Genomic DNA, 144,179 nt, shown 5'->3' on the forward strand with positions numbered 1-144,179 from the left:
TGGGGATGTATGTATATGTATAGCAGATTCACTTTGTTATACGGCAGAAACTAACACACCAGTGTAAAGCAATTATACTCTAATAAAGATGTTAAAAAAAATGAACCACTAATTCTTTCTTAAATGACATCGATTTGTGTGTGTCGGTAAGCTGGGGTATGGTAAGGACAATTTTTTGTGACCTTTATTGATGAGAATGGTCACTGTTCTTGGGCTAACCCAATGTTCCCTTGAAAGATTTTGTAAATATGTTTAATTAACCCAGTGACAGCACCCCAGAGGTGGCTTGGGGGGGCTATCTTCTTACCCAGAAGCACCCCAAATTAACATACTAGCTAAGTATGCTTGCTCTGCCAACAGCTTCAAGACAAGGTCCCTAGAGCCACCTCCACCTCCTTTCTTTTTTTTTTAATTGCAGTATAGTTGACTTACAATATTGTGTTAGTTTCAGGTGTACAGCAAAGTGATTCAGTTATATATATATTTTTTCAGATTATTTTCCATTATAGGTTATTACAAGATAGTAATAGTTCCCTGTGTTATATATTTAATAGTTCCCTGTGTTATGTAATAAATCCTTGTTGCGTATGTATTTTATGTATAGTAGTTTGTATCTAATTTATCCCTCCCCTCCTCCCTTTCCCCTTAGGCATCCATAAGTTTGTTTTCTGTGAGTGTTTTCTTTATAGATTCATATGTATTATCTTTTAGACTCCACATATAAGTGATATCATATAATATTTGTCTTTCTCTGTCTTACTTCATCTAGTATAATATTCTCCAGGTCCATACATGTTGCTACAAATGGCAATATTTCACTCTTTTTATGGCTGAGTAATATTCCACTGTGTGTGTGTGTACGTGCTGCTATGAACATTGAGGTACATGTATCTCAAATTTGATTGCTGCCTCTGAGCAACTCCTTGATAGAAATTCTAGACCTGCCACTGACTAGGCCTCTTATGAAAAAATATGTCCCCAAATTCAGTGGTGTTCCTTGATCTGGTTCCCTGCACCTACTTAATGGAGCTAGTGATAGCAGTGCCAGGGTAGCAGATACTGACAGCCTTTTCTCCTGAGCCCAGGTGGGTGATGCAGCGCTGAACAGCAGGATCTGTGATCTCCTGCTTTCCAAGCATGGCATCTATGTGCAAGCCATCAACTACCCAACTGTCCCCCGGGGTGAAGAGCTGCTGCGCTTGGCACCCTCCCCCCACCACAGCCCTCAGATGATGGAAGACTTTGTGGGTAAGTCCTCAACATGGGTGCCTACAGTACTCTCCTTCCCTTCAGCCCCAGTATGTGAAGAAGTTGAGAATGGATGCCATTAAGTTTTGAAATATATTCCTGGAACATCTATTATGTGCCAGACCCTATACTAGGGTCATAAGTTAATGAGAAACAGTTCTTATACTCATAGGGCTTCAGTTTGGTTGAGGAGATCATAGCAGACCCAAACAATCACTTCAAGGGCTGATCAAAGTTCAACAAAGACAATGTATGGGGGAGTTGTGGGAGCAGAGAGGAGGGGTCTGACCCAACCTGTGGGATTCAAGACAGGCTTCCTAGTGGAGGTGACACCTGAGCTGAGTCTTACAAAGCTGTGTGGTATTGGACCAAGAGAAGAAAGAGGGTGTAGAAGGGGTGTTCCTAGCAGAAGGAAGAGCATGAAGAAAGGCAAGGAGGAAGGTGAGAAGTAGCCTGGGACTTATCAAGAACAATAAGCAGGTGTTACTGGAATGTAGGGTAGTAAGAATGGAGTGGTGGAGGGCAGTGTTTATCTATGAACCTACAAAGACAACACAAGGTTTAGAGGCTTGTAGAGCTGAGTAGCTTGGGTTTTATCCTGAAAGATGCCAGTTTAGATGCTCCCTGGTGGTCTAGTGGTTAGGATTCCGCACTCTCTGAAAGATGCCAGTTTAGTCAATTTACCTAAAGTTTACTGGATTCCTGTTGGGTGCAGGGCCCGGCATAGAGCAGGTTCTCATTCTAGGTCTGTTGGGTGAAAGACACATAGGCAGTTGATGGTATAGCAAAGGAGACAGACATAAACATGGATCGTACTGGTCCAGTGTGATGAGTTCCAGTACTCTGGGAACTGGAAGGAGAGTGCTCATTTATGGCTAGAGAGGGTATAGGAAGGGTGAAATTAAAGAGGCCTTATTGGTAAGGAAGTCCTGCTGTACCTTGAAGTACATGTGGTATGGCGTAAGGACATTCCAGAATAAGGGAATTCCATGAGCACGGACCTAGAGATAGGAAAACAGAGGGAAGGCATGGGCAACAGTCATTCTGTTTGTCTGGAGCATAGGCAGAATGAGAGTCCCGGGAAGAAAAGACAGGTAGGCACCATTCATTCATTTAAAAACATCAAATAATGCTAGCCAACATTTATTAAGTACTTACCATGTGCTAAGAACTGTTCTAAACACTTTACACGTATTAACTCATCTAATCCTCATGGGGTACAGATGGTATTATTAGTATTTCCATTTTATACATGTAGAAATTGAGGCATAGAAATATATAATAACTGGTCCAAAGTCACACAGCTATTAGATTTGAACTGGAGAGTCTGTTTCTACATCCATGCTCATACCACTAGATCTGTATACTACCTCTGTGAACTAATGATCTAGACTTCTGGACATTTTGCTCAGTCCTCTCACTTGCTCCAGGCTTCAATTATAGACCTCTCAGTACTCTCAGTTCTCTGAGTGTCCATTTATGCTGGGCTTTTGCAGGAAAGAAATATGAGGCTTCCACCATGACTCCACCAGTCAGTCCTTCAATGTCATAGCCAATCCATCATGAAATCTTGCAAATGTTCTCTACAATCGCTGTCTTTTCTCCACTGCCACTTCTTTAAGCCATGTCAATGTGATTTCTTCCTAACTGATTTTCCTGCTTCTCTCTTGATTCCTTCTAATCCCTTATCCATACTGACCACTAGAGGGATTTTTCTAAAAATCTGACCATATAGCTCTCTTGCCTAAACCTCTTCATTTTTCCCTATTGTCTAGACTAGAGCAGTGGTCTCCAAGGTGAGGTATGCAAGATGATCCATAGGGTAAGGGGATTTATTAGAATTTTGTGTTTACTTTTTATATTAAAAAATAGGAAATTAAGCATGACTGATATTGATCTCTAATATATAGAGTGACAATGATATATGTATATAGTATATAAAAAATACATACATTGGAGGTACATACTACAACTTTTGTACTAATAGGATGTATAAGCCCCCAACTTGGAGACAACTGGCCTGGAGAACAGTCAAAGCTCCTTGGCATGGCATTCAGTGCCTTCAACATGGTGATCTCTATGCCCTCACTTCTTGCCCACATTTATTTTATTTCTCCAGCTACACTGAATGATTTATAGTTCCCTCATTTTGCTCTAGCCTCTTACCTCTGGGATTTTGCTAATGATGCTCCCTTCTGATTGGAATGCCCTCCCTCACCCCTTACTCTGGCTTACTTCTTTTCATCTTCTAGACTTAATCAGGCATCCTTTCATTCTTTCGACACATATTTATTGGATACCTACTGTGTGCTAGACACTGTTCTAGGTGCTGGGGATCCAGTAGTGAACAAAACAGACACAAATTCCCTATCCTTCTGGAACTTACATTCTAGTGGAAGGAGATAGTCAAAAAACACTTTAAAAAGTAAGTGCAAATTAAATAGCATGGTAGTTCTAAGCACTATGGAAAAAAATAGAGCAGAAAAAACGTGCTGGTTGGGGGGATACATGGGCTAGCTTGGAGGAGGGTTGTAGCATTAAATGGAGTGTTATGGGTAGAGACCACCAAAGTGATACTTGAGCCAAGATATGAAGGAGGTGAAGGAGTTAGCTGGGCAGAAATCTAAGAGAAGGGCATCCCAGGCAGAGAGAATAGCCTAAGACAAGGAAGACCCTAACACAGCAGTATTCCTTCTGTATTTGAAGAACAATAAGTAGATGAGTGTGGATGGAGTGGTGTGAGCAAGAGGGAAAGAGACAGAAAACTGAGGAGGGGCAATGTGGGCTAGACTGTGTAGGGTATTATAGGCCACTGGAAGGGTTATGGCTTTAACTCTGAAATGGAGAGCCTTCTGAAGGATTTAAGCAGAGGAGTAACATATCTGATTCAGGTTTTAAAAGAATTTCTCTGACTTCTATGTTGAGAATAGACTGAAAGAAAGACTGGGAGCAGGGAGATCCATTAGGGGGCTACTGTAATATTCTGGGTTAAGACATGATGGTGGCTCAGACCTGAAAATAGCACTGTAGGTGATGAGAAGTGGTCAGATTTTGAAGGTAGAGCCAATGGTATTTGCTGATAGACTGGATGTATGGTAGGAGAGAAAGAGAAAAATAAAGGATGGCTCAAACACTTTTGCACTGAGCAACTGGAATTGCCATCAACTGAGATGGGTAAGGCTGAAAGTAGGGTCGACTTGGTGGAGAGTAGGGAGATCAGTAGCTCAGTTGTGCTCATGTTAAGTTACAGATGTCTACTAGATATCCAGGTGGAGATATAGAAAGGCAATTGGATATACAAGTCTAGAATTCAGGATAGAGCTTTGGGCTAGAGATGAAAATTTCAGAATCATCAGCATACAGATGGTATTTAAAGCCATAAAACTAGATGAGATCACACAGGGAGTAGGCATGAAAAAAAGTCAGGGACAAAGACACAACTGAGGTACTTCTGACAGCAAGGTCAGGTTCTGTCCTCTGGGCTCCCACTCCCTCTAGGAAAAACCCCCGCCCCAGGCTCCCAGGTCACAATACTGACGACACTGTGTGGGTAGTGTCAGTGTCATCTTCCTCACCAGGCTAGGAGCTTCCAACTAGATGGATTCACTTCTTGAGCCACAGCATGTCCTGTACTTAGGGCTTGGTTCAGGCCAGGCCAGTAGAGCTTCAAATTATGTCACATGAGCGCTTCTCAAACTTTTATACATCACAGCACCCATACACAAATGCTAACATTCATAGCACACAGTGGAGCAAACTGAGGAGGATACTTCTGGTTCCGAGACATCTCAAAGGGTTGAGGGGATCAATATCTTGGCACATGTGTAATGTGACACAGGGATTAATACCTACTCTAACCAATTATTTCCCTCCCCTCCCATCACTACCTTCAGAGAAGCTGCTGGCAGCCTGGACTGAGGTGGGGCTGCCCCTGCAGGATGTATCTATAGCTGCCTGCAACTTCTGTCGCCGTCCTGTGCACTTCGAGCTCATGAGTGAGTGGGAACGTTCCTACTTTGGGAACATGGGGCCCCAGTATGTCACCACCTATGCCTGAGAAACAAGCTGCCTTGGATCCCCACTGCACCTGCACCTCTCTTGGGGCTGGGCCACCTCCTGTCCTCTGCTTTGTTGTGTGCCTCTAGCTGACTTGAGCCTGAAAATAAAGAGCAAAGTGTAGCATTTGTAGCCCTTTGTTTGACAGAGAACAGACAACTACATTATACCTGACCCCCTCAGACAAGTGGCAGAGCCATGAGGAAAAAAACTGATCACATGTTGGTCTGACCGTCCCTTTTTATTGATAGGGAAACTGAGATCCAGAAAGAGGAAGAGGCCAAAAACTACACAGTGAGTTAAACAAAGAGCCAGGACATTTGGCAGGTTTATATCAAATGGCTCTTTCCCCATGGTTTCAACAAAAATCCAGGGATTGACTCTTCATGCGTAGGCCCAGAAACTCGGGCCCCAGGTAGCCTCTGAAGCTAGGAGGTGGAATCAGCCCAAACCAATCTGCCTGGAGGAAAAGACTGGTTCCCCAAAACTTTGGAGGTATTTTCCAACAGAGAGAATGGATGTCCTCCTCAAACCATTATCCTCTTTGCTTCTCACAGCACCTTATAGTACAAGACTTATCAGTTCTGTTTCCCAAGGTGAGAAAGAGGCTTGGCTATAGCAAGCAACTTGTTCAAGGCAATGCTCCTAAATTTTCTAGGCCATAACACACTGAAAACATTTGCATGGCACGCTTGGGTGAATTAATGGTATTACTTGTCTAGGAGGCAATCTTTCCTGACACTTTTGCAATTCCTGGTCGTGCCTGGCAACTCTAGGGTTGAGGGACCCATTTCTTTCCACCCTGTAACCCATTTGTGGCAGCTGTGAGACACATCAGTTGAGAAACATTGGTTTAAAGCTACATAGCCCACCTGAGCTTTCTGCCCCACCACACCCACCTCCCTTGCTGATCCAACCTCAGCAGTGCAGGGAACCCCAACAACTCAACAGAGCACCTTAGTGGTAAGCACCACTCCTCCTTCCTCCCCTCTCCCTGGAAGTTATATCATCAGGTTACAGGCAGTTGGCAAACCCGGGACTGAGATAACGACTCAGCTTTATGGAGCACATCCAAAATGTCCACATGGCATGGTGCACTACAACAAAGACACAGACTTTATTTCGGCACAGATACATTTCCCAGCAAGGAAGGAAGGGGTTTAAAATCACAACTTCCTGGGGCAACTGGTTCCTCTGTAATTCTGAGAGGAAGGTGGGAAGTGGGATGGGGGATTGGGTCACAGCATTAAGGCAAAAGCAGCTCACCAGTGAGGAGGAGCTAGGTAGGAAGAAGAGAGAGGAAGGGAGGCCTTGGAGGAAGAAGAAAGAGGAAAGGGAAGGGTCCCTGAGGAAGGTGGAGGAGGAAGAGGAGGTGGGAAGGAGGTCTTGAGGAAGGAGGAAGTAGCTTAGGAGGAAGCTGGCCTCAGACCATGTACAAGGTTAACCATGCCAGACATCCCTAGGCCTGGGTTGGTTCAGCTGGGCCTGCTCCAGAGGAAGAAGCTGCAGCGGGAGGAGGGGTCAGTGGGAGGACCCTGGGGCCTGGCACACATGTAGAAGTGGCGGCCCAGGTTGGGTCCTGGCTTCTTCACAGTTCGCATTACACACGGCTCCCTATGGCCCCCGCACAGGGGCATGGGCAAGGGCCCCCCCAGCAGAGACTTCCAGAATGAGGTCCGTACCTCCTTTTCATCCTTGGCCTCTGAAGCCTTGGCCCGCCCCTCCACCACATTGGCCATCACGTCCTCTTCTGAGGTCTTTGGGGTCACGAGGGTGCCCCGGCTAGGAAGCTCCAAGTTAGGAGAAGCTTGGGGACGACTGGAGGATGGCTGGAAGTAGCTCATCAGGTTTTTTTGGCCTCTACTGGAACCAGCTTGACTTGGCCGAGACCTGGTCGAGCGCACACGGGCTTTGTTTTGGCGCATCTGTACCGGTGTTTGATTGCTGAGCTGCAGCGCTGACTGCCTGAACACAGGATCTTGTTCGAGACGAACTAGGAATCTAAGGATCTTGAGCTGGGTGCCTGCAAACTCAGGGAGGAAGCGGGTGCACAGAGGTGGGCACTGTTTTGCCGGCACAGAAGACACGCTTAAGACTGCACCCACGGGGCAGTGGTCAGAGCCCATCACCTCAGGCAGCAAGAAGGAGGCCTGAAAGGTGTCCATGACCAGGGTCCTGTCCCCCAGCACATAGTCAAGCCGAGAGCCATAGTTCAGAGGGCGGGCGCCACTGACTGTGGACCAGCAGGTGAAGGCCCCCTTCTGCTTTGGATGGAAGCATCGGTAGCTATCAATGAAGGGTCCCGTATGGGAACCAGCCTGGCACCCCAGGTTACTGAGCAAGTGGTCCATCCACTTGCGACCTGGGTCCTCTTCAAAGCATTCCTGGGGAAAGGGGAGGGGGACAAAGAAAGAGGCAGAACTAGATGCCCAGAACTGGAAGGAACTTAGATTAACTGCTTCATTTTACAGACAAGAAAATGTGGTTGTTTCAAAGAAGAATGCTCAAGGTCATACAGTCCAGAACTGGCAGAGCTGGTATTCACTTTCCACCCTTACTGATTTAAAAGGCCATGCTTCTTTTTCCCCTCTGCATCAGGCTACCTCTACCTTGCACTGGGCCATAAATCCCAGATCTGAAAGCTTGCTGTTAGTTAATCAAAGCAATTCTCAGAACTGCTCACCAAGAGAATGGAAAACAGCAAGTTAAAAGTGGTTACCTCCAGGAAGTAGGGCTGAGGTTAGGAGTTAAGAAGCCTGTTGCCTTTTCATGTAAACCCTCTGGTACTATTTGGCTTATCTTGTTGTGTGTGTCAAAGCCTTCACTGACCACCCCCCCCCCCTTCCTGAGCTGAGGGGCTCCAGGGTTTCAGGTCTGAATACTTCCTTTGGCTCTGATCCCTAATTCATCATCCATCCAATCCACTCACCCACTCATCCAGTGCAACAAATGTTCAAAGAACACTGATTATGTGTCGGGCACGATACCAGAGACAAAGTGGGACCATGATCTTGTCTTGGGGACCAACAAGGCTTCCTTTCAGGAAGTGATCTGGAGCTGAGAAGTGAAGGCTGAGCAAGAGTAACCCAGGCAGAGGGTGTTACAGATTCAGAGAACAACTTCTGTGATGGGCCTGTGGAGGGAGGGGACAGTATACCCAAAAGACTTGAGGGGCAACCAGACTGACTATCAAGAGATGATGGTCACTTAGACTAGGGTGGTGCCCGAGGGGACAAAATGAAATTAAGAGATGATTTGGAGCTAGAATCAACAGTACTCACTGACCAATTGAATGGGAAAGGGGGGTAAAGAGGAATAACACTAACACAATTCCCTGGCTCCTGCTTGGAGCAACCAAGAGGACGATGGTACTATTTAGGGAGATGAGACTAGAAGAGCCGGTCTTGTGGGAAGTAGACATATTCTGTTATTTTGGAAAGATTGTGTTTCTCATGTGATCTGGTACTATTAGTTCTCTTTCCTTGGGAAAAAAAGAATGTAGGAAGTGCACTCGAGATATCTAAGATATTTCTAAACTAAGAAGAGAAGGCATAGAAGTATATAACACTATCACAGGAAGCAGCAAAAACAGACTAAGTGAACACCGATAAGGAATAAGGTAGGGAGGATTGAAGGCTTGCAGTTTGTAGTGTACACTCCCTTCCCCACCACCACCACCACCACCACCACCACCACCACCAGTCTCTCATTATCTCATTTCTGCTCATTTTCCCAGCTGGGAGACACATTTATGTTCCTGTGGCTCTTCTGCAAACTAATCAAGGAATCTTCCTACAGCCTCTTCTTTGAGCCAAGCCTACTGCTGAGTTGGACTGTGCCAGCATAAGTTACTTATCCCTCCCCTTATGAGGCAAGCTATGATGAGAACTGACTTGGAGATTCTAGGGCAGTGGTCCTCAAGCCTGAATATACAAAAAAATCAGCCTAGGAGCTTTCAAAACACACTGCTACCCTGACTCCACACCCAACAGATTCTGATTTAATTGGTCTAGGGTTGCACCAATGTATTGACATTTTTGTAAAAGCTCCTTGTGCTAATGTACTTTCAGGGGTTGAGAACCATTGGCATAGAGGGACTCAGAGATGAGAGGTTCACACAAGAGAAGAAGACAGAGGGAGGGGAGGCCTACCAATTCAGAGGACAGTGAGAAAAGCCAAAATGAGAATAACTTTTGCAATGGGCAGAGAGGAGACGACCTGGCTGGAGTGGATGGAGTGTGTAGTGGTGTGGAGGATGGAAACGGAGACTGGGCACAGACAAGAAAGAGTTTTGAATGCCAGGCCTGTGTGTTTTCTCTGCAGCACAAAGGTAAAAGGGAGGTGTTGAAAGTTCATGAGCAGGAAACATCGTATATTAGGGAAATGATCAAGGCAATGTGGAGTTCCAGGCCCTTGAAATCTGACTGAAACTCTCCAGCCCCATCTCCTGCTACTCACCTTCCTTCTCTGTCACCCACTAACAGGAATGGGACTTGTAATTCCCAATGCACACCAGCCAAATTCTCACCTTGCAGCCTTTGCTCATCATGCTAGAATTCTTTGCTTCCCACCCCAAAGCTCTGTTCTACTCATCTTTTAAGATTCAGCCATTTTAAGGTATCTCCCCCGACATCCTGGCTGGCCTGAATCCTATTTCCGGGCTCTCCTAACCTCCTGGGCTGCTGTCTCTGCCTCAGCCCTGAAGACACCATTCTATAACTGACTGGTCATGTGTCCATACGCCACCACCATGCTGAGAGCTCTGAGGGGCCGAGCCAGAACTGACTACTAACTGAGTCCACAGCACAATTTGAACAGAATTTCAAACTAAGCTCTGCTTTTCCATGAAGGAAGCTTGCCCCTGGGCCAAAAAAACAGCACTGATTGGCTGGCTAAACAGAACCATAGTCAGGAGTGAGGTCAAAGGCCTAGAGGCAGCCTTACCAGGTTGACTGCATCCCAGTGGTCAATGCGGCGGTGAGCTGTATTCAGGTCCCCCAGAATGATAACATGGCTGAAAAACATAAAATGAATGTCCAGAAAGGGAAGCAGTAGTCCTGGCCCATCTACTTTCTCCTGGGCCCAAGATCTCAGATAGGCCACCTGCCACATAGAGGTCAAGGTGGGATCCAACGGCAAGTCATAATAGCCTGCCTCTCCAATTTCAGTATAACCTTGACGCCTTTTACAACTGACCAACCCAATTCTGATCTCCAAAGGTAAACCTGTTCCCTGTTTGACATGATTGTCTCACTTATCTCTACCTAATGGCATCTTTCTGGTCCTTCAAAGATGAGATCAGGTGCGACTCCCTCTAGGAAGCATCCCTCGATTACGCCAACCTACCCTCACTTTCCTGTCCCTCCCTGGGATAAGACTTTTCATTTGTTCCCAAGTACGTAACCTTCCTCATCTCATCTCATTTCATCCTTGAAACTATACTCTGAGGTAGGGATTCATACACTTATTTTACAAAAGAGAAAACAGAGGCAACACTAGCCTTCGGCCTCACAGTGAGTAAAAGGAGGAGCTGGGATAGGTGCTCAGAGGTATCTGAGTACAAAACCCATATTTGTGTCACTTTACCTGCTCCCCACAGCTCTTAGACAGCAGGGCCTATTCTGGTGGGCCTGCTGGTGTCTACAACTAGGCTGTCAATGAACTCAAAAGACAAAGATCCCATATCCCTCTCAGTGGACCTCGACACGGGGCTGGGCACCCAGGACAAGCTCAAGGAAGCCTTGCTGCCCAGGTTTGCAGTACCTGCCAGCTGCCAGGAGGGCTTCTGCTCGGATCTGCAGCAAGCGATAGAAGCGCATCTTAAAGGCGAGCCGCTCAGGCTTCCCAGGGTCCGCATGGGGGCAGTACACGTTGATTAGGGTCAAGGTCTTCTCCTTCCCTTCCAATGTGCTGGGGAGAATAGAACCGGCCCCCAAAAAAGGGGTCACTTTCAAGCCACCCTTCCCCTCCCCACACCATGTGGCTTCCACTTAATGACTGTCTGTGGGATGGAAGTGAAGGAAAGGGATAGAGAGACATGAACAAGCTGGCATACACAGGACTTGAGGACTGACTACATCTAGGATGACACTCAGGTAAACCAGGTGATGGTCCTGCCATTCACAAAGACAGGACACAGAAAGAGAGCAACCTGGGGCAGTAAAGTTGGCTAACTTGCTTCTGAGGCACCTGTGGTAAAAAAGAGAGCTAGTCCTCCCGGCCAGGATCCCTCTTCCCCCGCCCCTCCCATAGAAATAGAGAACTCAAGACTCAGGAGAGAATATGATTTGTTCAGGGTCACACAGCAGGTTGCCTTGCCAGGACTGAAGTCCAGGAAAGGCAAGCTTGGGAAGCTTTCCATGGTGAATGCATGTTTATAAGGCAAGCCTTAGAATCACCACATTCACAGAGTTGAACCAGCAATGCTCGGTGACAGGCGGATGTGGGCTATTACCAGATCTTGTGTTGTGTGAGGAGGGCCCGGCCCTCACTATCCAGAGCTCGAAGCTCCTCTTGAGTGAAGTCATCCATGTTTCCATAGCAACCCACGTCCCCATTCTGAGTGGCAAGTAGGCCACTCAGGCCTTCTTCAGCAGCCACTGGGGTAGCACTGTCCTTACAGAAGGTGGCTACACCTGGAGACAGAGAGGGTACTCTGAGCAGGCCTGGCAGCCAACAGCCTGTTGCACAGCCTATTGCCCCTGCACAGGTCACCCGACTCATCTTCATCAAGTGTGGCTCTCTTGATGACTCCCCCAACTCAAGGGCCATGGATGCCTGAGGCAACTCCTCTACTCAAACCCTGGAGTTTCAGTTCCTTCATCTAGAAAAGCTGCAGATTAATAACAGCTAATAGTATAAGTGCTTTACATGGTAGGTGCTCAGAAAATGTTAGCTATTATTATTATCACATGGGTTAATTAGTTTAGTCCTTGTAATAGCCCTAAGAAGTACACATTATCCCCATTTTCCAGCTGAGGAACTTGAGGCATAAAGAGGTTAAGTAGCTTGCCAGAGGGTACGCAGCTAGGAAGTGAGCTAGGATCCAAACTCAGGCAGTCTGGCTCGAGAGCTCATACAACTAACCATCACACTACTGTGTTTCTGAGATCCGATATTATACATAAAAATTATCCTTCATATAACCTGATATGGCTTTAGCTCTGTGGATGAAAAGCCTACATTTCTTATTACCTTCTCATTAAATATTGAAAACCCTTTCCCACCTGTCTCCATCACTTTAAAGTCCCCAGAAAGCCCCATTTACCAGAATAGCCACTACGGTTGCGGCTGAAGCTGAAATAGGAGTTATAGCCCTCAATGATAGCCAGGGGCTCTGTCAGCACATCCCCTGGGGGAAAAAAAAAAGATGTAAGATTACATCAGAGATAAAACTAGGACCCAGGACACAGAAAGGCTTGGAATTACAGCTGTAGGCTAATTTCTTGCACACATCAGAGCCAGGGTAGAAGGGAATGTCAAGTACCTATGATAAGAAGAGAAGCTAAAAAGGTGGGGACTAGAGAGGGCATTGTTATCAGAATTACGAGAAAAGGGAAGACTACTGAATGGGAGGTGAAGAATTAGGTGGGAGGAGGCTAGGTGACCAGGTGACTGGAGGAAGTTGGGGGTGGGAAATGGACATATGGGAGAGAGAACTGGGAATCTGAGCTGGGAGTAGGAGGTAGGAGAGGGAATTCAAGGATTTGAACTGAGGATGGAGGGAAAGTAGGTAATGGGTCTTAGAGGGAGGTGGGTGGGAGAGGGAAGTAATCAGGGCATTGAGCTGTGGGGGAGAGGGAATTAGAGGGTCTAAGTTTGGGGTGGGACATGAGGTAGAAATGATGAGAAGCTCTCAGCTGGGGAGGAGAGATGGCGGTAGAGATAAGAGGAACTGGGGATCTGAGATAGAAGTTTAAAAAGGAGGAAATTAGGGAGTCTAAACTGGGGGCAAAGATGGTGTGAGAATTAAAGGATATGAACTGGGGACAGAAAAGGGGAATTGGGGGTGTCTGACTTGGGAGTGGGAGATGGAAAGTGTGTGGCGGGAGGAAATTTGGGAGACTGAGCTGTGTCAGGAGAATGAGTAGGAATTAGAGGATCTGAAAGAAGATGGAGATTGCAAGGGGGAGGGAATTATGGTTCTGCTGGGGCCAGGAGATGATGTCGGAATTAGGAGATCTAGCTGGAATGCGAAATATAGAGGGGGGGATCGGGATTCCAGACAGGCTCTAAGGGGAGGACTCTAAGGATAGAGAAATGGGAAAGTGAAATGATATGGAGCACAGAGCAAAAGTTAGCGGAAAAGGGAAAGTGTGGCAGGGGTCCTGAATTCTTGAGCACTCACTGGTTACTTTGGTCTCCTGAAGACAGACGATGTCAGCATCCAGCTTGTCCAAAATGCGCCCCATGGCCATGGCGGTACAATTGCTGGGCTCCTCGTATCCCACCCCTTGCACGGGGCTGCGAATCCCATTGATGTTCCAGCTCACCACGCGCAACATGCTGACAGCTAACTGCAATGCCTTTAAGCCCACGCCCCACGTAGGCGCGAGCAAAAAACCGAAAACTCCTATGGCCGCCAGGCCTGGCCTCCCGCGCGCGCATTTGCGCAGGCGTTCTTGTGCGTGCCGCAAAAGGGTCGGACACACATGGGGCGGGGATTCAAGCCCTTCAGTTTTCATTGGCTGGAGAAGCGGAAGCTGACGGGGGCGGTGTGGTAGCCTAGGGGCAATGAATAGTGAGACGAAGGCCAGTGGTTGGGCTCCTTCCCCTACCACCCCACACTGGCTTACGTGCCTGAGTCTGACTGCGTTTCTACTCTGCTGAAAAGTCCGCTTGGTGCTTTCGATTACTTACAAACGAGCTTTTATCACTTTTTAAGCGGCGGAACCGCGCAGCGACCGAAGCCCCGCCCCCAGTGTTCAGACTGCACCCCTGAGTACGAAGAGGGCTGCGGCACCCAGCGACTACGGCGTGGCTGGCGTAACCCCGCTTGTAAATGTGGGCGGGGGAATGCGCGAAGGGAACTTTGCGGCCGGAGGAGGGAGCAATAAGAAACGCACTCCATTTTGGAAATTAAGATCTTGCCGGTCGTCGGTCATCGTTTGCAAATACTTTCTCCCAGTCCTTAGGTCGTCTTTTCGCTTTGTTTATGGTCTCCTTTGTTGTGCAAAAGCTTTTAAGTTTGATTAGGTCCCATTTGTTTATTTGCTTTATTGTTTTTGCCTTGGGAGACTGATCTAAGACGATATTACCAGGAGTTATGTCTGAGAATGTTTTGCCTATGTTCTTTTTCTAAGAGTTTTTTTTTATGGTGTCGCGTCTTATATTTAAGTCTTTAAACCATTTTGAATTTATGTTCATGTACGGTGTGAGTCTTCTAGCTTCATTGATTTACATAAGGCTGTCCAGCTTTCCCAGCACCACTTGCTGTAGAGACTGTCTTTTCTCCGTTGTATGTTCTTGCCTCCTTTGTCCAAGATTAATTGAAAGTAGGTGTGTGGGTTTATATCCAGGCTTTCTGTTCTGTTCCATTGATCTATATGCTTTTGTGCCAAAAGAATCTTAATTAAAAATGTTTAAAATGGTAAATGTTTATGTTATGTATATTTTACCATGATTAAAAAATAATAATAATAAAAGGAATGAGGAACCATCACCTCTACCTAGTTCCAAAACATCACCCCAAAGGGAAATACATACCCATTACGCATTAAGCAGTTAGTACCTATGCCCTCCACCACCAGCACCTTTATGGCATCAACTTGCTTTCTGTTCCTGTGGGTTTACCTCTTTTTGATATTTCATATAAATGAAATCTTTGCAAAATGTACTAAATACCACTTAATCATACACTTTAAAATTGTTAATTTTATGTTCAAATTTACCTCAATTTTTTAATGCATATACACACTACAATATATAAAATAGAGAAACAACAAGGACCTACTATACGGCACAGGGAACTCTACTCAATACTCTGTAATAACCTGTATGGGAAAAGAATCTGAAAAAGAATAAACAGTATATGATGATTTTGCTGTACACCTGAAACTAACACAACATTGTAGATCAACTATACTCCAATATAAAATATTTTTTAAAAGGGGAGGAATAATGAAATGTTCTATGTGTAGTCATATGGAAAGATCCCAAAACATACTGGGGGGTGGCAGGCTGCAAAATAGTGAGTATTGAACCTTTTCAATAAACCACGGGGAAAATGAGGGGAAAAAAGAAGCACTCTAATGGAGTAAGATTTAGAAGAGGGCCTCTGGCTTTATTGGGCTGGGGGAGGGAGATGGGGAAGCTGTATCAAGCCCACCCTGTAGTCATTATTTGTCTTGGGCCTTATAGCATCCCTTAGGATGTGGCCTGACAGGTACTTTCTCTTTGCTCCATTTCTCAGATGATTAAAATCAAGGCCAAGAGAGTTTAAGTGGGCTACCCAAGTTCCAGAGCAGCACTGTCTTCCAATATAACCCATGGCTCTTCCATATGCATTATCTCATTTCATTATCAGGGCAACACTCTAAGGGGCATTGAGGCTAAGAGAGGTTCAGTGAATTCACCCCAGTATCACAGAAGCAGTAGAGCCAGGATTCAACCCCTGTCTTAATCAGCTCAAGGAATACTTTCCTGAGTAAGTTTTTTCTAACCTCCCCAGTTAGATATTTTCCTCTGGGCCCCCACACCACCCTATGGTCCATTCTGTCACAGCACTTACAATGCACAGCTACCACTGATTTCTATTTCTGTCACCAGACTGCCAACAGCTTGAGAGCAATGACCATATCTGATTCATCTTGTTAGCCCCATCCCCTAATATAGCGCACAACACATATTAGGAGTTAATAAATATTTCTTGAATGAATGAACAAATAAAGGGCAATAGCAAGAGCATCAACAGGTTAGTGACTTGTTTTTGGTAACATAGAAATAATAGACATGCCCAATGTCCAGGGAAAAGCATAACTTCGCATCCTTAGGTTCCTCACCCAGAATTGTGGCATAATTACTTTCCCCCAGAATAACCTAGCCTTAAAACCATCATTCTCAGTGTCTGCAAAAAAAGACCCAAAGAGCTGCTTTTCCTCCCGGAGGACTTAAAGGTTACATTCCAGTTGTTGCCATCAGAAAATAGCCCTGCAATTAAAATTAAGATGTTGGTGCTTTAAGCTTTTCCATGTTTTGGTGGTTATTGGCTTAGGATTAAGTCCCAAGAGTGGAATAATTAGGACAAAGGAAATGAACATTTTTATTGCTCTTGCTTCATATTGCCAAATCACTTTCCAGTAGGGGATCGTGCTGATTTACACTGAAGACCAATCTGAACCAGCCCCAAGGAAATCCAGATCTTGCCTGTTTACATTGTTGGTTTTCATTTCCCCATTCTGCAGTAGCTTGTTAATATTAGTTCTGACCTTTGGGGCAAGGCGAACACATGGTTGGCCTGAAGAGAAAAGGCTCTGGGTGACTCAGGAACTTCTTTGGCAGCTGATATTTCAACAGCGGGCACACACCCCCTCTTACCAAGGGTACTTCCCCAGCCTTCCCAGGGAACCAACGAGTGCCTCCAGGCTCCCTGCTTGATGCCACTCTCTGGACCTGCTTTGGGGGTCTAAATGCAAGAGAGCCGTGTGTCGTGTGTTGGATAACTAGCGATGGAAGAAAAAACCTCTAGGAGAACAGGTAGGTGAAACAGAAGGAAAAATAGATAGGAGTTAACACAAACCCAAATCCATTCTTTAGGCTCTTTGGAAAGTTTTCTTGGAATAGGTGGTCACTCAAACTGTTCACTAAAGTGTATGGGAAGTTGGGGATAACATGATTTCTATATCTCATTATCTATCATCCCTTCTGACCTGTCTTTGTGGAACTCTGGCCCAAAGGGCAGTTCCCTAGCACTTTAGAAGTCTCTCTAACATGGTCTAGTCCAGTTTTGAATGAACTGGATGATAGAGATTGTATCTCTTACCTCCCAATTGGTGTATAAAGTAGGGCTGGTTTGCTGTGGCACTTTAAACAAGCCTTTTAGCTTCTCTGGGCTTCAATAGCCTCCTCACCAAAATGGAAATTGAAGTCCCTCCTATTTCCCTCAGAGGACTGTCACAAGGTGAAGAGGAGTGGGATGACAGGAACTAAAGCTCTTCTGAAATATTTCAGGACTTCCGTGCTCTGTCTTAGTGATCCTACTTTTTCTGTAGCCTCCACAGGCAATACCACCCATAACCCTCCAGCTGCTTTTCTCCCTGAGTGACTATGGTCTGTGGAGGGCTACTCCTAGGACTAGGATAGAGCAAACCTTGGGCCCCAGGCATGGGGCTGAAAGTAGTGGGGGGATGGTGGGCCAGGGCAGTGGCCAAGAAGGAAGTGGATCCTAGGCTGCTGCCACAGAAGGCCTGATATTCACATATAGGCACCTGACCTGTAAGCATGCAATCTCCCCTCCTCACCCTAACACAAATGCATTCACACCCACACACTCCAAGAATTACCAATTTGTGATTTTGATACCCATCAGTACTGTCTTGATACTGCTTTTAATGAGATTCTCCCATACACTCCATACTTTGGGAGGATGGTCAGGATCTGTGGGCCACAAGTAGTCACACTTTATGCTTTTCCTCCATAGAGTTAACCCCAAATTAGAATTTGTGACTCAGCTCTTGGTCTTGAGTGAGTCTCTGATACTGAGTGAACAATTTTTTCTATAACCAGTTAATTGGAACTTTTTCTTTTGGTGGGGGGACTTCATTCTTTTGTTCTTTCTGTTCTGCCCCGTTCAGGGTTGAGAAACTTTCTAGATCCTACTACCACCTTCTACCTTCAGACCAAGTTAGTTCCCCCACCCAGTTCCCTGGATAGCTCTCTTTTATAAAATTTACCTTGTTGAATGGGGAGTATTTGTACACATGTTCATCTCATCTAGGGCAGAGAGATGTAGATTGAGCAAGTCTCCTCTGTGCCAGGGCCTGAGCTGGACACCTGGAAACAGATCACAGATAACTGAGATCCAGTCCCCATCCTTAAGGAGCTCACAGTCTAGTAGGAAAGTAGACCAGTAAAAGGTGGATGCTTGCTCAGATAAACAGAAGCATATAGGCAATGTGGGAACCAAAGCCAAGGCTTCTCAGAGGAGGTGAGCATTGAGCCTGGCCTTGAAGAGTGAGTCAGATTTCACTGAGAATGGAAGGGAAGAGAAGGCATTCCAGGCTGAGCAAAGGTCCAGAGGCAAAAAAGTACACAGTAAGTTTGGGGGCCTAGTGAGCCAGCTGGCACAATTTAACCACAGGGCTCTAAAGAGAGACATGACTGGAGAGACAGGTTTGATTGAGAAGAACCAGGGCTGAGGACTTCCCATAAAGCTTGTTTAGTTTTCTTACTTCTGGGGATCAGAATTGATAACAGTGGTTAAAACACACACACACGCACGCACGCGCACACACACATACACACACATAGTTCCAGGTAGTTTTAAGTTGGGTTTTCAAGCCTGGACCCCAAGTTTACCCTTTCAGACCTTGTCAAAAGCCCTTTAAGCTCCTATCTCAGATTTCCTGCTGCTAAATTTATCTTTCTGCCTCTTGGCAGGGTCATGAGGACAAAATTGTAAACATAGAAGAGGGGTTCACGTGACTGGATTGATTACCTCGGACAAGCCACTTTCCCTCCCTAGACTTCAGTTTCCCTGTGAGGTTAGTGAGAATGTTTGGAAGGAGCAACTATGATGAGGAATATGTTTCTTTGTGGGCCATGGAAAACATACATGTTCATACATACAAAACATACATAATTCAGAGTATCAGCCTTAGCAGAGTGATACCAGTTAGGAGACTTATTAGGATTAGGAGAGTCGCATCTCTTCCAAACTCTAGTTCTAAGACTCTAAATGTTCTGAGCTAATCTAGAAGACCACATTCTTAAATCAAGCTTGATTGATCAGTTAACCAAAGAAAAATCCTGGACTGGAGAAATCGGATCCCCAGTGTTCTATTTCTGACTTGGTGACTTAATTTACTATAAGATCTTAGGAAAATACTTCCCTCTCTAGGCCTCCATCTTCTTACCTGAGAGGGTTGGATGCAATGATTTCTAGGGGACTTCTGTATCACAGAACCAAAAAAGTAAAAGTGAATTCATCTTTCTAACTGATTGGCATGAGCTCTTTATTTATTATAAATGTTAACCCTTTGTCATAATTTTGTAAGTTTCCTTTACTCAGCGTTTCCTGAATGCTCAGCATTACACCAGAAGTTGCATATTAGCCAAAGAGGTAACTGATCTTTTACTTCACAAAGGGAATCAGAGTGTTAGGTAGTATATAATGAACATTTTCCAGGTTACTTTATATGTGTTGACACATTGACTCTTCAACAACCCTAAGGGAGTAGGTACTCTTATGAGATGAAAACACCACAGCACTGAAAAATTAAGCCTTCTACCCAGGGTGTCATAGCAAGGGGCAAAGGTGGGATTCCACTCCAGTAATGGGACTCCAGAGCCCATTGCTTTTAACCACTGTGATCCACTGCCTCAGTAGATTCATTTAGAAGGGCAGGCTTTGAAATGTATTGAAAGTTTGGTATGATTTATACACAACAACTGGAGGGAATCTAACCCTTATGTAGACTAGGATCCTGAGAATGTATTTTAGGGAACTTCTTAAAAGGCAAAGTGGAGCTGAGAGCATTGGAGGTCAGGGATTGGAGATTGCTATCCCCATGAGATTGCCCCAGTGTTGCCCAGCTCAGTGGAAGAAATTGAGCTTCCTTGTAGCCAATCACTGGAGGTTCATCAAGGGGTGGGAAGGTTGCAAAACAATGAAGTAAGGGCACACTTGGACATCTTCCAGGTAAGCTATGCTGTTAGATGAGTACTACACATAAAAGCTTCAAAACAACCGGGGGATGGGGGAGGGTAAAGCAGAGACATCTGGGTAGGATGGCTCTGGCCTATGGACTTGTCCTACTTTGAGGTCATTGCTCCCAACTCACCACACTCTGCCTGCTGCAGCCTCCCCCCTTAAGCCTCCATCCCCATGACTTGGCATGAAGAACTTTAGTCTGGTTCTGGGTCAGATCACAATGCCTTTCTCCCTAAGGGACCTGATGGCAGTTGGCAGTCATGTGAACAGTTCTTATCATCTCTCCCCCTAGCAATGGCTGCATTCACTTCTCTTCCCAATGTGTCCGATTTACTCTGATTTATTTAACTTTGGCTGGAGAGAGCATAAAGATGATCAGATAGTGCCCATCTCTCCAAGAGTGTCCTGGGTAGCACATTTTAGGAGAGAGAGGCCCTTCGGTAGGAAAGGTAGCAGAATTCAGGGAAGACAAGGGTTGCAATGCCATTTGCGGGGGAGGGCATAGAGGCAGTAAACCTTCCACTTCCAGTTCAGACCTAAGATTGCTAGCTCAAAACATTGTGTTTTTCAGTAGGGACTTTGTGTTTGTGTGTTTGTACTTGGGAATCTTGCATTTCTGATGTAGATATCTGTTTCTGGGTTGGAACTTGACATTCTACTTGGGCCTGTTTTTTATTTTGAAGTTATGAAAGCTGCTGAGATCTGCCTGCATCACCTTTGCCTCCCCACCCCACACAGGATATAAGCACATGATCTTCGGTCTTTTATTTGCATACTCTACTAGTCCTGTCTTCATTGGAGGGAAGTGACTGGCCAGACATGGGCTGTCTTGCTGGCTGCCTTCCTTGTTGGGCTCCAACTTATCTCCTATGTACACAGCCCTTGGAGTTCAGAGGCCTCTGCTGACCTCTGTCTAACCTCTCCTCTGCACCCAAGCCCCCACTGGTACATACAGGAGCAGAGGCAGACAAGGCAGGCAATGACTAGGAGACAGGAGAGAGGCTGGAGACAGGCTGCTAGAGGGCTCAGAACCCCAGCACCTCCCTGTCCCAACTCTGTCTACCACCTGCTGTGACCACAGCAACAGAAGAGACAGCTAATAAGACAAAGTGAGGCCCGGTACCTTGAGGACAGTGGTGTCATTAGCTGCGACGCCTAAGATGTCTCGAGAGATGGGAGAACTCACCCAAACTAGATTGCAGAAGATCTGGATTCCACACAACGGTGGCAACAGCAGGCCGCAACGCAGGAGGGGCTGTAAGTGGGGTTTGCTTCCGTGGGCTTCAAGGTGGTGGTGGTAGAGTGGATGTAGAAGAGCAAAGGACATGCCCCCAAACCACCCCCACCCCAACCTGAAAGTTGGAATAGATGAGCAGCTGGATGAAATAGCTGTAGGATAGATAACAAGAGGCTAATGTCAAAAAGGTAGAGAAAGAAAGACAGAAAGAGAGAGGTGAAGACAGAGAAAGAATGAGGATTATATAAAAACCATCTTAATCAGAGGGATTTTTGACTAGGAATTTTTTCTTTCTTACCCAGAGCTTGTTTGGAATACTTCTTGTTTGAAATTTGATGTTTCTAGTTCAGTGTTAGCCTAAATGTTTTATTTTGGTGACATCAGTGAAGTGGCTGGAAATTAGTACTGTCTGATAGTGCTTGGGTGAAATAAGGTGATGGTTGCTGGCATTGTTTCTCAGAGGACAGGTGCAGGGTACACAACAGTACCGTATCATTGGTCGGTTTTGCTCCTCCCCTTTCTCAGGCCTCTTCTAATAAGCCTCTGACTGGGTTGGGAAAGGCTGGGTGTCCTGTCTCCTGAATTGCCTTCTTGGCATATATGGACACTTTTGCTGCTCTGGGGAGTTGAGGGAGAACACATTCAGGGAAAGCCTGCTGGTGTAATGTTCACTTTGAAAATTGAAGAAAGAGCAGGTTCAAAGGGGAAGCAAACAAAACCTGTAAAATATATTTTTTAAGTAGAGTATACCATTTCCCATAGATAACAGAGTACAGTTGCAGATCAAGGTGCTGCCAGCCCAAGAATTTTGGCCTGAGGAGCCATAAGGTGTGCAGAGATAAGACAGCTGTGGAGTGTGGGACCCAGACATCTCAAGGACCAGCTGACCAAGCTTCCACTATGCTAATGCTAGAGGAGGTCCAGGCTCAGGGCTAGTGAGGGGAGGATCCAGGAAGATGTAGGATGTCAAATATACTATGTAGAATGGAGGGTGTGGATAGAGAGAGAGGGGTAAAAACCAACCTCCTGTTCTTCCTCCTCCTCTCCACCAGCAGTTTCAATCTCTCATCTGGTGATCTAGGAGCCTGGATGAGACTGAGAATTACACCCCACCCTCACTCACCAAGCCACTCTTTACTCTTTCTAAGGGGCTGTTGGGTTTAGCTGGCAAGCAGGCAAGCCACTCTCTGCATACCTGGGTCCTCCATTGTTAGGACCCTTATATTCCTGGGAACTCTGTCTTTCAGGTTGGATAAATAATAGATATAAATCACCTATTATAGTGTTTGTCATATAGAGGGTGCAAAATAAATATGTGCTCACTTTATTTCTGAGCCCGTCTTTCCTCAGCTGTAAGACAGAATTAATACCTACTTTCCCATGTCGTTGAGGTGATTCAGTGATTCAGACTGCCTAGCTTTGAGTCCCAGCTCTGCCACCTCCTGCCTCTGTGACCTTGGACAATTCTCTTAACTTACCTCTCCTTCCATTTCCTCATCTGTCAAAAGAAGTTAGTAATAGTGTTGTGAATATTAGAGAGCTAAAGCATATAAAATGCTTAGAAGAATGTCCAGTGCATAGTAAATACTCAATAAATATTATTATTATTATTATTATTATTATTTAAACAAGAAGGTGGGTGTGTGGTCTTTTTGCCCATCATATCCCCAGCATCAAGCCTGAAGCCTGGCACATAGCAAATTCTCAGTAAATGGTCGCTCTGTGCTACGTCCACTCTACCACTCACCATAGCCAAGCATGGGGCTCTATGTATACAAGACAGTAACTCATTAGTGATTGACTGAATTATGTCAGACTGCAGATATAATAAACTTAGATAGTGCCCTGGGCAATGTCTGCCTCACCTCCGTTGCTGAGGAGGCCAGGCTATTTACCCCAGAAAGATCTGAATTAATTCCTGCTTGGAGCATCCTCTCTCGAAGACCTGCCCACCCCCACAGTGGGCAGTGGGGGAGGGGAGGCACACAATCACTTAACGACTATTTTGAGAATTAAATGCATTAACGTGTGTAAAGTGCTTGAACAGCTGTGTATATTCATCTGTGACTTGGTTTTTCGCATTCAGTGTTATGTTTTTTTGTGCCATGTATAATATTTTTGCATGCAGTTGTAGTTTGTTTATTCTCCTTGCTGTGTAATATTACATTTTGTGAATATCCCATGATTTACTTACCCATCTTACTATTGATGTACCTTTAGGTAGTTTCGTTTTGGGTTATAAACAATTATGCAATGAGGATTTTTGTACACACACACACACACACAACTTTTGGGATTTTGATTGGAATTACAGTCTATCTGTATATCAATTTAAGGATAATTAACATTTTGTGATATCGAGTCTTCTGTAAACACGGTGTGCCTCTCTATTTAGACTTTTTTGATGTTATTTGAGTGAAGTTTTATAAGTTAAAAGGGCTTATACATCATTATAAGACTTTATTTGCTTATTTTGTTGCTATTGTATACCTTTTTAGAAAATTACATTTTATACCAATTTATTGCTAATGAGTACAAATATAATCGTGGGGTTTTTTGTATATTGTATTTGCAACTAGCAAACCTGATAAACTTTCTTATTAATTTTGATAATTTATATGTAAATGACAGTTTTCTTTTTTCCCTTCCAATCCTTATTTTTTTAAATCTCTTTTCCTATATTACTGCACTGCTAGGACCTCCTACCTTCAATACATGCACACCAACGTCGAATAGAAATGTTAGTATTGTGCATGTTTATGTTGAACCTAATTTTAAAGGTAATGCTTTTAAAGTTTCACCATTGAGTAAGTTTGCTATAATTTTTTTTTGTAGATACCATTAACAGGTTAAGAAAGTTCCAGTTTGTTCTTAGTTTGCCAATAGGATTTTTTTTACTCCTATCTACTTTATTTACTATTATTATTATCCAATAATAATTATTTAACAGAAGATTTACCTTCTTAGCAATTTTTAATGTGTACAATATTATTAACTATAGGCAGTATGCTGTACAGTAGATTTCTAAGATGAATTTTTCTTGCATAACCAAAACTTTGTACCATTTGACTAATACCTTCTCATTTCCCCTGCCCCATCCCAGCCCTTAGCAACCACCATTCTATTTTTTGCTTTTATGAGTTTGACATTTTTAGATCCTTCACATATGTGGTATCAAGCAGTATTTGTCATTCTGTTCTTGGTTTATATCACTTAGTATAATATTCTCCAGTTTCATCCATGGTGTTGCAAATGGCAGGATTTCTTTCTTTTTAAAGCTTGAATAATATTCCATTACATATATGCATGTATATGTACATTTTCTTTATCCATTCATTCACCAGTGGGCACTTAGGTTACTTCCATATCTTGACCATTGTGAATAATGCTGTGGTGAATATGAGAGTGTAGGTATCTCTTTGAGATCCTGATTTCAATTTCTTTGGATATATACCCAGAAAGGAGATTGCTGGATCACATAGTAGTTCTCTTTTTAACATTTGGAGGATTCACCATACTGCTTTCCATAGCAACACCGATTAATATTCCTACCAACAGTGTATGAGGTTTCCCTTTATTTCCACATCCTTGTCAACAGTTGTATTTAATTTTTTTAAGATAGCCATCCTAACTAGTGTAAGATGATATCTCACTGTGGTTTTGATTTGCATTTCCTTGAAAATTGATGATGTTGAGCATCTTTTCATATACCTGTTGTCCATCTGTATGTCTTCCTTATAGAAATATCTATTCAGGCTCTTGCCCATTTTTAAAGTAGGTATTTGGTTTTTGGCTGTTGGGTTGTAGTAGTTCCCTATATATTTTGGATATTAACTCTTTATCAGATATAAGGTTTGCAAACATTTTCTAACATTCCACAGGTTGGCTTTCATTTTGTTGTTTCCTCTGCTATACAGAAGTTTTTAATTTGATGTAATCCTACTTATCAGGGTTTTTTAAAGATGAGTAGATGTTGAATTTTATAAACATGCTTTCTGTATCCACTGAGATGACAGGTTGATTTTCTATTTTAATCTATTAATGTGAATTACATTAGAGATTTTTCTTGTTTGGAACTTATCTTGCAATCCTAAGATAAATAAAAACTGCTGGATTTAGTTCATTAATATTTTGTTCAGGAATTTGGAATTTTGTTTATGAATGAGAGTGACCTGTACATTTTCCATTCTCATAGTTCCAGGTCCCTGTTTGACTTTTGTGTCACAAAATGAAGTGGGAACTATTTCCTTTCATTCTATTTTCTCACAGAGTTTGTCCAAGGAACTATTCGTTCTTTAAATATTTAGCACAACTTCCAGGTAAAAACATCCGGGCTTGGTGTCTTCTTGTAAGAAAAATTTTAATGGATACAGCCTTTTAAATAGCTATAGAATCATTCCAGTTTGCTATTTCTTCTTGTCAGTGTTGTTAAATTATGGTTTTCTAGGAATTTTTCTATTTCATGTCATTTTTCAAATTTATTTGCATAAACTTCTTATCTCCATCTTTTTAAAAATCCCCGTTGCATTTATATCCTCTTATCCTTGTTTGTTTGTACCTTCTCTTTCTTCCTCTTGATCAATCTTGCCAAAAGTTTGTCACTTTTATAAGTTTTTTAAAATAGTCAACTTTTGGCTTTCTGATTCTTTCTGTGATGTCCTTTGTTTTTTATTTAGCTATTTTCCTTATCATTATTCTTTTCTTTTCACTTTACTTGGATTTATCCTGTTGTTCTTTTTTTAATTTCTGGAGTTGGATGCACAGCTTATTAATTTTCAGACTTTCTTCCTTTTGAATATAAGCATCTGATTGTATAATTGGCCTACTAAACAGGGCTGATATTCCAAAGATGCACAATTGTATGGACATATGAATTTTTAAAATATTTCCAGACCATTTGGTAAATAGGCACTGCTCCAGGCTTTCTTAGTTTCTCCATCACTTACCAAGTTGCTCTGGCCACCTCAGTCCCTTTCCCAGGACTGCTAAAACCTACAGATTATCATCTAGCAACTAAAGGGTTAATGCCTGACACAGAAGGAGGCCTCTACCAATTGGTGCCAAGCCCTTGGGCCAGCTTCTGTTTTGACAGATCAGTGCCCTTGCCATTTCCAGTTTAATTCCATTCTCCTTAGAGAACAAACTTTGTATGATTTCAATTGTTTGAAATCTATTGAGATTTGCTTTATGGACCGTGTGATAATTTTTGGTAAAAATTCCATGAGAACTTGAAAAAATGCACATTTTACAACTGGGTTCAGAGTACTATATACTTCAATTAAGTCATGTTTGTTAATCTGGCTCAAATGCTCTATATTCTTCCAGGATGTTGTCTGCTTGTTGACATGGAAAATTTGTTAATGTCGCCTTGTAACTATGTCAATTTTGAAGCTTTGTAAATAGTTCCAAATTTAGAATTGCTGTATATTTCTGGTATATTGAATATTTATCAATGTGTAAGGAAATTATTTCTGGTAATCTAGTATCATTGGCATTTTGTCCTACAATTTTTTCCCTGATATTAATATATATGTATATATATTTGCTTTATTTAGCTTTATATTTGCCTGGTATATATTTCTTACACTTTTTAAAAATGTTTTTAACCATTTTTATTGAAGCAAGTTAATTTACAATGTTGTTAGTTTTAGTTTCAACTGTACAGCAAAGTGATTCAGCATATGTATATATGTATTCTTTTTCAGATTCTTTTCCATTATAGGTTACTACAAGATATTGAATATAGTTCCCTGTGCTATACAGTAGGCCCTTGATGTTTATCTATTTTATATACGCTTGTATATGTTAATCCCAAGCTCCTAATTTATCTCTCCCCCTTAGCCCTGTTATCCCCTTTGGTAACCATGTTTGTTTTCTATGTTTGTGAGTCTATTTCTGTTTTGTAAATAAGTTCATTTGTATCCTTTTTTAGATTCCACTTATAAGTGATCTCATATGATATTTGTCTTTCTCTGTCTGACTTACTTCACTTAACAGTATAATCTCTAAGTTTATCCATGTTGCTGCAAATGGCATTGTTTCATTCTTTTTTATGGCAGAGTAATATTTGATTGTATATATGTACCACATTTTTTTTTTATTTTAATTTTTTATTTTTTTGCTTTATAACAAACTTAATCAGTTATACATATACATATGTTCCCATATCACCTCCCTTTTGCGTCTCCCTCCCACCCTCCCTAACCCACTCCTCCAGGCAGTCACAAAGCACCGAGCTGATCTCCCTGTGCTATGCGGCTGCTTCCCACTAGCTATCTACCTTACGTTTGGTAGTGTATATATGTCCATGCCGCTCTTTCACTTTGTCACAGCTTACCCTTCCCCCTCCCCATATCCTCAAGTCCATTCTCTAGTAGGTCTGTGTCTTTATTCCTGTCTTACCCCTATGATCTTCATGACTTTTTTTTTTAAATTCCATATATATGTGTCAGCATACAGTATTTGTCTTTCTCTTTCTGACTTACTTCACTCTGTATGACAGGCTCTAGGTCCATCCACCTCATTACAAATAGCTCAATTTCGTTTCTTTTTATGGCTGAGTAATATTCCATTGTACATATGTGCCACATCTTCTTTACCCATTCATCAGATGATGGACACTTAGGTTGTTTCCATCTCCGGGCTATTGTAAATAGGGCTGCTATGAACATTTTGGTACATGTCTCTTTTTGAATTATGGTTTTCTCAGGGTATATGCCCAGTAGTGGGATTGCTGGGTCATATGGTAGTTCTATTTGTAGTTTTTTAAGGAACCTCCATACCGTTCTCCATAGTGGCTGTACCAATTCACATTCCCACCAGCAGTGCAAGAGTGTTCTCTTTTTTCCACACCCTCTCCAGCATTTATTGTTTCTAGATTTTTTGATGATGGCCATTCTGACTGGTGTGAGATGATATCTCATTGTAGTTTTGATTTGCATTTCTCTAATGAGTAAAGATGTTGAGCATTCTTTCATGTGTTTGTTGGCAGTCTGTATATCTTCTGTGGAGAAATGTCTATTTAGGTCTTCTGCCCATTTTTGGATTGGGTTGTTTGTTTTTTTGTTATTGAGCTGCATGAGCTGCTTATAAATTTTGGAGATTCATCCTTTGTCAGTTGCGTCATTTGCAAATATGTTCTCCCATTCTGAGGGTTGTCTTTTGGTCTTGTTTATGGTTTCCTTTGCTGTGCAAAAGCTTTGAAGTTGCATTAGGTCCCATGTGTTTATTTTTGTCTTTATTTCCATTTCTCTAGGAGGTGGGTCAAAAAGGATCTTGCTGTGATTTATGTCATAGAGTGTTCTGCCTATGTTTTCCTCTAAGAGTTTGATAGTGTCTGGCCTTACATTTAGGTCTTTAATCCATTTTGAGCTTATTTTTGTATATGGTGTTAGGGAGTGATCTAATCTCATACTTTTACATGTCCCTGTCCAGTTTTCCCAGCACCACATACTGAAAAGGCTGTCCTTTCTCCACTGGACATTCCTGCCTCCTTTATCAAAGATAAGGTGACCATATGTCCGTGGGTTTATCTCTGGGCTTTCTATCCTGTTCCATTGATCTATCTTTCTGTTTTTGTGCCAGTACCACACTGTCTTGATTACTGTAGCTTTGTAGTATAGTCTGAAGTCAGGGAGCCTGATTCCTCCAGCTCCGTTTTTCGTTCTCAAGATTGCTTTGGCTATTCGGGGTCTTTTGTGTTTCCATACAAATTGTGAAATTTTTTGTTCTAGTTCTGTGAAAAATGCCAGTGGTAGTTTGATAGGGATTGCATTGAATCTGTAGATTGCTTTGGATAGTAGAGTCATTTTCACAATGTTGATTCTTCCAATCCAAGAACATGGTATATCTCTCCATCTATTTGTATCATCTTTAATTTCTTTCATCAGTGTCTTATAATTTTCTGCATACAGGTCTTTTGTCTCCTTAGGTAGGTTTATTCCTAGATATTTTATTCTTTTTGTTGCAATGGTAAATGGGAGTGTTTCCTTGATTTCACTTTCAGATTTTTCATCATTAGTATATAGGAATGCCAGAGATTTCTGTGCATTAATTTTGTATCCTGCAACTTTACCAAATTCATTGATTAGCTCTAGTAGTTTTCTGGTAGCATCTTTAGGATTCTCTATGTATAGTATCATGTCATCTGCAAACAGTGACAGCTTTACTTCTTCTTTTCCGATTTGGAGTCCTTTTATTTCCTTTTCTTCTCTGATTGCTGTGGCTAAAACTTCCAAAACTAGGTTGAATAAGAGTGGTGAGAGTGGGCAACCTTGTCTTGTTCCTGATCTTAGTGGAAATGGTTTCAGTTTTTCAGCATTGAGGACGATGTTGGCTGTGGGTTTGTCATATATGGCCTTTATTATGTTGAGGAAAGTTCCCTCTATGCCTACTTTCTGCAGGGTTTTTATCATAAATGGGTGTTGAATTTTGTCGAAAGCTTTCTCTGCATCTATTGAGATGATCATATGGTTTTTCTCCTTCAATTTGTTAATATGGTGTATTATGTTGATTGATTTGCGTATATTGAAGAATCCTTGCATTCCTGGAATAAACCCCACTTGATCATGGTGTATGATCCTTTTAATGTGCTGTTGGATTCTGTTTGCTAGTATTTTGTTCAGGATTTTTGCATCTATGTTCATCAGTGATATTGGCCTGTAGTTTTCTTTCTTTGTGACATCCTTGTCTGGTTTTGGTATCAAGGTGATGGTGGCCTCATAGAATGAGTTTGGGAGTGTTCCTCCCTCTGCTCTATTTTGTAAGAGTTTGAGAAGGATAGGTGTTAGCTCTTCTCTAAATGCTTGATAGAATTCGCCTGTGAAGCCATCTGGTCTTGGGCTTTTGTTTGTTGGAAGATTTTTTATCACAGTTTCAATTTCAGTGCTTGTGATTGGTCTGTTCATATTTTCTATTTCTTCCTGATTCAGTCTTGGCAGGTTGTGCATTTCTAAGAATTTGTCCATTTCTTCCAGGTTGTCCATTTTATTGGCATAGAGTTGCTTGTAGTAATCTCTCATGATCTTTTGTATTTCTGCAGTGTCAGTTGTTACTTCTCCTTTTTCATTTCTAATTCTATTGATTTGAGTCTTCTCCCTTTTTTTCTTGATGAGTCTGGCTAATGGTTTATCTATTTTGTTTATCTTCTTAAAGAACCAGCTTTTAGTTTTATTGATCTTTGCTATCGTTTCCTTCATTTCTTTTTCATTTATTTCTGATCGGATTTTTATGATTTCTTTCCTTCTGCTAACTTTGGGATGTTTTTGTTCTTCTTTCTCTAATTGCTTTAGGTGCAAGGTTAGGTTGTTTATTCGAGATGTTTCCTGTTTCTTAAGGTGGGATTGTATTGTTATAAACTTCCCTCTTAGAACTGCTTTTGCTGCATCCCATAGGTTTTGGGTCGTCGTGTCTCCATTGTCATTTGTTTTTAGGTATTTTTTAATTTCCTCTTTGATTTCTTCAGTGATCACTTCGTTATTAAGTAGTGTATTGTTTAGCCTCCATGTGTTTGTATTTTTTACAGATCTTTTCTTGTAATTGATATCTAGTCTCATAGCATTGTGGTCAGAAAAGATACTTGATACAATTTCAATTTTCTTAAATTTACCAAGACTTGATTTGTGACCCAAGATATGATCTATCCTGGAGAATGTTCCATGAGCACTTGAGAAAAATGTGTATTCTGTTGTTTCTGGATGGAATGTCCTATAAATATCAATTAAGTCCATCTTGTTTAATGTATCATTTAAAGCTTGTGTTTCCTTATTTATTTTCATTTTGGATGATCTGTCCATTGGTGAAAGTGGGGTGTTAAAGACCCCTACTATGATTGTGTTACTGTCGATTTCTCCTTTTATGGCTGTTAGTATTTGCCTTATGTATTGAGGTGCTCCTATGTTTGGTGCATAAATATTTACAATTGTTATATCTTCTTCTTGGATCGAGCCCTTGATCATTATGTAGTGTCCTTCTTTGTCTCTTCTAGTAGTCTTTATTTTAAAGTCTATTTTGTCTGATATGAGAATTGCTACTCCAGCTTTCTTTTGGTTTCCATTTGCATGGAATATCTTTTTCCATCCCCTTACTTTCAGTCTGTATGTGTCTCTAGGTCTGAAGTGGGTCTCTTGTAGACAGCATATATATGGTTCTTGGTTTTGTATCCATTCAGCCAATCTGTGTCTTTTGGTGGGAGCATTTAGTCCATTTACATTTAAGGTAATTATCGATATGTATGTTCCTATTCCCATTTTCTTAATTGTTTTGGGTTCATTATTGTAGGTATTTTCCTTCTGTTGTGTTTCTTGCCTAGAGAAGTTCCTTTAGCATTTGTTGTAAAGCTGGTTTGGTGGTGCTGAACTCTCTCAGCTTTTGCTTGTCTGTAAACGTTTTAATTTCTCCATCAAATCTGAATGAGATCCTTGCTGGGTAGAGTAATCTTGGTTGCAGGTTCTTCTCCTTCATCACTTTAATTATGTCCTACCACTCCCTTCTGGCTTGTAGAGTTTCTGCTGAGAGATCAGCTGTTATCCTGATGGGGATTCCCTTGTGTGTTATTTGTTGTTTTTTCCGTGCTGCTTTTAATATGTTCTTTGTATTTAATTTTTGACAGTTTGATTAATATGTGTCTTGGCATATTTCTCCTTGGATTTATTCTGTATGGTACTCTCTGTGCCTCCTGCACTTGATTAACTATTTCCTTTCCCATATTAGGGAAGTTTTCAACTATAATCTCTTCAAATATTTTCTCTGTCCCTTTCTTTTTCTCTTCTTCTTCTGGAACGCCTATAATTCGAATGTTGGTGTGTTTAATGTTGTCCCAGAGGTCTCTGAGACTGTCCTCTGTTCTTTTCATTCTTTTTTCTTTATTTTTCTCTGCAGCAGTTATTTCCACTATTTTATCTTCCACCTCACTTATCCGTTCTTCTGCCTCAGTTATTCTGCTATTGATCCCATCTAGAGTATTTTTTATTTCATTTATTGTGTTTTTAATTGATGCTTGATTCATCTTTAGTTCTTCTAGGTCCTTGTTAACTGTTTCTTGCATTTTGTCTATTCTATTTCCAAGATTTTGGATCTTGGAAATAGAATCTTGGATCATCTTTACTATCATTATTCTGAATTCTTTTTCAGGTAGACTGCCTATTACCTCTTCATTCGTTAGGTCTGGTGGGTTTTTATCTTGCTCCTTCTACTGCTCTGTGTTTTTCTGTCTTCTCATTTTGCTTATGTTACTGTGTTTGGGGTCTCCTTTTTGTAGGCTGCAGGTTCGTAGCTCCCGTTGTTTTTGGTGTCTGTCCCCAGTGGCTAAGGTTGGTTTAGTGGGTTGTGTAGGCTTCCTGGTGGAGGGGACTAGTGCCTGTGTTCTGGTGGATGAGGCTGGATCTTGTCTTTCTGGTGGGCAGGTCCACGTCTGGTGGTGTGTTTTGGGGTGTCTGCGGACTTTTTATGATTTTAGGCAGCCTCTCTGCTAATGGGTGGCGTTGTGTTCCTGTCTTGCTAGTTGTTTGGCATAGGGTGTTCAGCACTGTAGCTTGCTGGTCGTTGAGTGAAGCTGGTTGCTGGTGTTGAGATGGAGATCTCTGGATGATTTTCGCCGTTTGATATTATGTGGAGCTGGGAGGTCTCTTGTGGACCAGTGTCCTGAAGTTGGCTCTCCCACCTCAGAGGCACAGCACTGACTCCTGGCTCCTCAATTTGGGATGATTTGTTGTCTATTCATGTATTCCACAGATGCAGGGTACATCAAGTTGATTGTGGAGCTTTAATCCGCTGCTTCTGAGGCTGCTGGGAGAGGTTTCCCTTTCTCTTCTTTGTTCTCACAGCTCCTGGGTCTCAGCTTTGGATTTGGCCCCGCCTCTGCGTGTAGGTCGCCGGAGGGCGTCTGTTCTTCGCTCAGACAGGACAGGGTTAAAGGAGCAGCCGCTTCGGGGACTGTGGCTCACTCAGGCCAGGCGGGAGGGAGGGGCGCGGAGTGCGGGGCGAGCCTGCAGCGGCAGAGGTCGGCGTGACGTTTTACCAGCCCGAGGCGCGCCGTGCGTTCTCCCAGGGAAGCCGCCCCTGGATCCCGGGACCCCGGCAGTGGCGGGCTGCACAGGCTCCCAGATGGGCGGTGTGGACAGTGACCTGCGCTCGCACACAGGCCTCTTGGTGGCGGCAGCAGCAGCCCCAGCGTCCCACGCCCGTCTCTGGGCTCCGCGCTTTCCGCCGTGACTCGCGCCCGTCTGTGGAGCCCCTTTAAGCAGCGCTCTTAATCCCCTCTCCTCGCGCACCAGGAAACCAAGAGGGAAGAAAAAGTCTCTTGCCTCTTCGGCAGCTCCAGAGTTTTCCCGGACTCCCTCCTGGCTACCCGTGGCGCATTAGCCCCCTTCAGGCTGAGTTCTCGCTGCCAGCCCCAGTCCTCTCCCTGCGCTCTGACCGAAGCCCGAGCCTCAGCTTCCAGCGCCGCCCTCCCCGGCGGGTGAGCAGACAAGCCTCTCGGGCTGGTGAGTGCCGCTTGGCACCGATCCTCTGTGCGGGAATCTCTCCGGTTTGCCCTACCCAGGTACGTGGGGGAGTTTCTTGCCTTTTGGGAGGTCTGGGGTCTTCTGCCAGCGTTCAGTAGGTGTTCTGTAAGAGTTGTTCCACGTGTAGCTGTATTTCTGGTGTATCCGTGGGGAGGAAGGTGATCTCCACGTCTTACTCTTCCGCCATCTTCCCCGGAAGTCTCTCCCCACATCTTCTTTATTCATCCATCTGCTGATGGACATTTAGGCTGCTTCCATTTCTTAGCTCTTGTAAATAGTGTTGCTATGAACATTGGAATGCATGTATATTTTCAAATTAGATTTTTCTCTGGATATATGCCCAAGAGTGGGATTACAGGATCATATGGTAGCTCTATTTTTAACTTTGTAAAGAACCTCCATACTGTTCTCCACAGTAGTTGCACCAATTTACATTCCCACCAACATTATAGGAGGTTTCCTTTTTCTCCACATCCTCTCCAGCATTTATTATGTGTAGATTTTTTAATGATGGCCATTCTGACTGGTATAAGAAAAATGTTTTTGATAGAGATATAATTCACCTACCATAAAACTCACCATTTTAAAGTGTACAACGTAGTGGCTTTTAGTATATTTGCATGGTTGTATACCATCGTTACTAATTCCAAAACATTTCAACACCCCCCAAAGAAACCCCATACCCTTTAGTGTCGTTCCAGATTCCCCTCTCCCCTCAGCCACTGGCAACCACTAAAATCTACTTATTGTTTCCATAGTTTTGCCTATTCTGGACATTTCACATTAATGGAATCATACAATATGTGGCATTTTGTATATAGCTTCTTCCATTGGGCATAACATTTTCAAAGTTAACCTATGTTGTAGCATGTGTAGGTACTTCATTCCTTTTTATAGCTGAATAATATTCCATTATATAGATACACCACATTTTGTTTACCCATTCATGAGTTGATGGAAATTGGGGTTGTTTCTGCTTTTGGCTATTATGAGTAATGCTGTCATGAACATTCTTGCACAAGTTATTGTGTGCACATATGTTTTCATTTCTCTTGAATATATACCTAGGAGTGGAAATGCTGAGTCCTCTGGTAATTCTATGTATAATGTTTTGAGGAACTGCTAAACTGGTTTTCAAAGTGGCTTCACATTTTACATTCCCAAAAGCAACATATGAGCATTCTAATTTCTCTATATCCTCACTAACATTTTTTAAATTATAGCCATCCTAAGTGTGTATGAAATGATATATCACTGTGAGTCCCATTTGCATTTTATTCATGCCTAATGATGTTGAGCATCTTTTTATGTACTTATTGGCCATTTGTATATCTTCTTTGGAGAAGAGTCTATTTAGATTCTTTGCTCGTTTTTAAACTGGATTATTTGTCTTTTTATTTGGGTTGATTTTTCCTTTTTATATTCTGGGAACTAGACTCTTGTCAAATATATGGTTTGCAAACATTTATTCCCATTCTGTGAGCTATCTTTTCACTTTTTGAAGCACAAAAGTTCTTAATTTTAATGAAGTCCAATTTACTTATTTTTTCTTTTGTTGTTTGTGTTAGGTGTCATGTACCTGAAGCCACTGTCTAATCTGAGGTCACAAAAATTTATGCCTAGGTTTTCTTCTTCTAAGACTTTTATAGTTTTAGCTCTTACATTTAGGTCTTTGACTCATTTTGAGTCAATTTTTGCATATGATGTGAGGTAGGAGTCCAACTGCATTCTCTGCATGTGGATATTCAGTTGTTCCAGCACCATTTGTTGAAAAGGCTTCTTTCTACCACTGGCTTGTTTGGGCAACCTTGATGAAAATCAGTTGACCATAAATTAGAGAGTTTATGTCTGAGTTTTCAGTCCTGTTTCAATGGTTTATATATATATATATATCCTTATGCCAGTACAACACTGTCTTTATTACTATAGTTTTTTAAATTAAGTTTTGAAATTGGAAGTGTGAGTCCTCCAACTTTGTTCTTCTTTTTCAGGATGATTTTGGTTCTTCTAGGCCCCTTGAATTTCCTTATGAACTTTAGATCAACTTGTCAATTTCTGCAAAGAAGTCAGCTGAGATTTTGATAGGGCTGTGTTGAATCTGTAGACCAATTAGAGAATACTGACACTTTAACATTATTAAGTCTTAGGTCCCTGAACATGGGTTGTTGTTCCATTTATTTAGGTCCTCTTTAATTTCAACAGTGTAAGTTTTCAGAGTATAAGTTTTGCATTTCTTTTAAGTATTCCTAAGTATTTTTGACACTATTGTAAATTGAATTGTTTTTATTAATTTCATTTTGCTTGTTCTTGCTTCTTTATGGAAATATAATTTTTTATATATTGATCATGTGTCCTGCAACATCACTGAACTCATTTATTAGTACTAATAGATTTTTAATGGATTTCTTGGAATTTTCTACATGTAAGATCATGTCATCTGCAAATAAAGATAGTTTTATTTCTTTTCTTTTTTTAAAATTTTATTTATTTATTTATTTATTTAACATCTTTACATATACATATATCCTCATATCTCCTCCCTCTTGTGTCTCCCTCCACAATCTGGAGGGCTTTTTTTCTTTTTCTTGCCTAATTACCCTCACTACAACCTCTAGTACAATGTTGAAAAGATGAAGTGGTAATAGACATCCTTCTCTTGCTTCTGATTTTAGTGGATTAACATACAATCTTTCACCATTAAGTGCAATATTAGCCATGAGTTTTTCATAGATGTCCTTTATCTGACTGAGGAAATTCTCTTGTATTCTTAGTTTGTTGTGTGGTTTTATTATGAAGGAGTGTTTAATTTTTCAATTGCCTTTTCTATGTGCACTGAGATGATCATGTGGTTTTGGTCCTTTATTCTAGTGATGTGGTGTATTACACTACTTGATTTTCAGAGGTCTAATTAACACTGCATTCCTATAATAAACCTAACTTGGTGACAGTGTATAATCTTTTATATTTTTCTGGATTCAATTTGCAAATATCTTGCTGAAGATTTTTGCATCTATATTCATAAAATATTGGGCTATAATTTTATTACTCTCTGACATCTTTGTTTGCCTTTGGTATCACAGAAATACTCAAGGAATGAGTTAGGAAATATTCCCTCCTATTTTATGAAACAGCTTTTGAAGAATGGGTGTTAATTCTTTAAATGTTTGGTAGAATTCTCCAGTAAAACCATCAAATCCTGGACTTTTCCTTGTGACAAGTTATTTTGGTTACTTATTCAATCTCTTTACTTGCTATAGATCAACTAGATGTCTTCTTGAGTCAGTTTTGGGAGTTTGTATTGCTTTAATAATTTGTCCATTTCGTCTAAGTCATGTATTGTGTTAGCATACAGTTGCTCATAGCACTCCATTATAATTATTTTTATTTCCATAAAGTCAGTAGTAATACCCCTCTTTCATTCCTGAATTTATTTATTTATTTATTTTAACGTTTTTATTGGAGTATAATTGCTTTACAATGGTGTGTTAGTTTCTGCTTTATAAATAAGTGAATAAGCTATACATATATCCCTCTATCTTTTCCCTCTTGTGTCTCCTGCCCTCCCACCGTCCCTATCCCACCCTTCAGCTAGTCACAAAACACCGAGCTGATCCCCGTGACTATGCGACTGCTTCCCACCAGCTATCTATTTTACATTTGGAAATGTGTATATGTCCATATATATACTACCACTCTCTCACTTTGTCCCAACTTACCCTTCCCCCTCCCCATGTCTTCAAGTCCATTTTCTAGTAGGTCTGAATCTTTATTCCCGTCTTGCCCCTAGGTTCTTCATGACCATTTTTTTTTTTTAGATTCCATATATATGTGTTAGCATACAGTATTTGTTTTTCTCTTTCTGACTTACTTCACTCTGTATGACAGACTCTAGGTCCATCAACCTCAATACAAATAACTCAATATCGTTCCTTTCTATGGCTGAGTAATATTCCATTGTATATATGTGCCACATCTTCTTTATCCATTCATCTGTCGATGGACACTCAGGTTGCTTTCATATGCTGGCTATTGTAAATAGAGCTTCAGTGAACATTGTGGTACATGACACTTTTTGAATTACGTTTTTTTCAGGGTATATGCGCAGTAGTGAGATTGCTGGTTTGTATGGCAGTTCTATTTTTAGTTTTTTAAGGAACCTCCATACTGTTCTCCACAGTGGCTGTATCAATTTACATTCCCAGCAACAGTGTATGAGGGTTCCCTTTTCTCCACAACCTCTCCAGCATTTATTATTTGTAGATTTTTTGATGATGGCCATTCTGACCGGTGTGAGATGATATCTCATTGTAGTTTTGATTTGCATTTCTCTAATGATTAATGATGTTGAGCATTCTTTCATGTGTTTGTTGGCAATCTGTATATCTCCTTTGGAGAAATATCTATTTAGGTCTTCTGCCCATTTTTGGATTGGGTTGTTTGTTTTTTTGATATTGAGCTTCATGAGCTGCTTGTAAATTTTGGAAATTAATCCTTTGTCAGTTGCTTCATTTGCAAATATTTTCTCCCATTCTGAGGGTTTTCTATTCGTCTTGTTTATGGTTTCCTATGCTGTGCAAAAGATTTGAAGTTTCATTTGGTCCCATTTATTTTTTTGTTTTTAATTCCATTTCTCTAGGAGGTGGGTCAAAAAGTATCTTGCTGTGATTTATGTCATAGAGAGTTCTGCCTATGTTTTCCTCTAGAGTTTGAGAGTGTCTGGCCTTACATTTAGGTCTTTAATCCATTTTGAGTTTATTTTGTGTATAGTGTTAGGGAGTGTTCTAATTTCATTCTTTTTTATGTAGCTGTCCAGTTTTCCCAGCACCACATATTGAAGAGGCTGTCTTTTCTCCACTGTATATTTTTGCCTCCTTTATCAAAGATAAGGTGACCACATGTGTGTGGTTTTACTCCTGGGCTTTCTAAATTGTTCCATTGATCAATATTTCTGGTTTTGTGCCAGTACCATACTCTCTTGATTACTGTAGCTTACTAGTATAGTCTGAAGTCCAGGAGCCTGTATCCTCCAGCTCCATTTTTCTTTCTGAAGATTGTTTGGCTATTCGGGGTCTTTTCTGTTTCCATACAAATTGTGAAATTTTTTGTTCTAGTTCTGTAAAAAATGCCAGTGGTAATTTGATAGGGATTGCATTGGATCTGTAGATTGCTTTGGGTAGTATAGTCATTTTCACAATGTTGATTCTTCCAATCAAAGAACATGGTATATCTCACCATCTATGTATCATCTTTAATTTCTTTCATCAGAGTCTTATAGTTTTCTGCATACAGGTCTTTGTTGTCCTTAGGTAGGTTTTATTCCTAGATATGTTATTCTTTTTGTTGCAATGGTAAATGGGAGTTTTTTCTTAATTTCACATTCAGATTTTTCATCATTAGTGTATAGGAATGCAAGAGATTTCTGTGAATTAATTTTGTATCCTGGTACTTTACGAAATTCATTGATTAGCTCTAGTAGTTTTCTGGTAGCATCTTTAGGATTCTCTATGTATATTATCATGTCATCTGCAAACAGTGACAGCTTTACTTCTTCTTTTCCCATTTGGATTCCTTTTATTTCTTTTTCTTCTCTGATTGCTGTGGCTAAAACTCCCAAAACTATGTTGAATAATAATGGTGAGAGTGGAAAACATTGTTTTGTTCCTGATCTTAGTGGAAATTGTTTCTGTTTTTCACCATTGAGGACAATGTTGGCTGTGGGTTTGTCATATATGGCCTTTATTATGTTGAGGTAAGTTCCCTCTATGCCTACTCTCTGGAGGGTTTTTTTTTTTTATCATAAATGGGTGTTGAATTTTGTTGAAAGCTTTCTCTGCATCTATTGATATGATCATATGGTTTTAATTCTTCAGTTTGTTAATATGGTGTATCACATTGATTGGTTTGCAGCTATTGAAGAATCCTTACATTCCTGGGATAAACCCCACTTCATCATGGTGTATGATCCTTTTAATATGCTGTTGGATTCCGTTTGCTAGTATTTCACTGAGGATTTTTGCATCTATTTTCATCAGTGATGTTGGTCTGTAGTTTTATTGTTTGTGTGATCTTTGTCTGGTTTTGGTGTCAGGGTGATGGTGGCCTTGTAGAATCAGTTTGGGAGTGTTCCTCCCTCTGCTATACTTTAGAAGAGTTTGAGAAGGATAGGTGTTAGCTCTTCTCTAAACATTTGATAGAATTCGACTGTGAAGCCATCTGGTCCTGGGCTTTTGTTCGAAGATTTTTAATCACAGTTTCAATTTCAGTGCTTGTGTTTGGTCTGTTCATATTTTCTACTTCTTCCTGGTTCAGTCTCGGAAGGTTGTGCATTTCTAAGAATTTGTCCATTTCTTCCAGGTTGTCCATTTTATCAGCATAGAGTTGCTTGTAGTAATCTCTCATGATCCTTTGTATTTCTGCAGTGTCAGGTGTTACTTCTCCTTTTTCATTTGTTATTCTATTGATTTGAGGCTCCTCCCTTTTCTTCTTGTTGTGTCTAGCTAATGGTTTATCAACTTTGTTTATCTTCTTAAAGAACAAGCTTTTAGTTTAGTGATCTTTGTTATCATTTCCTTCATTTCTTTTTCATTTATTTCTGATCACATCTTTATGATTTCTTTCCTTCTGCTACCTTTGGGGTCTTTTTGTTCTTCTTTCTCTAATTGCTTTAAGTGTAAAGTTAGGTTGTTTATTTGAGATGTTTCTTGTTTCTTAAGGTAGGATTGTATTGCCATAAAATTCCCTCTTAGAACTGCTTTTGCTGGATCCCATAGTTTTTGGGTTGTCGTGTTTTCATTGTCATTTTTTCAAGGTATTTTTTGATTTCCTCTTTGATTCTTCAGTGATCACTTGGTTATTAAGCCATGTATTGTTTAGCCTCCATATGTTTGTATTTTTTACAGATTTTTTCCTGTAATTGATATCTAGTCTCATAGCAGTGTACTCAGAAAAGATACTTTCAATTCTCTTAAATTTACCAAGGCTTGATTTGTGACCAAAGATATGATCTATCCTGGAGAATGTTCCATGAGCACTTGAGAAGAAAGTGTATTCTGTTGTTTTTGGATGGAATGTCCTATCAATATCAATTAAGTCCATCTTGTTTAATGTATCATTTAAAGCTTGTGTTTCCTTATTTATTTTCACTTTGGTTGATCTGTCCATTGGTGAAAGTGGGGTGTTAAATTCCCCTACTATGATTATGTTACTGTCAATTTCCCATTTTATGGCTGTTAGTATTTGCCTTATGTATTGAGGTGCTCTTATTTTGGGTGCATAAATATTTAAAATTTTTATATGTTCTTCTTGGATTGATCCCTTGATCATTATGTAGTGTCCTTTGTCTCTTGTAATAGTCTTTGTTTTAAAGTCTATTTTGTCTGATATGAGAATTGCTACTCCAGCTTTCTTTTGATTTCCATTTACATGGAATATCTTTTTCCATCACCTCACTTTCAGGCTGTATGTGTCCCTAGGTCTGAAGTGGGTCTCTTGTAGACAGCATATATATGGGTCTTGTTTTTGTATCCATTCAGCCACTCTGTGTCTTTTGGTGGGAGCATTTAGTCCACTTACATTTAAGGTAATTATCGATATGTATGTTCCTATTCCCATTTTCTTAATTGTTTTGGTTTTGTTATTGTAGGTCTCTTCCGTCTCTTGTGCTTCCGGCATATAGAAGTTCCTTTAGCATTTCTTGTAAAGCTGTTTTGGTGGTGTTGAATTCTCTTAGCTTTTGCTTGTCTGTGTTTTAATTTCTCTGTCGAATGTGAATGAGATCCTTGCTAGATAGAGTAATCTTGATTGTAGGTTTTTCCCTTTCATTACTTTAAATATGTCCTTCCATTCCCTTCTGGCTTGCAGAGTTTCTGCTGAAAGATCAGCTGTTAACCTTATGGGGATTCCCTTGCATGTTATTTGTTGTTTTTCCCTTGCTGCTTTTAATTTGATTTCTTTGTGTTTAATTTTTGATAGTTTGATTAATATGTGTCTTCACATGTTTCTCCTCGGATTTACCCTGTATGGGACTCTCTGTGCTTCCTTGACTTGATTAACTATTTCCTTACCCATATTAGGGAAATTTTCAACTGTAATCTCTTCAAATATTTTCTCAGTCCCTTTCTTTTTCACTTCTTCTTCTGGGCCCCCTATAATTCGCATGTTGGTGCATTTAATATTGTCCCATAAGTCTCTGAGACTGTCCTCAATTCTTTTCATTATTTTTTCTTTATTCTGCTCTGCAGTAGTTATTTCCACTATTTTATCTTCCAGGTCACTTATCCGTTCTTCTGCCTCAGTTATTCTGCTATTGATCCCTTCTAGAGAATGTTAAATTTCATTTATTGTGTTGTTCATCATTGTTTGTTTGCTCTTTAGTTCTTCTTGGTCCTTGTTAAACATTTCTTGTATTTTCTCTATTCTATTTCCAAATTTTGGATCATCTTTACTATGATTATTCTGAATTCTTTTTCAGGTAGACTGCCTTTTTCCTCTTCATTTTTTAGGTATGGTGGGTGTTTACGTTGGTCCTTCATCTGCTGTGTGTTTCTTTGTCTTCTCATTTTGCTTAACTTACTGTGTTTGCGGCCTCCTTTTCACATGCTGCAGGTTTGTAGTTCCCGTTGTTTTTGGTGTGTGCCCCCAGTGGCTAAGTTTGGTTCAGTGGGTTGTGTAGGCTTCCTGGTGGAGGGGACTAGTGCCTCTCTTCTGGTGGATGAGGCTGGATCTTGTCTTTCTGCTGGGCAGGTCCGTGTCTGGTGTTGTGATTTGGGATGTCTGTGATCTTATTATGATTTCAGACAGCCTCTTGGCTAATGGGTGTGGTTGTGTTCCTGTCTTGCTAGTTTTTTGGCATAGGGTGTCCAGCACTGAAGCTTGCTGGTTGTTGAGTGGAGCTGGGTCTTGGCGTCGAGATGGAGATCTCTGGGAGATTTTCTCCATTTTATATTACATGGAGCTGGGAGGTCTCTGTTGGACCAATGTCCTGAACTTGGCTTTTCCCCCTGAGACGCACAGCCCTGACCCCTGGCTGGAGCACCAAGAGCTTTTCATCCACATGGCTCAGAATAAAAGGGTGAGAAAAAGGAAGAAAGAAAGAAAAAGATAAAATAAGTAAAATAAGATAAAATAAAAAACAAAAAATAATTATTAAATTTTTTTAAGAATTAAAAAAAAGAAAGAAGAGAACAAACAAACCAAAAAACAAATCCACAAATGATAACAAGTGCTGAAAACTATACTAAAAAAAATGAGATAAAAAAACCCCAAAAAGAAACAATAAAAAAACGGACAGACAGAACCCTAGGACAAATGGTCAAGCAAAGCTATACAGACAAAATCACACACAGAAGTATACACATACACACTCACAAAAACAGAAAAAGGAGAAAAAACCTATATATATATATATATGTATATATATACATACATATATATATATATATATATATATGTATATATATGTAGATATATATATCTCGTTGCTCCCAAAGTCCACCTCCTGAATTTGGGATGATTTGTTGTCTATTCAGGTATTCCACAAATGCAGGGTACATCAAGTTGACTTTGGAGATTTAATCCGCTTTTCCTGAGTCTGCTGGGAGAGATTTCTCTGTCTTATTTGTTTGCACAGCTCCTGGGATTCAGCTTTGTATTTGGCCCTGCCTCTGGGTGTAGGTCACCTGAGGGCATCTGTTCTTCCGCTCAGACAGGACGTGGTTAAAGGAGCAGGTGATTAGGGGGCTCTGGCTCACTCAGGCCTGGGGGCTGGAGGGGTATGGAGTGCAGGGTGAGCCTGCAGTGGCAGAGGCTGGCGTGACATTGCATCAGCCTGAGGCACATTGTGTGTTCTCCCAGGAAAGTTGTTCCTGGATCATGGGACCCTGGCAGTGACGGGCTGCACAGGCTCCCGGGAGGGGAGGTGTGGATAGTGACCTGTGCTTGCACACAGGCTTCTTGGTGGCTGCAGCAGCAGTCTTAGCATCTCATGCCTGTCTCTGGGGTCCGCGCTGATAGCTGCAGCTCGCGCCCCTCTCTGGAGCTCCTTTATGCGGTGCTCTTAATCCCCTGTCCTCACGCACCAGGAAACAAAGAGGCAAGAAAAAGTCTTTTGTCTCTTTGGCAGTTCCAGACCTTTTCCCGGACTCCCTTCTGGCTAGCCGTGGCACACTAGCCCCCTTCAGGCTATGTACACGCAGCCAACCCCAGTCCTCTCCCTGGGATCTGACCGAAGCTGGAGCCTCAGCTCCCAGCCCCCACCCATCCCGGTGGGTGAGCAGACAAGCCTCTTGGGCTGGTGAGTGCTGCTCGGCACCAGTCCTCTGTGCAGGAATCTCTCCGCTTTGCCCTCTGCACCCCTGTTGCTGTGCTCTCTTCCGTGGCTCTGAAGCTCCCCCCCTCTGCCACCCGCAGTCTCCACCCGTGAAGTGGCTTCCTAGTGTGTGGAAACCTTTCCTCCTTCACAGCTCCCTCCTACTGGTGCAGGTCCCATCCCTATTCTTTTGTCTCTGTTTTTTCTTTTTTCTTTTGCCCTACTCAGGTACGTGGGGAGTTTCTTGCCTTTTGGGAGGTCTGAGGTCTCCTGCCAGCGTTCAGTAGGTGTTCTGTAGGAGTTGTTCCACGTGTAGATGTATTTCTGATGTATTTGTGGGGAGGAAGGTGATCTCCGCGTCTTACTCTTCCGCCATCTTGCAGCTCCTCCCCATTCCTGAATTTATTCCTTTGAGTTTTCTCTCTCTCTATTTTTCTTGGTCAATCTAGCTAAAAGTTTGTTGAGTTTTTTAATCTTTTCAAAGAACCAGTTTGGGGTTTGTTGATTTTCTTTAATACTTTTCTATTCTGTATGAAATTATAATATCCCTCCTTATGGTTCACATACTTGTGAATTTCCCAAAGTTCTCTCTGATGTTAATTTCTAATTTCACTCCATTATGACTGGAGAACAAACTTTATATTATTTCAATACTTTTAAGTTTACCATAGCTTATTTTATGACTTCGACTATGATGTATCCTAGATAATGTTTGATGCGCACTCGGGAGGAATGTATATTCTGTTGTTTAGAGGTGGAGTGTTTTATAGATGTCTCTTAGGACTGGTTTGTGTACAGTGTTGTTCAAGTCTTCTGTTTCTCTGTTTATCTTCTGTGTAGTTGTCCTATTCATTATTGAAAGTTCCATATTAAAGTCTCCAAATATTGTTATCAAATTGTCTATTGCTTGCTTCAATTCTGTCAGTTTTTGCTCCATGTATTGTGGGGCCCTCTTCTTAGATATAATTACAATATATTCCTTACGGATTGACCCTTTTGTCATTATATAATGTCCTTACATATCTCTAGCAATGTTTTTTTTTTTTTTTACTTTTTTTTTTGTTTTTTTTGCGGTACGCGGGCCTCTCACTGTTGTGGCCTCTCCCGTTGCGGAGCACAGGCTCCGGATACGCAGGCTCAGTGGCCATGGCACACGGGCCCAGCCGCTCCGCGGCATGTGGGATCTTCCCAGACCGGGGCACGAACCCGTGTCCCCTGCATTGGCAGGCGGACTCTCAACCACTGCGCCACCAGGGAAGCCCCTCTAGCAATGTTTTTTATCATCTCTTTCATCTGATCTTAGTATAGCCACTCCAACTTTCTTCTGGTTGGTCTTTGCATGATATATTTTTTACATTCTTTTACTTTTCATCTATCTGTGTCTTTGAATCTAAAATGTATTTTCTGTAGGTATCATAGAGTTGGATCTTGTTTTTAATCCAGTTAGACATTTTCCACCTTTTGATTGGATTGCTTGATCCATTAACATTTAATGTTATTATTGATGTAGTTGGATTTAAATGTGCTACTTTTAAATTTTCTATATAGATTATGTCTTTTTCCTTCTATTCCTCCTTTCTTTTGCATTAAGTTAATGTTATCTAGTTTAATATTTAATTCCTTTAATAATTTTTTCACTGTATATTTTTGAGATATTTCCTTAGTGGTTGCTTTAGGGCTTTCCATATACATCTTAACTATTAGAATCTACTTTAGATTTTTACTAACTTAATTCCAATAAGATATAGAAATGTTACCACTATGTATCTCTATTCCATTTTCTTTTTTTGTGCTATTATTTCATACATATCATATCTTTACATGCTAAAACCCCAACAATACATTGTTATAATTGTTATTTTATATAATTTTATGTTTTAAGGAAGCTGAGAAAATTAAGGAGAGCACATATATACTTATAAAGATTTTTTTATATTTACTGTCTGATTCTGTTCATTTTTTCTATGGGTTTGAATTAACTTCTTATGTCATTTCGTTACTCTAATATAACTCTTTGCTTTGTGACTTGGTTAGGCTATTTTAGTGAATTCTATTTCTCTGCTGTGTGAAGCCTTTGGTGTTACTTCTTGGAGGGCATAGACTTTGGGCTCACTTTGACTATCTCTTTCCCTGATTACTCTACTAAGCTGTCAGTCTCATCTGGTATTACACTCTGGGATCCACTAATTATTAGCTGATTGCTATTATTTTTTATATTGCCCCAAGGCGTACATTGCTCAGCAGTGTTATCTAATTAAACTCTGGCAAAAGTAGTCTTTGAGGTTAGCTCTGACCTGAGGGCTCTTCTTTTTTTTTTTAATTTATTGATTGATTTATTTAGTTTTGGGTGCATTGGGCCTTCATTGTTGGCTCTTACTTGCTGCGTGTGGGCTTTCTCTAGTTGCGGTGAGCAGGGGCTACTGTTCGTTGTGTTGTGCAGGCTTCTCACTATGGTGGCTTCTCTTGTTGCGGAGCACGGGCTCTAGGCGCGTGGGCTTCAGAAGTTGTGGCACGCGGGCTCAGTAGTTGTGGCTCGCGGGCTCTAGAGCGCAGGCTCAGCAGTTGTGGTGCACGGGCTTAGTTGCGTCGTGGCATGTGGGATCTTCTTGGACCAGGGCTCGAACCCGTGTCCCCTGCATTAGCAGGCAGACTCTCAACCACTGCGCCACCAGGGAAGCCCCCAGGAGGGCTCTTCTTAATTGGCTCTTTCTCTGGTTCTCTCTGGTGAACTAGCTGGTCTATGGTTTAGCTTGTTGCTCTTAATTAAGTGGACCTATTGTTTTCAAGAGCACCCTTAGGCTCTTGTCTTATGGATTGCTTCTCTCCATGGGCAAACCTTCTGATCTGCTGCTGTGGGTGCTGGGTGGGGAAGTGTCCTCTGGTCTTCTCTGTTTGCCTATCCTGGTGCAGTACTTCTGGCCTCTGAGCAAGTTGGAGTGAGGGTGATCAGGAACCCAGTATTCTCAGCCTACTGCACCTGGGGTATAACGTACATCCTATGGGTAGGGACTGGATGAGGGAAGGGCATCTCCAACCTCTGAGCTACATTTGCTACTGCAACTTGGAGCTGGAAGGGATGTGAGGTGCTGACTGTCTGACCCTCCCACTGAGGTACCATATCACTTGATTGGGTGAACTCTCTTTGGGGGAAGGGAGCCCCATCTTTTTGGCTACACACACACACCTGGAGTGGAGGTTCCATTAAACTAAACTTGGGGGACACAAGTGAGGATCATGGCAAAAATGCCACAGATTCTCACTGTTCTTACTGAATTTTGGTTGATTTTTTTGAATAAATGTTTCATGTGCTGTATCCCACTAGGATAATTTTCAGAGACTTTAAAAGGTTATTTTTTAAAATAATATTTGCCAGTTTTGCTTTTTTCACTGGGGAGTGGGTTCGCAGAGCTCCTAATGATGGAAGTAAAAGTCTCACAATTGATTTTTTTGTGTTGATCTTGTTCCTTCATCCTTGCTGAACTCACTTGTTAGTTCTAAGAATTTTTATACTTTTGGGGAATTTCTATATAGATAATCATGACATCTACAAATAGGAAATATTTTATTTATTCTTTTCTAAACCGTATGCTTTTTATTTCCTTTTACTGCCTTATTGCAGAGGTTAGAACTTCCAGTACTATGTCAAAAGAGTAGAGAGAGTGAACATCTTTACATTGGTTCTGATCTTAGGGGGCAAGTACTGTCTTTTACTTTTTAAAAATTTATTTATTTTATTTTATTTATTTTTGGCTGCATTGGGTCTTCATTGTTGCATGCAGGCTTTCTCTAGTTGCAGAGGGCAGGGTATACTCTTCGTTGTGGTGCACAGGCTTCTCATTTCAGTGGCTTCTCTTTTTGTGGAGCACAGGCTCTGCACACGGGCTTCAGTAGTTGTGGCACAAGGGCTCAGTAGTTGTGGCTTGTGGGCTGTAGAGCGCAGGCTCAGTAGTTGTGACACACGGGCTTAGTTGCTCCGTGGCATGTGGGATCTTCCCAGACCAGGGATCGAACCCATGTCCCTTGCATTGGCAGGTGGATTCTTAACCACTGTGCCACCTGGGAAATCCAAGTCTTTCACTTTTAAGGGTAATAATGACAATAGGTTTTTGTTGTAAAGATTCCTTATCAAGTTTAAGTAATTCATTTCTATTCATAACTTGCCAATAATTTTTATCACTAATTAGTGTTTAATATATGAAGTGTTTTTTCTACATGAATTGTCATATTTTTCTTCTTTAGCTTATCAATATTGTGGGTTACATTAATTGATTTTTTTGAATGTTCATCTAGCCTTGCGTACTTGGACTGAATCCCACTCAGTTATTGCATATAATTATTTTTATGCAATGTTGGATTCTATTTGCCAACATTTTCTTGATGATTTTTATATTTAAGTTCATGAGAGATATTGACCTATAGGGGTTTTTTGGGTACTCTATTCATCTTGTTTTGGTATCAAGGTAATTCTGGCCTCATAAAATTAGCTGGGAATCCTCCCTTCTCTTTTTGTTTTCTTGAAGTTATTGTGTAAAATTTCTGTTAATTCTTCTTTAAATGTGTGGTAGATTTCTCACATGAATATATCTGAGCATAGAGATTTCTATTTCTGGAGATTTTATTTTTAATTCAATTATTTTAATCATTACAGGACTATTCAGATTGCCTATTCCATCTTGGTTGAGTTGTGGCAGGTTGTGGTTTTCAAGGAATTGGTCTATATATTCTAAGTAGTCAAATTTATAAGAGTAAAATTGTAGTATTCCCTTATTAGCTTTTAAATGACTGCAGGATATGTAGTGATATAACCTATTTTATTTCTGATAATGGCCATTTGTGTCTTCTCTCTTTTTATATTTGTCAGTCTTGCTAAAGGTTAATCCATTTCATTGATCTTTTTTAGGAATCAACTTTTTATTGTATTCATTTTCTCTATAGTTTTTCTGTTTTCATTGATTTCTGTTCTTATCTAATATTTCTTTCCTTCTGCTTGCTTTTGTTTATTTTGCTCTTATTTTTCTAGATTTTTAAAGTGGTAACTTAGATTACTGATTTGAGACTTTTCCTTTTTCCAATGTAAGCATTTTGGTGCTATAAATGCCCCTATCAGTACTGCTTTAGCTGCACCCCTCATATTTTGAGAAGTTGTTCTTTAACTTTATATCAGTGCTATGTGTATTTTCAAAATTTCTTTTGAGACTTCTTTTTACAGTCATGGATTATTTAGAAGTATGTTCTTTAATTTCCAAGTGTTTAGAGACTTTGCTGTCTTCCTTCTCCTGTTGATTTTTACTTTGATTCAATTAGGATCAGAGAATACACTATGTTTAATGTCAATCACTTTTGATTTACTGAGTATTGTTTAATGGCCCAAGACATGGAAATGTACCATGGGCACTAGAAAAAAATATTTATTCTGTTGTTTCTGGGTGTAGTGCTTTATATATGTCAATTAGATACTGCTGATTTATTGTGCTGTTTAATTCTTCTATATTATTGCTGATTTTCTGTCTAATGATTCTATTAATTCCTGAGAGTGTATGTTGGAGTCCTCAGAGATATACTTGTGCCTTTGTCTTATTTCTCCTTTTAGTTTTTGCTTCATTTATTTTGAGGCTCTGTTGTCTGGTATGCGTACACTTTGGATTATTATATATTCCTAAGGGATTGATCTTTTATCATTATATAATTCTTTTTTGTATGTAGTAATTTTCTGTGCACTGAAGTCTAATTAACTGGATAGTAACAGCTACTCTTGCTTTTTTAAAATTAATGATTTCATGGTATATTCTTTTTTCTTTATAATATATATTTATTAACCCACTTAAACATGAAAATAATAAACCTACTACATGATAACATAAATAGCACAGTTTTCATAAAAATAACTTTATTCCCCCTCAAAGGAGGTAAAGAAAAATTGTTTTATGAATTTGCAAATCTCTTTTATGTCTGGCTTAATAGAAGACAGATGTATTTTCATACCTTCTGCATTCAATCTGTTGCAATGTGTTATCTTGGTTGAAATATATGAAGAAAATTTGTCCTCCTATACAGTAGCTTGGGAAAACAGCAATATGCTAATAGCCTTTAGTTTTAGATAATTGTATTTTTCTTTGATATTACACACAAATTAGACAATTGGTAGTTGCTTTTTTATATTGTGGCAGGAACACAACATGAGATCTACCCTCTTAACAATGTTTTAAGTGCATAATAAAGTATTATTAATTATAGGCACAATTACAGTAGATCTCTAGAACTATTCACCTTGTATGACCCAAACTCTATACCCATTGAATAGCAACTCCTCATTTCCTGGCAACAACTATTCTACCCTCTGCTTTTGAGTTTGGCTATTTTAGATATCTCATATAAGTGTAATCATGCAGTATTTGAACTTCTGGAACTGGCTTATTTCACTTAACATAACGTACTCCAGGTTCATCCATGTTGTCACATATGACAGGATTTCCTTATTTTTTAAGGATGAATAATATTCAATTATATGTATATACCATATTTTCTTAATGCATTCATCAGTTGATGGATATTTAGGTTATTTCTATATCTTGGCTATTGTGAATAATGCTTCAATGAACATGGGAGTGCAGATAATTTCTTGATGATCCTGATTTCAAGGATAGTCTCTTAAACAAATTGTAGTGGGGAAACTGGATATCCACATGGAAAAGAATGAAATTGGACCCTTATCTTACAACATACACAAAAATCAAGTCAAAATTTGTTAAATATTTAAATATAAGACCTGAAACTGTACAACTCTTAGAAGAAAACTTAAGGAGAAAGCTTCATGACATTAGTCTAGGCAGTGATTTCTTGGATATGACACAAAAAGCACTATCAACAAAAGCAAAAATAGGCAAGTGGAACTACATCAAACTAAAAAGCTTCTGCATGACAAAAAAACTTAACTGTATTTGAATGGATCTATTTCTGGTTTCTCTATTTAATTCTTTTGATATTTATGTCTATCCTTTGCCCATACTACACTATACCTTTATAATAAATCTTAATATCAAGTAGGAGGTTTCCTCCAAAATTGTTCTTATCTTGCAATTATTTTAGTCAATCTAATTCCTTTTAATTTCCATATTTTCAGAGTACAGGTATTTTGCCTCTTTAGGTAGGTTTATTCCTATGTATTTTATTATTTTTGATGCAATTGTAAATGGGATTCTTTCCTCAATTTCTCTTTCTGATCTTTTGCTGTTAGTGTACAGAAATGCAACAGATTTTTGTATATTTATTTCATATCCTGCAACTTTAATGAATTCATCAATGAGCTCTAGTAGTTTTCAGGTAGCATCTTTAGGATTTTCTGTGTATAGTACTATGTCTGCAAACAGTGACAGTTTTACTTCTTGTCAAATTTGGATTCATTTTATTTCTTTTTCTTCTCTGATAGCCATGGCTAGGACTTCCAAAATTATGTTGAATAAAAGTGGTGAGAGTGGACATCCTTGTCTTGTTCCTGATCTTAAAGGAAATGCTTTCAGCTTTTCACTGTTGAATATGATGTTAGCTGAAAGTTTGTCATATATGGCCTTTATTATGTTGAGATAGGTTCCCTCTATGCCCAATTTCTGGAGAATTTTTATCATAAATTGTTGTTGAATTTTGTCAAAAGCTTTTTTTGCATCTATTGAGGTGATCATATGGTTTTTATTCTTCAATTTGCTGATGTCATGTATCACACTGATTGAGTTGCAGATATTGAAAAATCCTTACATCCCTTGGATAAATCTCACTTGATCATGGTGTATGATCCTTTTAATGTGTTGTTGGATTTGGTTTGCTAGTATTTTGTTGAGAATTTTTGTGTCAGTGTTCATCAGTGACATTGGCCTGTAATTTTCTTTCCTGTGGTATTTTTGTCTGGTTTTATTATCAGAGTGATGGTGGCTTCATAGAATGAGTTTGGGAGTGTTCTTTCTTCTGCAATTTTTTGGAATAGTTTCAGAAGGATAGGCATTAATTCTTCTCTAAATGTTTGATAGAATTCGCCTGTGAGGCCATCTGGTCCTGGGCTTTTGTTTGTTGGGAGTTTTTAAATCACAGTTTCAATTTCATTACTTGTGATTGCTCTGTTCATATTTTCTATTTCTTCCTGGTTCAGTCTTGGGAGATTGTACCTTTCTAAGAATTTGTCCATTTCTTCCAGGTTGTCCATTTTACTGGCATATAGCTGCTAGTAGTAGTCTCTTATGATCCTTTTTATTTCTGTGGTGTCAGTTGTACCTTCTCCTTTTTCATTTCTAATTTTATTGATTTGAACCCTCTCCCTGTTTTTCTTGACTCTGGCTAAATGTTTATCCTTTTGTTTATCTTTTCAAAGAAGCAGCTTTTAGTTTCATTGATCTTTTCTATTGTTTTTTTATCCCTATGTCATTTATTTCTGCTCTGATCTTTATGATTTCTTTCCTCCTACTGACTATGGATTTTGTTTGTTCTTCTCTATCTAGTTGCTTTAAGTATAAGATTACATTGTTTATTTGAGATTTTTCATGCTTCCTGAAGGAAGACTGTATTGCCATAAAATTCCCTCTTAGAACTGCTTTTGCTGTGTCCCATAGGTTTTGGATCTTCTTGATTTGTCTTTAAGCATTTATTGATTCCCTCTTCAATTTCTTCAGTGATCCATCGGTTGTTTAGTAACATATTGTTTAACCTCCATGTGTTTGTTTGTTTTACAGCTTTTTAAAAAAAAATTGTAGTTAATTTCTAATCTCACAGAGTTGTGTCGGAAAAGTTGCTTGATATGATTTCAATTTTCTTAAATTTACCAAGGTTTGCTTTGTGGCCCAGCATGTGATCAATCCTGGAGAATGTCCCATGTGCACTTGAAAAGAATGTGTATTCTGCTGCTTGTGGATGGAATGCTCTATAAATATCAATTAAGCCCATCTGGTCTAATGTGTCATTTAAGACCTCTGTTTCCTTATTGATTTTCTGTCTGGATGATCTGTCCATTGATGAAAGTGGGGTGTTAAATTCCCCCACTATTACTGTGTTACTTTCAATTTCTCCTTTTATGGCTATTAGTATTTGCCTTATAAATTGAGGTACTCCTATTTTGGGTGCATATATATTTACAATTGTTATGTCGTCTTCTTGGATTGATCCCTTGATCATTATGTAGTGTTCTTCTTTGTCTCTTGTAACAGTCTTTATTTTAAAGTCTATTTTGTCTGGTATGAGTATTGCTACTCCAGCTTTCTTTTTTTTCCATGTGCATGGAATAACTTTTTCCGTCCCCTCACTTTCAGTCTGTGTATGTCCCCAGATCTGAAGTGGGTCTCTTGTAGACAGCATATATAGGGGTCTGTTTTTTTGGTATCAATTCAGCCAGTCTATGTCTTTTGATTGGAGCATTTAATCTGTTTAAATTCAAGGTAATTATCAATATGTACATTCTTATTGCTGTTTTGTTAATTGTTTTGGATTTGTTTTTTTAGTGTTTTTCTTCCCTTCATCTTTTGTTCCCTTCTCTTCTGGTTTGATAATTATCTTTAGTGTTGTGTTTGTATTCTTTTTTCTTTTTTGTGTATGTATCTATTGTAGGCTTTTGTTTTGTGGTTATCATGAGATTTTGATATAGCAGTCTCTCTATATACTATATACAAGATAGTTTTAAGTTGCTGGTCTCTTAATTTCAAATGCATTTCCAATATCCTACATTTATACTCTCCTCACGATTTCTGGTTTTGATATCATTTGTATGCAGATGATTTCCTACCTTTACTGTATGTTTGTCTTTACTGTTGAGCTTTTCCATTTGTAATTTTCTTGTTTCTAGCTGTAGCCTTTTCTTTTCCACCTAGAGAAGTTCATTTAGCATTTGTGTTAAAGCTGGTTTGGTGGTGTTGAATTCTCTTAGCTTTTGCTTTACACTTTTGATTTCTCTGATGAATCTGAATGAGAGCATTGCTGGGTAGAATATACTTGGTTGTAGGTTTTCCCCTTTTGTCACTTTAAATATATCCTGCCACTCTTTTCTAGCCTGCATGATTTCTGCTGAAAAATCAGCTGATAAGTTTATGGAGATTTCCTTGCATATTATTTGTTGCTTTTAATATTTTCTCATTGTCTTTAATTTTTGTCAGTTTGATTAATATGTGTCTCGGTATGTTCTTCCTTGGGTTTATCCTGTATGGGACTCTGTGCTTCCTGGACTTGGGTGACTGTTTCCTTTCCCGTGTTAAGGAAGTTTTCAGCTACTATCTCTTCCAATATTTTCCCAGGTCCTTTCTCTCTCTCTTCTCCTTCTGGGACTCTTATAATGTGAATGTTGTGCATTTAATGTTATCCCAGAGGTTTCTGTGACTGTCCTCATTTCTTTTCATGCTTTTTTCTTTATTCTGTTCCACAGCAATGATTTCCACCATTCTGTATTCCAGCTCACTTATCTGTTCTTCTGCCTCATTTATTCTGCTATTGATTCCTTCTAGTGTATTTTTTATTTCAGTTATTGTATTGTTCAACTCTGTTTGTTCTTTATAGCTTCTAGCTCTCTGTTAAACATTTCTTCAACTTCTCAGTCTGTGCCTCTATTCTTTTCCCAACATCTTGCATTATCTTTACTATTATTACTCTGAATTCTTGTTTGGGTATTTTGCCTATCTCCACTTCACTTAGTTGTTCTTCTGGGGTTTTATCTTGTTCTTTCATCAGGAACATATTCCTCTGCTGTCTCATTTTGTCTAACTTTCTGTGTTTGTGGTCTCTGTTCTGTGAGCTGCAGGATTGTCATTTCTTTTGCTTCTGGTGTCTGCCTCCTGCTGGGTGAGGCTTGTCTTGAGGCTTGTGCAGGCTTCCTGGTGGGAGGGACTAGTGCCTGACCACTGTTGGTTGGGGCTGGATCTTGTCCCTCAGGTGGGCAAGGCTGTGGCAAGTGGTGTATTTAGAGGTGGCTGTGGGCTCAGGAAGACTTTAGACAGCCTGTCTGCTGATGGGTGGAGCTGTGTTACTGCCCTGTTGGTTGTTTGGCCTGAGGCCTCCCAGCTCTGTAGCCTATAGGATGTTGGGTAGAGCCAGGTCTTTCTGTGAAAATGGCAGCTCTAGGAGAGCTCATGCCAATGAATACTCCCCAGAGTCTCTCTCTCCACTGTCCTTGTTCCCACAGTGAGCCTCAGCCAGTCCCTGACTCCCCAGGAGACCTTCAACGACGAGAATGTACATCTGAACCAGGCTCCCCTCTGAAGTCACTGCTTTTCCCTGGGTTCTGGGGCACATGAGAACTTGTGTGCACCCTCTAAGAGTATAGTTTCTGTTTCCACCAGTCTTGTGGAGTTCTTGTGATCAAACCCCACTGGCCTTCACAGCCAAATGCTCTGGGGGCTCCTCCTCCCAATGCCAGACCCCCAGACTTGTAAGCTTGATGCAGGGCTCAGAACTCTCACTCCTGTGGGAGAAACTCTGCAATACAATTATTTTCCAATTTGTGGGTCACCCATCTGGTGGGTATGGGATTTGACTGCATTGCGAATGTGCTTCTCCTACCATCTTTTTGTGGCTTCTTCTTTGTCTTTGTATGTAGAATATCTTTTTTGGTAGATTCCTATCATTTTTGTTAATGGTTGTTCAGCAGTTAGTTGTGATTTTGGTGTTTCTGTGAGAGGTGGTGAGCTCAAGTTCTTCTACTCCACCATCTTGTCTCCAACCCCCATAACCAATCTTCTTTTATGGAAGAACCCTGAAGTATGAACAGGTGGTTTCACACAATTCTAAGGTACAGCTTTCTGGAGGGACAGGAACAGACCAGCAGTTCACTGAGTTCTCATTACCAGGTTCAGTGACACCCCTTGCTCTTCACCACTTCTTTTGGTTCTCCACAGCATACATTTTCTGGCCCATTTCATGAAAAGGAAAGGTATCATGGAAAATATCCTAGAGAGTAGTTGAAGGCACCAGTGAATGCAGGTCAATGAATCCCTGCAGTTGAACCATCCAATTCTGCCTGGCTCATACCTCTTTGTGTTCCCACTGGGTAGTGTTCCCTCTGTTGTCTCTGCACCCCGGGATAATGTGACAAGGTAGCTCCGATACCGTCTGTGCAGGTTTCTCTCTGTTCTGTCTGCTGCAAACTAGCTGCTGCACTCTCCTCCAAGGCTCTGAAGCTCTCCCTCTGTCCTGGCTGATCTCCCTGCCGGTGAGGGGACTTCTCAGGGCATGGGACCTTTTCCTCTTTCACAGCTCCCTCCCAGGTGTGCAGGTCCTGCCCCAATTTCTTGCCCTCTTTCTTTTTTTTCTTTTGTCCTACCCTGTTACGTGGAGATTTTCTTGCCCTTTCAGGAGTCTGAGGTCTGAGTCTGCCAGCATTCAGTAGATATTCTGTGAGAATCATTCCACATGAAGGTGTATTTTTGATGTATTTGTGGGAGGAGGTGAGATTCATATTCTACTGCCCTGACATCTTGATCTTGTCTCTCATTCAAAAATTTTTATAACAGATACTTTTAGACAATTCCATCGTCTGTGTTATCTGATCATTCATGTCTGTTGATGGTCTTTTTTCATGTGAGTTGAGATTTCATAGTTATTTGTATCTTGATTGATTTTAGTTTGTATTGTGGACATTGTAAATATAACTTAAGACCAAGAGTATTGTTTTTATCCTATGGAGGTTGATATTTTTGTTTTACCCTTCTGTGTATTGGGGTTCCAACATCAATTAAGTTTTTGAAACTTTCATAGTACTATTTAGACCAGTACGGTGTGTGCACCACCTAGTGGTCAGTGTGGGACTTGGGATGATTCACTTTCCAAATCTTTGGTAGGCTAATTAGGGTCACATCAAAGTACTCACAGATCAAACGTGAGCCCAGCTGTTCAAAACCACTTTCTGCAATTTCTTTTCTAAACTGTTCGCTCTCCCATAGTTTTTCAGTACTTTCCATTTCTCTAGGCTCCCATTTTCTGTCCTTTGTTCAGAAACCACCCACTTTCTTGGTAGTATCACTTCCAGAAACAAGTTGCAGGAGAGAGAGGAAAAATTAGTATGAAGTTTAGTTTTGTCTCCTTGATGCCATGGCTCCACCTAGAGAAAGGACTTTATCCCTGAGATTTTTGATTACTGGAAATTCCCTTTATGGACCACTCTTGCTTCTGAACTACATTTGTTGTCACTACTCCCACTGTGGGACCAAAACAGAAGTAGAGTAAATAAAAACCTGAGGAATTTCTCACATTCTCACATTCTCACATTTAGGAGTTCTCTTTTCCACTCCTTAGGCCATAACATCAAGGCTTCTCCTGTATTGCACTCTGACTGTTAAACAATGCTCACCTCTGGGTTTCATATCATGTCCAATTCAGGCTTAGGATGCTGGGGGGAAAAAAATAATGTTGAACTCATAACCGTTTAGGTGGTATTTCAAACTCTGATTTTTTCCCAATCCATCTGCCTATATTTACTTTTCAGTTTTCAAATAGGTGGCCATGAATTCTATCAAGGTTTTATATTCAAGTTAGTTAGTGAGAGATAAAAGAAGGTCCCAGAACTGGACCCAGCTGCATGTGTTTTGTAGATGGCTTCTAGTTGATTCTTGCTTTTTTTGTCCACTCTGACAATCTCTGTCTTTTAACTGGTGTGTTTAGAAAATTCACATTCAAAGTGATTATTAGTACAGTTGGAGTAAAATCTACCATCTTGCTGTTTTTCTATTCATTGCATTTGTTCTTTATTCTCTCTCTCTCTCTTTCGACTTTTCTTATTTTATTTGAGTATTTTTATGATCCCATTTTATCTCCTCTATTTACTTATCATTTATATATCTTTTTTAAAAAAATTAGTGGTTCCCTAGGGTTTACAATGTACAGTTTAAAATAATTGGGTTTATCTTCAAATAACACTATACTGTTTTGCATGTAGTCCAAGTGCCTTACAATAGAATATTCCCAGTCTTACTCCCTTCCCTTGTGTCACTATTGTAATCATTTCATTTTTACATTTGCTATAAACACCCAATACATTGTTACTATTATTGCTTTAAACAGTTGGTTTGTTTTAATTGGAAATATAGTTGACATACAATATTATGCTTCAGGTTTACTACATAATGACTTAACATTTGCATATATTATGAAATGATCACCACGATAAGTCTAGTAACCATCTGTCCCCATACAAAGTTATTATTATTACAATATTATCGACCATATTCCTTATGCTGCATATTACATCCCTGTGGCTTATTTATTTTATAACTGGAGGTTTGTACCTCTCAATCCTCTTTACCTATTCACCCCCCACCTCCCCTCTGACAACCATCCATTTGTTCTCTGCATCTCTGGGTCTGTTTTCATTTTGTTTTGTTTGTTTTTTTTTATTTTTTGGATTTTGCATATAAGTGAGATCATATGGTATTTGTCTTTCTCTGTCTGACTTATTTCACTTCACATAATACCTTGTAGATCCATCCATGTGGTCGCAAAGGTCAAGATTTCATTTTTTATGGCTGAATAATATTCCACTGTGTGTGTATACATATAATATAAATTATATATATATATATATATATATATATATATATATATATATGACAGATCTTCTTTATCCATTCGTCTATTGATGGACACTTAGATTGCTTCCATATCTTGGCTATTGTAAAAAAATGCTGCAATGAACAGGAGGGTACATATATCTTTTGTTATTAGTGTTTTTTTGTTTTCTTCAGATAAATACCAAAAAGTGGAATTGCTGGATCATATGATAGTTCTAGTTTTAAGTTTTTGAGGAAACCCTCACTGTTTCCATAGTGGCTGAACCAGTTTACAATCCCACCAACAGTGCATGAGGGTTCCCTTTTCTCCACATTAGTCAGTTATTTTTTAGAACAATTAAGAATATGGAAAATAAAAAGATATATTTTGCCTTCACGTATTCCTTTTCCAATGCTCTTACTTTAATTATGTAGATCCAATTTCTGACCTATATCATATCCCTTCTGCCTAAATAATGTCCTTTAATATTTCTTATAAGACACATCTGCTGGTGATGAATTTTCCGTTTTTGTTTGAAGAAAAGTCTCTATTTTGCCTTTATTTTTGAAGGACATTTTTGCTGAATTTAGAATTGGATTGGCAGGGTTTTTACTTTCAGTATTTTAAAGGTTTCATTCCACTATTTTTGGCTTATGTGACTCTGATACAAAGTCTCGTGTAATTCTTCTTGTTCCTCTGTAAGTAAGGTGTTCCCTCTACCCTTTTCCCCTGACTGCCTTCAATATTTTACTTTGCCTGATTTTCTGCAGTTTGAATTTGATATGTCTGGGTGTAGTGTGGCTCTTTTAAAAATTTTGTTTACCCTGCTTTGTGTTCTCTAAGATATTTGGATCTGAGGTTTATATCAATTGCTAATTTTGAAAATTTTCAGCAATTATTTCTTCAAATATTTTTTCTCCATTCTCTCTCTCCTCTCCTTCTAGTATTCTAACTTGATAGTGTCCCAAAGCTCTTGGATATTTTGTTCTGTTTTATTTTTTTACCCTTTATTTTTTCTCTGCATTTCAGTTTGTGTAATTTCTATTGTTCTAGCTTCAATTTCACTTATTCCTCAGCTGTGTCTAGTTCACTAATAAGCACACTGAAGGCATTCTTCAGATCTGTTAATGTGTTTTTTCTCTTATATTTACATATGATTCTTTCTTATAAATTTTATCCCTTGCTGCTATCTTATCTGATCTTGCATGTTGTCTAACTTTTCCAATATAGAAAAGTATTTAACATATTAATCACAGCTATTTTAAATTGCCTGTCGGAAATTCCAACATGTGTCATAACTGAGTCTCTTCCTGATGATTTTTTTGTCTCTTCAGACTATGTTTTTTTCTTTCCTTGATTCTTCCCTTTGTGCTGCTCTCTGGAGGCAACTTACTTCTTGCATTCTTTAAAAATAAAGTCTGCTATTATTTTACTTGATTTATTTTAGGCCTGTAGTGGAGAATAGGGGACTGGGGACATACTATGTTATTTTGATTAAGTCTCAGTCTTAGGCAGGCTTATCCTGAGTCATAGAGGTGTGACTTTCCCAAATGTTCCTGCCCCTCCTCTAAATATAACTGTGAGCCTAGCACATATTCCTATCCCTCCTGGGTTAGAGCAGTTTTTCAAATTTTCTCCTTCACCTGTGGTGAGTTCCACCTGTGCCCTCAATTCCTATTGCCATCCTTCTGCAGAGCAAGGCTTGTTTTCCTTAGGGGAGATAGAGTAGATTGGTCTGGGCAGAGTTTTAGTGGTGTTGCATATTCCTCTCGGCTAGCTGCAGTGAATTTCCACCAGTGCGCTCAGACTACAGTTTTATTGCTGTTCCCTCTGAAGGTTAAGGCCTTTGTTCCGCAGTGTATAAAGACAGAATGCTTTGGGCACAATTTCAGCAATGGATGCTGTTCTGTTTCCCTCCCCAAACCAGAACTACAGGATATCTTTCTCCGGATTCTTCTCATTCTTCCCTGCCAGCACCTGGTGGAGTTCCTAGGGGGAAAGTCTGCAAGAGGATTCAAAACCACCTATGTCTGCAGCCCCCAGGGGTTTCACATTCTCACACTAACACACAACCAACTTTTAGCAATTCATTAACAAATTTTAGCTGTTATCTTCTTATGACTTTACATATTATTCAGTAGTATCTGCAAAAGATAAGCAAGTACCTGGGCCCTGTTGCTCCCTGTAGATGCCTGTGTCTACAGATTATGGGTTACCTTTTTGCACTGCAATCTCAGATTCCTCATGAATTCAAGAGAGGACAATTTGCAATTTTCCAGTTTCTGTTTTCCTTGTGATAATGGTGGGCGAGATGCTCATTCCAATTCTACATCTCTGAGTTGATACCAGAATATCATGTGAACCTGGGGAGAAGATTTGAGGCTCTGTTTGTCTTCCAGCATCCATACCCCAGTTTACAAATTCCCCCACGATGGTGATAATGGTGGGTTTACCAGCTCGAGGAAAGACCTACATCTCCACGAAGCTCACACGATATCTCAACTGGATAGGAACACCAACTAAAGGTATGTCCCTGAAACCCTTTGTTCTACAGCCCTCTATAGGCCAATGATGGAAAATACAGTAAGGTAGCTGACCTCAGAAGGGCAAAACCACGAGTAAAGGAATGTCTCAAACTATTATTACCAGTATTAGGACTAATACTATTACTGCTGCTGCTGCTGCTCTACTACAACAACAACAACAACAACAACAACTACTACTACTACTACTACTACTACTACTACTACTACTACTACTACTATACTACCACCACCACCACCACCACCACCACCACCACTAACCTCATAAATTTTTACAGTTTCTTAAGTACATATTCTGTGCCCAATCCCGTGATAGGTGCTAAGCATAAGAAAATTAGAAAGATTAAATATCTGTTTTCAAGGACCTCTATTTTTGTAAGACCTCAAAAAAAAACCCTATGAGTAACATACTACTTTTATCACCTTTATTATTACTTCTACACCAAAAATACGATTCTTATTAGCATTACCATTTCTTCACAACCTTAAGGTTTTCTTTAAATTTTAGGGGTGTGAGGAGTCAAGCACTTCAAAGCCCCAGCCTGGAGTCCCCCACAAGGTCTTCAGTAAAGCAGGGAACTTTAGCTCACCTCTCCTGTCCAGAAGGCATCTGCTCTCTCCAAGCAACTCCTTAGGTCTGAGCCTGTCTGCTCCCCCTCCCCAGCCAGAAGTGATCCTGCCTCTTTCCGCCTCCACAGGGGTCGCCTTCCCTGCCTGTCAGCCTCCTCCCTCACTCCCTACTTCCAGCTTTCCTTTCTCCCCAATGTAAACTCTTTTCTGCTTACTACCTCTTATTCAAAAATCATTCTTTTCTATGCTCCATTTGATTTCTCTATCCCCCACCCTGTATCCCCATTCCTATTTGATTCCTCCGTTCCCCCTAGGAAGACTGTGTTTCTCTGGGCTCCCAAACCAATGCTTCCTACAGACCCCTCTATGCCAACCTTAGTCACATAGTGTGTTGTTGTAGTGTGTTGTGTGTCTGGGTCTCTCGCCCCAGGAGCTGCTCTGGGACAGGGGACTAGATCATATTAATTTCTATTGCTTAAGTAGGACCAAATTAAGACATTTAGAGTCTCTAAACGCTAAAAGGTAGGGTGCCCCCTACATCATATGTAATTCAGAATAATATCAGTAAATGTAAGAAAGTCTACCAAAAGTTTTTATTTATCCCCCAATGACTAGTGATGCTTTTAACGTATATCAACTTAGCTAAAAATTTTTACTGGGACTGTGTTCCTCCTTTACTGGTACACTGGGACACAAGTGCTTCGCCTTTCCCTCTTGTGGAATGGAGCACTGCTCCCCAGTGTGGAAAACACTTCTTCTTGGGCATTCACTTGCTCACTCAGTCAGTAATTATTTGTTGAGCACACAGTTGTGCCAAGGTCCTTGTTGGATGTTGGATCCCTGCCCTCAAAGAACTCACATCTATTTTTTTAAGTTTATTGGAGTATAATTGCTTTACAATGTTGTGTTAGTTTCTGCTGTATAACAAAGTGAATCAGCTATACGTATACATACATCCCCATATCCCCTCCCTCTTGCATCTCCTTCCCATCCTCCCTATCCCACCCCTCTAGGTGGTTACAAACCACCGAGCTGATCTTGCTATTCAGCTGCTTCCCACTAGCTATCTATTTTATATTTGGTAGTGTATATATGTCCATGCCACTCTCTCACTTCATCCCAGCTTACCCTTACCCCTTCCCGTGTCCTCAAGTCCATTCTCTACGTCTGCCTCTTTATTCCTGTCCTGCCCCTAGGTTCTTCAGAACCTTTTTTTGTTTGTTTTTTAGATTCCATATATATGTGTTTGCAAACGATATTTGTTATTCTCTTTCTGACTTACTTCACTCTGTATGACAGACTCTATTCTTAAGTTCTAAAACACCCATGTAGGAAGAACTAGTATTATCACCATTCCACAGTTGATGAAATTAATGCCCAAGAGGTGATGTGTCTTGTCTAAAGGCACATGGTCACTAAGTAATGGAACCAGAATATGAACCCACCTCTGGTTGATTCCAAAGCCTGACACTCACTGTGGCAGGTCTGATACTTGGTGCTACTGATGGGAAGAAGAAAGAACCCACATTGGCCCTGTGCTCTCCTCCACGCTCTTCCTCTTATTTCCCTTGACCATACCAACACCCTATCTCTCTGCCCCCTTCCCCCCCTCTCTCCAAGTATTCTCCTCCCCTTCTCCCATTTCTTCTTTCTCTTCATGTACTTTCTCTTTCTCTAATTCACTGGTGAAGAGTTGCCCAGTGGTTTTCCATGTGCCAAAACCCATACTATGCACTGGAGATGCAACACTGGATGAGATTCACAACCTGTCCTTGAAGATTTCTCCATCTGGCTGGGATGCGTAAGAATACAACATGTTACTGAAGAATCCCAGAGCAGGGTACTGAGGGGCCTCACAGAGGAAATCACCTACTGGAAGGCAGTGAAAGCTTCCAGATAGGGTGTATTTGAGCTGGGTGTGTCCTGTGGCAGGAGTAGAACATTGGCAGAAGAGAAGGGAAGAAGGAGGAGTTCCTGTAGGACTGCAGGCTCTGAGGAGCCTCTGCTGAGCATAGGGGCACATGGGACGGTGGCAGATGGGTCTCTGCTCTAATGCACCTGCTTCCCACCTGCTCCACTTGCACAGAGGCCCTCAGAGTCATGTTTCAAAGGCAAAGCTGACCATATCTATAGCCACCAAGGGTTCCCTTGGCCTGCAGGTTTAAATCCAAGCTTCTTAGCCTGTCATTCAAGGCCCTTCACAGTCAGCCCCTGACAGCCTCACAGGCCTCAGTCACAGTGGATGACTCATGTTCTGCCTCCTGCCAATGCTATACCTTTGCTCAAACTCTTCCTCTACCTGGAATGTCTTTGTTCCCCTCTCCCACACCCTATGCCTGCCAATAAAAGTCCTGCCTTCCTATAAAGACTGGTACAAATGCTGCTTTATTCAAGAAACCATCTGAGATCACCCCAAGCTTAGTTAGTCTTTCCTTCCTCCTTGCTCTTTTGCATGGCTCTGTCAGAGCACTTAACAAACTGGGTGAGAGCTCTCTGTTTACTGGTTTACTGTTTACTCTCTTTCCTACATGCTAGATTGTGAGCTCCTTGGGGCCCCATCATGCAGATCTAGTTCATCTCTGACACCCCAGGACTCATGTCCTGATTCAGAAAGTAGGCATGAGAAACTCTTTATTGGATAAATGAAGAAAATATTACATTACCTCTTTGCCTATTGTCCCCTCTTTCCCCCTTCCCTTCCCTCCTCTCTGATTTTTCACCATTACAAACGAGAAAGTGTGGCCTAAAGAAGGCAATAAATCTAGACTCTCTGTCTTGATACAGAAAATGTAATAACTTTGGACTAGGTTTCAGGAGGCCCAGTCTAGTTATGTCCCAAGCTGACTCAATGTTTGACCCTTGATGACTGATTTTACTCCCTGGGTCCCAATTTCTTTATCTTTCCAGTGCAGTAATGTACAGAGCACAGTAATAATATATAGTAATACTATGGGCATTAAAATGTTTGGAGTTTATAATAAAATGGAATAGTGGAAAGATCACCAGCTTTGGAACCAAACAGTCCTTGGTTTGAATCCCAGCTCTCCACTTATTAACTATGAGAGTTACTCCCTTGATTTCCTCATTTATAAATGGAAATGAAGATTCCTACTTTTCAGGGTTGTTGTAAGGAGTAAATGAGCTGGTAGCCATAATTTGAAGCTTTGTAAACATATTATATAGCTACAAACTATACCTTCCTTTACCTCTGAGCTACCTCCCAGAAAGGACATTATTTTGCCACTGGGATCTTCCCAACCTCTTCACCAGGGCTCCTGCTTTCAGTGTTTAATTTAGGCCAGTATCGACGAGAGGCAGTGAGCTACAAGAACTACGAATTCTTTCTCCCAGACAACATGGAGGCCCTACTTATCAGGAAGTGAGTACCTAATATTTTAAAGACCTGTGCTGCCCCCTGGCTGAGGGAGGCCTTTGTTCAAATGATGGTGGAGTAAGGCAGAGCAACTTGGGTTAGCAAAGAGTCCACCTAGAGTCTCAAAGGGTGGTTAGGACAGCCCTTCTAATATCTTAACTGAAGCTTATTTCTGGTCATATCCATCCCCTGCTTAAGAACTTTTAACAGTTTCCTACTTCTGACAAGAGAGAGTGGAAACTTAGCCTAGAATTTAAAATAAAAGTCTCAGTAGCTTGGCCCACTCCAGTCTCATCCATTCAACCTCAAGTTGTCTCTCCTCTACAAGACTCTGAGCACTTCCAGAACAGAGCCTGGGTCTCATTTATTGATCCATATCCTCTTAATAGAACTCAGTAAAGAGTAATCACTAAATAGATTTTTGTCAAAAGCATAAATACATTTCCACATTATTACCTGTGCTTGCCCTGTTACATATGCCAGGAATGCCTTCTCCTTCACAAACCATATATTCAGGCTCTTCTTGGGTTCAAGAACCAATTCAGCTTGAGCGCTATTAGTTTAAGGTTTGGAGCCCTTAATATTATGGCTCTGTCATTAGTCAACTTTTCCTGGGTATGTTACTTTATACCTGCACTTAAGATGTCTACACAGAGCCATTTTCAATGGTGTGATCTCTCTGTGCTTGTACCTAGAATATAGGAGACCCTTTGTAGGTATTCAACAGATGAATAATTTAATGTAGGACATCTGAGAGATAGTGCAAAATATAATGCAGAAAAATAAAGAGGAGCCCATTTTGGGTATAATGGTTGTTTCTGTTTCTTTCTTCATCTTTTTCAGGCAATGTGCCCTAGCAGCCCTGAAAGATGTCCATAACTATCTCAGCTGTGGGGAAGGTCATGTTGCGGTAAAGAAACTTGCATTTTTTCTTAGGTTTCTGCTGGGATGGAGAAGAGCTAATATATATTGAGCAGTTACTATGTTCTAAACATTATTCTAAGCACTTTGCACATATTTATTTAATTTCCATGCTCCCCCATGAGATAGGTATTGTTATTATACTCCATTTTATAACCCAGAAGAATGTCATGCAGAGAGATTAAATAATTAAATATTTTACCAAGGTGGCAGGCAAGAACTGGAATACAGGTTGTATAGCTCCAGAATCTACACTCCTTTTTTCTTTCTTTAAAAAAAAATATATCTATCTATCTATCTATCTATCTATATATATATATTGGCTGTGTCAGGTCTTAGTTGCAGCACATGGGATCTTCATTGAGGCATGCAGGATCTTTTGTTGCACCACGCAGGATCTTTCATTGTGGTGCATGGGCTATTCACTGTGGTGCACAGGCTTCTCTCTCATTGTGGCATGTGGGTTTTCTCTTCTCTAGTTGTGGCGCACAGGCTCCAGGGTGCATGGGCTCTGTAGTTGTGGCACACGGATTCCAGAGAGTGTGGGCTCTGTAGTTTGTGGCACGCAGTATCTCTAGTTGAGGCACGTGAGCTCAGTAGTTGTTACACATGGGCTTAGTTTCCCCACAGCATGTGGGATCTTAGTTCCCTGACCAGGGATCGAATCTGCATCCCCTGTATTGGAAGGCTGATTCTTTACCACTGGACCACCAGGGAAGTCCCCAGAATCTACCTTCTTAACCAGTACACACTACCACTCCATCCCCAAGAATTCAGCAGGACTACACTAGAATTTGACTGCAATACAAACATTTTTAAGTTCTAGAGATTTAGCTAAACATTTAATCAATTTAATCTCATAGAACTTTGGGATTTGCAAATTCTAAAAGGGCTTCAAAGAGCTCCAAAGTGATAGGGAAGGAAGAAGCTTCACCTAGGAGTTGAGAGAATCAGTTCCAACTCTGCTTTGTCAGAGTTTGTGACAGTTTGTCTCTCTGTGACGTTGGTTAAGGCAAACCCTTCCTCTAAGCCTCAGCTACTTTACCTGTAAAATAACCCTAATAAAACCCCACCATTTTCCTCTTGCTTTATTATGTCTACAGAGTCTGCTACATTTCTGGGCAGGCAGTGAGGGCTCAAAGAGTGCTTGAGAAATTGATATAAGCCATTTCCAAATCCTTCAAAACCCTGTTCAAGTTTTATCCCCTTCTGGAAGCCCTCCACTTAGCACAGGGATTGTCAAAGAGTAGGCATTCTATCAGAGCCAGATTCAGAGCAAACCAATCTCATCGTGTGCCTCTAGGTTTTTGATGCCACCAACACTACCAGAGAACGACGGTCACTGATTCTGCAGTTTGCTAAAGAACATGGTTACAAGGTAGAGTAACTCTCCAACTCTTATCTAGAGCCTACTCATTTAACAAACACCAAAGAAAGGCAACCCAGGGGAGGCAGAGTTGCCAAATCAGCTACCATAGGGTCAGAATTTTAATTTAGTTGTAGGGCTTTTCAGGTCACAGTTAGAAACAGCAGAACAGAACAGAACAGGAAAGAATAGGTGCCACATTCGGCAATGGAAGATAATTGCTGACAAGCTGACACTGTGGGGGTGGGTATGAGGAAGGAGGAGAGAGAACCACCACAATTCAGGGCCAATCTGCCTCATAAAACTCAGAATCCTGAAAGCACCACTGTATGAAATTATGTTGTCAGAGATACCTCTAAAGATGACTCAGAGCCACTGAGAAGGGGTCAAGCTATGTTTGACTCCTACCAAACATAATTCCTTGCTGGAAATCTTCCTTCTGTTTCTTTTATAGGTCTTTTTCATCGAGTCCATTTGTAATGACCCTGACGTCATTGCAGAAAACATCAGGGTAAGGAGCACCAGTCACCTTTTCTTCTTATTTTGTCTCAGATTTAGATCATACCTAGAAATACCTCTGTGCAGTTAAAGGAGGTATCTTCCCTGAGCTTCTCCTCCCACTTCCTATAGGAAGTATTCCCTGACCATCTTGGCATACAATGATTCTGTGAAATTCCTTTAAGTAGTGGAGAGGAAACTAAGGTTCCAAGAGAAGTAAGTTGTCAAGGGTTCATACAGCCAGGAAGAGGTAGAACTGAGACTGGACCTCAAGCCTGGATGTCTGCCTTGAAAGCTTTTTTTTTTCTGCCCCACAATTCGTATCAGAGCTATCACTGCTCTTTTCTACAGTTTCTAGGCATGTGGTCTAGATTTAGATCACTCACTACAATTTATTGTTCCCTATTTCATTAAATTACTGTATCTTGGGGACAGAGGAGACCTTAAAGCTCACCTCCTTCAACACTTCATCAGAAACTTTAAATCTTAGCTAATTGTTTGTGTAGATTTTCTCTTTGTACCTCCAGTGTGGAAGCTCATTGCCTTCATTAAGTGCAGTCCAATCAATCTGAATCCGCCTCCCTGTAATTTCCACTCAGTGGTCCTAATTTTGCCTCTTGAGGCATAGAATATGTCCAAGTCCTCTCTCCTTTTCATCCATCCACCTATCTATCCATTTGTTGATTAAACATAAATTGAATACATACACCTGGGCTGAACCTTTCTGGGTACTAAAGACAGAAATACATAGGGGAGAGCCTGGCCCTTGAGCTCACAGTCTAGTGAGGGAGACTGACAATTTTATAGACATAATTCTGTGAGATCAGTGGTGAGATGAAGAAACAAATGAGGCTGTGGCAGCACAGTGTTGAGGACCTAACCTTGCATGGGAAGGCTTCTCAATGAAGGTAATAGCTGACCTTCATCTTGAAGAACGCATAGGAATTTGGCAAGTAAAGAATGGAAAATAGGGGGATAGCACATACTAAGTATGGCATCTATGGAGAGCTAGGAATAGCTTAGGTTGTCTAAAGCAAAGTATGTGGAGGTCTAGAGGAGCAATGGGAGAGGAGGATGAAGAAATCATTTGGGGCCCAATCATAACACGCCATGAGTCACCTGCTAAAATATTTCATACTTTGCCCTAAAAGATGTGAGGAAATGGTGAAGGGTTTCAAGCAGAGGAATTCCATATTCAGATGTGCATGTTAGAGATATCCTTCTGGCTGTTAGTATGGGAAAGTAACTAGACTATAGACAGAGTAACCAGTCACAAAGCTAGAGTGAGCATCCAGGAAAGAGAGAATGGAGGCCAGCTGGAGAGATATTTAGAAGATACAGTGGGGAAGATTTGGTACCTTCTAAGAGGTGGGGGATGATAGAAAGAGATACATCTAGGATGACTCCCAGATTCATTTTATGCTCAGGTGACTTGAGTAGATGATAGTGACATTCAATGAAATGGGGAATGTGGGTGGAGAAGGTAGATATATTAAGGGATTAGGAGTTGCCAGCCCCTCAGAAATCTAAAGCCAATATATGCCATGTTATCCCAGTAAACACTCAATACATGTAAGCCATTATGACCCCTGGCCAAGATCTCCTGTTCCTTTTCTTCAACCATTTCTCACACCAAAATTTCCAGGCCACTTATAAATGTTTCTCTTAAACAGTGTGTGAACTGAATATAATGTAGCAGACCTTGTTTGAGCACACAGGGATAAGGAATGAGGAGTTAACACAGTTCAGATTCTCTTCAACTGACTGATTTTTTTAAACTTGGGCAAGACCCTTTATCCAAGTCTCAACTTCCTCATCTTTATGATGAGGAATGTTGTACTCAGTAATCTCTAAGGGCTCTTCTCAAGGGCACTGTCAGAGTCTCTGTCTCCCATGGTTCTTCCATCTTTCTCCCTTCGTCCAGCAAGTGAAACTTGGCAGCCCTGATTACAAAGACTGTGACCGTGAAAAGGTTCTGGAAGACTTTCTAAAGAGAATCGAGTGCTATGAGGTCAACTACCAACCCTTGGATGATGAACTAGACAGGTAAGAACCCAGAACCCCAAAGTAAAGGTCAGGATCCTTAGCCCAGTTTTGATGTCCTGTAGGACCTGGAGGAATGCCTTCCTTCTCTGGGCCTCAACTTTATTTGTAACATCAGGAAACTGTACTTGATTTGTCTTCAAGGGCCCTCCCAGCTCTAATTATCCATGAGGTGGTGATTCCTTGATGTGTAAGGTGTTCATAAGGGGCTTGAAGTAGTGTTTTCCTGAACAATATGGACATATTAGGACCCTGATCTCAGGGGGGAAAAATGTCTCTCTCCTGTGGTTGTTGCTATTATGTTTTCAAAAGTATTCTTCACACATGGATGACATTTCAGCTTCCAAACATGTTCACCATTTTTGTTTCATTGAATCCCCTCAGCATCCCTGTTAAGGAGGCTGAAATAGGTCTTATGATCATAAATTTTCAAGAAGAGGAGATTGCATCTTAGAGAGCTGAAACCACTTGCTCAAGCTTCCACCACAAGTCAGGAGGTAGAGCTAGGATTCTAACCACATATCCTGTCTCTTAATCATGTCTGTTTTCACAACACGCATGTACCTTCAATCAATAAGTATTTGGATTCTTTGGGCTATGGTGTACATCGGGGCTGTAAATAAGGGCAAGAGAGGTAGGTTCTATCCTCCGGTAGCTTCCATAGTGCTTTGACATATGGGAAGATACATTAAAAATATGAAACTTTCATTCACAATACCAACTAAAGATTGGAGAGGTGTTAGCTGGCAGTACAGGGAAAATGTGAGTTTTAGATGTAGGGTATACCCAGAACCTCACTTTCTTTCAAAAATGATTGTGATGAGAAGATACTCTGGTCACTCAGACCCTTTGGGCCCCAAGTAAGAAGTATAAGGAGGCTTCTAACAGTCATCACCACCCAAAGAAGTTTAAAGAGCATCCTTCCAACTTTGTCCAACCAAAGTCCCCAGGGGTGAGCATTGTTACTGCCTCACTTCTTAGATGGGGAAACAGACCCAGGGCAGGGCAAGGGCTTACCTGAGGCCACACAATGAGTGAGTAGAAGAATATATACTCAAATTCTTGTCTTCAAACATCCATCATAGTTATCCTCCTCCCACATCCCTATATCATAAAAAGTGTCACATGAGGCTTAGACACTCAGGACAAGGGGAAGGACCTTGTGTACAATTGTGAATATTGTTCACTGTGCCAGGTCACAGGTGCACTTGCTTTTCTCACCAAGACGTGTACTGGAGTAGGGGAAACTTTTTCAAATTTCCACAAAGGCACTGTATGGGTAGTAGCATATGGTGGAAGAAATTTGAAGGAGGGGAGCTAAAATGAAAGAACAGCATTGAGAAAGCCCCTAGCCTTTGGCCTAGACTGCTGCAGGTACTCGGTGTTTGATGAATCAGCTTGGGTCTGAAGGCAACTGATTCTGAAAGTTGGCTTTATCTAATCGTTTTTCCATCAACAGACATTTACAATCCATGCATCAAGGCCTACCCCTAAGCTGTACTCTAGGAACCCAAAGAGGGAAGGGCTATCTATCTCTGTTCTGATAGAATGCCCACTTGGTTGAGGAAGACAATGAGTATGCAGTTGACCAGAATTGTGGGGATGGTAAAGCAAGTGTGGTGGGGGAACACAGAAGAGGGGACCCAGTCCAACTTGGAGGAAAAGTTCTGGAAGAACATGTTTACCCAGTAGGTGGACTAGACATGCGTTTAGGGCACCAGCAAGGTAGAGTCCACCAAAAATAAGAAAATAAAATCTTGAAAGCTTTTAATAGCTTGTATTTCAAAAACAGCATCAAGGTAGTCAAAACAGAAAAAATATAACCAGAACTCAGTAGAACTTTTTCATGTTATAATATAGCTTATAATTTTTATTTTAAATTACACATGATGGGGGTAAGCATTAGCTACTATAATACTTTTGATATGAAGTACCTTTAAATGACTTCACATGATCCTGGGCTCAAAGAAAACTTTCTAAAGAGAGTGAATGTACTGGTTCTTTAAGGATGGATGCATAGGAGCTCGGCTTTGGAAATCAGGCAATTAACATATTTTCAAGGAAAGAGAACAGTACCTTGCAATGGCCTAGTTAAATCTGAATAAAAGTAGAGGAGTACAGAGAATATTTCAGCAAAAGCATTAAGGCTAGAATGAAACAGAGAAGTTATGAGCATGGACATGGAACACTGAGGTGAGGCAAAGCAGGACCAGTGTATGAATGCACCTAGAATGTCAGACTAAGCTACGGAATTTGGAAGTTCTCCTAGAGCTACTCAGGACCTAGTACCAGGAACAAGGCAACAAGGCTACATCAGATATTTTCTACTTAGGTTCTGAGAGTCATAGATGAGATGGTTGGAGAGTTTGACATTAGGCAAATCAATTCCTCTCTCTGTGTTTCAGTTTCCTCACTTATCAGAGATAATAATCTCTGCTTCCTAGGATGGTTATGAGGACTTATGCACTTTGAAGCCCCCACCCCTGCCAGATGCATACACACACACAAAATGGTCAGCAAATGCAAGTGGCCTGTGAGATGTTGGAGACAGTCAGGGACACAGAGGATTACTGTTTCTCTCTGAGTATGTCAGCAGTGTGAACCACAAAAGAGAGAACCCTAGATGCCTGAAGTGTGAGGAGTGAAAGTAAAAAGACAGTCTGGCTCAAACTGAGATTGAGGAAAGGAGAGAAAAGGAGATGGTAGCAGGCAGTGAGCTCCTCAGAGTGGCCAGGAACCAAGTCTCTAGAACAGGTACCCAGAACAGGGCAAGGTAGAGGAAAGGTAGGTGAGAGCTGGGTTATAGAGGAGGCTTGAAGGCAGGGTGTGTGGTTGGGGCTTTCTCTTGGGATCAGCCTCTCCACCATCAGCCCCTGAGCTGCCCTTGCTCCTGCTTGGGTTGGCCCAGCCACCTGTCCTACATCAAGATCTTCGACGTGGGCACACGCTACATGGTGAACCGAGTGCAGGACCATATCCAGAGCCGCACAGTCTACTATCTCATGAACATCCACGTCACACCCCGCTCCATCTACCTATGCCGGCACGGTGAGAGTGAACTCAACCTCAGAGGCCGCATCGGAGGTGACTCTGGCCTCTCAGCTGGGGGCAAGCAGGTAGGGATGGCCCCATGCACTCAGAGGTGTTGGCTGAGCTGGTCCAGGTGGGCTGCGGGTTGGTGGGGTGGCTGCTGCCTGGGTCCTGAGGATGGGGGGACTCAGTGGCAGGATAAAAGCAGGTTCTGGTCACTCTTGCTCTTCCACCCCATCAGCCACTCAGTTTTGACCCATTGAATGGCTCCCAAGTGCCAACAGCATCTGCAAGTCCGATGACTTGGTCCTGGTGCTCCAGCCCTTCCTAGATCTGGCTGCTCCTCCAGCCCCATTACAATAAGCACCCTCTCTCCTGCCTGACTGGTCCCCTCATCTTTCTCACAACTCTGTGCTTTTGCTTGTGCAGTTTCCCCACCGAGGCTGTCCTCCTCTGTCCCCTCTGTCAGCTGGTGACCGTCATTTGCACAGATACCTGCCTTAAAGTGTCCCACCTTTGAATCCGTCTTCTCCTCCATTACTCAGGGCTGATGCTACTCCCCCAAACCCCCACTACAGGTCATCACAGGGTCAGCACTTGTCCCCCACCAGTTACCGCTTCTTTTCTGCCCTCCCTCCTCCACCCCTTCCAGGACCCATCTCCTGCTCCATGAGCTGGTCCAGGAAGCCCTCCCTTGTCCTTTCCTGCCCTCCTAGGCAGGTCACCTGGGCTCCATCCCCCCCACTTCTGGCCCATCTCTGACCCTCACGGTGGGAGTCTCTTTGTAGCTGAGAATAGTGAGCTGCACATTATGGGTGTTGGCCAATTATAGAGACACATTTTCCTATGTTTGGCCCTGTCCCTGGGCTTGTTAACACAGTTATTGTTCTTGCTTGGGAGGATGGTTTGGGGTGGAAAAAGTGAGAAATGAGGTGCAGGAGGGAGGGAGTGTCCTCTTTTATTGGACACCTCTGCACATTCACTGCACCATCTGCTTCCACACGTGTGGCCTCATTTAATCTTCACAACAGCTCTGTGCAGTGGCCATTACCATCACTGATTTATGGATGAGGAGGCTGAGGCCCACACAGGAACAGAGAGTGGCCCTTGGTCACACAGCCAGTAAAGGACAGAGCCAGGACTGAAAACCAGGCCTTCATGCTTGCTCCTCAGCCTCCCCCACTGCAGAGCTGGCAGTGTCACAGGCAAGGCATCGCACCGGAAGGCCTGGTCCTCCTGGATCATTTTCTCTTACTTTCAGACTGGTAGCCTCCCCTCGAGGTAGACTGTGACCTCTGACTCTCGCCTCTCTCGCAGAGTCAGAGACCACTGGAGGAGCCACCTTAGCCCGAGGCACCACCTACAGCCAGGGGTCTCTTGGTTAGGGCTGTCCGTGGCTTTGCCTGCACAATTTAGCACCCAGTTTGGACACGTGGCCATCTCCACCCAACATGCCTCCTTGAACAAAAGTGTGCGCATGTACATGCACATGCTTGGCCCCAACCTTCATGGTAAAGGGCACAGTGCACCATGCATTGTTTACAAAGCAGTTTCCCATCAACTGTCACCCACCACCAATCACAGTAGCTATCACTTACTATGTGCCAGGGAATGCTCTGGGTGCTCCCTGTCCACTATCCAATGTGACACTCACAGAGACCAGGCTGAGTGAGCTAATGCTGTTTGCATTTTATAGGCAGGAGATATGAGGCCAGAGATGGCCAGGGACACGTCCGAGGCCACACGGGCATAACCCCCATCGCCTGTCTCCCAGTCAGGACTCCTTCCACCAGAGCGCACTGACTGCTGACTCATAATCCATAATTAGAATGTGTGTACACAATGCCTATATTTGTACATAAAAATGTGTGCCTGTATCTGTACATTTGTGCAGATGTTCCTCACACACCATCTGTGATGAATAACATGCCTATATGCAGAAGAAAAGTGAACCACTTGCTCATCTGGGCTCCCACAAACCTAAGTGGTTCCTTTTGGTGCTGTCACTGTTTCCCTCACTGGACTGGCCATGTCTTAATAACAGGGCACCCCAGTACCCAGCACATGGCCACACACACTCAGTAAATGTTTGAATGCCCTTAGAACCTGGGTACCAGGTCCCCTGCTCAAACAATGAGAATTCACAGTGTCAAAGAGAAAGGTACCCACATCCCACCCCCATACACTTCCAGACCACACTCAGAGTACCCAGAACACTAGAATTTCCTGCCCAGAGTCTGCTTCCATTACCTACATGGGCATATCCCAGAGTCTGTTCACCTGAGAAAAGGCCACGTCACAGAAGTGTTCACCCCTAGGCAAAGGGGTGGCAAAGGGGTTACTGTTTGTGTGTCATGGAGATTGGTGGAAATATGGTGTGGACAGAACTTGTTCCTGTGACTGGATTATCCATAAACGTGTACTCAAGGCACCTAGGGGTGCAGGATGGAGCAGAAATGGGAAAAGGAGGCAAGTAGACTATGAGTGGAGTGCTTCCATTTGTACTTTTGGCCCAGGCTCCACAAATGTTAGAGGTGGGCTGTTTGAATGAATGAACAATCAAGTAGGAGGTTCTGTGAGCAAACATCAGTGAACGCACACACACACATATGCACATATACACACATAAATACACATATTCTTCTCTATTCCCTTGGTCCTTAGTCACATGGGCAAGAGTATGACTTTTTATAAATTGGGAATATTTAAACTCTACTTTTGCTTGTTCATCGTCACTCCATTATTTGTGGCAGATCTGAAATTCTTCTCATGGTCACCCTGTCTTCTTTCATCTCTCTCTCTCCCCTGCTCTCCTCCTTTGCTCCCCTACTCCCCAGTATGCCTATGCCCTGGCCAACTTCATTCAGTCCCAGGGCCTCAGCTCCCTGAAGGTGTGGACCAGCCACATGAAGAGGACTATCCAGACAGCTGAAGCCCTGGGTGTTCCCTATGAGCAGTGGAAGGCCCTGAATGAGATTGATGCGGTGAGATGGAGGGGGATGGATTTCCCGGTGGATGGTGAGGCTTGACTCTAGGCTTATCCCCTGGATTGCCTCTACTCTGGCTCATATGGAGAACCTAATTAATTCAACAAACATTTCTTGCGCTAAACACTGTCTGTGTCTTGGGGATCCAGTGAAGGCCAGAACAGACAAGGTATTTATTCTCATGGAGCCCAAAGGCAGACTGTGAATAAGACATTGCATTGCATGTGACAAAAGTTTGTGAGAGGGGAAGTGCAAGGGACTATAGAGTCTCAGAAGGTGAAGGTACTCTTGACAAGACAGTGGTGGAAGATTTAGAAGGAAAGCTTCCTAGAGGAAGCTGGAGATGAGACAAGAAGCAGGCAAAATGGACTGGGGTGAGGGGATAATTTTAATTCGAGAAATAGGGAACAGTTCATGTGAAAGCCCAGAGGTGAGAAGAGAGCATGGCATGTTTAGGTAACTGAGGAAAAATAGCAGAGAGTCTGGGACAGTGAGTGTGAGGTCTGGAGAGAAGGGAGATGAGGTTGGAAAAGAAGACAGCTTATAGGGCTTTATAGTCCATGTTGAGGGATTTGGATGCTGCCCTAAAAATGGGAAGCCATTGATGTGGTCTAAGTCAAGGAGGAGTAGCCTGAATGTGATTCACATTTCCTTAAAAATAGACCACTCTGGTCATGTGTGGAGACTAGGTGAGCAGAAGGCCAGAATGAGAATGCATACCAGTATGGAGATGGCTGCATTAGTCTAGGCAAGAGGTGAGGGTGTGATGGCCCATATGTATATTGGAGATGAAATGAAGAAGAAAATTTTGGTAAATATTTCATCTGACCCTCATGACATGGCAGTCTCTCTTTAGAGTCAGGTTTTTCCATGAGCTTTTTGAGAAGGTGTTTCCTCTCCATTGTCTCACCTGCACCATAGGTACACTGACAACAGGTTAGACACTAAAGTAAAAGCTTCACCACAGATGTAGATAACTTGTGTGTAGGTAGGTTAACCTGATTGCCTGCTAGATAAATACAGAGAAGTATGTTTGTGTATACATAATACATATATGCTTAACTGTAGATGTACAGAGACACACATATTTAGAAAAGGGATATACAGAATTGTTATACATATCACATATATTTGTTATAAAATACATGCAAGCAACAGTTCATCATAATTGTTCAGTTATTGTTTGTTTCTGGCCCACATGTGGTGTAAACATTTATTGGATACCTACTCCATTTCAGGCTCTGGAGTAGTGCTGGAGACAGAGATTTGTTCCTGTCTTCACTGGGTTTTCAGAAATAAACCTGGGTAGACAGAGGAATGCAAAATAATGTGTGTGATACAGGCTCTGATGGGTTAGAATGTGGGCACACAGATGTTGGGGCAAGGCATCTGGCCCAGCCATGATCTGCCTAGAGGAAGTGATACCTAGCTAAAGCCTAAGGGGTGAGTAACAGTGAGCCAGAGAGAGAGGATCAGGAATAGTATGTCATGCAGAGAAAGCAGAATAAGCAAAGAGGGAATTGTGTGTGTGTGTGTGTGTTTGTAGAGCTACTAAGGTCATAGCAGTGCAGATGGAAAGGGAAGAAAAAGGAATAGATCTGAGAGAAATTTAAGAGGAAGAATCTCAGGAATTAGCTATGAGGGGATGGGTAAGGAAGAAGGAAGAATTTAGAATGATGTCTAATTTTCTGGTTTCTTTTCCATTCAGTGATATATTAATAATTATATATATTAATCTAATAACATTAGATTAAATTAATCTATTTAAATTACTATATAATCTAAATAATATTAATTAATATAATAATATATTCCATTGATTGAGTTTTTAAAATGTGCCTTGTACATTCTGTACTAGTCTCTTTTACATATATTATCTCTAATATTCAAACTACTGTTATGAGGTAGTTATAATTATCCTTATTTTGCAGATGAGGAAAATAAAATTAAGAGAAGTTAAGCAATTTTCCTTGTCAATAAAGTCAGTGGCCACTTCCACAGGCAACAGGCTCCCAGCATGCCTCAGAATAGAAAGTCAAAGACAATCTGGAAAGACCTTGTGTATATACAGGGTGCACTTTCTCCTATGGACAGTGTCAGTTGCAGGTTTGCCACTGCCTGTCTTCTTGTAGGCTGGGGCAGGGTTGAACCTAAACCCTAAGGGAAGCTTGGTTGACAGCTCAAAAGACAAAAACCAGAGCACATTGCTCCCCTACAGGCAGGTCTACTTGGAATCTACACAACCAGAAGGAAATCTTACAAACCCAGCATCACTTCCCAGCTCTACCAGCAGCCACCTCACTTCTGTGGATTTCTCAGTGGGAACTCATTATCTGAGCCCTTGATTCCTTCTTTGGGTGTGGAGATTGTGTCTCCCCAAGGACCACTCTGAAACTGTTAGGAATTTACTAATTCTTGCCTTCTGAGAAGTCTGTGGATACCTGTTTCTTTATCTGCCAGAGGTCCTGGAGCAGAGGTGTGGGCAGGAGGGATGGGAAATGCTATAACACAAGAAAACACTGCTGTGGATGTGCGTACACACATGCGCCTGCCTACACAGTCACAGACATCCACCATAGGTATGTTTACACTCACAGACATGCACTTCACAGACACATGGACCCAATAGTCAAACACAAGTTCCCTCTTAGATGCATCTACCAATCATATTTGCACCATTCATGCACACACATACATACTTACAGACAGACACACCTAGAGATACATATCACACTCACCATAGACACACATGCAGTCTTTGCATATATCTACATCACATAGACACATAGAGGCATACCGGGGACATATAAACAGTACAGACACATAACCTCAATCATATTACCTCAGATTAACGCAGACATCAGACATAGGTACACAGATACTGACACATATAATCAGGGACATACACACTCACAGATACACATACCACAGACACACTGAGACCCACATGGAGGGACAGACCACAGAGACACCCATGCAGGCGCATTCTTAGATGATCAGACAGTCTGCATACACACACACTCACACCAATACACTATACATCTGCTGAGACAAATACACAACCAACAGCATAGGACCTTAAACATACCACAGATACACACCATAAGCATGCTGCACACACACAGATAAACACAGTCACAAATCCCCACAAATTTATAAAAATACACACTCATATATACAATGCACACCTATAAACCTATTGGGACAACCATAGAGAAACACCAGATACCCACCATACACTCAGCCTGAACACACCTATACACATGCACTCATTCTCACATCCACACAGCTACCCACCTTGTGCATACATACACACATACATTCAGACAACAGACTCAGACCTAGAGCTGTGTTCACAGAAACCCAGGTGCTTGTGTGCTAACGTTCCACAATCATTGGCTTCAGAACTATGGTAGAGGCTGTGGGGATTCCAACTTGTGAATACTTTTGTCCCCAAATAATTTTTCTCAGGGTGTCTGTGAGGAGATGACCTACGAAGAAATTCAAGAACACTACCCTGAAGAATTTGCACTACGAGACCAAGATAAATATCGCTACCGCTATCCCAAGGGAGAGGTAAGGTTTGGAGGGGTGGCCAGACTCTTAGAACTCCTCGCCAGTATCTCTATTCCAACTACCAGGATTCCATATTTTCCTAGATAGCTTTAAAAACAGGGTAAAGCAAATTTTGTAGCATCTTCCATCCCACAAGGCACATGATTATCTGGCCCTTGGCTGTCTCATTCTTAGCTATAGACAACTGATTCCTCTTTTTTTAAAAGCTACACATTTGCCTGATTATTTTCCTGTCTTCTTTCAGGAGGGCTCACTTTGTCCTAGACTTTGTCTTTGATACCCTTACACTAAAGGTATTTGAAATAGTTCAATATACTCTAATTTCCTGACATTTTATTGCCAAGTTGCCTAAAGCTCCAGCCTCTCTGGACTGTGGGTTGGAGTCTCAAGGGACAATGGCTAATGGTTTATCCAACTTCTTTGCCACCACATGAACCAGACTATCAGTTCCCTATTCCCATGTGAGGTAAATCCTCGTTGTTTTCAACCCAGTCTCCATTTAGCCAGTTCCACATGTTAGAATATTTATTAGTCATACTCCATTTCTGATACAGATTCCAGGGAACAATTATCAGAAAGCAAGATATCAGAGAAGAAGAAACAATAGATATCCTGTGTTACAAAGCACTTTCACATTTGTATTTTCATCCTCAAAAATGACATTATGAAGTCAGTCCAACTTTATATATTTTGAGGCTATGTTGTTAGAGGCATACAAATTTAAAGCAATTATATCTCCTTAGTGAATTGTATATTTTATTATTACATAGTGAGCAAGCCTCTTTCCCCCTAATAATGCTTTCTGCCTAAAAGTGTATTTTATATGATATTAATATAGCTATATAAGATTTCTTCTGGTCAGTATTTGCCTAGTTCATCTTTAGTCATTTACTTTCAACTTCTCTGTGTATTTTTGTTTTGTTTCTTATAGACAGCATATAGTTGACATTTATTGGTTTTAATAAAAACTGAAAATGTACGTCTTTTGAATGGTAAATTTGGTACACTTACTTTTATTGTAATTATTGATTTATTTGAATTTCTTTCTATTATCTTATTTTGAGTTCTCTAGGCTTAGTTTATCTTTTCCCTTTTCCTCCCTTCTTTAGAATTGATAGAGTTTTTACATCTTTATTTGACTTATACAATCTCTTTCCATTCTTTTAGAGTTACTCTTAACATTTTAATATGTGTGATTGACAAAATCTAAAAATCAGTGTCTCCACCCACCCCCTAAAACAATATAAAAATGTTACAACTCTGGTCACTCCCTCTCTCAACTTACATGTTAATTGTTGTTTTGTATTTTACTTCAAACTTGTGTCTTATCCCTCAAATGACTTATTATTGTTATTAATAAATTTATTATTGTAAGCACAACTTACTAAGTAGATGTTGATTGAATTAATGCTTACTGAAGCACTTCAATTTACAACAATCTATCAGAATATATCACTATTTTTTCCTATAATACCAACATATTATATTTTTTAAGTTAAATCAATATTACCAGAGTAGAATTATTATAAATGCTAGACAAAATAGAGCTACTTCCAAACAATTAATAAACTTTGTACCCACATAGATGGATTTTTTCTTTTTTAAAAATTTTATTGGATTATATTTGATTTACAATGTTGTGTTACTTTCAGGTGTACAGCAAAGTGATTCAGTTATATATATACATATATTCATTCTTTTTCAGATTCTTTTCTCATAAAGGTTATCACATAATATTCAGTAGAGTTCCCTGTGCTATACAGTTGGCCCTTGTTGGTTATCTATCTTATATATAGTAGTGTGTGTCTGTTAATCCCAAGCTCTTGATTTATCCCCTCCCCCTCAGTTTTCCCCTTTGGTAACCATAAGTTTGTTTTTTGATATCTACAAGTCTGTTTCTGTTTTGTAAATAAGTTAATTTGTATCATTTTTAAAAAAATAAGATTCCACATATGTATGATATCATATGATATTTGTCTTTCTCTAACTACTTCACTTAATATGATAAGTGAAGTGAAGCATCCATGTTGCTGCAAATGACATTATTTCATTCTTTTGTATGGCTGAGTAATAGTTCATCATTCATATATATATATATATATATATATATATATATATATACACCACATCTTCTTTATCCATTCATCTGTTGATGGACATTTAGCTTGCTTCCATGTCTTGGCTATTATAAATCGTGCTGCAGTGAACATTAGGTGCATATATCTTTTTGAATTATGGTTTTCTCTGGATATATGCCTACGAGTGGGATTGCTAAATCATATGATAGTTCTAATTTTAGTTTTTAAGGAACCTCCATACTGTTCTCCTAGATGGATTTTATATAGTTGAAAAGGGGTAAAATCACTTATCCAATTAAAATAAAATTCTTATTCGCTAAAAAATAATATTGTACACAGTCAGTCTTTATTTAGATTTAACCACATATTTACCAATTCCGTTGATCATTCTTTCTCCTTACAGCTCAAGTTTTCCTTCTGGGTTCAATGTCTATCTTCCTTTAGAAGTTTCTTTAGGAGGATCTGTTGGTAGTAGACTCACCTTTCTTTTTGTCTAAAAATGTCTTTGGGGGGGTGGTCCTTAATCCTAGATGGTATTTTAGTAAGGTATAAAACTCTAGGATGACAGTTTTCTCTCAGCACTTTGGAGATATTATCCTCACTGTCTTCTGGCTTCTAACATGGTTAAGAAGTCTCCTGCAAGTCTAATTGTCATTTCTTTTCTCTCTGACTGCTTTTAGGGTCCTGGAGTCTCTATTGCTTTTAAGTTCCACTCTGATATGTCTACATATTAATTTCTTTTCATTTATCTTGCTTGGGGTTAATTGGACTTCCTGAATCTGAGGACTAGGATTCTTCATCGATTCTAGAAAATTCCCAGACATTATATCTTTAACTATTCCTCTCTCATATTTTCTCTATTATCTCCTTGAAATGCAATTAGATGTGTGTTAGTCCTGTCTCTATCCTTTATGTCTCCTAACTTCTTCTTATTTTCAATCTCTTTGCTACATTCTGAGTAATTTCTTCAGCTCTATATTCCAGAACAGTATTTCTTGATTTGTATCTAATCTGCTGTTTACTCTATCCATTGAGTTTTCCATTTTAATGACTATATCTTTCATTTATAGAAATTCTACTTAGTTCTTTTTCAAATCTAGATCATATATTCAATAGCATCTTATTTCTTCCTTACATTTTTGATTCAATCTTTTATTTCTTTCAAAATCTCAAGCATATTCACTTTATATTGTGGATCCTTTATCTTAAGTTGTTAGGGTTCTTGTTGTTTCTGCTTATTTTTACTCATGATAGCTTATTTTCCTTGCATGTTATGTGAGCTTCAGTTTGATGAAAATTTTTCTGTGGGAATCCCATGCAGTCTGAGTTGAGAGAATCCAGAGAGAATTTCCATTTGCTTCTTCCAGACACTCTTGGGGGGCTAACAACTTGAAATCACTTCTTATTAAATTCTCAGCTTAGCATTTTCTAAAACACATAGGTAGTATAATTCTGAACCACAAATCCACCTGAGGATAGGCTTGTGGTTATACATTCTTACAGGAGGCTTTTCCAATTTTTTTCCACCAAGATTCAGGCAGAGACAGATATATTTTCTTACTGGTTCCCTTTGCCTGTGGATATATTTTTTAGTTTATAGTTTTGCTGAGGATGTAGTCCTTTGAAGGTCTCAGATTTTTGTGAGTCTCAGTCCCAAATCTCCACCTTGTACACAGCTAAGGCCTTGTCTCGTGTTTCTATAAGGTTTTAAAAGCTCAAGGCTCTTGGATACTGTGATTAGCAAATGCCCTCATGGGAGTTGTGGCTTCTATATCAATTTATCACTCTTTTTTCCAGCTTTTCTTCATTTTGGAACCGTATATTCATAATGTTTCCTTCATTTTCGTCAAAGATCAGCAGTGCGGACATTTATTTTATCCAGATTTTCTAGGGAATTTTAGTGGAAATTTTATTATTGTTATTTACTCCACTATATTGGTTGCCCCATTTAACAGATGAGAAACTAAGGCCCTAAGAAGAAAGTGAGTTGCCTGAGGTCATACTGCTGGACCAACAACTGAACTGGCACCACAGCCAAGTTTTCCTGATTCCTAGTGTAGAGCTCTTCTCCTCTGGGCAAATGTGCCTCATCTCCTCTTCTTACCCAAGTGTTTCTCTCCCTTTCAGTCCTATGAGGATCTGGTCCAGCGTCTGGAGCCAGTTATAATGGAGCTAGAACGGCAGGAAAATGTATTGGTGATCTGCCACCAGGCTGTCATGCGGTGCCTCCTGGCCTACTTCCTGGACAAGAGCTCAGGTACCACTGTTCTCTCTGATCCTGGCATGGGAGCTGCATGTGAGCTGAGACCCTGACACCAGAAATTAGTGGTTTATATCTTAATAGTTAAGAGCACAGGATCTAGAACGAGGGTGCATATGTTCAAGTTCTTGCTCTGTCACATAATACTTTTGGCAAATTACTTTAATCTCTCTGTTCTCAGTTTCCTTATCTGTAAAATGGGGAGAATAATGATGAAGTTTAAATAAATGAACATATTTAACATAAAGAGCTTAGAACAGTTCATGACACAAAGGATGGGCCATATAAGTGTTAGCTGCTATTATTAATATCAGTGTTAGTCTGAGATAACATTTTCAAAGCCAACCTTAACAGTCTGCCTCAACCTGAAAAAGCTGAGCCAGTATTTGTCTCAGGCATGCTGTTCTCAGGTGGAATGGGACCTCTTGTGACCTCTTGATTTTGATTATAGGTTTCTGTCTTTGCTATAGGGATGATTTCCCCAAGATATTGATGTTTTCATTTAAAATTTTTAAATGATTATTTCTTTTTATAAAAAAACATCTAGACATTTTAATTTACAGAGTATCTACACTGACTACAAATACTGAAATGCAAACTGAGGCAGCTGGCCTGGCAAGGGACTGTTGTGTCACATTCAGGTGGGAGAGTCCATTTCTGACATGGATGCTGAAGCATTGACATCTCCAGGATACTGGAGGGAGGGAGTGTGAGGACAATACAAAGTCATATTTGAAGTGTACAATATCCTGCAGACTTGGATCTTTTCTATGACGCTAGCTTCCAACCAAAGGGCACTTGTAATATGGAGCCATCTAGAATTGGAACCCTTGGGACTTGAAAACTTGACATTGGACAAGTAATTTCCTCTGCTTGGTCCTCAATCTCTTCAATGGAAAAAAGATGACAGGGGTTGGGGTGGTGCTGCTAGATTTCTGATACTGTCCACATCTCTACTGCTCAGTACTATTTTTGAGACTGTGAGGCCTGCCTTGTAACCCCAACTGTGCAGAAGAGGAAATAGAAGCTCTGAGGGATGAAGGAATTGCCCAAGATCACAGGGCTCAGTGAGGCAGGGAGAGGTACCAATCTCAGGTGCATTCCAGAGACACCTCACTTCAGACACATGTGAGGTGCATGAGGTGCATGCATCTCCTGTTTGCACACTGCTTTACCCACTTACTACCCACTTTCATGCACAGGCCATGCCAGCTTCTCACAGCTGTCCTAAGAGCTGGGCCAGGCAGGACTGGGCACATGCTCTTGCCCCTATCACTCAGGTGAGGAAACTGAGACCCAGAGAGATGGTGTGACTGAGAACTCAGACCCATAAGACCTCAGAGCTGGGTCCAATCCTGTGCTATGAGAGATAGGAACTTTGGGGACCAGAAAGAGAAAAGACAGGGCTGAGGTCACTTGTCCAGGCAGTGGCAGAGCTGGGTCAGAGACCTCAGGCAAGTCGCTTCCCTTCTCTGAATCTATTTTGTCATGTGTGAAGTGAGGAACAGTAACTCGCGCAGAGTATCAGTGAGGATGGTTTGAGATAGTGCACCAAAAGCACTGGGCCCAGCACCTGAAGGTGATGGTAACAAAGGCAAGGAGGAGGAGCAGACTGGTTGCCCAGGAAATTGCCAAATCTTATGTTTCAGGAGGCTGAGTGGGCAGTGGCGGGCCTTAAAATCCTAGGGTGAACCTCAGGGGCAGGGAGGCCATGAGGGGTGGGGTTCTGGCTCAATGAAGGGAGATGGGGAGCTGTATAAGTGGCCTGGGTGGTCAGGAGGTTGGGTGTCTGCAGAGAAGAGTGAGGTGGGGGTGTCACCCCACAACACTGTGAGTCCCTCGAAGGCAGTGGCAGCAGACTGCAGTGGGAAGAGCACACATTTGGCCTCAAAGCATCCTGGGCTCGAGTCCCAGCACCGCCACTTCCTGGCTGTGGGATGTAGGGCAAGTGTCTTCCCTCTCAGAGCCTCAGTGTCCTCATCCATGGAATGGGCCTGATCATCACCTCCTATCAGGGCTGTCTGGTGAATGTCATCAAGGCCATATGAGTAATTGCATGTGAATATTCAGAACAACTTTATACATAATCCTCAGTAACTGGAAACAAGTGAATTGGTGAATGCTTGTCCATCAACAAGTGTCCCAGGAGTCAGAGGGCACAGGCCTGGGCTGGGGAGAAAGCTGCAGGAGCTGCCAAGGTGCATGTACACCTCAGCCAAGGCCCCGGCGCATAGTAGGGCCTCAGAAAACAGTTGCTGAGACCTGTTGTGGGCCTTTGTGGTGGGGGAGCCCATGGAAGGGCTGAGGTTGGGGCTGGGAGGGAGGCCTGCCTTGGTCTCATGTTTGCCCTGTGGGTGAGGAGGTCGGCCGCCTCCGAGGTGACCATCCTCAGAGATTCAGACCCCTTCCAGGGGCAGGTTTCTGGGGGACGCAGGGTCTGTCTGCAATCTCCAGGGCCCTCCTTCATCCCTTCCCACCCTGCTCTCAGCACTGCTCCCAGCACAGTGTGGGGGAGCAGGGCCCAGGTGAAGACAACCATGGGGAAGGGGGTGGAAGGGGAGAGTGCTGCAAGCCTGGAGGCCCGGGGAGGTGGTGCCTTCCCCAGCGCCCTGTCTCTGAGGGCTGCTCTCTCCTCCTTTCTAGATGAGCTGCCTTATCTCAGGTGCCCTCTGCACACAGTGCTCAAGCTTACACCTGTGGCTTATGGTGAGTCCCCTACCTTCATCTGGGGAAAAGCACATAGACACCATGAGCATGCCTGCAGTACCTAGCATTTTCCCAGCAGAGTCCTGAGAGAGATTTCCTGCGTGCATAGTTGGATGTCTTGGTAGAGGCAGAACTGGTGGTAGCAAGATAAGAATGAGGAAGGACTGAGGTGGCCTCTAAATCTGGGACCTGGCCCCAGCTTTCTCTGTCTCTACCAGAGCACCAATCATACAGCACAAAGCTGTAGAAGAGGGGGTCCCCAAAAGGGTCCAGATGAATAAGTGTATGTTGGGGCCAGATTTGAAGAAAGGGTTCAAAGACCAGCCCGGGCAGTTGAGACTCTCTTTGGGGGCATTAGTCAGCTCTGGAATGTTCATGAGCAGAGAAGAGACAGACTCAAATCTGTTCTGGGGTATGAACAGGGCAGATGGTGTACTGAAGCCTGGATTAGTGTTCAATCGACAGGGATGGAGCTAAGGGGGCTTCCATAGGCATTGGGCCTCCTCTGCCCACTCCAGGCCCCAATGATACCACTCTCCTCTTTCTTCAAGCTTCCTAGAACTCCCTTGTGACCTTCCATACCTCTGATGTTGCCATAACCATATAGCTCTGGAAATAAACTTTACCTGGGACTGGTCACCCCAAGGCAGAGGACCCAGGACTCTTCCACCACTTTAGCACCTAACACAGCTGGGAGGATCCACAGATCTCCATTGTTATTATTAGGTTTCTGTCTCACAGACAAGAGCTGGGGAGGGGTGCAAAAATCATCTCTTGTCATCTCTCATTCCCATTGACAACTGGGCAAGGGAGGCTCAGAGAAGTCTGAGACTACTAGGGGCAGAGCTGGGGGGATGCCCCGTTCCTGTCTCTTAGGCCTAGTGTCTTCCCCTGACATCACACAAGGGTCTAAATTCCTCTCCCTAAAGGGCAGTCACAATCTGCACACAGCGTGGAGCTGGGGGTGTGGGTGGTGATGGGTGGAGGAGGGAATGACACCTCAGGGAAGACCTGTGCTTACCTGGGTGGCTTATGGATGAATGGGTTGCTCTTTTCTGAGGCTGCAAAGTGGAGTCCATCTACCTGAACGTGGAGGCTGTAAACACACATCGGGAGAAGCCTGAGGTAGGTGAGGGACTCTGTGGCCTAAGCTGGCATGTGGTGAAAGCACCCTCCCCTGCAGAAAGGCAGCCCCAGTCCCACAGAGCTTGGGTGTTTCCACCAACATGTAGAATAACCAGCACCCAGAAATGCAGGAACCGCAGCCCAGACTCGAGGCACCATAGACACCCACAGCTAGAGCAACCCTGCCTAAAAGGCCTCTGGCTGAGGTTCCCCCAGGCTTGCCTGAGAAGAGGGTCAGGATCCAGGCTTGGCTGAAAGAGGGGAGCCTGGCAGTGAGGACAAGAGGCAGGGAGGGGCGGGGGCTCCACACTGCTGGCTGCTTCCTGCTAATACTGGGTTCTCTCCTCTCAGAATGTGGACGTCAGCCGGGAACCTGAGGAAGCCCTGGACACCGTCCCTGCCCACTACTGAGCCCTTTGTAAGACATAAAACTGCCTCTGTCCTCGCTCTCTTTCACATTTAGGAGCTGCTATTGTTGCTCTTCTCTTACACTGAGAACACTCTGGAGTTGGCCTCACTGAAAGAGACCTGCTTCCAGTGAAGAAACTCTCCTCAGCTCCAAAACAGGTCTTGATTTCTAGCTACAACCAAGGAGCTGTCTAGGTCAGGATGAAACTTTTTCCTTCTTAATTCCTATTCCCTGATCAATAAAGACTTCTCTTTCTGCCTACAAAAGGGGAAAGGAGGTCATTGTGCGGCTTTTCCCACAAGATCCTCTTAAGATCCTGACCCTATGAAATGGCTCTGGTGCTATCGGTGTATGGACTGGGTGAGAACTTCCTGGAAAGAAGGGCTTTGGAGTAATACCTCCAAATGTGAGGGTGGAGATAGGTCCATGTGAGTGCTTATGGCCTTGTTACTTCGTGGCAACATGGCTGGGAACATGATACCTTCATCCCTACATTCAAAGAAGAATCTGCACTCAGACCACAGTTTTCCTTCCTTCTCCAACTCTTGTTGCCATCCTGAGTGATTTCACTGTCCATATAAATGATTCCGACAATACCCTGGTCTCCTAGTGCCCTGCCCCCTCAACTTCAGTGAGCATCTTCCCTTCAGCCACTCACTCCTTGGTTGGCATCATCTAGATTTCTCTCCAGTCTGACTTCTTAAATACAAGCATCCCACTATCTGACCACTGGCCCCCCAGTCCTTAAAACTCTCTGTGTCATCCACAGGATCCCTAGCAGCATGCCTCCCACACAGCAGGCATGTATGTAGTATTTCTTGAATGAACAATATTTGTTCTTGTACTGCATCAAGAGTATAGTCCTTTGATTCCTCCATTACCTCCCAATCCACCAGTCCTCTTCCTCTTCACTGTTCTTCCATACCTGGCCAGCTTGGATCCTACATTCTATCTCTTCAGCCAATCTCCATGCAGCTACTGTGGGCAGATAGCAGCAACCCAGTTGTGAAGAGACAGACTCATACACCCCCTGCCTTTGTTTGTCCTTCCATCACAACCACCAGCAAGACCCAAACCTAGTATAATCCACATCGCCTTTTTTATTGGGATCACTGCTTGAAGCAAATCTACATTTATCTCCTTCTAGAGCCACCCTTAAATCCTGTTCAAAGTCAGGGTCACCCTCTATTCTCTGGTATTCTATCCATCCCACCTCCCCAAGGATGGGTTGACTCAGTCAGTTCCTGACTATTCCATATCTATATCCTGCCCTTCTCTATTGGCTTTTGCCCCCACAGTCTATGCAACATGCTCAGGTCTCTCTCCTATCCCAAGAAAATCCTCCCTTGTTCCCATGTCCACCTTTAGTTACGTCCCTCTATATCCCTCCCATTCTTATACAAATATCTCAAAATGAATCTATACTTACTCTCCAGAACTGTCTCCCTTTGCCTTCTGTTCCAGGCTTTCCCCTTCTAGATACTGACTTAAGGTATTATCCCCTTGCCTGCTATGCTTTCCCCACATCTCTACCCCACTGAAGTCATACTTGCCTTTTAGCCTAAAGCTGGAGCCCACCTTCCCCAAAGAGCTATGCTGATTTCTAGCTCTTCTATGAACCCAAAATGTCACTCACAACAACTTAGGCACATTAAAAGACAGAACAAACTGCAATTCATTTTTCAAATTTAATGTAACTCATATCAAATATGACAAGACACAGAAAGCAAACAACAAAGCAGGATTGGCAAACAGATTTTTTCATAGTGTGTCACCCTCAGCTGATTGGTAATATCTGCTTAGATTGCTGTGTGGACAAAGATTCCAAGGATGTACCTTGGCTCCATGGGAAGGACTGCTGCAATTCATTAGCGGTATCTGTAAACATGCGAAATAAATCTGAAAACAAAACACCAAACAGAAACACATTTTAGCACCAAATATACTATTTTCTCATACTTCCTTCATTGTGCTCATCTCCCCATCCTGCCCTCCCACCTTGGGGTTTCTTATAACACCTCCCAGCTCTTATACCCATCCCCATCGGCCTTGGATATGAAAATGTTGTAATTACCTGAAACCTCACTAGCCATAGGAGAAGCTACAGGCACCAAGGCTGGTGGCTCCACCACCAAAGCCAACAGCATTGCTCGGTCCACCGCCATAGCCAGCACTGCTGCTTGGTCCACCGTTGAAGTCAGCATCGGTGCTCAATCCACTGCCAAAGCCAACAGTAGAAGTGGGTCCACCAATAAAGCCGGTGCTGGTGTGGGGTTCACCAGTAAAGCCAGTGCTGGTGTTGGAACCACTGCCAAAGCCAATGATGGTGCTCAGTCTTCCATCGAAGCTGGTATTAGGCCCACCGCCAATGCCGTCACTGATGCTGAGGCCACTACTAAAGTCAGCACTGGTGCCAAGTGTGCTGCCCAAACCAGCATTGCTGCCCAGCCCACCACCAAAGATATCACTGGAGATCAGTCCACTACCAACGCCAGAGTTGGTGTTCAGTCCACCATCAAATCCAGTGCTGGTGCTTAACCCATCACAAAAGCTGAAACCAGCACTGGTGCTGAGTCCATCACCAAAACTGGCACTGATAGGACCACTAAAACAGGTGCTTGTACTAGGAGGGCCACCAAAGCATAGGTTGGTGTTAGACACACTGCCAAAGCAGAAGCTGGTGCTGGGGGCTCCACCAAAGCCAATGCTGGTGCTGGAGCACTGCCAAAGTCAGTAGTGGTGTTAGGTGCCCCACTGAAGTCAGTACTGGTGCTGAACACACTGCTAAAGCCAGAGTTGGTGCTGGGTGCACTGCTGAAGCCAGTGCTAATGCTGACAGCACTGCTAAAACCAGCACTGGTGTTGAGTGAACCACCTAAGCCAAGACTGGTGCTGAGTGTACCACCAAAGCTGGCACTAGTGCTGGGAGAATCACCAAAGCAGAAGCTGGTGCTTAGTGTATTGCTGAAAGAGCTACCAAAGGAGACACTGGTACTGAGTACACCATCAAAACCAGAGCTGGTGCTAGGAAAGCTACCAAAGCAGATACTGGTACTGAGTGTGCCACCAAATCTGGCACTGGAACTGGGAGAGCCACCAAAGTAGACACTAGTGCTGAGTGTGCCACCAAAGCCAGTGCTGGTGCTAAGCACACCACTAAAGACTGCACTGGTGCCAAGTGTACTGCCAAAGCTGGTGCTCATACTGAGTGCATCACTGAAGCCAGCAGGGGTACTGAGTATGCCCCCAAAGCCAGAGCTGGCTCCACCACTGAAACTTGTACTGGTGTTGAGTGGGCCACTGAAACTAGAGCTGACCCCACCACTGAAGTTGGTACTGGTGCAAGGTGTGCCACCAAAGCTAATGCTGGTTTCACTGCTGAAACTAGAGCTGGTGCTGGCTGCACCACCAAAGCTAATGCTGACTCCACCACTGAAAGTGGAGCAAGTGCTGGGTGTGCCACCAAAGCAAATGCTGGCTACGCTGCTGAAGCTGGCACTGGTGCTGCATGTGCCACCAAAGCTAATGCCAGCTCTGCCACCAAAGACATTATTGGGGTTGGGTACACCACTGAAGCTAATACTAGCACCATCGCTATAGCTAGCCCTGGTGCTAGCTCCTCTGCTGAAGTCAATGTTGGTGCTGGCATTTGCATTTTCTTGGGCTCTGGCCTCAATTTCAAGTGAAAATCTGCCCCAGGCCTGAGCATCATCGCCTAACTCTTCCCTTGTTAGGCAGTCAATATCCATGTCATCCCAATTCCAGGGCCCAGCCACAGCTTCCTCTCCAATACCCATTTGGGCTCTTGCCTCAGCCCTGGCCTCAGCCTCAGCTACAGCCACAGCTGCAGATTGGACTTCCATCTCCACTGCCTCCTGGTACTGCACGGCCCAGTCCTTGGGGTCTTTCTTCTGCACCTGAAATGAGAATTCCAGTCATTATAAGAAAAATAACGTTTGTAATTATGTATTAAATACCTACCATGGGCTTTGTATAAAACTAATAGTAGCATTAAAAAAAAAGTCTTAGTTGTTGGGACTCTATCATGGGTCAGTCCTGAGATCCAATTTCAGTTCGATAACTTAGGTGCTGTGTGACCTTGGACAAGCTACTTAATCTCACTGAGCCTAAGTGTCTTCATCTGTAATACGGGAAACGATAAGAGAGTATGTTGTGGATTGAATGTTTGTGTCCCCCCAAAATTCATATTTTGAAGTATCAACCTCGAATGTGACTATATTTGGAGGTAGGCCTTTATGGAAGTAAAGTTTAATGAGGTCATAATGGTGGGTCCTTGATCCAATAGGATTAGTGTCCTTATAAGAAGAGACTCTCTCTCCATCATGAACACAGCAAGAAGGTATTCATCTGCAAGCCAGGAGGAGAGGCTTCACTAGAAACTAACCCTGCTGGACCTTGATCTAGGACTTCCAGCCTTCAGGACTATGATAAAATAAATTTCTGTTGTTTAAGCCACCCAGTCTATAGTATTTTGTTATGGCAGTTGAGGAGACTAATACGAAGTATGAACAATGAATGAAACATTGTAAACTTTACGTCAAGCAGCATTCTGGGACATAAATGAAGTTCCATATGCTTACATATGAACTTCAGACTGCCCTATACCTGCCCATCCCTGTACACTGCCTACCCCAGCCAGGGACGTTCTGTACCCTTAATATGCCAAGTCAGGGCAGCTCTCCTATTACCTTGCATGCAAACTTGAGAACTTTCATCTTGCTAGTCTCATGGTAGGAGCACAAGCCCCAGAAGAACTCATATTCAGGTGGTCTGCTGTTGGGGACCCTCTTGTATTCCAGGTACCTTGAAGAAAGGAAGTGAAACTTGCTTCTAACCAAGCAAACCTGTTGTCTAGCCACTTGGGACCAGGTGGCAACCTCCTTCAAAGACAAACTAAACTCAGCTCCTGGAGAAGGATTTCCAAGGCCCTCCTTCCCTAGACTCACTCCAAAACACAGTTCATGGTCTTGACCTCCAATACTGAGCCATTTCCCATTGGCCCTGTGCAAAGTAGTCACTTGGTGTTGCAGGGGATGCATGTATAGGGCATGGTGTCACAGGGAGGCCAAAGTATCCTGCCACCTGTGAGGAGTAAACCCAAGTTTCTATCGGGTGTGTTGTAAACAGAGGAGCCATTCTTTGGGCATTCTGGTCTGAGCACACCCCATAGCAAGGGCCTTGTGTTTGGTCTGGCCCAGCCCTGGTATGGTCCACCATGGACTTAGTCCTAGGGAATAGGATACCCATACCTCTAAAGGTAGTGTAAGAAAAGGGCAATCAAGCACTTTCTGGACCAGACCAGCACACTCAGAACACTTCATGGCCTGACAAAGCCCCAAAGCACCACTTACTTCTGCTTCACAAACTCGTCTGTGATGAGCTTCCTCACTTCCCCAAAGAGCGAGTGGCTTACCTTAACAATGGGAAAAATAACCCATGAACCAAGATCAGAACTTCCCACATGGGAGCAGAGGCATTTCCCAACATGGAAGAGACCTCTCTAGTACATAAGACCATCTCAATGAACTCAGGAAAGTAATGAACACATGGTCACTAGAAGCAGGCAGTTGAGGCCAGATGGTTCTTTATCAGAATGCCCTGAAGGTCTATCTTATATATCAGCTTAGAACAGAAAAATGACATAGGAGAAAGGGGAAGCAGAGAGTTCAGGACCATTTCCCCATCCATCCAGGTCAGAGCCCTGGACCCTCTACCCAGTCCAGCAACCCCGCCCACTCCACCAGACCACCAGGCTGATGCAATCCTGGGACCATCCTCTCTTGCCAAAGGACCACACGGACAGCAAGTGCTGACAGAGCCCAATCATACCCAGGGTGCAGCCCCAACTTGCGCAGCACCTCCCAGATGACAGCTGCAAGGGGAGGCAAAAGGAAACAGGGATAGAAAATGAACATGTGGAATTCCGACCATGACCCCCATTCAGCTGCCAGCCCAGCCACTCACCCTCATTGGCCTTGTTGCCATTCATAAAAATGACACTCAGAATCACCATAAGAAGACCTAGTTTGGGTGTGTCCTTGGTCCTAGGGGAATAACAGGACAGAGAGAAGGTTTACATCCAGCAGCCATCTGCAGAAAAATACACACCAGCCAGCCTACTAGGTTAGCTTCTCCCAGATTCTTCAGATATGAGAGAATTCTGCCCAGTCTATGCTTCAAGCTCTATGTGACCCTGGGCAAGGCACTTAGACTCTCCTATTTATAAAATGGGAAAATCACATTCTCCTCTCCCCAGGTTGCTGAGAGGATAGAATTGTACTTGTATTTGTCAACCCACTACAACCCGGACACCCAGCCAATATGAGTCCCTTCTTTCTCTTCCAGACCCCTCAGCTCCAAAAGAATTCTAGGCATGGCCCCACTGATGTTCCTGCCCTTCAACCCTCATTGATTCACCCATACCAGGAAGCCCTTCCTTGAGAACCACTCTACCAAGATCAATAGGAAGAGACAAGAAACAACAGAGAAGCTTCAGTAGATACAGAAAACTTGACAGTAGGAATGACCTGCCCCAGGCTTCTACACCCTCCAGTCAATCAATCATAATCAGGCACCACTACTATGTGTAGGGCTCCAACTACGTGCAGGAGCTGGAATAGGGGTTTTTAGGCTCTGTCTTTCTTGACTTCCTAGGGGATGTGGGGAGAGGACAGGGATGGAGTAGTACCATGGACAAAAGCAGAAGCCTCCCTCCCACCCAGCCCTTTCCCAGCTTACGTTCCCAGGATGCCTGCAGAGGATTCCTGAATGCTGATGAGAATATACAAGCTAATTTGTTTATCAATTTCCTTCATATTGACTCGAAACATCTGCCAAATAAAAGAATAGCCTGTGAGGTCGCAAAATTCAGCCTAGGCAGTGAAATAATGCATGTAAAGCACTTAACTAACACAGCAAACAGGTAACAAATGTACTATTGTTATCAAAATAGTCTTTATGCTTAATGGGACTCTAGGGAGACAGAGAATGGAGGATGGAAGGGAGAGGTGAGCATCTGAAATACACTGCAGGACATGTCCAGCAGTAGACAGAAGCCAGGACTAAGCTGGGTGGCTTGGGTCCTAGCTGTACTTGCTGTGTGACCTGAGGCTAGTCTACGTCCCTCCGTAGGCCATCGTCTGCTCATTTGCACAGTGATGGGGCTGGATTAGGGAGTCTCTGTGGTCCCCCCAAAGGGACGTGTACATCTTTGTTCCATTCAAGACTTCCCCATTGTGCCCATCCCACAGAGGATGTCCTTTCACCTTCTCCAGAGCATAGCTTGCTCGTTCAATGATCTCTGGGAAATATTCATCATATTCTTGGATGACATCCTTCAGCATGACTGCAGGAAGGGAGAGGTGGGAGCAGCTTGGCTGAGAAGGAGCCACAGAGCTGCAGCCCTTTTGCCAGCCCTATGGGGTTAGTGTAGTCTGAGTCCTGAAGTGTGTTAATGGGAGATGCCAGCCATGACAGAGTGTGAAAAGGGCAGGGGAGGATAGATGAGAGAATGAAGAGGCCATAAAACTAAATGGCTACCCCCAGGGCAGGGAGGAGAGAGGAGTAGAAAGGAGAGCTCAGGGAGGAGGGTTGGTATGACTCTACCTGAGCGCTTGATGGGGATCTTTGTCTGGTCCTTAACCAACAGGTATTTCACCAACTTATTTGCCTGGGAGAAGAGGAATATATGGGAAGATCTCAGTATGTTTTCAAAAAACTTGGAAGAATGACAGAGAAGAGGGCAGGTGAAGAAGAGAAGAGACTGGGCAGCACTGGATTCTTACCCTTTCTTGCAAAGTGGCCACATCTTGGGATAGCGGAGGCCTCTGGCCCCATGGAATCCACCTATAACTACCACCACCTCTCTCATCCCCGTTCAGATGCTTGGACTGCATCATCAGAAAGAAGGAAGGTCCAAAATAACCAGGTGAAAGAGATGGCTCTGTCTCCTCACCCTGCCTGTTCCTGAAAGTCCCCTAAACCCTCCCTGTAGGGGTCCTGACCTTAACATTATCCACACTGAGTTCTAGATTTATCTTTCATTGTCTTCCGGGCAGGTGTTTCATTTCCCTGCCAAGACAGGAGCAACCCAAGGGCAGGGTCTGGTTCTTCCTCTTCTTTTGGCCACCACTGGCTCTACTAGCTGTACCCCTTCAACAAGTCACTTCACCTCTCTGGGACTTGGTTTTCTTATCTGTAACACTGGGACCTAGCTGGTAAGAGTTACTTTAAAACATAAAAGCATAACCTGTGTGACTATACCCAACACAAAGCCTGGTGCATGCTAACTACTATGTATTGATAAATACAAGTTGAATTATATCCAGTTTGTAGCTAAGTGTATGGATGTCTTATTTCCCCACCAATCTTTGAACTGCCAAGCAGCAGGAACTATATCACATTCCTCTCAGCATCTCTCACAGCCTATGTGAATGCAGGGACTGGCTTAGTAGACTTAAAAGAACAAGTGAACAAACCAGGTGGATAGGAATGGAAAAGAAGTACAGAGTTAAGGATGGTGATGTCAGAGATCTCACCTTTCAGTTCCTCTTGCCCCGGGTCCTGGTTGTGGGCTCCAGACTCAACTGAGCCAGGTAGTCATCTGCCAGGGCCTGGACAGCAGCAACAACCTGAGTCTCAAGGGCACTTATGTTGATCTGAGGGGTAGCCATCTTGACCTGGGCCCCTTTGTCAATTTGAGTCTGGTTTTCACTTGTCTGGGCTTTAGTGTCAACCTTCCGAGCCCTGTACACTCTCTTGACCCGGAGGGTGGCTGCTAGGGCTTGTTTTGTGACCATTTGACTGGCAGGTGGGGCCTCAGAGATCTCACAGGGAGAATTTGGGCCCTTATAGGAAGCCTTCTTGACCTTGGATTTTTTGGGCCAGATAGCTGCTGCTGAGGCCTCAATCTGCCTGGTAGCTGTCTCAGTGGCATCTGGGGCCTCTAGGAGTTCAGTGTCAGTATTTGTGCCCTTTACAGTTGCTTTCTTGGCTTTGGAGGCTTTCTTAGTTCGGATGGAGGTAATTTGGCCTCGGGTGGTAGCTGTGTAGCTGGTGGATGGAGCCAGTGAGATCTCAGTGGCATTAGCTATGGCCTTATTGTTAGCCTTCTTAGCCTTGAGAGCTTTCTTAGGCTTGATGGAGGCTAACAAGGCTTGATAATTGGCTGACTCAGTGGCAATTGGAGCCTGGATAGTCTGTGGGATGACTGGAACGTTTAGGGCCTGCAAGGGTAACTTGATCTGTGTAGTAACACTCTCACTGCCAGTTGGAAATTGGGAGCCTCGGGCTGCCTTAGCAGTAACTCTCTTTGTCTTGTTGGCTTTCTTAGGCTGAGCGGTGAATGAAGAAGCCTGAGTACTGGCTACCTCAGTGGTAGCTGAAGCCTGGTTGATCTGGGGGATGATTGGCAGGTTTAAAGCCGGAAAAGTTATTTTAGGCTTGTTGGTGGTAATCACATTGGCAGGTGGAACTGGAGGGGCAGCGCGTACTGTCTTAGTGATAGCCTTAATAGGGGCCTTCTTGGTCTTGCTTTTCTTAGGCTGGTTGGCAACTGGTGGGTCCATAGCCAGGGGGTCCTTGGTTGATGATAAGAGGGTATGCATCAGCAAGACACTATCTTCTTCTGTTGTCTCAGCCTGTACATCTGGAGGGAAGTGAAGCCCCAGGCTCCCAGGGGGAGGCAGAGGGCCCTACACACTTAAGATTATAACGTGCTGAGCCAACTGGCCTCCCTACAACCCACCCTTTCTACAAAACCTCCCTCTCCTCTGAATGGTGACTGATTGAATGGGAGGGTGAAGGAAGAGGAAGGGAGCAAGAAATAGGCAGGTTTTCTTCACCTCCTCCTCCACCATGCAGGGGAGGACTGAAACAGGTTAGGCAGGAAATTATGCAACTACAGAGTGGTAGGGGCTCAACAGCCTTAAATGAACTCAGAATAGGGCAGATGGCCTGCCAAGAATGCAGAGGGGCCTCACCTGGAGCGGGGGCATCTTATAATGGGAGTCATTACTCCTATCCATTTTGCTGGAAGGCCGAGAAAGGGCCTGAGTCAGGAAAGAATAAGAGGGAGGTGGACATTCATCAGGTCTCCTGCCAATCCTGAAGGAGGGGGTTCTGATCAAACCTTGGGCCCCAAACCCTTCAACTACTGGGTTCTCATACCTAGAAACCCAGACCATCTGGCTTCCAAATCCTAGCTCCTTTTGCCTCCAAGAAACTGCAAGTCAGCTCTCGATCCTGCCCCTTTACCCTACAAACACCCTTACCGCAATTCGGTAGTGCGCATGCATATCAAACAGAGGCGTGAGGGCAACTGCAGGCGCTCAGCGCGCAAGTGCTTTGGTGGACTGGACAGCCTGACCACCTCAATCCCACATAAGCCCTCTGCCCTCAGAACAGCAGAACATCTTGAGGCCACTCCTGACCCACTCTTTCTAACTGCATCTCGTCTCATTCCAACCCTTCCCCCAACACCGGTCCCTCTCCCTCCGCTCTGCAGCACCTCTTCGTTCCGCCCCTTCCCCAACACCATACACCTCTCCTCTGCAGTACAGCCACGCAGCGCACTGCCCCGTCCCCAAACGCCCCCTCCCTCCGCTCTGCTGTACTCCGCACCTTCTCTTCTCTTTATATGCCCCCTCCCTCCGCTCTGCAGTAAGTGCCTGCACCGCCCCTTCCGCAACACCGCACCCCTACGTCCACGTCTGAAAGTGACCATCCTGCCCTTACTGCAACATGGTTACCCCACCCACAAATCCTATGGTATTAGGCTTTTGTGTAATCCTTCCCAAATGCTACCAGGTTCTGTCCCTTTCTTTTCAAACCGGTATCAACCAGGTCCTAGCCCCTCTTTTCTCCCCTCTGAGCCAGGTCATTTCAGATATATAATAAGGATTCTGCCCCTTACTTTTTCTAGCTCCCAATCTCTACTTTCTGTGGCCGAAACCAGGTCCTGCGACCTCTCTCCAGTTTAAACGAAGCCTCCCATTGCCTATCTCCCTGCCTAATTGGATCGTGTTCCATTCTTTCTACGGCCTGAACTATTTCTCCATCTCTCTTTTCTGCAGTCCCAAACGGGTCTGCATCCCTCCTTCCTGCAGCCCGAACTGAGTCCAGATCTCTCTTTCCGTTGCCCAAAGGGGATTCTGCCCCCCTCCTTTCTCCCTTGCAAACCGAGTCCAGACACCTCTAAACCCGACCACTTTTATGCGGTTAGCTCCTGAACCTCTAGCAGGTTTCCTTCAAACCTTAGGGGTGTGTGGAGTCAACCACGTCAAACCCTAGCCTGGAGGCCCCCACAGGGTCTTCAGTAAAGCAGGGCACTTTAGCTCACCTCTCCTGTCCAGAAGGCGTCTGCTCTCTCCAAGCCTCTTCTTAGGTCTGAGCCTATCTGCTCCCCCTCCCCAGCCGGAAGTGATCCTGCCTCTTTCCGCCTCCACAGGGTCGCCTTCCCTGCCTGTCAGCCTCCCCCCTCACTCCCTACTTCCAGCTTTCCTTTCTCCCCAATGTGAACTATTTTCTGCTTACTACCTTTTATTCAACAATCATCATTTTCTATTCTCCTTTTGATTTCTCTATCCCCCACCCTGTATCCTCATTCCTATTTGATTCATCTGTTCCCCCTAGGAGGACTGAGTTTCTCTGGGCTCCCAAACCAATGCTTCCTACAGACCCCTCTATGCCAACCTTAGTCACATAGTGTGTTGTTGTAATGTGTTGTGTGTCTGGATCTCTCTCCCCAGGAGCTGCTCTGGGGTAGGGGACTAGATCATGTTAATTTCTATTGCTTAAGTAGGACCAAATTAAGACATTTAGAGTCTCTAAACGCTAAAAGGTAGGGTGCCCCCTACATCATATGTAATTCAGAATAAAATCAGTAAATGTAAGAAAGCCTACCAAAAGTTTTATTTATCCCCCAATGACTATTGATGCTTTTAACGTATATCAACTTAGCTAAAAATTTTTACTGGGACTGTGTTCCTCCTTTACTGGTACACTGGGACACAAGTGCTTCGCCTCTCTCTCTTGTGGAATGGAGCACTGCTCCCCAGTGTAGAAAACACTTCTTCTTGGGCATTCACTTGCTCACTCAGTCAGTAATTATTTGTTGAGCACACAGTTGTGCCAAGGTCCTTGTTGGATGTTGGATGCCTGCCCTCAAAGAACTCACACCTATTTTTTTTTAGTTTATTGGAGTATAATTGCTTTACAATGTTGTGTTAGTTTCTGCTGTATAACAAAGTGAATCAGCTATACGTATACATACATCCCCATATCCCCTCCCTCTTGCGTCTCCTTCCCACCCTCCCTATCCCACCCCTCTAGGTGGTCACAAAGCACAGAGCTGATCTCCCTGTGCGATGCGTCTGCTTCCCTCTAGCTATCTATTTTATATTTGGTAGTGTATATATGTCCATGCCACTCTCTCACTTCATCCCAGCTTACACTTCCCCCTCCTCGTGTCCTCAAGTCCATTCTCTACGTCTGCCTCTTTATTCCTGTCCTGCCCCTAGGTTCTTCAGAACCTTTTTTTGTTTGTTTTTTAGATTCCATATATATGTGTTAGCATATGGTATTTGTTTTTCTCTTTCTGACTTACTTCACTCTGTATGACAGACTCTATTCTTAAGTTCTAAAAACACCCATGTAGGAAGAACTGGTATTATCACCATTCCACAGTTGATGAAATTAATGCCCAAGAGGTGATGTGTCTTGTCTAAAGGCACATGGTCACTAAGTAATGGAACCAGAATATGAACCCACCTCTGGTTGATTCCAAAGCCTGACACTCACTGTGGCAGGTCTGATACTTGGTGCTACTGATGGGAAGAAGAAAGAACCCACATTGGCCCTGTGCTCTCCTCCACGCTCTTCCTCTTATTTCCCTTGACCATACCAACACCCTATCTCTCTGCCCCCTTCCCCCCATCTCTCCAAGTATTCTCCTCCCCTTCTCCCATTTCTTCTTTCTCTTCATGTACTTTCTCTTTCTCTAATTCACTGGTGAAGAGTTGCCCAGTGGTTTTCCATGTGCCAAAACCCATACTATGCACTGGAGATGCAACACTGGATGAGATTCACAACCTGTCCTTGAAGATTTCTCCATCTGGCTGGGATGCGTAAGAATACAACATGTTACTGAAGAATCCCAGAGCAGGGTACTGAGGGGCCTCACAGAGGAAATCACCTACTGGAAGGCAGTGAAAGCTTCCAGATAGGGTGTATTTGAGCTGGGTGTGTCCCGTGGGAGGAGTAGAACATTGGCAGAAGAGAAGGGAAGAAGGAGGAGTTCCTGTAGGACTGCAGGCTCTGAGGAGCCTCTGCTGAGCATAGGGGCACATGGGACGGTGGCAGATGGGTCTCTGCTCTAATGCACCTGCTTCCCACCTGCTCCACTTGCACAGAGGCCCTCAGAGTCATGTTTCAAAGGCAAAGCTGACCATATTTATAGCCACCAAGGGTTCCCTTGGCCTGCAGGTTTAAATCCAAGCTTCTTAGCCTGTCATTCAAGGCCCTTCACAGTCAGCCCCTGACAGCCTCACAGGCCTCAGTCACAGTGGATGACTCATGTTCTGCCTCCTGCCAATGCTATACCTTTGCTCAAACTCTTCCTCTACCTGGAATGTCTTTGTTCCCCTCTCCCACACCCTATGCCTGCCAATAAAAGTCCTGCCTTCCTATAAAGACTGGTACAAATGCTGCTTTATCCAAGAAACCATCTGAGATCACCCCAAGCTTAGTTAGTCTTTCCTTCCTCCTTGCTCTTTTGCATGGCTCTGTCAGAGCACTTAACAAACTGGGTGAGAGCTCTCTGTTTACTGGTTTACTGTTTACTCTCTTTCCTACATGCTAGATTGTGAGCTCCTTGGGGCCCCATCATGCAGATCTAGTTCATCTCTGACACCCCAGGACTCATGTCCTGATTCACAGAATAGACATCTGAATGAAATATTACATTACCTCTTCTTTTTTTTTTTTACATCTTTGTTGGAGTATAATTGCTTTACAATGGTGTGTTAGTTTCTGCTTTATAACAAAGCGAATCAGTTATACATATACATATGTTCCCATATCTCTTCCCTTTTGCGTCTCCCTCCCTCCCACCCTCCATATCCCACCCCCCTAGGTGGTCACAAAGCACCGAGCTGATCTCCCTGTGCTATGCAGCTGCTTCCCACTAGCTATCTATTTTACGTTTGGTAGTGTATATATGTCCATGCCACTCTCTAGCTTTGTCACAGCTTATGCTTCCCCCTCCCCATATCCTCAAGTCCATTCTCTAGTAGGTCTGTGTCTTTATTCCTCTCTTACCCCTAGGTTCTTCATGACATTTTTTTTCTTAGATTCCATATATATGTGTTAGCATATGGTATTTGTCTTTCACTTTCTGACTTACTTCACAGAATGACAGACTCTAGGTCCATCCACCTCACTACAAACAGCTCAATTTCGTTTCTTTTTATGGCTGAGTAATATTCCATTGTATATATGTGCCACATCTTCTTTATCCATTCATCCTATTTTGGGGTACGTGAGCCTCTCACTCTTGTGGCCTCTCCCATTGTGGAGCACAGGCTCCGGACGCACAGGCTCAGCAGCCATGGCTCATGGGCCTAGCCATTCTGTGGCATGTGGGATCTTCCCTGACCCGGGCACAAACCCGTGTTCCCTGCATTGGCAGGCGGACTCTCAACCACTGGGCCACTAGGGAAGCCCCATTACCTCTTCTTTTAAAAAAAATTTATTGGAGTATACTTTCTTTACAATGTTGTGTTAGTTTCTACTATATAGCGAAGTGAATAAGCTATACATATACATATATCCCCTCTTTTTTGGATTTCCTTCCCATTTAGGTCACCCCTGAGCATCAAGTAGAGTTCCCTGCACTATACAGTAGGTTCTCATTAGTTATCTATTTTATACATAGTATCAAAAGTGTATATATGTCAGTCCCAATCTCCCAATTCATCCCATCCCCCGTTCCCCTTGGTATCCATATGTTTGTTCTCTACGCCTGTGTCTCTATATCTGCTTTACAAACAAGATCATCTGTACCATTTTTCTAGATTCCGCATATATGCATTAGTATACAATATTTGTTTTTCTCTTTCTGACTTACCTCACTCTGTATGACAGTCTCTATTTCCATGCACATCTCTACAAATAACCCAATTTCGTTCCTTTTTATGGCTGAGTAATATTCCATCATATATATATATATATATATGTACCACATCTTCTTTACCCATTTCTCTGTTGATGGACATTTAGGTTGATTCCATACCGTCGCTACTGTAAATAGTGCTGCTGTGAACATTGGGCTGCATGTATCTTTTTGAATTTGAGGTTTCCCCAAATATATGCACAGGAGTGGTATTGCTGGATCATGTGTAACTCTATTTTTAGTTTTTTAAGGAACGTCCATCCAAATCTATTACCACCAACAGTGCAGGAGGGTTCCCTTTTCTCCACAACCTCTCCAGCACTTATTGTTTGTAGAATTTTTTATGATGGTCATTCTGACCGGTTTGAGGTGATACTCCATTGTAGTTTTGATTTGCATTTCTCTAATAATTACTGATGCTGAGCATCTTTTCATATGTTTGTTTCCCATCCGTATGTCCTCTTTGGAGAAATGTCTATTTAGGTCTTCTGCCCATTTTTTTGATTGGGTTGTTTGATTTTTGATATTGAGCTCCATGAGCTGTTTGTATACTTTGTAGATTAATCCTTTGTCAGTTGCTCCATTTGCAAATATTTCCTCCCATTATGAGGTTTGTTTTCTTGTCTTGTTTATGGTATCCTTTGCTGTGCAGAAGCTTTCAAGTTTAATTAGGTCCCACTTGTTTATTTTTGTTTTTAATCTAGGAGGTGGATGAAAAAAAGGTCTTGCTGCAATTTATGTGAAAGTGTGTTCTGCTTATGTTTTCCTCCAAGAGTTTTATAGTATCCCATCCTACATTTAGATATTTCATCCATTTTGAGTTTATTTTTCTGTATGGTGTTAAAGAATGTTCTAATTTCATTTTTTTACATGTAGCTGTCCAGTTTTCCCAGCACCATTTACTGAAGAGATTTCCTTTTCTCCATCGTACAGTCTTGCCTCCTTTGTCATAGATTAATTAACTGTACCTGCATGGGTTTATTTCTGGGCTTTCTATCCTGTTCCATTTATCTATATTTATGATTTTGTGCCAGTCCCATACTGTTTTGATGACTGTAGCTCTGTAGTAATGTCTGAAGTCAGGGAGCCTGATTCCTCCAGCTCCGTTTTTCTTTGTCAAGATTGCTTTGGCTATTCGGGGTCTTTTGTGTCTCCATACAAATTTTAAGATTCTTTTGTTCTAATTCTGTGCAAGATGCCATTGGTAATTTGCTAGTGATTGCATTGAATCTGTAGATTGCCTTGTGTAGTAGAGTCATTTTCACAATATTGATTCTTCCAATCTAAGGGCAAGGTATATCTTTCCATCTGTTTGTGTCATGTTTGATTTCTTTCATGAACGTCTTATAGTTTTAGGAGTACAGGTCTTTTGTCTCCTTAGTTAAGTTTATTCCTAGGTATTTTATTGTTTTTGTTGCAATGGTAAATGTGATTGTTTCTTTAATTTCTCTTTCTGATCTTTTGTTGTTAGTCTACAGAAATGCAAAGGTTTCTGTATATTAATTTTGTAACCTGCAAATTTACTGAATTCATCGATGAGCTCTCGTAGTTTTCTGGTAAGGTCTTTAGGATTTTCGGTGTAGCATCATGTCATCTGCAAACAGTGACAGTTTAATTTCTTCTTTTCCTATTTGGATTCCTCTTATTTCTTTTTCTTCTCTGATTGTCATGGCTAGGACTTCCAAAACTATGTTGAATAAAAGTGGTGAGAGTGGGCATCTTTGTCTTGTTCCTGATCTTAGAGGGAATGCTTTCAGCTTTTCAACCTTGAGTGTGATGTTACTTGTAGGTTTGTCACATATTGCCTTTATTTTGGTGAGGATTGTTCCCTCTATGTCCACTTTCTGGAGAGTTTTGATCATAAGTGGTGGTGAATTTTGTCAAAAGTATTTTCTGTATCTATTGAGATGATCATATGGTTTTTATTCAATTTGTTGATGTGGTGCATCACACAGATTAATTTGTGGATATTGAAAAATCCTTGCATCCTGGGATAAATCCCACTTGATCAAGTTGTCTGATCCTTTTAAAGTATTGTTGGATTCACACTGCTTGTATTTTGTTGAGGATTTTTACATCTATGTTCATCAGTGATATTGGTCTGTAATTTTTGTGTGTGTTGTATCTTTGTCTGGTTTTGGTATCTGGGTGATGGTGGCCTTGTAGAATGAGCTTGGGAGTGTTCCTTCCACTGCAATTTTTTGGGAAGAGTTTCAGAAGAATAGGTGTTAACTCTTCTCTAAATGTCTGATAGACTTCAACTGTGAAGCCATCTGGCCCTGGACTTTTGTTTGTTGGAATATTTTTAATCACAGTTTCAATTTCATTACTTGTGATTGGGCTGTTCATATTTTCTATTTCTTCCTGATTCACTGTTGGAAGGTTGTACCTTTCTAAGAATTTGTCCATTTCTTCCAGGTTTTCCATTTTGGGGCATATAGTTGCTTGTAGTACTTTCTTATGATCCTCTGTATTTCTGTGGTGTCAGTTGTAACTTCTCCTTTTTCATTTCTAATTTTATTGATTTGAGTCCTCTCCCTCTTTTCTTGATGAATCTGGCTAAAGGTTTATGAATTTTGTTTATCTTCTCAAAGAACCAGCTTTTAGTTTTATTAGTCTTTGTTATTGTTTCTTCCTTTCTAATTCATTTATTTCTACTCTGATCTTTATGATTTCTTTCTTTCTGCTAACTTTGGGTTTTGTTTTTTCTCCTTTCTCTAGTTGCTTTAGGTGTAAGTTTAATCTGTTTATCTGAGACTTTTCTTGTTTCTTGAGGTAGGATTGTATTGCTGTAAACTCCTCTCTTAGAACTGCTTTTGCTTAATCCCATAGGTTTTGGATCTTCACATTTTGATTGGCATTTGTTTCTAGGTATTTTTAGACTTACTCCTTCATTTCTTCAGTGATCTCTTGGTTATTTAGTAGCATATTGTTTACCCTCCATGTGTTTGTGTTTTTGTAGTTTTTTTTGCATGTAATTGATTTGTAATCTCATACCATTGTGGTCAGAAAAGATGCTTGATACAATTTCAATTTTTTAAAATTTACTGAGGCTTGATTTGTGACCCAAGATGTGATCTATTCTAGAGAATATTCTGTGTGCACTTGAGAAGAAAGTGTATTCTGCTGCTTTCGGATGGAGTGTCCTATAAATATCAATTGTCTATCTGGACTAATGTGTCATTTAAGGATTGTGTTTCCTTATTAATTTTCTGTCTATATGATCTATCCATTGCTGTAAGTGGAGTGTTAAAATCCCCCACTATTACTGTGTTGCTGTCAATATTCCCTTTTATGGATGTTAGCATTTGCCTTATGTATTGAGGTGCTCCTATATTGGGTGTATAAATATTTATAATTGTTATATCTTCTTGGATTGATCCCTTGATCATTATGTAGTGTCCTTCCTTGCCTCTTGTTACATTGTTTATGTTAAAGTCTATTTTATCTGATATGAGTATTGCTACTCCAGCTTTCTTTTGATTTCCATTGGCATGCAATATCTTTTTCCATCCCCTTACTTTCACTGTGTATGTGTCCATAGGTCTGAAGTAGGTCTCTTGTACATAGCATATATACAAGTCTTTTTTTTTTTATGGTTTCCATTCAACCAGTCTATGTCTTCTGGTTGGAGCATTTAATCCATTACATTTAAGGTAAGTATCAATTGGTATGTTCCTATTACCATTATCAAAATAGTTTTGTGTTTGTTTTATTTAATTAATTAATTAATTAATTAATTAATTTATTTATTTATTAGTTTCTGCTTTATAACAAAGTGAATCAGTCATACATATACATCTGTTCCCACATCCTTTCCCTCATGCATCTCCCTCCCTCCCACCCTCCCCATCCCACCCCTCCAGGCGGTCACAAAGCACCGAGCTGATCTCCCTGTGCTCTGCGGCTGCTTCCCACTATCTATCTACCTTACGTTTGGTAGTGTATATATGTCCATGCCTCTCTTTCGCTTTGTCACAGCTTACCCTTCCCACTCCCCATATCCTCAAGTCCATTCTCAAGTAGGTCTGTGTCTTTATTCCCATTTTACCCCTAGGTTCTTCATGACATTTTTTAAAAAATTCCATATATATGTGTTAGCATACAGTATTTGTCTTTCTCTTTCTGACTTACTTCACTCTGTATGACAGACTCTAAGTCTATCCACCTCATTACAAATAGCTCAGTTTCGTTTCTTTTTATGGCTGAGTAATATTCCATTGTATATATGTGCCACATCTTCTTTATCCATTCATCCGATGATGGACACTTAAGTTATTTCCAGCTCCAGGCTATTGTGAATAGAGCTGCAATGAACATTTTGGTACATGTCTCTTTTTGAATTATGGTTTTCTCAGGGTATATGCCTAGTAGTGGGATTGCTGGGTCATATGGTAGTTCTATTTGTAGTTTTTTAAGGAACCTCCATACTGTTCTCCATAGTGGCTGTACCAATTCACATTCCCACCAGCAGTGCAAGAGTGTTCCCTTTTCTCCACACCCTCTCCAGCATTTATTGTTTCTAGATTTCTTGATGATGGCCATTCTGACTGGTGTGAGATGATATCTCATTGTAGTTTTGATTTGCATTTTTCTAATGATTAATGATGTTGAGCATTCTTTCATGTGTTTGTTGGCAGTCTGTATATCTTCTTTGGAGAAATGCCTATTTAAGTCTTCTGCCCATTTTTGGATTGGGCTGTTTGATTTTTTGCTATTGAGCTGCATGAGCTGCTTATAAATTTTGGAGATTAATCCTTTGTCAGTTGCTTCATTTGCAAATATTTTCTCCCATTCTGAGGGTTGTCTTTTGGTCTTGTTTATGGTTTCCTTTGCTGTGCAAAAGCTTTGAAGTTTCATTAGGTCCCATTTGTTTATCTTTGTTTTTATTTCCATTTCTCTAGGAAGTGGGTCCAAAAGAATCTTGCTGTGATTTATGTCATAGAGTGTTCTGCCTATGTTTTCCTCTAAGAGTTTGATAGTTTCTGGCCTTATATTTAGGTCTTTAATCCATTTTGAGCTTATTTTTGTGTATGGTGTTAGGGAATGATCTAATCTCATACATTTACATGTCCCTGTCCAGTTTTCCCAGCACAATTTATTGAAGAGGCTGTCCTTTCTCCACTGTACATTCCTGCCTCCTTTATCAAAGATAAGTTGACCAAATGAGCGTGGGTTTATCATCTCTTGGCTTTCTATCCTGTTCCGTTGATCGATCTTTCTGTCTTTGTGCCAGTACCACACTGTCGTGATTATTGTAGCTTTGTAGTATAGTCTGAAGTCAGGGAGCCTGATTCCTCCAGCTCCGTTTTTCGTTCTCAAGATTGCTTTGGCTATTCGGGGTCTTTTGTTTTTCCAAACAAATTTTGAAATTTTTTGTTCTAGTTCTGTGAAAAATGCCAGTGGTAATTTGATAGGGATTGCATTGAATGTGTAGACTGCTTTGGGTAGTAGAGTCATTTTCACAATATTGATTCTTCCAATCCAGGAACATGGTATATCTCTCCATCTATTTGTATCATCTATAATTTCCTTCATCACTGTCTTATAATTTTCTGCATACAGGTCTTTTTTCTCCTTAGGCAGGTTTATTCCTAGATATTTTATTCTTTTTGTTGCAATGGTAAATGGGAGTGTTTTCTTGATTTCATTTTCAGATTTTTCATCATTAGTGTACAGGAATGCCAGAGATTTCTGTGCATTAATTTTGTATCCTGCTACTTTACCAAATTCATTGATTAGCTCTAGTAGTTTTCTGGTAGCATCTTTAGGATTCTCTATGTATAGTATCATGTCATCTGCAAACAGTGACAGCTTTACTTCTTCTTTTCCAATTTGGATTCCTTTTATTTCCTTTTCTTCTCTGATTGCTGTGGCTAAAACTTCCAAAACTAGGTTGAATAAGAGTGGTGAGATTGGGCAACCTTGTCTTGTTCCTGATCTTAGTGGAAATGGTTTTAGTTTTTCACCATTGAGGACGATGTTGGCTGTGGGTTTGTCATATATGGCCTTTATTATGTTGAGGAAAGTTCCCTCTATGCCTACTTTCTGCAGGGTTTTTATCATAAATGGGTGTTGAATTTTGTCGAAAGCTTTCTCTGCATCTCTTGAGATGATCATATGTTTTTTCTCCTTCAATTTGTTAATATAGTGTATCACGTTGATTGATTTGCGTATATTGAAGAATCCTTGCATTCCTGGAATAAACCCCACTTGATCATGGTGTAGGATCCTTTTAATGTGCTGTTGGATTCTGTTTGCTAGTATTTTGTTGAGGAATTTTGTATCTATGTTCATCAGTGATATTGGCCTGTAGTTTTCTTTCTTTGTGACATCCTTGCCTGGTTTTGGTATCAAGGTGATGTTGGCCTTGTAGAATGAGTTTGGGAGTGTTCCTTCCTCTGAAATTGTTTGGAAGAGTTTGAGAAGGATGGGTGTTAACTCTTCGCTAAATATTTGATAGAATTCGCCTGTGAAGCCATCTGGTCCTGGGCTTTTGTTTGATGGAAGATTTTTAATCACAGTTTCAATTTCAGTGCTTGTGATTGGTCTATTCATATTTTCTATTTCTTCCTGATTCAGTCTTGGCAGGTTGTGCATTTCTAAGAATTTGTCCATTTCTTCCAGGTTGTCCATTTTATTGGCATAGAGTGTCTTGTAGTAATCTCTCATGATCTTTTGTATTTCTGCAGTGTCAGTTGTTACTTCTCCTTTTTCATTTCTAATTCTACTGATTTGAGTCTTCTCCCTTTTTTTCTTGATGAGTCTGGCTAATGGTTTATCAGTTTTGTTTACCTTCTCAAAGAACCAGCTTTTAGTTTTATTGATCTTTGTTATCATTTCCTTCATTTCTTTTTCATTTATTTCTGATCTGATCTTTATGATTTCTTTCCTTCTGATAACTTTGGGGTTTTTTTGTTCTTCTTTCTCTAATTGCTTTAGGGTCAGGCTGTTTACTCGAGGTATTTCCTGTTTCTTAAGGTGGGATTGTATTGCTATAAACTTCCCCCTTAGAACTGCTTTTGCTGCATTCCATAGGTTTTGGTTCATCTTTTCTCCATTGTCATTTGTGTCTAGGTATTTTTTAATTTCCTCTTTGATTTCTTCAGTGATTACTTCGTTATTAAGTAGTGTATTGTTTTGCCTTCATGTGTTTGTATTTTTTACAGATCTTTTCCTGTAATTGATATCTAGTCTCATAATGTTGTGGTTGGAAAAGGTACGTGTTACAATTTTCAATATTCTTATATTTACCAAGGCTTTTAATAATATATTTTTTATTAAAATAAAAAGAAAATAGTGGAAATAACTACCACAGAGCCCAATAAAGAAAAAGAATGAAAAGAACTGAGGACAGTCTCAGAGACCTCTGGGACAACATTAAACACACCAACATTCGAATTATAGGGGTTCCAGAAGAGGAAGAGGAAAAGAAAGGGAAGGGAAAATATTTGAAGAGATTATAGTTGAAAACTTCCCTAATATGGGAAACGAGATATTTAATCAAGTACAGGAGGCACAGAGAGTCCCATACAGAATGATTCCAAGGAGAAATACACCAAGACACATATTTATCAAACTCTCAAAAATTAAACACAAAGAAAACATATTAAAAGAAGCAAGGGAAAAACAACAAATAACACACAAGGGAATCCCCATCAGGTTAACAGCTTGTCTTTCAGCAGAAACTCTACAAGCCAGAAGGGAGTGGCAGGACATATTAAAAATGAAGAAGGAGAAAAACCTGCAACCAAGATTACTCTACCCAGCAAGGATCTCATTCAGATTTGATGGAGAAATTAAAACGTTTACAGACAAGCAAAAGCTGAGAGAGTTCAGCACCAGCATACCAGCTTTAGAACAAATGCTAAAGGAACTACTCTAGGCAGGAAACACGAAAGAAGGAAAAGACCTACAATAACAAAACCAATACAATTAAGAAAATGGTAATAGGAACATACATATCAGTAAGTACCTTAAATGTAATTGGATTAAATGGTCCAACCAAAAGACACAGACTAGCTGAATGGTTACAAAAACAAGACCCATATATATGCTATCTACTAGAAACCCACTTCTGACTTAAGTACAAGTATAGACTGAAAGTGAGGGAATAGAAAAAGATATTCCATGCTAATGGAAATCAAAAGAAATCTGGAGTAGCAATACATATATCAGACAAGATAGAGTTTAAATTAAAGACTACTACAAGAGAGAAAGAAGGACACTACATAACGACAAAGGGATCAGTGAGAGAAGAAGACACAACAGTTGAAAATATCGATGAACCCAACATAGGAGTACCTCAATACATAAAGTAAATGCTAACAGCCATAAAAGGGGAAATCAACGGTAACAAAATAATAGTGGGCTATTTTTAACACCCCACATAGACCAATGGATAGATAATCCAGACAGAAAATAAATAAGGAAGCAAAAGCTTTAAATAACATAATAGACCAAATAAACTTAATTGATATATTTATGGAACATTCCACCTCAAAGCAAGAGAATACACGTTCTTCTCAAGTGCTCATGGAATATTCTCAAAGATACATCATATATTGGGTCAAAAATAAAGCCTTGGTAAGTTTAAGAAAATTGAAACCATATCAAACATCTTTTCCAAACACACTGTTATGATATTAGAAGTCAATTACAGGAAAACAAACTGTAAAAAAATATAATCACATGGAGGCTAAACAGTAAGCTACTAAATAACCAAGAGATCACTGAAGAAATCAAAGAGGAAATGGAAAAAATACCTAGAAACTATGAAAAAGAAAAAATGATGACCCAACACTTATGGGATGCAGCAAATGGAGTTCTAACAGGGAAGTTTATAGTAATAGAATCCCACCACAAGAAACAAGAAAAATCTCAAAGAAACAACCTACATGTACACCTAAAGCAACTAGAGAAAGAAAAACAAACAAAACACCAAGTTAATAGAAGGAAAGAAATCATAGAGATAAGAGCAGAAATAAATGAAATAGAAATGAAGAAAACAATAGCTAAGATCAATAACACTAAAAGCTGATTCTTTGAGAAGATAAACAAAATTGAAAAACCTTTAGCCAGAAAAAAAATGGAGAAGACTCAAATCAATACAATTAGAAATGAAAAAGGAGAAGTGACAACAGACACCACAGAAATACAAAGGATCATAAGAGACTAGTACAAGCAACTTCATTCCAATAAACAGGAAAACCTGGTAGAAATGGACAATTTCTTAGAAAAGTACAACCTTCCAAGACTGAACCAGGAAGAAAGAGAAAACATGAACTGACCAATCACAAGTACTGAAATTGAAACTGTGATTACAAACACACAAACTGTGATTCCAACAAACGAAAGTCCAGGACCAGATGGCTTCACAGGAGAATTGTACCAAATATTTAGAGAAGAGCTAAATGCTATTCTTCTCAAACTCTTCAAAAAAAAGTGCAGATGGTGGAATACTCCCAAGATCATTCTATGAGCCTACCATGAGCCTGATACCAAAACCAGATAAAGATATCACAAAAAACGAAATGACAGACCAATATCACTGATGAAGATAGACACAAAAATCCCAAACAACATACTAGCAAACTGAATCCAACAACAAATTAAAAGATCATACACCATGATCAAGTGGGATTTCTCCCAGGAATACAAGGATTCTCTAATATAAACAAAGCAATCAATGTGATATACCATATTAATAAACTGAAGTAAAAAACCCATATGACCTTCTCAATAGATCCAGTAAAACCTTTTGACAAAATTCAACATCATTTATGATAAAACTCTCCAGAAAGCAGGTATAGAGGGAACCTACCTCAACATATGAAGGGCCATATATGACAAACCCTGAGCAAACATTATGCTCAATGGTGAAAAACTGAAAGCATTTCCTCTAAGATCATGAAGAAGACAAGGATGTGCACTCTTGCCACTATTATTCAACATAATTTTGGAAGTCCTAGCCACAGCAATCAGAGAAGAGAAAGAAATAAAAAGAATCCAAATTGGAAAAGAAGTAAACCTGTCACTGTTTGCAGATGACATGATACTATACATAGAAATCTTAAAGGTGCCACCAGAAAACTACTAGAGCTTACCAATGAATTTAGTAAAGCAGCATACAAAGCTAATACACAGTAATCTCTTGCATTCCTATACACTAACAATGAAAAAGCAGAAAAAAAATAAGGAAACAATCCTAATTACCATTCCAACCAAAAGAATAAAATACCTAGGAATAAACCTACCTAAAGGGGCAAAGAGCCTGTACTCACAAAACTATGATACTGATGAAAGAAATCAAAGATGACACAAACAGATTGAGAGATACAACATACTCTTGGATTAGAAGAATCAATATTGTGAAAATAATTATACTACCGAAAGCAATCTACAGATTCAATGCAATCCCTATCAAACTACCAATGGCATTTTTCACAGAACTAGAACAAAAAAATTTTCACAATTTGTATGGAAACACAGAAGACCAGAACAGCCAAAGCAATCTTGAGAAAGAAAAACGGAGCTGGAGGAATCAGACTTCCTGACTTCAGACTATACTACAAAGCTACAATAATCAAGACAGTATGGTACTGGCACAAAAACAGAAATATAGATCAGTGAAACAGGATAGAAATCCCAGAGATAAACCCATACACCTATGCTCACCTAATCTATGAGAAAGGAAGCAAAAATATACAGGGGAGAAGAGACAGCCTCTTCAATAAGTGGTGCTGGGAAAACTGGACAGCTACATGTAAAAGAAAGAAATTAGAAAATTCTGTAACACCATGCACAAAAACTAAACTCAAATGGATTCAAGACCTAAATGTAAGGCCAGACACTATGAAACTCTTAGAGAAAAACCCAGGCTGAACACTCTCTGACATAGTTGCAGCAAGATCTTTTTTGACCCAATTAAACTTTTTTGACCTAATTAAGCTTAAAAAATTTGCACACCAAAGTAAACCATAAACAAGACAAAAAGACGACCCACAGAATGGGAGAAACTATTTTCAAATGAAGCAACTGCCAAGGGATGAATATCCAAAACATACAAACAGCTCATGCAGCAGCTCAACATCCAAAAAACAAGGAAGCCAATCAAAAAATGGGCAGAAGACCTAAATAGACATTTCTCCAAAGAAGACTTAAAAATGGCCAAAAAGCACATGAAAAGATGCTCAACATCACTAATTATTAGGGAAATACAAACCAAACCTACAATGAGGTATCACATCACACTGGTCAGAATGGCCATCATCAAATATTCTACAAACAATAAATGTTGGAAAGGGTGTGGAGAAAAGGGAACCCTCCTACACGGTTGGTGGGAATGTAAATCAATACAGCCACTGTTGAGAACATTATGGAAGTTCCCTAGAAAACTAAAAATAGAATTACCATATGACCCAGAAATCCCACTAATGGGCATATACCCAGAGAAAACCATAATTCAAGAGACTCCCAGGAGCAGTACAAGAGGGTTCCCTTTTCTCAACACCCTTTCCAGCATTTATTGTTTGTAGATTTTTTGATGATGTCCATTCTGACCAGTGTGAGGTGATACCTCACCGTAGTATTGATTTGCATTTCTCTAATGATTAGTGATGTTCAGCATCCTTTCATGTGTTTGTTGTCAATCTGTATGTCTTCTTTGGAGAAATATGTATTTATGTCTTCTGCCCATTTTTGGATTGGGTTGTTTGTTTGTTTTTTGATATTGAGATTCATGAGCTGCTTGCATATTTTGGAGGTGGAGAACAGTATGGATTTTCCCTATAAAACTAAAAATAGAACTAACATATGGCCCAGGAATCCCACTACTCGACATATACCTTGAAAAAAACATAATTCAAAAAGGGTCATGTACCACAATGTTCATCACAGTACTGTTTACAATAGCCAGGACATGGAAGCAACCTAAGTGTCCATCGACAGATGAATGGATAAAAAAGATGTGGCACATATATACAATGATATTACTCAGCCATAAAAAGAAATGAAGTTGAATTATTTGTAGTGAGGTGGATGGACCTAGAGTCTGTCATACAGAGTGAAATAAGTCAGAAAGAGAAAAACAAATATTGTATATTAAAGCATGTATGTGGAAACTAGAAAAATGGTACAGATGAACTAGTTTGCAGGGCAGAAGTTGAGACACAGATGTAGAGGACAAACGTATGGACACCAAATGGGGAAAACCACGGGGTGGTGGAGATGGTGGTGTGCTGAATTGGGTGATTGGGGTTGACATGCATACACTGATGTGTATAAAATTTATGACTAATAAGAACGTGATGTATAAAAAGAAATAGCTAACACATAGCTTTTGTATGTGCCAGACCAGTTCTAAATGCTTTTTTTATATTAACTCATTTAATCCTCACAATAAACCTAAGTGGCAGGTAAAAAAAAAAAATCTAAAAATAGAACTACCATCTGACCCAGCAATCCCAGTACTGTCCATATACCCTGAAAAAACCATAATTAAAAAATTCACATGAACCCCAACGTTCATTGCAGCACTATTTACAATAGCCAGGTCATAGAAGCAACCTAAATGCCCATCAACAGACAAATGAATAAAGAAGACATACAATGGAATATTACTCAGCCATAAAAAGGAACAAAATTGAGTCATTTGTTGAGACGTGGATGGATCTAGAGACTGTCATACAGAGTGAAGTAAGGAAGAGAAAAACAAATACCATATGCTAACACATATATATGGAATCTAAAAAAAAATGGTTCTGAAGAACCTAGGGGCAGGATAGGAATAAAGACGCAGACATAGAGAATGGACTTGAGGACACGGGGAGGGGGAAGGGTAAGTAGGGATGAAGTGAGAGAGTGACATTTACATATATACACTACCAAATGTAAAGTAGATAGCAAGTGGGAAGCAGCCACATAGCAGAGGGAGATCAGCTCTATGCTTTGTGACCGCCTAGAGGTGTCTGATAGGTTGGGTGGGAGGGAGACACAAGAGGGAGGAGATATGCAGATATATATATATATATATATATATATATATATATATATATATATATCTGATTCACTTTGTTATACAGCAGCAACTAACACAAAAACGTAAAGCGATTTTACTCTAATAAAAATGTTAAAAAAAAGAAGACATAAGCACCCCAATGTTCATAGTAGCACTATTTACAATAGCCAGGACATGGAAGCATCCTAAGTGTCCATTAACAGAGGAATAGATAAAGAAGATGTGGTACATATATACAATGGAATATTACTCAGCTATGGAGAAGGAATGAAATTCAGTCATTCACTGAGACATGGATGGACCTAGAGAGAGTCATAGAGTGAATTAAGTCAGAAAGAGAAAAACAAACATCATATATTAATGCATATATGTGGAATCTAGAAAAATGATATAGATGTCTTTATTTACAAAGCAGAAATAGAGACACAAACATAAAGAAATGTATGGATACCAAGGGGGCAAGGGGTGGGGTTAGAGAAATTGGGAGATTTTGGTTGGTACCTACATACTACTGATATTTTGTATAAAATAGACAACTGATGGGAACATACTGTATAGCCCAGGGAACTCTACTTAGTGCACTGTGGTGACCTAAATGGGAAGGAAATTCAAAAAATAGGGGATATATGTATATGTATAACTGATTCACTTTGCTGTGTAGTAGAAACAAACACAACATTGTACAGCAACTATACTCCAATAAAAATTAATTCAAAAAATTTAAGTGATTACTGAAGAAATCACTTCTGCCATTTTGCTTCTTGCTTTCTATATATCTGATATCTTTGCCATTTATTAATTCCTGTAGTGCAGTGTTCTTTTTGTTTGATTTTTCTTCTTTTTTACCATTGTATTCTGCTTTTATTTTCTTTCTGGATTTATTTTAGTTATTCGTGGTTCCCATGATGATGACATTTAGCATCCTGAATTGGTAACAATCTTGTACACAAAATTCTTCCCCTGTATATCTCCACCCTCCTTATGTTGTTCTTGTCCTAAATTACATCTTTCTATATTTTGTATCCATTATTATGAATTCATAATTATTGTATTTTGCACTTGTATTCAAATCATATGGGAATCAAAAAGTGATCTTACAAACCAAAAGCAGAATGATTCATGCTTTTGTATTTACCTATGTAATTACCTTTAGAGGAGTTCCTTTTTTCTTCATATGGCTTCAGTTTATTGTCTACTATCCTTTAATTTCACCTGAAGGACACGCTTTAGCATTTCTTTTAGGGCAGTTCTACAAGTAATCAACTCCTTCAGATTAGTTTATTTGGGAATGCCTTAATTTCTTCTCCATTTTTTGAGAAAATTTTGCCAGATATAGAATTCTTGATTAACAGGTTTTTTTTCAGCACTTTAAATATGTCATTTCATGGTACAGAATAGTACTGGCAGAAAAACAGAAACATAGATCAATGGAACAGGATAAAAGCCCAGAATTAAAACCATATACTTATGGTCAATTAATCTACAACAAAGGAGGAAATAATATAAAATGGAGAAAAGACAGTCACTTCAGTAAGTGGTGCTGGGAAAACTGGATAGCTACATGTAAAAGAATGAAATTAGAACATTCACTAACACCGTACACAAAAATAAGCCCAAAATAAATTAGAGACCTAATTGTAAGACCAGGTGTTATAAAACTCCTAGAGGAAATCATAGGCAGAAAACTCCTTGACATAAATTACAGCAATATCATTTTAGATCTGTCTCCTAGAGTAATGGAAATAAAAACATAAAAATGAGACCCAATTAAAATTAAAAGCTTTTGCACAGCAAGGGAGACCATCAACAAAACAAAAAGACAACCTACAGAATGGGAGAAAATATTTGAAAATAATGTGACTGACAAGGGATTAAGCTCCAAAATATACAAACAGCTCATACAGCTCAATATCAACAAAACAAACAACCCAATCAAAAAATGAGCAGAGGAACTAAATAGATATTTCTCCAAGGAGAACATACAGATGGCCAAATATCACATGAAAAGATGCTCAACACCACTAATTTTTAGAGAAATGCAAATCAAAAATACAAGTTATCACCTCACACTGGTCATCATCAAAAAGTCTACAAACAATAAATGCTGGAGACGAAATGCTGGTGACGAAAAAGGAACCCTCCTACACTGTTGGTGGGACTGTAAGGTGGTACAGCCACTATGGATAACAGTATGGAGTTTCCTTTAAAAACTAAAAGTGGAGCCACCATATGATCTTGCAATAGTACTCCTGGCCATATATCTGGAGAAAACTACAATTCGAAAAGATGAACACCCCAGTGTTCATAGCAGCACTATTTAAGGTAGCCAAGGCATGGAAGCAACCTAAGTGTCCATTGACACATGAGTGGATAAAGAAGATGTGGTATTACTCAGCCAAAAAGAAATAAAAAAAGGAATGAAATAATGCCATTTGAAGCAACATGGATGGATGGACCTGGAGATTACCATAACTAAGTGAAGTAAGCCAGAGAGAGAAAGGGAAATTTCATATGATATCACTTATGTGTGCAATCTAAAATATACCAATGAACTTATTTACAAAACAGAAATAGACTCACAAACATGGAAAAGAAACTTATAGTTACCAAAATGGATGGGGGAGAGTGATCAATTAAGAGTTTGATATTAGGACTTTCCGGGTGGAGCAGTGGTTAAGAATCTGCATGCCAGTGCATGGGACATGGGTTCAATCCCTGGTCTGGGAATATCCCACATCCCATGGAGTAACTAAGCCTGTGAGCCACAAGTACTGAGCCTGTGCTCTACAACCTGCATGCTGAGATGACTGAGCTTGCGTGTGGCAACTACTGAAGCCTGCATGCCTAGAGCCCATGCTCCACAACAAGAGAAGCCACCGCAGTGAGAAGACCACACACCACAATGAAGGGTAGCCCTTGCTCACCACAACTAGAGAGAAAGCCCGCGGACAGCAGTGAAGACCCAACACAGCCAAAAACAAACAAACAAACAAATAAATAGTTTGGGATTAAAATATACACACTACTGTATATAAAATAGGTAACCAACAAGGGCCTACTGTATAGCACAAGAGGCAATACTCAATATTTTTTAATAACCTATAATGGAACAGAATGTTAAAAAAAGAATATATATGTATGTATGTGTGTGTGTGTGTGTGTGTATATATATATATATATATATATATATATATATATATATATATATATATGACTGAATCTCTTTGCTGTTCACCTGAAACTAACACAACATTGTAAATCGACTGTTTTTCAATTAAAAAGTAAAATAGACGCTCCAGAAAACTCCATTTCCCTTCTGCCATGTGAGGGTACAGCAAGAAGAGAGCTGTCTATGAATCAGAAAGCCAACCTCACCAGACACAGATCTGCCAGCACCTTGATCTTGGGCATCCCTGCCTCCAGGACTCTGAGAAATAAATATCCATTTTTATTAAAAAAACAAATAAAAATTATACTGTGAATAAGGGTGTACAAATCTCTTCAAGATCCTCTCTTCAATTATTTTACATATATACCCAGATATGGAACTGCTGGATAATACGGTAATTCTAGTTTTACTTTTTCGAGGAACTGCCATAATGTTTTGCACAGCAGCATTATACATTTCTATGGATAGGGCACAAGGGGTCCAATTCATAAACATCATCTCCAAAACTTGTTTTTTTTTTAAAGGTATACTTGTGTAACATATTACATATTGTAATTGTTACAATATATAACAATTCAGGTGAGCAATATTGTAATTAGATATTTGTATATGTTGCAAAATATTTGTCACAATGTTTGATTAGCACCTGTCATCATACGTAGTTGCAATTTTCTTTCCTGTAATGAGAATTTGTAAAATCTACTCTCTTCTGTTTTTTTTTGTAGCAGTTCTAATGAGTGTGAAGTTGTATCTCATTGTGAATTTGATTTGCATTTCATTAATGATTGGTGATGCTGAGCATTTTTTCATATGCTTATTGGCCATTTGTATATCTCCTTTAGAGAAATATCTATTTAAGCCCTTTGAAAGAATTATTTATATATTCTAGATATTAAGTGCTTATCAGATATATGATTTGAAGATCTATTCTCCCAGGCTATCGGTTGCCTGTTCACTCTGTTGACTGTGTCCTTTGATGTATAGAAGTTTAAATTTTTCTTTTTTTCTTTTTTATTGAAGTATAGTTGACTTATAATGTGATATTAGTTTCAGGTGTACAACATAGTGATTCACTATTAGATAGATTATAATCCATTTAAAGTTATTATATTATATTATATTGGCTGTATTCCCTGTGCTATACTTTACATATTTGTATCATTTATATTATACATAGTAGTGTGTACTTCTTTTTTTTTTTTTTTTTCCTGGTACGCGGGCCTCTCACTGTTGTGGCCTCTCCAATTGCAGAGCACAGGCTCCGGACGTGCAGGCTCAGGGGCCATGGCTCACGGGCCCAGCCGCTCCACAGCATGTGGGATCTTCCCAGACCGGGGCACGAACCCGTGTCCCCTGCATCGGCAGGCGGACTCTCAACCACTGCACCACCAGGGAAGCCCTAGTGTGTACTTCTTAATTGCGTTTCCCTATCTTGCTCCTCCCCTCCCCTTCTCCTCACTGGTAACCACTAGTCTGTTCTCTGTATCTGTAAGTCTGTTTCTGTTTTGTTATATTCCTTAGTTGGTTTCATTTTTTAGATTACATGTATAAGCGAAAACATACAGTGTTTGGCTTTCTCTGTCTGACTAAACTTCACTAAACATAGTAAAGGTCCACTCATGTTGTTCAAATGGCAAAAGCTCATTTTATTATGACCAAATAATATTCCGTTGTGTGTATGTATGTATGTGTGTGTGTGTGTATATATATATATATATATATATATATATATATATATGTATATATAGTCACATCTTCTTTATCAATTCATCTGTTGATGTACACTTAGGTTGCTTCCATATATTGGATATTCTAAATAATGCTGCTATGAATATTGGGGTGCATGTCTTTCAAATTATGGTTTTCATGCACTATGGATATATTCCCAAGAATGGAATTGCTGGATCATGTGGTAGTTCTATTTTTAGCTTTTTGAGGAACCTCTATACTGTTTTCCATAGTGGCTGCACCAATTTACATACACATCAACAGTGTACTAGGGTTCCCTTTTGTCCACATCTTTACCAATATGTGTTATTTGTTATCTTATTAAAATAACCATCCTGACAGGTGTGAGGTGATATCTCTTCGTGGTTTTGCATTTCCCTGATGATTAGTAGTGTTGAGCATCTTTACACATGCCTTTTGGCAGTCTGTATGTCTTCCTTGGAAAAATGTCTATTCAGATCTTCTGCCCATTTTAAAAATCAGATTGTTGGCTTCTTTGATACTGAATTGTATGATCTCTTTGTAAAATTTGGATATTAATCCCTTATCAGTCATATCATTTGAAAATATCTTCTCCCATTCACTAGGTTGTCTTTTTGTTTTCTTGATGGTTTCCTTTGCTGTGCAAAAGTTTTTAAATTTAATTTGGTCATTTTGTTTATTTTTGCTTTTCTTTCTGTTGCCTGAGGAGACAGATTAAAAAAAATTAAGACTTATGTCAGAGTGTATAGCCTATGCTTTCCTTTAGAAGACTGATGGTTTCCAATGTTACATTCAGGTCTTTAAACCTTTGGGGCTTATTTTGTACATAGTCTGAGAAAATGTCCTAAATTCATTCTTTGATATGTAGCTGTCTAGTTTTTTTCTACATTTGGTAGACTTCATCTGTGAAGTTGTTGGAGTCTGCATTATTGTTGGGAGTTCTCGATTTATGATTCAATTTTAATACATGTAGTTGGTTTGTACAGATGATCTATTTCTTCTTGATTCAGTCTTGGAAGACTGTATGCTAATAATAGTTTATCCATTTCATATAGGTCTCCAATTTGTTGGCATTTAACTAGTTGTACTATATTTTTATGATTGTATTTCTGTTATATGGATTGTAGTCTCTCTGTTTCATTTCATATTTTGTTTATATAAGTCCACTTTCTTTCTTAATGAGCCTGATTAAAGTCGATTTTTTTTATCTTTTCAAAAACACCACTCATACGTTTGTAGTTTTGTTGATTTTTCTATTGTATATGTTTGATCTCTTGTTTATTTCTGCTCTGATCTTTGTTATTCCATTCCTTCTGCTGACTTTGAGCTTTATTAGTTCTTCTTTTTCTAATTCCATTAGATGGCTGGTTACATTTTTTTTGAGTCTTTTTTTTTCCTGCTTCTTGAGGTAGGCCTGTGTTGCTATGGACTTCCCTCTTAGAACTGCTTTTGCTACATCCCATTGAATTTGGAAAGTTAATTTTCATTTTTCTCAAGTTATTTTCTAATTTTTCTTTTGGGTTCTTTGAAGATTTCTTGGTTTTTCAGTAGCATGTTGTTTTGTCTCTTGTTTGTGTTTTTCTCATTTTTCTTTCTGTAATTGATTTCAAGTTTCATACTGTTATGTTTGAAAAAAATGCTTGATATAATTTCTATCCTCATAAATTTGTTGAGACTTGTTCTGCTGTCTAGTAAGTGATCTATCCTGAAGACTGTTCCATGTGCACTTAAAACAAGTGTATTCTGCTGTGTTTGGATGGAATATTCTATAGATATCTAATAAGTCCAACTGTTCTAATGTGTAATGTAAGGCCACTGTTTCCTCATTATTTTCTGTCTGGATTATCTGTCCACTGATGTAAGTGGGCCTGTTAAAGTTCCCTATTATTATTATTGTTTGTGGGGGGCAGTGTCACGTGGCTTGCAGGAACTTAGTTCACTGACCAGGGATTAAACCCAGGACCCAGCTGTGAAAGTGCTGAATTCTAACCACTGGACCACCAGGGAATTCCCTAAAGTTCCCTATTATTATTGTATTATTGTTAATTTCTTCCTTTATGTCTGTTAATATTGGCTTTACATATTTAGATGCCCCTACTTTAGGTATATATATGTTTACAAGTCTTACAGGCTCTTCTTGAATTTTTCTCTTTATGATTGTGTAATGTCCTTCTTTGTCTTTTCTCTATACACTTTGTTTTAAAATATGCATTGTCTATTATGAGAATTGTTACTTCAGCTTTATCTTCTTTTAAAGATACAATCACTCTCTGTGTGTCTTTAGCTCTGAAGTGAGTCTTTTGTAGGCAGGATATAGATGTGTCTTTTTTTTAATCCAGTAAGCTAACCTATGTCTTTTGATTACAACATTAGTCTGTTGGCATTTAAAGTGATTATTGATGGGTATATACTTATTGCCATTTTGTTACTTGTTTTCTGGTTGTTTTTGTAGTTCATCTCTGTTCTTCTCTTCTTTTCTTAGTTTCTTCCCCTGTAGTTTGATGATTTTAGTTAGTGTTATGTTTGTTTCCTTTTCTCTGACATTTTTGTGTATTTGTTGTAGGTTTTTGATTTATGGTTACCATGGAGCTTATATATTTCAACATCTACTTGTTTTAAACTGATAATCCTTTAGGTTCAAACACATTCTGAATGCTCTACATTTTTATCCAACACATAGTTTTTGTGTTGCTAATGTCATATTTTTTATCTTCATGTCTACCCCTTGACTGTTTATTATAGTTATACTTCATTTTACAATTTATGTTTTTAACCTTCCTACTAGATTAAGTGGTTGATACACAACCATTACTATACATTTGCTTTTATCAGTGAGGAGTTTGCCTTCCTGTAATTTTTTCTTTCTTTTTGTATCCTTCTCTTTTTCATTTAAGTAAACCCTTTAACACTTCTTGTAAGATCGGTTTAGTATTGATGAACTCTTTTAGTTTTGGCTTCTCTGGGAAACTCTGTCTTCTCTCCTTCAATTCTGAATGATAATTTTGCTGGGTAGAGTATCCTAGGTTGTAGGGACTTTTTTTTCTTTTCTTTTAGAACTTTGAAAATATCATGACACTCCCTTCTTGCCTGCAAAGCTTCTGCTGAAAAATCAGCTGAGGGCCTCATGGGGGTTCACCTGAATTTGACTTTGTTTTTTTCTTGCTGCCTTTACAATTATCTCTTATCATAAACTTTTCCCATTTTATTTATCTGTCAGTTTGAGTCTCTTGGGTTTATATTGTTTGAGACTCTCTGTGCATCCTGTCCCTGAATATCTGTTCCCTTTTCAGTGTGGGAGGTTTTCAGCCAAATTTTCATCAAATACATTTTTGACCTATTGTTCTTCTCTTCTCCTTCTAAAACCTATATACTGTGAATGTTAGTATGATTAATATTGTCCCAGTGGCCTCTTAAACTATACTCATGTTTTGAATAATTGCTAGGTTTTTCTGTTGATGATTTTGTTTTGTTTTTGTTTTTGTTTCCTGAAGTTCTGGTTGGTTGATATCCATATTTCTATCTTCCAGCTTGCTTATGTGTAAGAAGAGATACAGAAGACTGTATCAATTAATCTCTTGTTAATTCCCTTTAGTGTACTTTTCATTTCAGTTATTGCCTGCTTCAGCTCTGATTGGATCCTTTTTATATTTTCTATTTCTTTGTTAAAATTCTCAATGTGTACATCTCTTCTTAACACATTTTTCAGTTAGCATTCTTATTACTATTGCTTTGAATTCTATTCAGGTAAGTTATTTATCTCTGTTTCATTAGGGTATTTCCCACAGGTATATTTTTTTTCTCGTTTTTCAATTAGAAACATATTCTTTGGTCTTCTCATTTTGTTTAACTTTCTCTGTCCCTATGAAATTAGGTGAAACAGTTAACTATCCTGGTCTTACAATATGTGTTCTTTTGTTGGAGCATCCCTGTGCAGGTTGTGTGTGTCCAGTGGCTTTGATGGGAGAGCTGTATCTGAAGTAAGCATGGGCTGAAAATTCCTCCATGGTGTGCTGGCAGCCACTGCCGTGGTGGGAGCTCACACTGGAGTTGGATGGGCTGGAGAAAGGGACATGTTCAAGCTGGGGCATCTGCTCTGCTCAATGGCTGTCACTGCCTTATTAGGATAGGGGCAGATCCTGAGGTGCTGTAGCAGAAGTCCTGAGGTACTTGGGTTTCTCCCAGACTTGATATCAGTCTCTGCTTTGGTTGGTGGCATAGCTGAGGCTTGAGAGCATGTGACGACAATTCTGTGGTGGTTTCACTCCCCAACTCACTCCCCACATGGTGTGCATGCCTGGGTTAGAGGCTGGGTTGGGGCTTGAGGGATCGGTGTCAGAATTTTTTAATTTTAAGGAAGTCCAAATAATCATTTTTTTCTTTGGTTGCTCTGATTTCAGTGTCATATCCATGAAGTCTGCCAAATGCAATGTATAAAGCTTCTCCCATATGTTTTCTTATAAACTTTATTTCTTTATAGGTTTTGCTCTTACATTTAGGTCTTTGATCCATTTTGAATACATTTCTGTATATCATGTAAGATAGGGGTCCAAATTCATTGTTTTGTATTTAGATATTCTGTTTTCACAACACTATTTTTTTTCTGAAAAATCTGTCTTCTCCTCTTTTTGAAAATTATTTCACCATATATTTCAGGGTTTATTTCTGACTTCCCTATTCTATTCTATTCCATTGGTATATATGTACACTTTTATGTGCCAGTACTGTACTGATCTGATTACTCTAGTTTGGTAAGGAGTTTTGAAATCAGGAAGCATTGAGACCCCCAAATTTCTTCTTCTTTTTAAATTTGTTTTGGCTATTCAGACTTCCTTGTCATTCTATATGTAGTTTAGGATGGATATCTCTATTTTTGTAAAAAAATGCCATTTGGATTTTGATAGGGGTTACATTAAATCTGTAGATTTCTTTGTGTGGTATTGATATCTTTACAATATTAAGTCTTGATCCAGTCCATGAACATGAGATATCTTTCCATTTATTTATGTCTTCTTTACTTTCCTCGAGCAATGTTTTGTTTTCAGTGTACCACTTTCAGATTTTTTTGTTAAGCTTATACCTAAATATTGTTTTGACATTATTGTAAATGGAATTTTCTGAATTTCTTTTTTGGATTATTGTTAGTGTACAGAATATTACTGAGCTTTTTGCATATTAATTTTGTATTAATTATTTGCAACTCTGCTGAATTATTTTATTTGTTCTAATTGTGTGTGTGCTTGTTTGTATTTGTGTGTGTGTGTGTGTAATATCTAAGGTTTCCTATATATTATATCTTTTTATCAGTGAACAGAGATAATTTTACTTCTTCGTTCCCAATTTGGATGCCTTTTTTCCCCTTTCTTCCTGCCTAATCACTCTGTCTAGGACTTCCATTGCAATCTCAAATAAAGGTGGCAAGAGAAGGCATCTTTGTCTTATTCTTGATCTTAGAGGAAACATTTTTGACCTTTCACAATTGGATACAATGTTATCTGTAGGCTTTCCAACAAGGACTTCAGTATGTTGATATAATATCCCTCTATGCCGAGAATGTTCATTGTGATTATCATGAAAATTTGTAGAATTTTATCAAGTGTTCCTCTGCATCAATTGAAATGATCATGTGGATTTTTTCTTTCATTCTGTTTATGTGCTGTAACATTGATTGATTTTTCTATGTTGAACCATCTTTGCTTTGCAGGAATAAATACCACTTGGTAATGGTGTACAATCTTATTAATGTGCTGTTCAAGTCTGTTTGCTAGTACTTTGTTTAGGAGTTTGCATCAGTATTCACCAAGGATATTTGTCTGTAGTGTCTTTCTCTGGTTTTGGTATCAGGGAAATGCTGGCCTCATGAAGTAAGTTCAGATTCTTTCATTCTTTTTTGGGAGGAGGGTTTTTTTTTCTTGGAAGTGTTTGTGGAGGATTTTTCTATAAATGTTTGGGGGAATTCAGAAGTGAAGTAATTTGATTATGGGCTTTTTTGGGGGGAGCTTTTTAAGCTTATGTTCTTAAATTTTATTGAAATGTAGGTGATTTATAATGTGTTTATTTCTGCTGTATAGCAAACTGATCCAGTTGTACACACACACACTCACATATATATATACATATACATATTCTTTTCACATCCTTTTCCATTATTATTTTATCACAGGATATTAAATTATAGTTTCCCATACTATACACTAGGACCTTGTTGATTATCTATCTTATATATAATAATTGGCAACTGTTAAACACAGACTCCCAATCTGTCCCTCCCACTCCCCACTCCCCTTGGCAACCATGAGTCTCTTCTCTATATATCTGTCTGTTTCTGTGTCACATGGAAAAGAAGAAGTAAAACTGTCACTCTTTGCAGATAACATGACACTATACATAGAAAATCGTATAGATGTCACCAGAGAATTACTAGAGCTAATCAATGAATTTAGTAAAGTCTCAGGATGCAAAATTAATACACAAAAATTTCTTGCATTCCTATACACTAACAATGAAAGTTCAGAATGAGAAATTAAGAAACACTTTCATTTACCATTGTAGCAAAAATATAAAATACCTAGGAATAAACCTACCTAAGGAGACAAAAAGTCTGTATGCAGAAACTATAAGACACTGATGAAAAAAATCAAAGACAACACAAACGTATATAGAGATATAGCATGTTCCTGGATTGGAAGAATCAATACTGTGAAAATGACTATACTACCCAAAGCAATCTACAGATTCAATGCAATCCCTATTAAACTACCAATGGAATTTTTCACAGAACTAGAACAAAAAATTTCACAATTTGTATGGAAACACAAAAGACCACAAATATCCAAAGCAATCTTGAGAAAGAAAAATGGAGTTGGAGGAACAAGACTCCCTGACTTCAGACTATACTACAAAGCTACAGTAATCAAGACAGTATGGTTTGGGGAGGTTTTTGATTGCTGATTCAGACTATTTGTGATCAGTCATAGTGAGTTGTGTGTTTCTATGAATGTTTTTATTTCATCATGGTTATAAAATTTGTTGGCACAAAGTTGTTTATACTACACTTTGATGACTTAAAAAAATACACAATGTGAGAATTGTGAGTTAAGTTTTGTTTGGTGGAAAATTAAGATTATAGCCCAGGAGATGGCTTCTCAGATAGCTCTGAGAAACTGCTCCATAGAGGTGGGGGGAGGTCATTTTCTGTGATTTTGGTGAAGGGGGAGTACATGCAAACAAGCACATATTTTTTGCATAATATTCTGTTACTGTTGGGAAGGCACTGCTAGTCATGAGGAGCAGATGTCAGCATAAAGGATATTAGTGCTTTTCTAGATATGAAGAGATACAAGAATTGAGCTCATTAAGTTGTCTCCTGAAAACATCAAACTATCTGAAGACCTGTTCTACCAGGTTTTTCCAGGGCACAGAGTGCCTCATTTCTGCTCTTCACCCTGAACTTCTTTCAGGGGGTGTTGAAAGTCAGCAACTGTATCAGCTCATGATTTAATCTTTGTAGAAGTAGATGACAAGTTCCATTGGCAAGTGCCAATTGTAGTTGACATTGTTTATAACCCTCTTAATTTCTGTAAAATCAGATGTAATTTGAGTCTTCTCTCCTTTTTCTTAGTAAACCTAGTTAAAATCTTGTCAATTTCGTTTATCTTTTCATAGAACCAAATTTTGGTTAGATGGATTTTCACTTATTTTTAGATTCCCTATTTCATTTATCACTGCTGTAAATTTTATTGGTTTCTTCCTGGAAAACTTAAGTTTGCAATACATGGGCTGTTTTGAAAAGAGAGGACAAAAAGAAGTGGAGCCTGAGAGCCCTAGAGATCCAGTCAGCTCTGTGTGAAGCATCCTTTGAGAAACGTTGCAATTCATCATACTCCCTAGAGTTGCTGAGTATGGTCATGTTAAAAATTAGTATTAGAATTACCAACAGAGGAGATGGTTAAGAGAAAAATAAACTAGAAATAAATCCACTGTAAAAGCTAAAACTATAAAATTCTTAGAAGAAAGCAAAGGGGGAGAAAGCCGCAGGGGGCCTCGAGGCCCTGCGGAGTTTTCACAGACTCGCCTGGCCGCGTGGGAATGCCCTGCTGGGGAGATTGCAGTCTGGGAAGCGATCACTCCCTGTTGGCAGCTGTCGGTGCCTGTGTACGTGGCTCTTGCCGTGGGGTACTGTGGCTGTGAAAGCGTGCACCGGAGGAGAAACGTCTCCACATATACCTTGAGCGCCTAGGACATGCTGTGGACTTCAGTTTTCACAAATGTAAAGTGTGAATAATAACTGGTGAGGATTTGAGGACCGGAGGAAGATGGCGGAAGAGTAAGACGCGGAGATCACCTTCCTCCCCACAGATACATCAGAAATTCACCTACACGTGGAACAACTCCAACAGAACACCTACTGAACGCTGACAGAAGACCTCAGACCCCCCAAAAGGCAAGAAACTCCCCACATACCTGGGTAGGGCAAAAGAAAAAAAGAATAAACAGAGACAATAGGATATGGACGGGACCTGCACCAGTGGGAGGGAGCCGTGAAGGAGGGAAGGTTTCTACACACTACAAGCCCCTTCGCGAGCGGAGACTGCAGGTGGCAGAGGGGGAAAGCTTCGGAGTAGCGGAGGAGAGCACAGCAACAGGGGTGCGGAGGGCAAAGCGGAGAGATTTTGGCACAGAGGATCGGTGCCCTCAGGCACACACCAGCCCGAGAGGCTTGTCTGCTCGCCGCCGGGGCGGGTGGGGCTGGGAGCTGAGGCTCGGGTATCGGCTTTCAGTCAGAGCGCAGGGAGAGGACTGGGGCTGGCGGCAGGAAGAGAGCCTGAAGGGGTTAGTGCTAGCCCAGAGGGAGTCCGGGGAAAGGGTCTGGAGCTACCGGAGAGGCAAGAGACTTTTTTCCCTTTTGTTGCCTGGTGCGCGAGGAGCGGGCATTCCCCTCCCTCCCCTCTGCCTGAGTGAGCCAGAGCCCCCGAATCAGCGGCTCCTTTAAACCCGTCCTGTCTGAGCGGAAGAACGGACGCCCTCCGGCGACCTATGCACAGAGGCGGGGCCAGGTCCAAGGCTGAGACCCGGGAGCTGTGAGAGTAGAGACAGGGAAATCTCTCTGTGCAGCCTCGGAGGCAGTGGATTAAAGCTCCACGGTCCATTTGATGTGCCCTGCGTCTGTGGAGTGTATGAATGGACAGCGAATCATCCCAAATTGAGGAAGTGGACTTTGAGGACAAGATTTAAGACTTTCCCCCCTTTTTACAACGAATTATCCCAAATTAAGGAGGTGGACTTAGCAAGATTTCAGACTTCTCGCCCTTTTCCTCTTTTTACAACGAATTATCCCAAATCGAGGAGGTGGACTTGGAGAGCAAGATTTTTGATTTTTCCCACTGCTCTCTTTTTGTGAATGTGTATGTGTAATCTTCTGTGTAAGATTCTCTCTGTATAGCTTTGCTTCCACCATATGTCCCAGGGTTCTATCGGTCCGTGTTTTTTTTTTCAATAATTACTTTTTAATTTTAATAACGCTACTATATTTCATACTTTATTCTATTTTACTTTATCTGCTCTTTCTTTTTTTCCTACCTTCCCTTCCTCCCTCCCTCCCTCCGCTCCTCCTTTCCTTCTTTCTTTTTCTTTCCTCCCTCCCTCCCTCCCACCCTTCTTCTTTCCACTTTCTTTTTCTTTCCTTCCTCCCTCCCTCCCGCCTGTCTTTCTTTCTTTCTTTCCTTCCTCCCTCCCTCCCTTCTTCCATTCACTCTTCCTTTTGCTTTCATTCCTCCCTCCCTCCCTCCTTTCTTTCCTTCTTTCTTTCCATCCTTCCTCCCTCCCTCCCTCCTTTCTTCTTTCTTCCTTCCTTCCTTTCTTCCCTTCTTCCTTTCTTTTCCTCTCTCTTTCTTTCTTCTACTAATTCTTTCTTTCTACATTTTCTCACTGTTATTCTGAGCCGGGTGGATGAAAGGCTCTTGGTGCTGCAGCCAGGAGTCAGTGCTGTGCCTCTGAAGTGGGAGAGCCAACTTCAGGACACGGGTCCACAAGAGACCTCCCAGCTCCACATAATATCAAGCAGCGAAAATCTCCCAGGGATCTCCATCTCAACACCAGCACCCAGCTTCAGTCAACGACCAGCAAGCTACAGTGCTGGTCACCCTATGCCAAGCAACTAGCAAGGCAGGAACACAACCCCACCCATTAGCAGAGAGGCTACCTAAAAACATAATAAGGCCACAGGCACCCCAAAACACACCAGCAGACGTGGACCTGTCCACCAGAAAGACAAGATTGAGCCTCAATCACCAGAACACAGGCATTAATCCCCCCCACCAGGAAGCCTACACAACCTACTGAAACAACCTTAGCCACGGGGGACAGATACCAAAAACAACGGGAACTACGAATCTGCAGCCTGCAAAAAGGAGACCCCAAACAAAGTAACATAAGCAAAATGAGAAAGCAGAAAAACACACAGCAGGTGAAGGAGCAAGATAAAAACCTGCCAGACCTAACAAATGAAGAGGTAATAGGCAGTCTACCTGAAAAAGAATTCAGAATAATGATAGTAAAGATGATCCAAAATCTTGGAAATAGGATAGACAAAATGCAAGAAACAGTTAACAAGGACCTAGAAGAACTAAAGATGAATCAAGCATCGATTAAAAACACAATAAATGAAATGAAAAATACTCTAGATGGGATCAATAGCAGAATAACTGAGGCAGAAGAACGGATAAGTGAGGTGGAAGATAAAATAGTGGAAATAACTGATGCAGAGCAAAATAAAGAAAAAAGAATGAAAAGAATAGAGGACAGTCTCAGAGACCTCTGGGACAACATTAAACGCACCAACATTCGAATTATAGGGGTTCCAGAAGAAGAAGAGAAAAAGAAAGGGACTGAGAAAATATTTGAAGAGATTATAGTTGAAAACTTCCCTAATATGGGAAAGGAAATAGTTAATCAAGTCCAGGAGGCACAGAGAGTCCCATACAGAATAAATCCAAGGAGAAATACGCCAAGACACATATTAATCAAACTGTCAAAAATTAAACACAAAGAAATCATATTAAAAGCAGCAAGGGAAAAACAACAAATAACACACAAGGGAATCCCCATCAGGTTAACAGCTGATCTCTCAGCAGAAACTCTACAAGCCAGAAGGGAGTGGCAGGACATAATTAAAGTGATGAAGGAGAGAAACCTGCAACCAAGATTACTCTACCCAGCAAGGATCTCATTCAGATTTGGTGGAGAAATTAAAACGTTTACAGACAAGCAAAAGCTGAGAGAGTTCAGCACCACCAAACCAGCTTTACAACAAATGCTAAAGGAACTTCTCTAGGCAAGAAACACAACAGAAGGAATATACCTACAAAAACGAACCCAAAGCAATTAAGGAAATGGGAATAGAAACATACATATCAATAATTACCTTAAATGTAAATGGACTAAATGCTCCCACCAAAAGACACAGAGTGGCTGAATGGATACAAAAACAAGACCCATATATATGCTGTCTACAAGAGACCCACTTCAGACCTAGAGACACATACAGATTGAAAGTAAGGGGATGGAAAAAGATATTCCATGCAAATGTAAATCAAAAGAAAGCTGGAGTAGCAATTCTTATATCAGACAAAATAGACTTTAAAATAAAGACTATTAGAAGAGACAAAGAAGGACACTACATAACGATAAAGGGATCGATCCAAGAAGAAGATATAACAATTGTAAATATTTATGCACCCAACATAGGAGCACCTCAATACATAAGGCAAATACTAACAGCCATAAAAGGGGAAATCGACAGTAACACAATCATAGTAGGGGACTTTAACACCCCACTTTCACCAATGGACAGATCATCCAAAATGAAAATAAATAAGGAAACACAAGCTTTAAATGATACATTAAACAAGATGGACTTAGTTGATATTTATAGGACATTCCATCCAAAAACAACAGAATACACATTTTTCTCAAGTGCTCATGGAACATTCTCCAGGATAGATCATATCTTGGGTCACAAATCAAGCCTTGGTAAATTTAAGAAAATTGAAATTGTATCAAGTATCTTTTCCGACCACAATGCTATGAGACTAGACATCAATTACAGGAAAAGATCTGTAAAAAATACAAACACATGGAGGCTAAACAATACACTACTCAATAACGAAGTGATCACTGAAGAAATCAAAGAGGAAATTAAAAAATACCTAGAAACAAATGACAATGGAGACACAACGACCCAAAACCTATGGGACGCAGCAAAAGCAGTTCTAAGGGGGAAGTTTATAGCAATACAATCCCACCTTAAGAAACAGGAAACAACTCGAGTAAACAACCTGACCCTGCACCTAAAGCAATTAGAGAAAGAAGATCAAAAAACCCCCAAAGTTAGCAGAAGGAAAGAAATCATAAAGATCAGATCAGAAATAAATGAAAAAGAAATGAAGGAAACAATAGCAAAGATCAACCAAACTAAAAGCTGGTTCTTTGAGAAGATAAACAAAATTGACAAACCATTAGCCAGACTCATCAAGAAAAGAAGGGAGAAGACTCAAATCAATAGAATTAGAAATGAAAAAGGAGAAGTAACAACTGACACTGCAGAAATACAAAAGATCATGAGAGATTACTATAAGCAACTCTATGCCAATAAAATGGACAACCTGGAAGAAATGGACAAATTCTTAGAAATGCACAACCTGCCAAGACTGAATCAGGAAGAAATAGAAAATATGAATAGACCAATCACAAGCACTGAAATTGAAACTGTGATTAAAAATCTTCCATCAAACAAAAGCCCAGGACCAGATGGCTTCACAGGCGAATTCTATCAAACATTTAGAGAAGAGCTAACACCCATCCTTCTCAAACTCTTCCAAACAATATCAGAGGAAGGAACACTCCCAAGCTCATTCTATGAGGCCACCATCACCTTGATACCAAAACCAGGCAAGGATGTCACAAAGAAAGAAAACTACAGGCCAATATCACTGATGAACATAGATGCAAAAATCCTCAACAAAATACTAGCAAACAGAATCCAACAGCACATTAAAAGGATCATACACCATGATCAAGTGGGGTTTATTCCAGGAATGCAAGGATTCTTCAATATACGCAAATCAATCAATGTGATACACCATATTAACAAGTTGAAGGAGAAAAACCATATGATCATCTCAATAGATGCAGAGAAAGCTTTCGACAAAATTCAACACCCATTTATGATAAAAACCCTGCAGAAAGTAGGCATAGAGGGAACTTTCCTCAACATAATAAAGGCCATATATGACAAACCCACAGCCAACATTGTCCTCAATGGTGAAAAACTGAAACCATTTCCACTAAGATCAGGAACAAGACAAGGCTGCCCACTCTCACCACTCTTATTCAACTTAGTTTTGGAAGTTTTAGCCACAGCAATCAGAGAAGAAAAGGAAATAAAAGGAATCCAAATTGGAAAAGAAGAAGTAAAGCTGTCACTCTTTGCAGATGACATGATACTATACATAGAGAATTCTAAAGATGCTACTGAAAAACTACTAGAGCTAATCAATGAATTTGGTAAAGTAGCAGGATACAAAATTAATGCACAGAAATCTCTGGCATTCCTGTACACTAATGATGAAAAATCTGAAAATGAAATCAAGAAAACACTCCCATTTACCATTGCAACAAAAAGAATAAAATATCTAGGAATAAACCTACCTAAGGAGACAAAAGACCTGTATGCAGAAAATTATAAGACACTGATGAAAGAAATTAAAGAGGATACAAATAGATGGAGAGATATACCATGCTCCTGGATTGGAAGAATCAATATTGTGAAAATGACTCTACTACCCAAAGCAATCTACAGATTCAATGCAATCCCTATCAAACTACCACTGGCATTTTTCACAGAACTAGAACAAAAAATTTCAAAATTTGTTTGGAAAAACAAAAGACCCCGAATAGCCAAAGCAATCTTGAGAACGAAAAATGGAGCTGGAGGAATCAGGCTCCCTGACTTCAGACTATACTACAAAGCTACAGTAATTAAGACAGTGTGGTACTGGCATAAAAACAGAAAGATAGATCAGTGGATCAGGATAGAAAGCCCAGAGATAAACCCACGCACATATGGCCAACTTATCTTTGATAAAGGAGGCAGGAATGTACAGTGGAGAAAGGACAGTCTCTTCAATAAGTGGTGCTGGGAAAACTGGACAGGGACATGTAAAAGTATGAGATTAGATCATTCCCTAACACCATACACAAAAATAAGCTCAAAATGGATTAAAGACCTAAATGTAAGGCCAGAAACTATCAAACTCTTAGAGGAAAACATAGGTAGAACACTCTATGACATAAATCACAGCAAGATCCTTTTGGACCCACCTCCTAGAGAAATGGAACTAAAAACAAAGATAAACAAATGGGACCTAATGAAACTTCAAGGCTTTTGCACAGCAAAGGAAACCATAAACAAGACCAAAAGACAACCCTCAGAATGGGAGAAAATATTTGCAAATGAAGCAACTGACAAAGGATTAATCTCCAAAATTTATAAACAGCTCATGCAGCTCAATAGCAAAAAAACAAACAACCCAATCCAAAAATGGGCAGAAGACTTAAATAGGCATTTCTCCAAAGAAGATATACAGACTGCCAACAAACACATGAAAGAATGCTCAACATCATTAATCATTAGAGAAATGCAAATCAAAACTACAATGAGATATCATCTCACACCAGTCAGAATGGCCATCATCAAGAAATCTAGAAACAACAAATGCTGGAGAGGGTGTGGAGAAAAGGGAACACTCTTGCACTGCTGGTGGGAATGTGAATTGGTACAGCCACTATGGAGAACAGTATGGAGGTTCCTTAAAAAACTAAAAATAGAACTACCATATGACCCAGCAATACCACTACTAGGCATATACCCTGAGAAAACCATAATTCAAAAAGAGACATGTACCAAAATGTTCATTGCAGTTCTATTCACAATAGCCCGGAGCTGGAAACAACCTAAGTGTCCATCATCGGATGAATGGATAAAGAAGATGTGGCACATATATACAATGGAATATTACTCAGCCATAAAAAGGAACGAAACTGAGCTATTTGTAATGAGGTGGATAGACCTAGAGTCTGTCATACAGAGTGAAGTAAGTCAGAAAGAGAAAGACAAATACCGTATGCTAACACATATATATGGAATTAAAAAAAAAAAATGTCATGAAGAACCTAGGGGTAAAACGGGAATAAAGACACAGACCTACTTGAGAACGGACTTGAGGATATGGGGAGGGTGAAGGGTAAGCTGTGACAAAGCGAAAGAGAGGCATGGACATATATACACTACCAAACGTAAGGTAGATAGATAGTGGGAAGCAGCCGCAGAGCACAGGGAGATCAGCTCGGTGCTTTGTGACCGCCTGGAGGGGTGGGATAGGGAGGGTGGGAAGGAGGGAGACGCAATAGGGAAGGGATGTGGGAAGAGATGTGTATGTATGACTGATTCACTTTGTTATAAAGCAGAAACTAATAAAAAAAAAAAAAGAAAGCAAAGGGGGTAATCTTCATGACATGTTATTTGACAATGAGTTCTTGAGTATAACAGCAAAATAAGACAATAAAAGTATATACATTGGATTTTATAAAAATTAAAAACTTTTACTTATGAAAGAACACTCTAAGAAAGTTAAAAGTCTCTGCAGAATTAGAGAAAACATTTGTAAATTATATATCTGATAAGGAATTAATATCTAGAACTTCTAGCTAATATCTAGATTAAAAAATTCCTACAACTGAACAACAAAACACAAATAAAAAATGAGCAAATGCCTTGAATAGACTCTTCTTCAAAGAAGACATGTAGATGTCCAATAAACACATGAGAAGATGCTCAACATCGCTAATCATTAGGGAAATGCAAATCAAAACCACAATAAAATACTATTTTGTGCTCATTAAGATGACAATTATATCTTAAAAAATCAAAATAAAAAATGTTGGCAAGCATATGGAGATATTGAATCCTGAATTTTGGTGGTGGGAATGTAAAATAGTTCTTCCTCTGTGGAAAATAGCTTTGTACTTCCTCAAAAAAGCTAAAACTAGAGTTACTATATAATTCAGAAATTCTAATTCTAAGGCATATACCCTTAATTGAAAGTATGGACTCAAAAAGATACTTGTACACCAATGTTCATAGTGCCATTATTCACAATTGTTGAAAGGTGGAAATAATTAAAATGTCAACCAACAGATGAATGGATAAACGAGATGTGACATGTATATATATATATATATATATATATATATATATATATGTATGTGTATATATATATATATATATATATATATATATATATATATATATACACATACATACAAACAGAGATACTTGTTACCTGATGGGTGAACCTTAAAACATTGTGCTCAGTTAAATAAGCCAGAAACAAAAGAACAAATGTTTGATTTCACTTTTTTTTACATCTTTTTTTTTTGCGGTACGCAGGCCTCTCACTGTTATGGCCTCTTCCGTTGTGGAGCACAGGCTCTGGACGGGCAGGCTCAGTGGCCATGGCTCACGGGCCCAGCCACTCCACGGCATGTGGGATCTTCCTGGACCAGGGCACGAACCCGTGTCCCCTGCAACGGCAGGCAGACTCTCAACCACTACGCCACCAGGGAAGAACTTTTACATTGTTATTGGAGTATTGCTTTACAATGGTGTGTCAGTTTCTGCTTTATAACAAAGTGAATCAGTTATACATATACATATGTTCCCATATTTCTTCCCTTTTGCATCTCCCTCCCTCCCACCCTCCCTATACCACCGCTCTAGGTGGTCACAAAGCACAGAGCTGATCTTCCTGTGCTATTCGGCTGCTTCCCACTAGCTATCTATTTTCGGTTTGGTAGTGTATATATGTCCATGCCACTCTCTCACTTTGTCACAGCTTACCCTTCCCCCTTCCCATATCCTCAAGTCCATTCTCTAGTAAGTCTGTGTCTTTATTCCCGTCTTACCCCTAGGTTCTTCATGACATTTTTTTTTCTTAGATTCCATATATATGTGTTAGCATACGGTATTTGTCTTTCACTTTCTGACTTACTTCACAGAATGACAGACTCTAGGTCCAACCACCTCACTACAAATAACTCAATTTCATTTCCTTTTATGGCTGAGTAATATTCCATTGTATATATGTGACACAGGCAGATACATAGAGACAGAATGTAAGCTAGTGATTACCAAATGTTGGGTGGAGCAGGGAAATGGAGAGTTACTGCTTAAGTGGTATGTAGTTTTTGTTTTGGATGACAGAAAGGTACTGTAAATGCATCGTTGTGGTGGTTGCACAACATTGTCAATGTGCTTAATGCCATTGAATTGTATCTCTAGAAATGGTTAAAGTGGTAAAATTGATGTTATATATGTGTTACCACAAAATCCTTTTGATCTGTAGTTGTAATACAGTGTATCATAGTTAACTGAATCACAAATAAAAACTGATCCCTTTGATTTTAGAAAGTAAATAATTTGGATATCTAAGTTAGAACCTTGCTGGGAAAGGGAGCAACATGTTGGTTAAAGGGAAAACTGAAAACTTCAGGCCCAAACTGTTTCTCAGTCTCTGGATACTATTGGATTCTTGGCTGAACGGAAGTCACTGGATTCTTACCTGTCTGCAGCTTAGAAGTCACCTCCACTGGAGGCCTTCCCCAGATCCAGCCAGAGGGCATCATTACCTTCTCTGTGTCACCTCTGTTCCTCTGTGTTCTTCCACCATTACGCCTTTCACAGTGAGCTGTTCCTTCTCTGTTTACAGGTCTGAATCTGCTACTTGGAAGATTCTGGTACTCAGGGGTCTGGCTTAATTCCTGTGCCAACCCAATGTGTGTGTGGGTTAGGAAGGCATGGCTCAGAACATACAGCTGCCAAAGGAATAAATGGATGCATGAATGGACAGACAGACAGGTGAGCAGATAAGTGGGTAGATGAATTCATGAATGGATGGAGAGATGCTTAAACATCTCTTGAACATCTCTTTTCACTGGCTTGAAAAAAGGCCAATCAATGTTTCCTTAGCTATTGCAATAAGTTTTAAACATGAGACTCCACACCATTTTTTACCCTTCTAACCCTTATTGCCACCCCCCCCCCAGCAAAAAGAAAATTTTCTTTTAAGCCAAAGAAGCAAGCAATGACTGATGCCCACAAGATTCCCGTCTCCACATCACCCTGAAATAGTTGGCCTCAGATATCATGGAGAGGCCACGTGAAGACCGCAGCCAAGAGAAACATTGTGTCAGGTAGGGATGCTGTCTTATAAGATGAAGTGTGTGCCTGGACCAAGGGGCCACCATATGGGGCTCCTCGCACAGCCAGAATATGTGGACATGGGAACCAAGATGTGGAAAACTGGGTGGTACCTCTCACAGTTACATGTTATACCAATTAACAGCGTGTCCATCCCAGGGACTGATAGTAGAAAGCGAAAACCTAAGGATTAATGTTTTACAAGTGGCCACAGTAATGGTTCTGCTGCACTGGGGGCTGAGATCGCCACCTGTCCACTACCACTGAGGAAATAGGCAAAGAGAGCATGAAGATAGTGGCCAACTATTTGAACCTGCTTACCAGGGGCAAAAGGATTGCTGCCTGACAGTGGGGGCAAGGAGGATTGTGGACAGAGCACAGAGGCCCTTATGTTACCATGATTCCCAGTGGACGAACCACAGCACCATCCCGATGGGACCACCAAGCTCCAAGACCCTCAGGAATGTGGGTGTGGGTCAGTCCACCAATGAAAGACTACCAAGAAGTTGAAGTTAAATATATGGGTAATTGTGGCATGTTGTAATTTTGAAAAGTTGTCACTTTTCTGCTGCTTTATCAACAGGTGGAAAGTATTTCCTTTCCTTTGAACCTGGGAGGGCTTGTGACTGCTCCACCCAAGAGAATACCAAGGAAGTGATATTATGTGACTATGTCATAAAACGGGTAATTTCTTCCTGATTCTCTCTTTCTCTTGGAATGCACATTTGGGGAACAAGTCACCATGTTATGAGGAATCCAAGGGCACATGGAAAGGACATATGGGTGTGTCAACTAACAGCCCTAGCACAGGTCTCAGCTGACAGCCAGAAACTACTAGCAGAAATATGATTGATTGAGACTTCAGATGATTCCAGCCTCTAGCTTTTGAACAACCCCAGCTGAATCCAAGAGGGGCAGAAGTGAGCTGTACCTTAAGCACCCTGCCCACATTTCATATTTAGCAGCAAAATAAATGTCATTGCTTAACTCACTATGATTTGGGATGGTTTGTTACACCGTAATATTAACTGTAACAGAAACTATTACTTGTATTTATGTTCTTTACTGTAAATTTTATTAATCCCCTCCATTTATTTCTACTCTCGGGCTCTTTCACACACTAGTATTACATAGGCTGTGTTAAAGGTGACTCATTTTGTTGCTTAAGTTCATAAGTTGTAGAATAATAAAGAGGCCTGGCACAACACTAGAAGAGGAATGGGCATCATCTGGATGTCTTAGATTAATAACTAGAGTGTATAAAATATGAAACTTGGAGCTGCATTCCTTTTAAGCAGCTGGAAAGTGCTTTTCTGGTTTTGGTTTGGTTCGGTTATTTGGCTATTGTGTGGAGATGAAGTATAATTGAAAATGTATATATTTTAAAGTGTATATATGGGAAGATGAGTGTATGTAGATATCAGGCAATCAAGTTGTGTACAGGCATACCTTGAAGATATTGCAGGTTAGCTTCCAGGCTGCGTCAATAAAGTGAATATCACTAAAATGAATCACACACATTTTTTTGTTTTCTCAGTGAATAGAAAAGATGTGTTTACACTATACAGTAGTCTATTAAGCGTGCAATAGCATTATGTCTAAAAAATGTATGTAACAATTTTAAAACACTTTATTGCTAAAAAATGATATTCATCATCTGAGCCTTCAGTGAATCATAGATTTTTGTTTTTGCTTTTGGTGTTTTTGTTTGTTTTTCTTTCTAGTGGAGAGCTTGAAATATTGGCAGAATTGTCAAAATATGACAGAGAGATGAAGTGAGAAAATGCTGTTGAAAAAACATGGCTCCAATAGACTTACTTGACGTAGGTTTGCCACAAATATTCACTTTGGACAAACGCATTATCTGAGGATCTTCAAGGTGGCAGAGGAATAAGACGTGGAGATCACCTTCCTCTCCACAAAAACATCAAAATTACATCTACACGTGGAACAACTGCTACAAAACACCTACTGAATGCTGGCAGAAGTCCTCAGACTTCCCCAAAGGCAAGAAAATCCCCAAATACCTGGTTAGGGCAAAAGAAAAAAGAAAAAACAGACACAAAAGAAAAGGTACAGGAGCTGCACCTCTGGAAGCGTGCTGTGAAGGATGAAAAGTTTCCACACACTAAAAGCCCCTTAACTGGGGGGGAAGAGGGGTGGGAGGGAGGGAAGCTTCAGAGCCATGGAGGAGAGTGCAGCAATGGTGGGGCAGAGGGTAAAGTGGAGAGATTCCCACACAGAGGATCAGTGCTGACTGCACTCACCAAACTGAGATGTTCTTTGCTCACCCACCAGGCCCAGTGGTGCCTGGGAGCTGAGGCTCAGGCTCCAGAGGTAAGACCCCAGGGAGAGGAATGGGTATGGCTGCATGAAAACAGCCTGAAGGAGGCTACTGTGCCACAGATAGCTGGGAGGGAGTCCAGGAAAAACTCTGGACCTGCCAAAGAGGCCAGAGACCATTTTTTCTGGGTGCACGACGAGAGGGGATTCCTGCTTCGTGTGCCCACAGAAGACAGAGCACCGCCTAAGCGAACTCCAGAGACAAGTGGAAGCCATGGCTACTAGCTTGGACCCCAGAATGGGCATGAACCTCTACCATTACCACCACTGCCACCAAGAATCATGTGTGGAAGTGCCAGTCACTACCTACACCACCCCAGCATCCTGTGAAGCATGCCACTGCCAGGGACCCATGATCCAAGGACAACTTCCCCCAGGAGAAAACATGGCGCCCCTCAGGCTGTTGCAATGTCACGCTGGCCTCTGCCACTGCAGCCTCACCCCACACTCCAATTATGACTACAGTAACCCTCCCTCTCGCTGGCCTGAGTGAGCAAGAGAGCCCTAATCAGCTGCTGCTTAACCTCCTCCTGTCTGAGAAGGGAACAGATGCCTGAGGGCGGCCTACACGTAAAGGCAGGGCCAAAATCAAAGCTGAACCCGAGGAGCTGTGGGAACAAAGAAGAGAAAGGGAAATTTCTCAGTGTAGCCTCAGGAGCAGCAGATTAAATGCCCACAATGAACTTGAAAAACCCTTTATTTGAAGAATACCTGATTAGACAACCAATGTTTCCCAGAATGAGGCAGTGGACTTTAGGAGCAACTGTAGACTTGGGGTTTGCTTTCTGGGTCTGATTGGTTTCCGGTTTTATGTTTATCTTAGTTTAGATTTTAGTACTTGTTATCATTGGTGGATTTGCTTATTAGTTAGGTTACTCTATTCCTGTTTTTTTTTAATTTTATTTATTTTTTATTTTTATTTTTTTATTCTTAGTATTTTTATTTATTTATTTTATTTTAATATTTTTATTTTTTTCCCTTTTTCTCTTTTTGTGAGTGTGTATGTGTATGTTTCTTTGCATGATCTTGTCTGTTTAGGTTTGCTTTTACTGTTTTTCCTAGTGTGCTCACTATTCTTTTTTTTCTTTTTTTTTTTTGGCTTGTTTGTTTTCTTTTTGTGAGCGTGTGTGTGTATGTTTCTTTCTGTAATTTTGCCTGTTTAGTATTGTTATTACCATTTGGTTTTGTGTTCTACTGTTTATTTTTCTATTTTTTCCTTCCTTTTCCTCTAAGGCATACAACGGGCAGGTTCTTGGTGCTCTGGCCAGGTATTAGGCCTGAGCCTCCAAGGTGGGAAAGCCGAATTCAGGACATTGGAAAACCAGAAATCTCCTGGCTCCACGTAATATCAATCTGTGTGAGCTCTCTGAGAGACCTCCATTTCAACACTAAGACCCAGCTCCACCCAATGACCAACAAGCTACAGTGCTGGAGGTCCCATGCCAAAAAACTAGCAGGACAGGAACACAGTGCCACCCATTAGCAGAGAGGCTGCCTAAAGTCATACTAAGTTCACAGACACCCCAAAACACACCACCCGACATGGCCCTGCCCACCAGAAGGACAAGATTAATTGCCACCCACCAGAACAGAGTAATGAGGTGCCTCCACCCAGAACCTACACAAGCCACTGAACCAACCTCACCCACTGGGGGCAGACACCGAAAATAATGATAAATACAAACCTGCATCCTGTGAAAGGGAGACCCCAAACACAGTAAGCTAAAGTAAAGGAGAAGACAGAGAAAAATGCAGCAGATGAGGCAGCAAGGTAAAAATCCAAAACACCAAACAAATGAATAAGTAATATGCAGGCTACCTGAAAAAGAATTCACAGTAATGATAGTAAAGATAATCCAAATTCCAGGAAATAGAATGGAGAAAATACAAGAAACGTTTAAGAAAGAACTAGAAGAACTGAAGAGCAAACACACAATGATGAACAACAGAATAAATGAAATTTAAAATACTGTAGCAGGAATCAATAGCAGAATAACTGAGGCAAAAGAACGGATAAGTGACCTTTAAGATAGAATAAGGGAAATATCTGCCACAGCGCAGAGTAAAGAAAAAAGAGTGAAAAGAATTGAGGACAGTCTCAGAGGCCTCTGGAACAACATTAAAGGCACCAACATTCGAATTATAGGGGTCCTGGAAGAAGAAGAGAAAAACAAAGCGTCTAAGAAAATATTTAAAGAAATTATAGTCAAAAACGTCCCTAACATGTGAA

The 144,179-nt window shown here is 40.9% G+C and overlaps 4 protein-coding genes across 7 annotated transcripts in view; 2 read left to right on the forward strand and 2 right to left on the reverse strand.

The window, feature by feature from the left end:
* Positions 1-5,305, forward strand: part of ALAS2 (5'-aminolevulinate synthase 2) — a gene marked incomplete at both ends in the record, with an annotated part of 23,349 nt that extends 18,044 nt beyond the window's left edge. For all 3 annotated transcript variants that reach the window (XM_079727591.1, XM_079727590.1, XM_079727589.1), the window contains 2 exons: positions 1,086-1,248; positions 5,142-5,305. In XM_079727591.1, the coding sequence (XP_079583717.1) occupies positions 1,086-1,248; positions 5,142-5,305 (327 nt within the window). The remainder of the gene's footprint in view (positions 1-1,085; positions 1,249-5,141) is intronic.
* Positions 5,306-6,406: 1,101 nt separating this feature from the next.
* APEX2 (apurinic/apyrimidinic endodeoxyribonuclease 2) lies at positions 6,407-13,808 on the reverse strand (the record flags this gene model as incomplete). Its single annotated transcript, XM_079727871.1, has 6 exons — positions 6,407-7,688; positions 10,249-10,318; positions 11,068-11,214; positions 11,759-11,939; positions 12,572-12,655; positions 13,652-13,808. 6 exons carry the CDS (start codon positions 13,806-13,808, stop codon positions 6,780-6,782), a joined length of 1,548 nt encoding a protein of 515 aa, XP_079583997.1. The 3' UTR covers positions 6,407-6,779.
* A 7,234-nt stretch (positions 13,809-21,042) lies between these two features.
* Positions 21,043-88,208, forward strand: PFKFB1 (6-phosphofructo-2-kinase/fructose-2,6-biphosphatase 1; the record flags this gene model as incomplete). Of its 2 annotated transcripts, none has more annotated exons than XM_079727764.1 (14): positions 21,043-21,430; positions 61,121-61,246; positions 65,120-65,213; positions 66,051-66,117; positions 67,432-67,506; positions 67,949-68,005; positions 69,917-70,038; positions 72,944-73,151; positions 75,903-76,049; positions 79,524-79,628; positions 83,834-83,963; positions 86,610-86,672; positions 87,733-87,797; positions 88,149-88,208. In XM_079727764.1, 14 exons carry the CDS (start codon positions 21,334-21,336, stop codon positions 88,206-88,208), a joined length of 1,416 nt encoding a protein of 471 aa, XP_079583890.1. The 2 variants fall into 2 exon arrangements, with proteins under 2 accessions (XP_079583890.1, XP_079583891.1); XM_079727765.1 differs by having other exon boundaries at positions 21,334-21,430; positions 65,186-65,213.
* Positions 88,209-90,291: 2,083 nt separating this feature from the next.
* Positions 90,292-98,411, reverse strand: LOC307069648 (trophinin-like; the record flags this gene model as incomplete). Its single annotated transcript, XM_079728007.1, is given in 13 exon segments — positions 90,292-90,927; positions 91,044-92,123; positions 92,916-93,030; positions 93,579-93,640; positions 94,056-94,099; positions 94,192-94,271; positions 94,966-95,057; positions 95,493-95,572; positions 95,833-95,896; positions 96,012-96,116; positions 96,765-96,767; positions 96,771-97,919; positions 98,208-98,411. Coding segments are annotated over 13 exon segments (3,714 nt in total).
* Between the last annotated feature and the right edge of the window lie 45,768 nt (positions 98,412-144,179).

The sequence above is a fragment of the Hyperoodon ampullatus genome, assembly GCF_949752795.1.
Source record: "Hyperoodon ampullatus genome assembly, chromosome: X".
Classification (NCBI taxonomy): Eukaryota; Metazoa; Chordata; class Mammalia; order Artiodactyla; family Ziphiidae; genus Hyperoodon; species Hyperoodon ampullatus.